This window comes from Natrix helvetica, assembly GCF_964273705.1.
Source record: "Natrix helvetica genome assembly, chromosome: 1".
Taxonomy (NCBI): Eukaryota; Metazoa; Chordata; class Lepidosauria; order Squamata; family Natricidae; genus Natrix; species Natrix helvetica.
In genome coordinates this window covers 358,773,954-358,893,760 of record NC_138548.1, presented here as the reverse complement: position 1 = coordinate 358,893,760, position 119,807 = coordinate 358,773,954, and the positions used below count along the sequence as shown (strand labels likewise).

General features: G+C 47.1%; 4 protein-coding genes across 14 annotated transcripts in view; 3 read left to right on the top strand and 1 right to left on the bottom strand.

Annotated features, from left to right (window-relative positions):
* LOC309397943 (uncharacterized protein) overlaps positions 1-10,851 on the top strand; it is a 23,594-nt gene extending 12,743 nt beyond the window's left edge. For both annotated transcript variants that reach the window (XM_081964393.1, XM_081964392.1), the window contains exons 5-6: positions 3,683-3,751; positions 7,592-10,851. In XM_081964393.1, coding sequence (XP_081820519.1) covers positions 3,683-3,751; positions 7,592-8,844 — 1,322 coding nt within the window. In that variant the 3' untranslated portion in view covers positions 8,845-10,851. The remainder of the gene's footprint in view (positions 1-3,682; positions 3,752-7,591) is intronic.
* Positions 10,852-16,375: 5,524 nt separating this feature from the next.
* Positions 16,376-25,306, top strand: LOC309397625 (uncharacterized protein). Of its 6 annotated transcripts, none has more exons than XM_081963797.1 (7): positions 16,376-16,630; positions 19,553-20,324; positions 20,646-20,757; positions 21,017-21,099; positions 22,623-22,749; positions 22,900-23,034; positions 24,009-25,306. In XM_081963797.1, the coding sequence occupies exons 2-7, from the start codon at positions 19,602-19,604 to the stop codon at positions 24,986-24,988; spliced, it is 2,160 nt and encodes a 719-aa protein (XP_081819923.1). In that variant the 5' UTR covers positions 16,376-16,630; positions 19,553-19,601; the 3' UTR covers positions 24,989-25,306. The 6 variants fall into 6 exon arrangements, with proteins under 6 accessions (XP_081819923.1, XP_081819921.1, XP_081819922.1 ...); XM_081963795.1 differs by having other exon boundaries at positions 19,550-20,324; XM_081963796.1 differs by having other exon boundaries at positions 16,376-16,901; positions 19,550-20,324.
* Positions 25,307-29,891: 4,585 nt separating this feature from the next.
* Positions 29,892-67,031, top strand: LOC309397572 (zinc finger protein 18-like). Of its 3 annotated transcripts, none has more exons than XM_081963698.1 (9): positions 29,892-30,098; positions 34,750-35,710; positions 38,009-38,132; positions 39,868-39,950; positions 42,330-42,456; positions 44,682-44,798; positions 46,782-47,381; positions 52,940-53,578; positions 64,616-64,754. In XM_081963698.1, exons 2-8 carry the CDS (start codon positions 35,003-35,005, stop codon positions 53,521-53,523), a joined length of 2,343 nt encoding a protein of 780 aa, XP_081819824.1. In that variant the 5' UTR covers positions 29,892-30,098; positions 34,750-35,002; the 3' UTR covers positions 53,524-53,578; positions 64,616-64,754. The 3 variants fall into 3 exon arrangements, with proteins under 3 accessions (XP_081819824.1, XP_081819823.1, XP_081819825.1); XM_081963697.1 differs by having other exon boundaries at positions 52,940-54,982; positions 64,616-64,706; XM_081963699.1 differs by lacking the exons at positions 46,782-47,381; positions 52,940-53,578 and having other exon boundaries at positions 64,616-67,031.
* An 86-nt stretch (positions 67,032-67,117) lies between these two features.
* On the bottom strand, positions 67,118-114,209 carry LOC309397305 (uncharacterized protein). Of its 3 annotated transcripts, XM_081963205.1 has the most exons (12): positions 114,014-114,209; positions 99,028-99,853; positions 96,479-96,551; positions 93,736-93,821; positions 91,673-91,766; positions 90,334-90,441; positions 86,904-87,575; positions 83,524-83,961; positions 81,229-81,606; positions 77,905-78,588; positions 75,247-75,786; positions 67,118-69,899 (listed from the first exon to the last, which is right to left on the bottom strand). In XM_081963205.1, the coding sequence occupies exons 2-11, from the start codon at positions 99,718-99,720 to the stop codon at positions 75,257-75,259; spliced, it is 3,756 nt and encodes a 1,251-aa protein (XP_081819331.1). In that variant the 5' UTR covers positions 99,721-99,853; positions 114,014-114,209; the 3' UTR covers positions 67,118-69,899; positions 75,247-75,256. The 3 variants fall into 3 exon arrangements, with proteins under 3 accessions (XP_081819331.1, XP_081819332.1, XP_081819333.1); XM_081963206.1 differs by lacking the exon at positions 83,524-83,961; XM_081963207.1 differs by lacking the exon at positions 86,904-87,575.
* Positions 114,210-119,807: the final 5,598 nt, after the last annotated feature.

Genomic DNA, 119,807 nt, shown 5'->3' with positions numbered 1-119,807 from the left:
CCTTCCCTGTCCTTTCCTGTCCTGTTCTTTTTCCTTTCCTTTCCTTTCCTTTCCTTTCCTTTCCTTTCCTTTCCTTTCCTTTCCTTTCCTTTCCTTTCCTTTCCTTTCCTTTCCTGTCCTGTCCTGTCCTTTCCTGTCCTGTTCTTTTTCCTTCCCTGTCCTTTCCTGTCCTGTTCTTTTTCCTTTCCTTTCCTTTCCTTTCCTTTCCTTTCCTGTCCTGTCCTGTTCTTTTTCCTTTCCTGTCCTTTCCTGTCCTGTTCTTTTTCCTTACCTGTCCTGTCCTGTCCTTTTTCCTGTCCTGTCCTGTCCTGTCCTGTCCTTTTTCCTTTCCTTTCCTGTCCTGTCCTGTCCTGTCCTGTCCTGTCCTGTTCTTTTTCCTTTCCTTTCCTGTCCTGTCCTGTCCTTTTTCCTTTTTCCTTTCCTGTCCTGTCCTGTTCTTTTTCCTTTCCTGTCCTGTCCTGTCCTGTTCTTTTTCCTTTCCTGTCCTGTCCTGTCCTTTCCTGTCCTGTTCTTTTTCCTTTCCTTTCCTTTCCTTTCCTTTCCTTTCCTTTCCTTTCCTTTCCTGTCCTGTCCTGTCCTGTCCTGTCCTGTCCTGTCCTGTCCTGTCCTGTCCTGTCCTTTCCTTTCCTGTCCTGTTCTTTTTCCTTTCCTGTCCTGTCCTGTCCTGTTCTTTTTCCTTTCCTGTCCTGTCCTGTCCTGTTCTTTTTCCTTTCCTGTCCTGTCCTGTCCTTTCCTGTCCTGTTCTTTTTCCTTTCCTTTCCTTTCCTTTCCTTTCCTTTCCTTTCCTTTCCTTTCCTGTCCTGTCCTGTCCTGTCCTGTCCTGTCCTGTCCTTTCCTTTCCTGTCCTGTTCTTTTTCCTTTCCTGTCCTGTCCTGTCCTTTCCTGTCCTGTACTTTTTCCTTTCCTTTCCTGTCCTGTCCTGTCCTGTTCTTTTTCCTTTCCTTTCCTTTCCTTTCCTTTCCTGTCCTGTCCTGTCCTTTCCTGTCCTGTTCTTTTTCCTTCCCTGTCCTTTCCTGTCCTGTTCTTTTTCCTTTCCTTTCCTTTCCTTTCCTTTCCTTTCCTGTCCTGTCCTGTTCTTTTTCCTTTCCTGTCCTTTCCTGTCCTGTTCTTTTTCCTTACCTGTCCTGTCCTGTCCTTTTTCCTGTCCTGTCCTGTCCTGTCCTGTCCTTTTTCCTTTCCTTTCCTGTCCTGTCCTGTCCTGTCCTTTTTCCTTTTTCCTTTCCTGTCCTGTCCCATCCTGTTCTTTTTCCTTTCCTGTCCTGTCCTATACTGTTCTTTTTCCTTTCCTGTCCTGTCCTTTCCTGTCCTGTTCTTTTTCCTTTCCTTTCCTTTCCTTTCCTTTCCTTTCCTTTCCTTTCCTTTCCTGTCCTGTCCTGTCCTGTCCTGTCCTTTCCTGTCCTGTTCTTTTTCCTTTCCTTTCCTTTCCTTTCCTTTCCTGTCCTGTCCTGTCCTGTCCTGTCCTTTTCTGTCCTGTTCTTTTTCCTTTCCTGTCCTTTCCTGTCCTGTTCTTTTTCCTTTCCTTTCCTTTCCTTTCCTTTCCTTTCCTTTCCTTTCCTTTCCTTTCCTTTCCTTTCCTTTCCTGTCCTGTCCTGTCCTGTCCTGTCCTGTCCTGTCCTGTTCTTTTTCCTGTCCTGTCCTTTCCTGTCCTGTTCTTTTTCCTTACCTGTCCTGTCCTTTCCTGTCCTGTTCTTTTTCCTTACCTGTCCTGTCCTGTCCTTTTTCCTGTCCTGTCCTGTCCTGTCCTGTCCTTTTTCCTTTCCTGTCCTGTCCTGTCCTGTCCTGTCCTGTTCTTTTTCCTTTCCTTTCCTGTCCTGTCCTGTCCTGTCCTGTCCTTTTTCCTTTTTCCTTTCCTGTCCTGTCCTGTCCTGTTCTTTTTCCTTTCCTGTCCTGTCCTGTACTGTTCTTTTTCCTTTCCTGTCCTGTCCTGTCCTTTCCTGTCCTGTTCTTTTTCCTTTCCTTTCCTTTCCTTTCCTTTCCTTTCCTTTCCTTTCCTGTCCTGTCCTGTCCTGTCCTGTCCTGTCCTTTCCTTTCCTGTTCTTTTTCCTTTCCTGTCCTGTCCTGTCCTTTCCTGTCCTGTACTTTTTCCTTTCCTTTCCTGTCCTGTCCTGTCCTGTTCTTTTTCCTTTCCTTTCCTTTCCTTTCCTTTCCTTTCCTTTCCTGTCCTGTCCTGTCCTGTTCTTTTTCCTTTCCTGTCCTGTTCTTTTTCCTTCCCTGTCCTTTCCTGTCCTGTTCTTTTTCCTTTCCTTTCCTTTCCTTTCCTTTCCTTTCCTTTCCTGTCCTGTCCTGTCCTGTTCTTTTTCCTTTCCTGTCCTGTCCTGTCTTGTCCTGTCCTTTCCCCTATTTCTTTATCTCTTTTTCCATTTGTGATATACTTAAGCTGGTGGAATCAAATGACCTGGGTCAGCTTTCTAGAAAAAGCATTTTCTGTAAATGCTGTTTAGGCATTGGAATGGATGCCTCAATTCTGTACTCGGGGTTGCTATGTGTAAAGCAGAGTCTTTGTTAGAAACGTGACAACTTTAAAATATGTGGGCTTCAACTCTCAGAATTCCCTAGCCAGCAGAAGTTTACACTTCTCAAAGCTGCCAAGTTATAAAGCAAGAGCTTGGTGCAGTTCTCGGGATCTTATTCTTATTGGAATCGATCTACTCTCTTTCTCATGAAGTGCTGAAATTTGGCAAATTTCCTCTTGTACGCAACTCTAAAAAACAGAGCCCTTTCACCCTTTCTTCTGCCCCTGAAAATCAGAAGGGATGGGCCAACCTCTCCTTGCCCCCCACCCACCTCCCGTATCATGGGGATTCAGTTCTCAAATGATCTCTATTCATAGGCCTGAGAGAGACAGTGTTATTCTGGTGAGACACAAATGATTGTTTAGCAATCTACTGGATCCTTTGAAATGAAAGCTTAAATTTCAGAGTGATTAATTTGCACGTGTAAGCAGTCCACATAACCCAGGGGTGAGCAACTTACAATACAATACAATACAATACAATAGCAGAGTTGGAAGGGACCTTGGAGGTCTTCTAGTCCAACCCCCTGCCTAGGCAGGAAATCCTATACCGTTTCAGACAGATGGCTATCCAACATCTTCTTAAAGACTTCCAGTGTTGGGGCATTCATAACTTCTGGAGGCAAGCTGTTCCACTGATTAATTGTTCTAACTGTCAGGAAATTTCCCCTCAGTTCTAAGTTGCTTCCCTCCTTGATTAGTTTCCACCCATTGCTTCTTGTTCTACCCTCAGGTGCCTTGGAGAATAGTTTGACTCCCTCTTCTTTGTGGCAACCCCTGAGATATTGGAACACTGCTATCATGTCTCCCCTAGTCCTTCTTTCTATTAAACTAGACATACCCAGTTCCTGCAACCGTTCTTCATACGTTTTAGTCTCCAGTCTCCTAATCATCTTTGTTGCTCTTCTCTGCACTCTTTCTAGAGTCTCCACATCTTTTCTACATCCTGAAGCTTCCGGAGACCTCCGGGAGGGGCAGGGGAGGCTGTTTTCACCCTCCCCAGGCTCCTATAAAGCCTCTGGAGCCTGGGAAATGGCCTCAAAAAAAAGGCTAAAGTCAGCTGGCCAGCGCGCAATTTGTCATCCCGGGTCTAGACTCTAGAAGAACATCAAGGCCCCTTCCAAATCTGCTATTTTGTTATTCCTCATTCTTTTCTTCTTTTCTTTGCAGACTGCGAAGCGGGGACTGAGCCAGCCCTCCCAACAGACCACGAGCAGGGTGGAATCCTAGGTATTTTGGGTAAGGAAGGATCTTCATATAAACATCAGCCAATATGATTGGCTTCCTGCAGAATAATAAGAAGAAAAAAGCTGATTGTCAGAGTTCACACCCACCATGCTCATCTCTGGCAAAGCAAGATGTTTGAGTTTGAATCCATTTGAATCCAGTTTTAATCCATTCCTAGCGACTGGAATCACAATAGCAATAGCCCTTAGATTTATATGCCGCTTCACAGTGCTTTACGGTCCTATCTAAGCAGTTTACAGAGTCAGCTTATTTCTCCCCCTCTCCCCCCAACAATCTGGGCCCTCATTTTACCGACCTCAGAAGGATGGAAGGCTTAGTAAACCTTGAGCCGGTCCGAATCGAATTGCTGGCTGTGGGCAAGAGTCAACCTGCAATACCGCTTTCTAACCACTGTGTCACCCAAAAATAAGGAACATTAAGAAAAAAGCTACATCAACGATAGGTCAGAATGTTAATTTCTGATAACTCATGAAGTTGCCCCTTCCTTTCTCCTCCTTCCTGCCTTTTCTTATATTGTTGTTGTTAATTGTGAAGTCATGTCCAACCCATCATGACCCCAGGTTCCTCCAGGCCTTCCTGTCCTCTACCATCCCCCGGAGTCCATTTAATCTCACGCCCTACTGCTTTGGTGACTCCACCCAGCCACCTCATTCTCTGTCGTCCCCTTCTTCTTTTGCCCTCAATCTTTCCAAGAATTAGGCTCTTCTCCAGGGATTCCTTCCTTCTCATTAGGTGGCCAAAGTATTTGAGTCTTATCTTCAGGATCTGATTTCCTTCTAAAGAGCAGACAGGGTGGATCTCCTCTAGGACTGACCAGTTTGATCGCCTTGCAGTCCAAGGGACTCGCAGGAATCTTCTCCAGCACCAGAGTTCAAAGGCCTCCATTCTTTGGCGCTCAGCCTTCCTTATGGTCCGACTTTCACAGCCTTACATTGCAACTGGTTTAACCTGCCCCTCCTGCACCTGAAGGGCCCATGAAACCCAGTGTTTATTATAATACAGGAAGTCCTCAACGTACGTCCGCAATTGGAATCAGTATTTCTGTTCCTAAGCAAGGTGTTCCTTAAGCGAGTCATGCCAGATTTTACAATCGGGTTTTTAGCCACTGTTGGTAAGCGAATTACCGCAGCCGTTAGCTGAATGATATATTTGTTCAATGAATCCTGGCTCCCCTCGTTCCCTTTGCTTGTCAAAAGCCAGCGGGGAGACACGCAAACAGCGATAACATGACCCAAGGATGCTGCAAACACATTGCCACATTGCCAAGCATCCCAATTTTGATCGTGTGACTGTGGGAACACTGACATGGTTGTGAGGGTGAGGACATAAGTTGCTTTGTTTAGTGACTTTGTAACTTTAAATGGCCACACTAAGTGAACAATTGTAAGTCGAGAACTACCTGTAATACAATACAATGCAATACAATAGTAGAGTTGGAAGGGACCTTGGAGGTCTTCTAGTCCAACCCCCTGCTTAGGCAGGAAACCCTATACCGTTTCAGACAAATGGCTATCCAACATCTTCTTAAAGACTTCCAGTGTTGGGGCATTCATAACTTCTGGAGGCAATTTCTGTTCCACTGATTCATTGTTCTAACTGTCAGGAAGTTTCTCCTCAGTTCTAAGTGGCTTCTCTCCTTGATTAGTTTCCACCCATTGCTTCTTGTTCTACCCTCAGGTGCCTTGGAGAATAGTTTGACTCCCTCTTCTTTGTGGCAACCCCTGAGATATTGGAACACTGCTATCATGTCTCCCCTAGTCCTCCTTTCTCTTAAGCTAAACATACCCAGTTCCTGCAACCGTTCTTCATATGTTTTAGTCTCCAGTCCCCTAATCATCTTTGTTGCTCTTCTCTGTACTCTTTCTAAAGTCTCCACATCTTTTCTACATCGTGGCGACCAAAACTGAATGCAGTATTCCAAGTGTGGCCTCACCAAGGCATTATAAAGTGGTATTCACACTTCACGTGATCTTGATTCTATCCCTGAATACATGATTGGAATGCTATTGTAAAATGTCTAGCCTTTAGTATCTTGATTGTTATTCTTTGCAGCGTACTCTGAGTGGTTTACAAGGTAGAAGCATTATTTCCATATGGCCCCCAACAATCTGGGTCCTCATTTTACAGACCTCGGAAGGATGCGGAAGGCCAAGTCAACCTTGAACCCCTTCGGGATTGACTTATGACCCTTTCCCCCCCATTGTAACATCCTCACAGTCATGTGTTCAAAATTTGGAAGCTTGGCAACTGACTTGTATTTATGACAGTTGAAAGGGCCCGAGGGTCATGTGATCACCTTTGGCAACCTTCCAATAAGTAAACTACGGGGGAGGCAGATTCACTTCGCAATTGGGTTACTAACTTAACGACTGCCGTGATTCACTTAACAACTGTGGTAAGATAGGTCGCAAAATGGGCCAAACCTCACTTAACAAACGTTTTTTTAAATTAAGAATTTAATAATTTTACAAATATTTCCTCTTCCCCTTCCCTCCCTCCACCCCAATCCTACCCCTCCTCCAACCCTCCCTCCCCCCCAACTTCCCAGAGCAAAATGCAGGGTATAAACATTTAACAATCATACACTAACATAAGCTAACTAACTATAGTAACTATAGTAGGGCCTTCTCTGTGATGGGCCCAACCCTCTGGAACGACCTCCCCCCCGACATTAGAATAACGACAGATCTCCGCTCCTTCCGTAAGAAACTTAAGACCCACCTGTTTAACTTAGCTTGCCTGGCCTAACTAGCTTTTGTGTCCCTCTAGCCTACATTTTAAATTTTAAATGTTTAGGGATAGATTTCTTTTTAGGATGTTTTAATTTTTAACTATAACGGTACAGCCTATCATATAATTTGTTTTAATGGGTATTTATAATTATCTAAGTTTGTATATTGTTTTATTGTGGTCTGTACACCGCCCCGAGTCCCTTTGGGGAGAGGGGGCGGTCTATAAATTTAATAAATTAAATTAATTAAATTAAATTATAGCATCCTACCTCCTCTTGTACTTTAACTCCCCTTTTATTAAGCTAACTTTAGATAAATCGTAACATTCCTTGTTCATTCATAAGCTAATTGGAATTTCTTAATCCGATATTTATTTTGAATGTAGTCAATCCATCTTTTCCATTCCAGCTTGTATTTCTCATCTGAGTGATCCTTCAAATAGGCTGAGATTTTGGCCATCTCTGCTAAGTTTACTACTTTTAACGTCCATTCTTGAATAGTAGGCAAACGTTTTCTTTAGCAATAGAACTCTTGGGCACAATTATGGTCGTAAGTTGAGGGCTACCTCTCCTGTATTTTAACCGTTGTGCTTGCCAGAGGTCACGGATGTTGTAGGAGAAAACAGATATTGAAAGAAAAGGCTAGTAAAAGAGTTAGGACTGGTTTTAAAAAAATCATTTTAGTTTGTCACTAATGTACAAGATAACAGGAAAGAATAAACATGAATAAAAACACAAGAAATGGGTACCAATAAATAGGGACATTAGGACAGGGACGGTAGGCATGTTGGTGCACTTATGCATGCCTCTACTGACCTCTTAAAAATGGGGTGAGGTCCATGGTAGACAGTTCAAGGTTTAAGCTGTGGGGCTTTGAGGATGTAACAATGGTCGGGTAGAGCATTCCAGGCGTTGACCGCTCTGTTGCTGAAGTTATATTTTCTGCAGCCGAGTTTGGAGTGGTTTACCTTGAGTTTGCCTGTGTATTATTGAGGTTGAAGCTGAAGTAGTCTTCGACAGGTAGGATGTCGTAACAGACAATTTTGCATACTATGCTTAGGTCGGACCGTAGGCTGACCTGTCTCTTTCTTTCCTTGCAGATGATGTAAGAGAGTGTGAGGCTAATGATGAGAACTCATGTTATGGACAAAATGCATTGGAAGAAAAACACAAAATAACTCCACAGACAAGCTACAAGAATAAGGAAGAGATTGCAGAAATGCAGGAGGAAGGAGCGGAGTCTGAAAACCAGCAGAGGACAGAAAGAGAGGAGAGAAAGAAAGAATGTATAGACTCCCTTATCCAAAATACCAGTAAGTCCAGTACGGAAGAAATGCCTGTGTTCTCCAAATACGGTAGAAGTTATCGCTGTAGAGTAGAACGTGACATGATCCATTCCAGCCAAGATTATGAAGAATGTCTCAATTCAGAAGAGAACGTTCGGTCTAATTCCTCAATTAGGCTACGGGAGAAAGCCAAAATAAGTGAGAAAACGCATGCCTTCTTTGGACGCGGGAAAGAAAGTCACTATGAAGAACCTCGTCAGTCTTCTGAACGTGAGAAAAAGGTTACTCACGCGGACTCGCCGAGCAGAATTCCAACGTGTCCGACAGAAAATAGACAGTACGAATGCTCGCAGTGTGGGAAACGCTTAAGTACAAGAAGGAATCTGAAATTACACCAGAGAAGTCACACCGGAGAAAAGCCGTACAAATGTTTTCAGTGTGGGAAGTGCTTCAGCCAGGCTGGATGTCTGAAGACCCACCAAAGATTCCACATGGGAGAGAAACCTTACAAGTGTTCTCAGTGCGGGAAATATTTCAGGCAGGCGGGATATCTGAAGACCCACCAAAGATTTCACACCGGAGAGAAACCTTACGAATGTTCTCACTGCGATAAATACTTCAGTCAGTCGGGCTATCTGAAGACCCACCAAAGATTTCACACTGGAGAGAAACCCTACGAATGTGCGCAGTGCGGGAAGGGCTTCAGTACGGGAATTAACTTGAAGAGACATCAAATGATTCACACCGGAGAGAAACCCTACGAATGTTCACAGTGTGGGAAGTGTTTTAGGCAAGCAGGAAATCTAAAGAGCCACAAAGAACTCATACCGGAGAGAGACCCTATCAATGTTCTTAGTATGAGAGGTAACTCAATTGACAACACAGTCTATCATAGTCCCTTCAGCAGTCCCATGCCAATTTGCACTATTCAGGTGACCCTGAGGGCACAGGTAAACCTCCAAGTGGCCTCAACAACTCTCAGAAATAGCGTTAATGACCAGATGACTGCAAGGACTGCACCATATTTTTCGGAGTATAAGACGCTCCAAAGTATAAGGCGCACCTAGCTTTTGGGGAGGAAAACAAAGGAAAAATATCTGCCTCTGCCTCCAAGCAATTTGCCTCTTTGCCAAACAGCAAACAGTACAGACAATATACACTGTTCGTAGCGATATATTTCAGACTATGCTTGTACATATGCTGTTAAAATTGATGTGGCTTTCTGGAAGTATGCATTATTCTCTGCTATTTAAAAGAATAGCACTTTTTAAAACTATAGCACTGGGCCTCGTCAGATCAAGCATTTATTTTAAAAAGCTTCTTCACTTTGTTAAGTTGTCTAGAATAATAATAAAGTAGTCTTTAAAAAATTAATAATTTGAACATTCTATAGGCATTTATAGTTGTTGACTTACCTCCTTGCAGCAAACAGCCTGATTAGCACAAGAAAAAAAATCTGCCTCTGCCTCCCAGCAATTTGCCTGATGGAGCAAACAGCTAGTTTCACTTTCAATTTCTCCTGATCATCAGCTGTTTCAGGCTGCAGGGATTGCTATAGTCTATTGAAGCCTCCGCAAGCTCCCATTTGCTGCAAAGAGGTAAACTGCTGGGAGGCAGAGGCCAAAGGGTGGGGGCCGGTGGGTGGTTGGGGCTACATTCAGTGTATAAGAAGCACCCACATTTTCACCCTCTTTTACGGGTGGAGGAAGGTGCGTCTTATACTCTGAAAAATATGGTAAATCATTACGGTAAATCATTCCATCTTCCATCATTTGGTGAGAACTGAAGAAGCCTCTTGGATGAGAAGCTAAATGTCTTCAAAGAGAAACTTGCCTTTTGTCCCCCCCTCCCCCTTTGGGACAACCATAACTTGGATGATTGAGAATCTCTGTAGACAATTGGCAAAGGATTGTGAGAATCTGGCCATCTTCAAGGAAAAACAAAGTCCAGTTGCCTTTTGAAAAAGCCCCTTTGGGACAAGAGCTGGATGACTGAGAATCTCCACAGATAAACTCAACTGACATCTATAATTAAGAAAATATGAGAAGCTCCATTGTGAACGTATGGAAATATCTGGAAATAACCAAACCTAGAGAACAATCATCAGAGATTCCATACAAGATTTGACAAACTGTAGATGGTTTACTTACAGTAATTTGAAATTAAAAGCATTTCAGTATTGTATACATTTCTGCATCAATCAGGCAGGGTATCTTCAAAGCTTCAAAAAAAAAAGTTTGAGAAGGCGATTCAGGATTTAAACTTGATCATTTGCTTAGGATATTTCCTGACGCAGAATTCCTTTTTAACTCAAGAGTTTAAATTTAATTGATTCAGAAAATTATTGCTTATTAAGATAAATTTTCTAGAATCTATTCTAGACAGTCTGGGAAACATTAAATCGGGGAAAAAATTCAATAGTTTTCTGAAATGAATCCAGCTGTTTGGTCTATATTTTATTTTTCCTAACTTAAACATTGGTGCAAAGTGTCTGTTATTGTTAATTATGCTATCACAAAAGTTTGGAAATGAAATGGTTTAGGTTTTAAAGGATGGTAGATGGAATTGGCAATGTTTAGAAGGGTGGGAAATGCAACTGAATGAATTCATGAATTCATCACGACTGAATGAATGCAACAGTAAAAACTTTTTGAAGATCTGTATACCTGTTTATTCAGAATTCTTAGCTATATTAACAACATTTTTCCTAATAAGTAGAAAATCTTTGCATATAGAAAATCTCTTTGGCTAAAAATATCAAGTATGAGTGCTTAAAATGTTTGTATTTATATTTTATTTTATCCTTTAGATATTCACAAATATATGTTTGTATAACTTAAAAGGGTATCCATTTATCTGTTAACTATTAGCTTTGATTTTCGGTTTATTTCCTATCCTTTAGTCAATTCAGTGCCTCGGTGTGTGCATGTTTTAATGTTTGTTAGTTGTTTCAATAAAAACAAAGGCAGGAAGAATGATTCCAAAAAGGATAAGTTTCAAACGTGCAGAAATAAATCCCCACATCACCCCACTCCATCCTGAACTGATCCTAAAGACATTGGTGAATCTCTCCAGGATAGGAAGTTTTTTGTTCATCAAAATGTGATATTGGAGAACCTACCAATGAATACAGCTAGTCCTCAAGTTACAACTATTCATTTATTGATTAAAGATACGACAGTCAGAAAAAAAAGTGACTTATGTAACCTGTTCTTACACTTTAGACTGTCACACCAGCCCTGCAGTGACTTCTGCAATTAAGGCACTTGGCAACCTGCTCATATTTACACCTGGTTGCAGGGTGCTGTGACCATGTGATTTAAGAAATAGAATAGAATAAGACAGGACTTTGGAGGTCTTCTTGTCCAGCCCCCTAGTCAAGCAGACCATCTTATACCATTTCAGACAAGTGACTGTCCAATCTCTTCTTAAAAACTTCCAGTGTTGGAGCATTCACAACTTCTGGAGTCAAGTTGTTCCACTGATGAATTGTCCTCACTGTTAGGAAGTTTCTCCTTAATTCCAGGTTGCTTCTCTCCTTGATTAATTTCCATCCATTGTTTCTTTCTGATGCTTTGGACAATAAGTTGATCCCTTCTTCTTTGTGGCAATGCCTCAAATCCTGGAACACTGCTATCATGTCACTCCTCATCCTTCTTTTCTTTAGACTGGCCAAACTTACAATAATACAATACAATAGCAGAGTTGGAAGGGACCTTGGAGGTCTTCTAGTCCAACCCCCTGCCTAGGCAGAAAACCCTATACCGTTCCAGACAGATGGCTATCCAACATCTTCTTAAAGATTTCCAGTGTTGGGGCATTCACAACTTCTGGAGGCAAGCTGTTCCCCTGATTAATTGTTCTCACTGTCAGAAAATGTCTCCTCAGTTCTAAGTTGCTTCTCTCCTTGATTAGTTTCCACCCATTGCTTCTTGTTCTACCCTCAGGTGCCTTGGAGAATAGTTTGACTCCCTCTTCTTTGTGGCAACCCCTGAGATATTGGAACAATGCTATCATATCTCCCCTAGCCCTTCTTTCTATTAAACGAGACATACCCAGTTCCTGCAACCGTTCTTCATATGTTTTAGCCTCCAGGCCTTTAATCGTCTTAGTTGCTCTTCTCGATTTATCATTCTTGATTTATCATTTATCATATATTTATGGTCACATGATTGCAGCCCTGGAAAACCATTTGACCGGGATGGTGTAAGGTCTCCTGCCTTGATCAACGGGTTGGACTAGAACACCTCTAAGGTCCCTTCCAGTCCTACGATTCTTACAGTCTTCATGATGGAGATTCTGGTCCCAACTGGGATCATAGATTGAGAGCTACCTGTAGCACAGAGCAGGTAGAGAAGAGCAGCTGTCCGATGCGCTTTCCTTGGTTACATGATGCGGTTGAGAGGCACTTTTGCTTCCGTGGCTGATTTAAGATGTCGTAGTGGCTACCAGCTCAGTTGGCCTCAGAAAATTGTTAAGCTAATTTCTGGAAGTCCTGAAGATGGCTAATGGCTATTAGTCTTGATGGCAGTGGGTCTGCTGAGAGATGAGTGGGCTTTCTTGAGCAGTTGGTGGACTGCTGTGAAAACAGATTGCTGGACTGTGTAGGCCAGGAGTCTAATCCAGCCGGGCATGGCTTATGTTCTTAAGGAGATGTTTGTGGGGAAATGAGACAGATCAAGGCAACGTATTAGCAACGAGCAAAGAAATAGCTTTCTAATTCCGGAAAAATTAGTAAAACAATGAGTGGAGAAGAACATCCAACATGGAGCTTCATATGGTAAACCAAAGTACCCCTGAGAGATGACAAGGATGTGACCGTCTGCTGGGGGTTTGCACGGGTTCGGATGATCCTCTAGCTAGGATTCTGCTCAGTTCGGCAAACACCACCCCTGGCAGGCTGGCCACGCCCACCCCTCCCCTTCCTTCCCAGGAGTCTTCACGCGGCCAGTTCATCATGCCACTTAAGTGCAGGCAGGCCACACAGAGGCTCGGGGGATGGGGGAAAATGGGCCTACTTGAAGTCCGGAAACGGGCCAGTTTCCAGCCTCTGAACCTGGGGACGACGACCCCCCCTCCCCCCCATGGTGCAGGAAGCCGACTAGGTCGTGTCCGCCATGGCCATGCCCCCCAAGAAAGGGGCAGCGAACCCATTGCTGCAATTTTTGAAGCCCACCCCTGATGTGACGCCATATTCTGTGGGAAAGGTTCTTACCAGGACAGAATAAATTAAAATAATGACTCTCCAACCAGCTGAAGCTAGTTTTTCGAGCTGTAAACTGCCCTGTAATCCAGGGGTGGGTTCCTGCCAGTTCTAACCTCTCCTATAGAAGAGGTTCCACAACTCTACAGTGCCGTTTAGAACCGGTTCCAGCTCCCTCCCCCCGCCCGTCCGCACATCATCAAGATGACGAGCGAGAGGAGGAATTCTGGGAGTTGAAGTCCACAAGTCTTAAAGCTGTCAAGTTTGAACTAGAATTCATTTTAAGGCAGTACAGTAGAAGCCATTTTAAGGCACAACAGACTGTATCCTAACAGAATACACTCCCCCCCCCCCCCGAGTGGTGTTAGGGATGACCCCCACAGTATTTGTTTCTCGAGAGTAAGTAAGTTTGGTTGAAATTGCTCAAGGGGTTCCAGAATTATGTTGGTACACATACACACTCAGCCGTGTGTGTGTGTGTGTGTGTGTGTGTGTGTGTGTGTGAAAGTAATGGTTATCATATACATACATACATATTTAGCTATTTAGTTCTCATCAGCTAGCCATACCCTTATTTGGATTCGAACCTGGGCTGTTTTTACATGTTAGGCAGTTGTATGTACATACATACATACATACATACATACATACATACATACATGATAACCATTACTTTCAATTCCACTTGAAACTTGTACTTAACTACTTGTTAATAGTTTTTCATTCAATGGAACTTTTTGGGATGTAACAAATATTCAGTCCTGCAGTCTATGATTTTCAATTTTTTAAAATTAATGACTTTGATGAAAACGAGGATGAAATGCTCATCAAAATTGCAGATGACATAAAACAGTTGGAAGGTGTCTTAAGTTAGAAGTAAAAATTCAGAGCACTTATGTACGGTAAGTTAAAGAAATGGGCTGGAAGTAATAGAACAAAATGTACAATTTATCAGTTTGGTTCCTAAGCAAGTTGTCAGCCTATTCCCTAAGAAAGTTTAATTCAGAAACAGAAGTGGGCATGTGAAAGAATATCTGGTTTGCTAATAATACTTCTGAAATGTATCTCAGAATAGCATTGACTGTAAATAAGTCAGCAATGTAGGATGGCTACACACTAGGAAAACGTTACTTTAGGCTTCATCAACAGAAGCAGAGTTTCTAAATTATGAGAAGCAATTGTTGCATTTCATTTCACTTTGGTCAAACCACAGATGAAGTATTGTGTCCGGTTGTGGCTGCCACACTTAAGAAAGATTCAACAAAAGAGGAAGCCTCTCTGTTCTTCCACACATTTTCTTACATTGCTGGGTAGAGAAGCTATTTTGAAATATTTCTAGCAGGGTGGATAAAAAATGATGATTTTTTTAAAAAAAATTGGATATTTCTGTATTTAAATTGGATATTTTTTTATTTAAATTGGATTTTTGTTTAATTTTTATCAAATTTATTTTAATAAAATGCTTTTGGAATAAAAATCTACCTAAAGGTAATTTTCTATTTAAGATATATTAATCATTTAGTTTATTCAGCAGGAAATGGAGTTTAGTTATGTAGAACGAGGATGTATATTGTACAATACTGGGACTGTCGGTGAGTCCGTTGTGGGGCAGAGATGACAGCTGCTCTTTAAAAATTATGATTTAAATCTAGCTGATTTAAGTCAAGCCTTTTTACTAGTGATTTAAATCATGATTTAAATTGACTTGATTTAAATCAAATCCACCCCGATTTCTAGGGCTGGAGATGAGAAGCCATGTTGCATGCAAATGATACTGTTCTGCAGGGATGCTACCTGATAGTAGCCATACTCACAATTATTAGTAACAAATGCATTTATCATGAACTGGTGACTAAATCTACAGTTAAATAAAATGATTTAATATCTTTTACTGTTTTGAGTCCATTGGAGATGGGTGGAAAATGCATCTGAATGAATGAGCCAATAAATAAAATGCAGGGGTTGCCTTAAAGGGGTTATCTCAGGGGTTGCCATAAAGAAGAGGGAGTCAAGCTATTCTCCAAGGCACCTGAGGGCAGAACAAGAAGCAATGGGTGGAAACTAATCAAGGAGAGAAGCAACTTAGAACTGAGGAGAAACTTCCTGACAGTTAGAACAATTAATCAGTGGAACAGAAGTTCCCTTCAGAAGTTGTGAATGCCCCAACACTGGAAGTCTTTAAGAAGATGTTGGATAGCCATTTGTCTGAAACGGTATAGGGTTTCCTGCCTAGGCAGGGGGTTGGATTAGAAGACCTCCAAGGTCCCTTCCAACTCTACTATTGTATTATTGTATTATTGTAGTATTATTGTATTATTGTATTATTGCATCGGATAGATATATGACAGACAGACAGATAGATGATTCATACGATAGATACGATAGGAAGTAGCTAGGTAGATAGATATAGATAGATAGATGATTCATATGATATAGATAGATAGATGATTCATGATAGACAGATGATTCATATGAGATAGATAGATAAATATCCATATGATATAGATAGATGATTCATATTATAGACATAGATAAGATAGATGATTCATATAATAGAGATAGATAGATAGATAGATAGATAGATAGATGATTCATATGATAGAGATAGATAAGATATGTTAGATTGGGTAATGGATAGGCACACACAGGCTTAATGGTAACAACAGCTCTTCATTAAAGTACAAGAAGTGAGAACAATCCAGCGAAGGTTGAGTCTGACAGCAGCCCTTTTATAGGGAGCTCCCGCTGGAACAGAGGATCTTGGTGGAAACCACTGTAGTTAACAACAAGTATCTAACAAGATAGATAGATGATTCATATGATAGATAGATGATTTATATGATAGAGAGAGATAGATAGATAGATAGATAGATAGATAGATAGATAGATAGTTAGTTAGATAGATGATTGATAGATGATAGATAGGTAGATGATAGATAGATGATAGATAGATGATAGATAGATAGATAGATAGATAGATAGATAGATAGATAGATGTACGAAAAGGAGCGAGGAAAGGAGGAAAGAGAGGGAGGGAGGAATGGAAAGAAAGGGGAGAGGAGGAAGATGAAGAGAGAAAAGGAGGGCGGAGAGGGAGGCAGGAAAGCAGAAAGGAAAGAAGGAAGGAAGGAAGGAAGGAAGGAAGGAAGGAAAGAAAGAAAGAAAGAAAGAAAGAAAGAAAGAAAGAAAGAAAGAAAGAAAGAAAGAAAGAAAGAAAGAAAGAAAGAAAGGAGGAAGGAAGGAAGGACTGACTGCCTTGAGATTCCCACTTGGGGTCCATTCCAGCTCCATGAAGGCCAGAGGAACCCAGCGGGGCGGGGCGTCTCGGGCAACCTGCTTCCTGCCGAGCTGCAAGCGCTGCCCGGCGCGTCTCCCTTCCGCCTTGAGCCGCCGGCCGGTCCCGGCTCTCCTCCGCGCTCCCGCCGGCCAGGAGAGGGCGGCCTCGCATCGTCTCCTCGCCGCCGCCGCCATTGAAGCGCTGAGGGAGCGGAGCCGCCGGGCCTGGCGCGCCGGAGAGAACCGGCCACCTTCGCCCCGCCGCCCCGCTCGGGAAGGGAGTCTCCCACCGCGCGAGTCCCATCCGCTCCCTTCCCCGCGGAACAGACGGGGAGCCTCCTCCGCGCCTGCCGGCCTCCCCGCCGACGCTTCCGGTACGGTCGGGGGCTCCCCGGGGCCGGTGGTTGGAGCCTCCTGGGGCCGATCGGGGCCATCAACCGCCGGTCCTACGGCCGCCTCTCTCGGGCGCTGCGGCGGCGGACGGGATGGGCGGACGGAGAAAGCGGCGGCAGTTGCCAAACTTTGTGCCCAGTTGATGCGTTGTTGAGTTGTCTGCCTTCTTCGGCTTTGTGTGTGGCCCAAAATCCACTGGAGTTGGCTGGCCAAAAATCTGAATGAATGAGCCAATAAATAATGCATTGAACAGTAAGAGGATGATGACATGGTGATGATGATGAAGGGGAAAGAGAGAGAGAGAGAGAGATGAAGGGGAAAGAGAGAGAGATGATGATGATGAAGGGGAAAGAGAGAGATGGTGAAGGGGAAAGAGAGAGAGATGATGATGATGATGAAGGGGAAAGAGAGAGAGAGATGATAATGAAGGGGAAACAGAGAGAGAGATGATGGTGAAAGAGAGAGAGATGATGATGATGAAGGGGAAAGAGAGAGATGATGAAGGGGAAAGAGAGAGATGGTTAAGGGGAAAGAGAGAGATGGTGAAGGGGAAAGAGAGAGAGAGATGGTGAAGGGGAAATAAAGAGAGAGATGGTGAAGGGGAAAGAGAGGGAGAGAGATGATGAAGGGGAAAGAGAGAGATGATGATAATGAAGGGGAAAGAGAGAGATGATGGTGAAAGAGAGAGAGATGATGATGATGAAGGGGAAAGAGAGATGATGATGAAGGGGAAAGAGAGAGATGGTGAAGGGGAAAGAGAGAAAGATGGTGAAGGGGAAAGAAAGAGAGAGATGGTGAAGGGGAAAGAGAGGGAGAGAGATGATGAAGGGGAAAGAGAGATGATGATGATGATGAAGGGGAAAGAGACAGAGATGATGATGATGGGGAAAGAGAGAGAGATGGTGAAGGGGAAAGAAAGAGAGATGGTGAAGGGGAAAGAGGGAGAGAGATGATGAAGGGGAAAGAGAGAGAGATGATGATGATGAAGGGGAAAGAGACAGAGATGATGATGGGGAAAGAGAGAGAGAAAGATGATGAAGGGGAAAGAGAGATGATGATGAAGGGGAAAGAGAGAGAGAGAGATGATGGTGAAAGAGAGAGAGATGATGATGAAGGGGAAAGAGAGAGAGAGATGAAGGGGAAAGAGAGAAAGATGATGAAGGGGAAAGAGAGAGAGAGATGATGAAGGGGAAAGAGAGATGGTGAAGGGGAAGAGAGAGAGATGATGAAGGGGAAAGAGAGATGATGATGAAGGGGAAAGAGAGATGGTGAAGGGGAAAGAGAGAGAGATGATGAAGGGGAAAGAGAGAGAGAGAGATGATGGTGAAAGAGAGAGAGGGATGGTGATGAAGGGGAAAGAGAGAAAGATGATGAAGGGGAAAGAAAGAAAAGAGAGAGAGAGATGGTGAAAGAGAGAGAGATGATGATGAAGGGGAAAGAGAGATGATGAAGAGGAAAGAGATGATGATGATGAAGGGGAAAGAGAGAAAGATGATGAAGAGGAAAGAGAGAGATGATGAAGGGGAAAGAAAGGAAAGAGAGAGAGAGAGAGATGGTGAAAGAGAGAGATGATGATGATGATGAAGGGGAAAGAGAAATGATGAAGAGGAAAGAGAGAGAGATGATGATGAAGGGGAAAGAGAGAAAGACGATGAAGGGGAAAGAGAGAGAGAGAGATGGTGGTGGTGGTGATAATGAACAAAGATACAGGTAGGTAGACAGATAGAGGGGGAGAGAGAGACGATGAAGATTGATACCGGTAGGAAGGGAGGGAGCAGAGAAAGAGAGAGAGAGATGAGGAAGGGAAGGAAAAGAGGAAGGAAGGAAAGGGAGAGGAAAGAAGGAAAAAGGAGGGAGGGAAGGGAGGAAAGGAAGGAAGGAAGGAAAAAACAAAGAAAAGAAAGAAAGAAAGAGGTCTGATGTTGCAAACCTTTCGGCCAACCATGGTTTGCAGACTGCGATGGCAAAGCCGAAGCCAAATGATGTTGTATCTTAGTTGTTTGAAGTAAGCTTGGGTACCAAACCATAATGGGTTGTGTATAGCAACTATTGCGGCCCCGATTGGCGAAAGAAAGCTCAGGACCATATAGATTGGAAACATATGGAAGAAGCCTTCATCCTGCAATGGATAGACTTAAGATGATGCAATGGATAATTAAGATGATGACGATATAGGTTAGCATAAGGTATGGTGCGTCTCTGGCCACTGTGGCCATATAAACCAGATTTTGTGGCTTAGTATCAGCCATGTATAAACTATGATTTAATATGGTTTGCTGTATAGTCCTCAGCTTATGACGACCATCGAGCCCAAAGTTTGTGTTGCTTAGTGAGACGTGTTAAGTGAGTTTTGCCCCATTTTATGACTTTTCCTGCCACCGTTGCTAAGTGAATCATTGCAGTTGTTAAGTTAGTATCACGGTTGTTAAGGGAAACTGGCTTCCCCAATAATTTTGCTTGTCCGAAGGTCACAAAAAGGGATTGCAGGACCCTGGGACACTGCACCCGTCATAAATATGAATCAGTTGCCAAGCGTCCGAATTTGGATCATTTGATCCTTGCCAGGATGGTGATAAGTATGAAAAGCGGCCATAAGTCCCTTTTTTTCAGTGCGGATGTAACTTTGCACCGTCCCTAAACAAATGAACCAACTCTTCGTGCCATCAGGTTTGCAAACGAGGTGTCCTAAACTTACAACAAACAGTTTAGTGACCGTTGCAGCATCCCCGTTATCTCATGTTCAAAATTGTAACGTGGGGGCAAAACTCACTTGCATAGCGATGGAAACTTTGAGCTTGATTGTGGTCGAATGTTGATGATGACCTCTAGGCCTAGCTAGATCTCCGGCACCATTCGGAAGGTCAAAAGGGAACCCATCTGCCTACCATCTTGTTTTCCAGAAGACCTGTTGTTAAATCTCCGTTGGCCAGGATTGACCAAAGCAGAAAAGAGATGAAACAAGGAACCACCAGATCCCATCATGAAGGACCAGAAGATGTCGAAAACAATTGTGCTGTTCGGCTGGAATATAACCCAGACGGTTTACAAGAGGCCGGATCTCAGGAGGGCCAAAGGGAGACTTGCAAGACGATGCAACAGCGCTGGGAAATCCAGTGGCAAGAGTTCCTCAGGACACTTCAGCCCAGTCAACCCGGGGCAGGAAATCCTATTCCGTCAGAGGCCTCCCCTTGGGAAGACCCCAAGGCCTTTTTGGCCTCCTTTGAGCAAGTGGCCCAAGCCTGCCATTGGCCCAGAGGAGAGTGGGTGGCCTGTCTCCTCCCCGCTTTGAGCGGGGAAGCCGAGGAGGCTTTCCAAAGCTTGGAAGCCAGAGACCGGGAAGACTACGCCAAAGTGAAGGCCGCCATCTTGAGAGAGGAAGCCATCAAGTTGGAGGCGCAACGCCAATACTTCAGGCAATTCTGCTGCCGGGAGATGGAAGATCCCCGAAGGATCCACAGTCAACTCCAGGAGCTTTGCCACCAATGGTTGAGGCCGGAGAGACGCACCAAGGAGCAGATCCTGGAGCTATTGATCCTGGAGCAGTTCCTGGCCAGCCTCCCACCGGAGCTCCAGAGCTGGATCCGAGCTGGAGGACCAGACACGTGTTCCCAGGCGGTGGCTCTGATGGACGACTTCCTGTTGAACCAGCAGGAGGACCAAAGCAGGAAATGGCAGGTCAGTTTTGCTGGCAGAAGGTTGCAGGAGGCCGCTGCAGCTGTAAACGGAGCTCAGGAGCCTGTTTTCTCTGGCAGAGCCCTCGGGCCACCACAGGAGCCCCAGACACGAGTGATGTCGAGCTGGCCACGACCCCCCCCCTTCCCCGAGGTCAAACACAACCCTGTTGCGGCCCTCAATGAAATCTAGTTTGACACCCCTGCCTTAAAAAGTTGGGAGCCAAGAATTTTGGGATTCATTGGTGCAGAAAACTCAACTCCGTTGCCTTTTCTTTCTTTTGTAATGTTTTTTTTTTGTCTCTTGTTTCTCCAATTGTTGCAGGAGGTGTGCCTGAGTTCTCTGCAAGGGGAGAAAGAAGAGGACTCGGACCCTGGAGATAGACAGATCTACAAAGACAGCAAGCTGAACAGTAGTGGGGAGACCAGTTTGCTAGGTAAAGATCCCTAAGTGGAGGTCTTTGGACCAGTGTTTCTCAACCTTGGCGACGGGTGGATTTCAACTCCCAGAGTTCCTCAGACATCAATGCTCGGGGGGCTGGGGTGGTATAGAGGTGGCCGGTTGCATAGGTTCTTGGTTGTGTACAGCTGTACAGGCTGTATGCAGCTCAAGTGGTAGTGTTTCCTATCTAGTCAACCAAGGAATGAATATGATGTCTGATTTTGCTTTCTAAAACTCCCTTCCAACTTTTACAGACAATGGAATTAAATGCCCAAGTCATGCTAGTTCATTGCTTTCTCTGGAACGACCAGAAATGAGTGAAGCTGAACAAAATGAGGTAGGTGATATTTTGCTGCCTCTCTCTCTCTCTTCTCTATCAATCTCTATCTTTCTTTCTCTCTACCTATTTCTTGGTCTATATTTGTCTATCAGCTATCAATCTCTTTGTTTATCTCTCTCTGTATCTATTCATCCATCCATCCATCCATCAATCTTTCTGTCTCTGTTGTTAATAGCAATAGCACTTTCTTATATACCACTTCACAGTGCGTTTACAGCCCTCTTTAAGTGGTTTACAGAGTCAGCCTCTGGGTCCTCATTTTATTTATCTATCTATCTATCATCTATCTATCATCTATCTATCATCTATCTATCTATCTATCTATCTATCTATCTATCTATCTATCTATCTATCTATCTATCTATCTATCTACCTACCTACCTACCTACCTACCTATCATTTATCTACCTATCTACCTATCATCTACCTTCCTACCTACCTATCATATTTGTCTATCATATTTATCATATCTTACCTATCATCGTATATATCTATATTTATCATATCTCTTATCTATCTAACTTATCTATTTCGTATTTATTTACCTACCTACCTACCTACCTACCTACCTACCTACCTACCTACCTATCGTTCTAGCTATCTAGCTATTTATCTATCATCTCTCTTTCGCTCATCAAATTTACTGGCCGCAGGATAACTTTGAGCGGGTTACATGTTTTGTTACATTAATTGCTTAAACAACCACGTCATTCACTTAGCAACTGTGATTATTCGCCTAACAACCGTGGCAAAAAAAGATAAAAGGGGACGTGACATGTGACTCATTTAACAACCACCTTGCTTAGCGATGGAAACGCTGGTCTCCATTGCAGCCGTAAGTCGACAACGTCCTGTAGTTCTTTCACAACGCAAGAGCTGTGGTGATGCAGTGGTCAGATTGGAGTACTGCCGCCTACTTCTGCTAACTGCCGGCTGCTAGCAGTTCGATTCCTGACCGGCTCAAGGTTGATTCAGCCTTTCATCCAGGGGTAGGATTCAGCTGGTTCAGACCGGTTCAGGCAAACCAGGTGCTAATTTTACATCTAGTTTGCTGAACCGGTAGTTGCAAAGTGACTGGCCTCGCCCTGCCCACCGTGCCCCTCCCAGGAGTCTCCACGCGGCCCATTTTGAATACCAGGTAAGTGCAGGGCCCGTGTGGAGGCTCTGAGAGCGCTAAAATTGGGCTTCCCCGAAGTTCGAAAACGGGCCTGTTTCCAGCCTCCAGAGGGTCTCCGGAGCCCGGGGGAGGCCGTTTCCGCCCTCCCGGAGGCTCGAAAAAACTCAGGAACCTGGGGAGGGTGAAAACACACACACACACCCGTGATGCAGGAGGTTGAATAGGCCACATTCACCATGGCCACAGAACGGGCTGTGAAGCACTGTGAAGCAGTATATGAGTCTTAAGTGCTCTTGCGATCCCATGTTGATGGCTCCCTCGTACCTTCCCCATTCTCAAGGTTAGCATGACATCCCTTCGTCGATTTCATCAAGTTACGTGATGGCTATATCCTTGTTCATAGGGATCAATGAGGCTCCAAGAGACAGAAGCTCCTCTGCCGACAATGGAGCAGGGTCTGATCCAGCCGGGTCAACGGACCATATTCTGGCAAGTCCTGCAGGAGGAGAAGGGCAACACCGATTGTTTGGGTAGGTGCTTGTGAGCGCACTGAATGTCAGCACAAGCGGCTGCGTTCTCGCAACCAGGGAAGGCACAAGTGCATGCGAGGCAATGGAACTCACAAAAGGGATCAAAACCGAAAACTTAAAAAAAAAAACCTTTTTTTTTTATTCCTCCAGGGGTCAAGAACAGAAACTGGATCAAAATGGAAAGTTCTTTGTATGGCGGAAATGATCCAGAGGGTACCTCCAGGACAACGGACCAGATCAACCCAGGGAATGTGTCAATGGAAGATGACATGCAAAAGGAGGGATGTGAGTCAAACAGCGGGTAGGATGGGGAGCGTCTAGAAATTCAGGATAAATCCAGAAAACCCATCATAAAACCTTGGAGCTGTTTTTTTACAGGTAGTCGTCAACTTACGATGGAACCTCAAAGAACATAACAGAATAATTATAATTATAAGCAGAATCAGAGTTAAAATTTCTTGTCCCAAAGGTGCTTTTCAAAAGACAACTGGATCTTCGTGGTTTTATTTTAACTCTTGTGGCCTGCCACCGGAGCTGGTGGCAGACTTAGAAAGTGAGGAGGTTGGGGAGGAAGATGGACCAGTCCTGGAGTCTGGGGAAGGCTGTGACTATTGCTCTGTGTTGGAGGCAGAGAGGGGGCCAGGGCCGTTTGACAGTTATCAGCTGCCTTCGGAGTCGGACATCAATGGGGCAGAAGAACAGCTGGAGCCTGTTCCGAGTGTGTGCAAGCGTAGAGCTGCCAGGAGAAGGGAACAGCTAAGGAACAAGGGCCGACTTGGGAGTAAAGCCACAGGTGGAGGGTGAATGGTCCCTCCCATAGGGAATAAAAAGAGGAGCAAAAGGGGAGGAGAGTTTGCAGGAGACAATTAGTTCAATTCATTAGGGTGAAAATCTGTTCCTGACTTCTGGCCAAGTAATTGCTGCTACAGCATGGCATTTAGAAGATATCGGCCTGGCAGCTCTCCAAGCCTGATAAAGGTCTGTAGTCGTGAAATCTCATGAAAGACTGTTGGCCGGGACTTTGCTGGAGAGGAATTCCCTTTAACCTAAATAAAAGAGGTTCTATCGGGGATGACGAATCTGCTTCATGATCTTGGGAAGCTTAGGTCAGAACATTAACCTCGAAAGCATTTCGAAACGTTTTCAAAGAAAAATAAAACCAAGAAAAGTCCAGTTGCCTTTTGGAAAAAGCACCTTTGGACCAACCATGACCTGGACGGTTGAGAATCTCTACAGACCTTCCTTTCTTCTTTCTTCAGGTGACAGCCGGGGTTGGATCAAGATGGAACATTCTCAACGGGGAGAGATAGTGCTGGAAGGGACACCCAGGACTTCAGCAGACAATGCCCAGTGGACGATTCCTGCCCCCTCTAATATTCATGGACTGAGGTGGGAATTCCAAGTGGATAATAAGACGTCAGGAAAGGGGAGGAATGAATGGTGTGACCTCTCAGAAGACCTTACAACAGCCGTCCAGGAGAACCCCACCGCGCCGCAGACAGACGGGGGAAAGGCCCTGCCACCAAAGCAAGGACCAAAGTGCTGTTACAAATCAGGATTTGTGCAGGTGCAAGGAAAATCCTGCCCACGTCCTTCTTTGGAGGAAGTGATCCAGCAGAAATGTTACTTGGATAAACATCAGAGGATCCATTCAGCTGAACAAGAAGCTGAACCCTTGGAGGTGAGGAAAGGCTTCCACCTGGGAGACGATTGGACAGGGTACCTGAAAAGTCACCCAGAGGAACTGCGCGAACGTCCGAAGGACGGCAAAAACTGGAAGGCTGTAAAGAGGGATCAAGGCATTCAGACGGAAGGGAGGCGGCATCGGTGCGCCCAGTGTGGGAAATCTTTCCGACACAGACAAACGTTGACCAAACACCAGAAGATCCACACAGGCGAGAAGCTGCACGAGTGCCTGGCTTGCGGGAAGAGCTTCACGTCGCGAGAGCCTCTGCTGAGGCACCAGCGGATTCACACGGGAGAGAAACCCTACGAATGTCCCCAGTGCGGGAAATGTTTTCGGCAGAGAGTCCACTTAATGGGTCATCAAAAAACCCACACGGGAGAAAAACCCTTCAAGTGTCCCGAATGTGGGAGAAATTTCTCTCGGAGGGATAAATTGACCAGGCATCAGCACATCCACCTAGGCCAGCGGTCTTACGCGCATCCCGAACTTGGGAAGAGTTTCGATCCGAAGGCCGCCCTGCTCAAACATCAGAGTCTCTATGGAGGACAATGACAGACTTTCGGCTTCGTTCTTTTGCATCCTATTTTACCGGAGGGTTTTAACTCTCCTCAGATGCCTACCAGGGTTTCTAAAGACACTCCAAAAAGAAAACAGACAGCTCAGGTTTTACGTTTTAAGAGGTGTCAGCACAGAATTCGCCTCGCACAATGCCATGTGAACAGCTCTGTTCTTTGCTTCCTTTTAAAAGCGGTTCCGAACCGCACTGTAAATCCCCTCATCCTCAGCCAGCTTTTCCCCACGTTGGACTTTGGGATCCAGCCCCCTCTGAAGGACCCCAGATGAGGGAGGGCTGAAGAAAGGAGAATAATAAAAGCCATTTGAATTCTGTAAATTACAACAGAGCCTTGCTCCTATTTCTGCGGTAGGCAGTGTCAGAGTTTGTTGCAGCAATCAAATCTAGAAAGCACACACGGATTCAGCAGGATTCATTAATTTCTTTATATACATAATACGTTTTACACGCAAGGCATATGTACAATACCAAAAGCTGCTTTTCAGTTTCAGATTGGAGCAGCAGACAAACTAGTTTAGATCTCACCACAGACTCATGAGTTGCAGGGCTAAGCCACGCCCTGGCTCCAAACTGTTTCAGTTTCCAAACAGCCCTCATTGGCTGAACCAGTTGCTATGCCTATTCATTGGCTGGCCTTTTGCCTAATGAATATACTCTTGACAGGCGGGATGGGGTTAGAGACGTGGAGCCATGCAAAAAAAGGGAGAAGTGCAAAATGGGGTTTGGCTGGTGTGGGGGGACGACTAACCCTAACCTTAACCCCTGGATAAGTAAACCTAAAAGTTCCCCTTGCAATACGTGCTAGTCGTTCCTGACTCTAGGAGGCAGTGCTCATTTCCGTTTCAAAGCTGAAGAGCCAGTGCTGTCCAAAGACGTCTGTAGTCATGTGGCCAGCATGAGTAAACGCCTAAGGCGCACGGAACGCTGTTCCCTTCCCACCAAGGGTGGTTCCTATTTTTCTACTTGCATTTTTTACATGCTTTCGAACTGCTAGGTTGGCAGAAGCTGGGAGAAGTAAGGAGCTGGGAGCTCACTCCGTTATGCGACGCTAGGGATTTGAACCGCCAAACTGCCAACCTTTCTGATCGACAAGCTCAGCATCTTAGCCACTGAGCAACCGCATCCCTTAATAATCCCTGGATAAAATCAGACAATGTAATCCTTTGTGTTACACTTAATTTTCCTTGTTGCCGTAGGATAGAAGTGCTTTGCTCTGAATGGCCGGGATGGGGAGGGGGTTTTGATTTCCCAGCCTGGCTTAGAACTCTGGGATTTCCCTTTGGTCTCCCATCCAAGTACTCACCACAGTTGACCGAGAGGGGAGAATTCTTCAAAGAAATAAAAAGGACACAAACACTCCTAGCATAATTTTGGTTTTTTAATCTATCTTTAAGGCAAGTGGTTTTTCCCCCCCAAATCTGGCATCTTGAAGACTGGCGGACTTCAACTTCCAGAATTCTCAACGAGCAGCTGCTGCTTGTGCAAATGGAGCTGTGTGTGCACTTGCTGTGTGTACACTTGCTGGCCATGTGCGCGAACCACCTCCCCCCCCCCTCCATAAAGCTGGAAACATTGGGGAACTGCGCTAAGGTAATAAGGGAAAGGTAGTTCATGGGTTTGAGCAGCTGAACTTCACCAGGAAAAGAGAAGTTGGTCATAAGTCAAGGACTAAGTGTATACCATTATTCTTGAAAACTGTGGTGCTCTTCCCATTAGTTTTTTATGCGACAGATGTACTCTTGTGAGCTAAAGAGCCTCTTTCTTTCCTTTCTTTTTCTTTCCCTATTTCTCTCTCTCTCTTTGTGTGTCTCTATTTTTCTTTCCTTATTTTTTTTCTCTTCATTCCTTCTTTCTCTCTCCTATTTTCTCTTTCCCTATTTTTTCTTTTTCTCTTCATTCCTTTTCTCCATTTTTCTCTCTCCATTTCTCTCTATTTTTTCCTTTCTCTATTTTTTATTTATTTTATTTTTCCCTTCCTTCCTTCTTCTTTCTTTCTTCTTTCTTTCTTTCTTTCTTTCTTCCTTCCTTCCTTCCTTCCTTCCTTCCTTCCTTCCTTCCTTCCTTCCTTCCTTCTTTCTTTCTTTCTTTCTCTTCCCTCCCAATAAAGAATATTCTATATTCTATCTCAGTGTCACAATGAGAATCCAGGGATGGAAGTCGTGTAGGGAAGCTCCACCAAAGATCTCAAGACGTTGGCACTATAGGACCCCCTCTCACAGGAGAAGGCCTCCTTATCTGTGTGTGGCAGAACTTGGAGACCGGGGGGGGGGGGCTAGCAAGCGAGATGACCAGCACGTAACAAACCAAAACATGGCGTTCTTCGAGGGCACGGAGGAGAACCTAGCGAACGGATTCTCCCCACTCTCTTGACCCTTCAGGGACATAATTAGAAAACAAAAACAGACTTGGCATGCAAATTTAAGAACTCAAAAAGTCAAAATAAGGGGCCTCACTAAGGATGTCATCGGACTTGACAAGCAGCAGCTTGAGGCTTGACCTGCTTCCTCATCTAGAGTAGGTTCCTCGGCCTTAGTAACTTTTAAGATGAGTAGATTTCAATCTCCAGAATTTGTCTCTGGAGATTCTCAGTCATCCAGGTCAGGGGTCACCAACCTTTCGGACCTCAGGGACCACTAAATTAATCATTTTAAATCCCGCAGGCCGCTGATATCTACCTAATGACCGGCTGGGTGGGCGTGGCTAGGTGGTCATGTGACTGGGTGGGCGTGGCCAATTCAATGCCACTCCCATCAAGGGACGCCTCGCCAGCCTCTACTTGCCCCTCCCTTCCCAGCCACTCCTCATCTGCCCACCTGAGCTCCTTAGGGCCCCAACAGGAAGCAGTTGTTGGAGCTAAGCAGCCACCATGAAAAAGACTTGGCTCACTTCAAATTGGATCTGACCGAGAAGGAAGCTCACTGAGGACTAGGAGCATAGGCTTTCCAAGCAGAGGGAAGACCTGCGGGAGTGCAAGACCAGGTACTGACACCTGGAGGCTCAGTGGGCTGAGATGGTCAGCCAGTTCCAGGCCATGATGCAGTCCCACTGGAACGAGGCCCTCCAGCTCTTGCCATCAGTGGCACTTCCCTCCAGCCTTCGCTCAAAACCCCGCACCAGGAGTCTGAAGCAGACCCCAAGTCAGAATTTCTACCCCCCCAGTGACCCACGCAAAAAGACCCTGAAGTGGGAGACTCACTGCAGCAACACAAGCGTTCATTGCACGTATCCGGCCCAGGGGCCGTAATTTGAAGGTCCCTGATTTAGTGCAATATAAAAAATGCAAATAATTTTTCTGTGGACCGCCAAACTTTTCTCATGACCACCAGTTGGTGATCGGTGAGCCAGGTCATGGTTATGCCAAAGGTGCTTTTTGTAAAAGGCAACTGGACTTTCTTTCGCTTCCCGCTGAAGAAGCTTCTATCAATCAATCAGAATAGAGCTGGAAGGGACCTTGGAGGTCCTCTAGTCCAACCCCCTGCTCAAGTAGGAGACCCTATGTAATTGGAGACAAATGGGTGTCCAGTGTGTTCTAGAAAAATAAAAAAGTCCAGTTTGGAAAAAAAAACCCACTCTTTTGGGACAACTATAGACGACTGAAAATCTTCATAGAAGTTCAATTCCTGAACAAGTTCTGCTTTTATTTTGAAAAGAGCTCCAGCTTTCACTCTTTGAACTGGCCAAGGATAGCTTTTGGTTGCCTTGCCTTTGGGTGTGCAAGGCGCTGACAGATTGCAGGAGACAACAGGTGTGCAAAAAGTCCAGCAGGTGAACTGGACCAAGCCAGACCCCTATTTTTAAGTTGTGGATTCTCCATCACTAGACATTTTAAGAAGAGATTGGACAGCCAAGGGGGTTGGACTAGAAGACCTCCGAGGTCCCTCCCAACTCTTGTGATTCTAATTCTAATTCTCCTTTTGACATTCAGGGAAAATAAAGAGCAGGGAAAATAAAGCAAAATGGTTTCCAGATTGGGCTGAAGGACGTAAAGCATCATGTGCATTCTTTCATTCATGCATTTGAGAAAGAGTGCAGAGAAGAGCAACAAAGATGATTAGGGGACTGGAGGCTAAAACATATGAAGAACGGTTGCAGGAACTGGGTATGTTTAGCTTAAGAGAAAGAAGGACTAGGGGAGACATGATAGCATTGTTCCAATATCTCAGAGGTTGCCACAAAGAAGAGGGAGTCAAACTATTCTCCAAGGCACCTGAGGGTAGAACAAGAAGCAATGGGTGGAAACTAATCAAGGAGAGAAGCAACTTGGAACTGAGGAGAAACTTCCTGACAGTTACAATTAATCAGTGGAACAGAAGTTGCCTTCAGAATGCCCCAACACTGGAAGTCTTTAAGAAGATGTTGGATAGCCATTTGTCTGAAGTGGTGTAGGGTTTCCTGTCTAGGCTGGGGGTTGGACTAGAAGACCTCCAAGGTCCCTTCCAACTCTGCTATTCTATTCTATTCTATTCTATTTATGCATGCACCCATCTATACATCCATCCATCCATCCATGCACAAGCAAGCTCGCACTGCAAAGCCACGTTCACAAAACGTGCCCTCTCCACGCATTCATGGCCACTGTGTGTGTGTGCCTGTGTTGTATCAACTTGGCTCAATCGCCCACCTAATGCAACCATCCCAATCTGGCAAAGCAGGGGCCCGGGTCCTGCAATCCGGCGACGGGGGCCAGTTTACAAGGACAAACCCCCTCCCCCCCATGCTAGAAAGAGAGTCCCGGCGGGCAGGATCGCAAAAAGGCGCGGAGGGTCAACGGAGCGCAAGGCGGCTCCCATCCCTGGCTCGGGGCGCCGGGCGAACGGGGGGCCTTTGTCGAGGCGGAGCCAAACGCCGATCCGCCGGCAGGGGGCGGTGGGGCCAGGAGCCTCGACTGCTCTGCGGCTCCGCCATTAATCCAGCGCCCGGCCGGCGGGATCGGAAAGGAGAGAAAAGGCGCGGCGTCGTCGGATTCCCCCGCTTCCCAAAACCCCCGCAATCCGGGGACAGGCGCGCCTCTTCCCGCCTCCGCTGCAACGGCGGGACGGCCGGGTGCAAGCGGCCCGAGCAGCCGCCCCGCTTGCGCCGGGATTGCAGGTACGCGCCGGGTCCCTTCGCCCACGGGAGGAACGCTGGACGCCGCCTGGCCCCGGCCTGCTCTGCTGGCCCCGGGAACCGGAGGAGGGCCCTGCCGCCTCCGCCGCGTCCTGGCCGGCGGGGGCGGGAGTGGATCCCGGGATGCCGTAGCCGTCTGCGATCTTCTGCGCCCCGGAGGATCCGCTTTGGGCTGCGCCCGCCTTGCGAATGTCCATCGCGGGACAAAAGGGCGGCGGGGGGTGGGGAACCTTTGTTGTCCGCCATTCCGTCTTTGCTATCCGCTGGCCGGCAAGAGGAGGCGGAGGCGTGGTTAACTCTGGGAAAGGAGACCACGAGGAAATGCCCCATGCGGCAGGTTAGGCTGGAGAATCGGGGGGCGGGGGGGGGGAAGCGTCCCAGAAGAAGGCAGTGGCGAATCTCTTTTTTTTAAAACTTATATGTCCCAGGAGTGTATGGGAGGTCTGGGTTGAAATCCCAAGAGTCTTCCACTCCATTAACAGAATAACAATTGGAAGGGACCTTGGAGGTCTTCTAGTCTGACCCCCTGCTCAAGCAGGAAATCAATGCCATTTCAGATGAATGGCTATCCGTTCTCTTCTTAAAAACCTGCAGCGATGGAGCTCCCACAGCTTCTGGAGTTCAATTGCTTTCACTGAATTAATTGTTCAGGAAATTTCTCCTTAGTTCTAGGTTGCTTCTGTCTTTGATTAGTTTCCATCCATTGCTTCTTGTCCTGCCTTCAGGTGCTTTGGAGACTAGCTTGACCTCGTCTTCTTGTGCTATTCCCTGAGAAATTGGAACATTGCTATCATGTCTCCCCTAGTCCTCCTTTTCATTAAACTAGACATACCCAGTTCCTGCAACCGTTCTTCATATGTTTTAGCCTCCAGTCCTCTAATCATCTTTGTTGCTCTTCTCTGCACTCTTTCTAGAGCCTTAACATCTTTTTTATATCATAGTAACCAAAATTGGATGCAATATTCCAAGCATTATCTTACCAAGGCTTTATAAAGTGATACTAACATTTTTTGTGATCTTGATTCTATCCCTCTTTTTATGCAACCTAGAACTGTGTTGGCTTTTATGGCAGCCTGCTGCACACACACGGCTGGCTCACATTTAAATGGTTGCCCACTCAGACTCCAAGATCCCTCTCACAGTTACTGCTATTGAGTGAGGTACCACCTATCCCCGGGATGGCAAACCTATGGCACGCGTGCCACAGGTGGCACGCAGAGTCATTTGTCAGGGCACGCGAGGCGTTGCCCTGTCAGCTGGCCAGCGTGCGTGGCGGAAGTTTGTGAAAGGACTTCTGGAGGATTCCCTGAAAGCTCCGGAAGACGAAAAACGACCCTATGAGCAAACTGGAAGTCCATTCCCGAACTTCCAGTTTGCCCATAGGGCTGTTTTTTTGCGCTCCAGAGGCTTTAGGGAAGCCCCTGAAGCCTCCGGAGGGCCTCTGGGTGGGGGCAGGGGAGGCTCTTTTCGCCCTCTCCAGGCTCCTATAAAGCCTCTGGAGCCTGGGGAAGGCAAAAAAAGCATGCAAAAAATGAGGGGTCGCGCCTGTCATGCACCCATGAGCACTGGGTGGGGTGTCACGCATTGCATTATGGGTGTGGGATGCCCACGCACGATCCCCCCTGCTCTCCCCCCTCTTTTGGCACGCGAGCCCAAAAAGGTTTGCCATCACTGACCTATTCTATACCTAATGGAATTAGGGGGACTTATTTAAAATAATCATTTACTCATTTAAAAGCTTTGTAGGACCGCCTATCCAAATGCATAATTCTGGGCTCAATCCCTTTTCTCCTCTCTCTCTCTCCTTTCTCTTATCTCTTGGAAATATAGTTTGAATCTAGTTCTTAATTAGCTATGGTGTGTTTAATAACGTATTGAATAACGAGAACGCTCTTCCGCTGTGGTAATCTGAACTATGAATTGAAAGCCATAAAGGATAAATTCATGCAGCATGTGAAGGCAAAGCCCTCTGATTAAAGTTGTCTTAGCCTTTTGTCCCCGTTCTTCTCAAAAGCTTTCCCTAAGTATTTTTTGTAATTGCGTGGTTGAATTGCCCTCATATACATCTTTTGTTGGAGAGCGTTTGTTAAATTGTTAAAAGTTGGCCTCCATCAACCACTTCTTTGATTGTTCTTCATTATCTTGGGTGTGTTGGAAGTGAAAAGAAATCCGTGGAGATAATCTGTTAACGTTTGAAATAGTTAAATTGACCCCAAAGATTGATGCCTATTAAAAAAGGGGGAAATGTATCTTGAAATGTGCGTAACTTAGAACTAAATTTATTACACCTTGTGTGAATTCTTAAACAAAAGGAAAGCAGCAATTGGTTCCCCATTGACATAGGAGGGGAGAGGCAGAAAAATTATTCTGCTCCTTTAATATTTCTGGGGCATTAAACGCCTTATTTCAGGGGTGTCAAACTCAAGGCCCTTGGGCCAGATCTGGCCAGCGGGGTGTTTAGATCTGGCCCGTGGGGCCAGCCTGGAAACAGGCAAAGGACCGGTTTGCGGTGCCTCTGTCAGTGAAAACACAGTGTGCAGCCCGCCCCAGCTCTGTTTTGCTGGCAGTGGGCCATCAAAACAAACTAGAAACAAAACAAATGGAGAAATGTTTCCCCTTTTGCATTTGAGCATGCAAGAATGGACAGGAAAGGAGAAAGGGAAAGAGGAAAGAAAGAAGAAGGAGGAAAGATGGGAAGATAGCAAGGAAGGAAAAAGAAGGACAGAGGAAGAAGAAAGGAGAATGAATAGGGAAGGAAAAAGGAGGAAGGAAGGGAGATTATAATGAGAGGAAGGCACTTGGCCATTACAGGTCGCCCCTACACGAATCCCGTGACACACCCACCATGGCCGTGCTCACCCCTGGCCACACCATGGCCACGGCCCTCCGTGGTCAAACACAACCATCATGTGTCCCTCAATGAAATTGAGTTTGACACCCCAGCCCTATTTTTATTTATTTTTTATTACATTTATTTGCTGCCCACCTTGCTACGGAGCCAGGAGTCTTTGGCTTTCTGAAACTGTAACTACTCCTGGAGGATAATTGTACAGGGAGTCCTCGACTTACAAATGCTCGCTTAGCCACCGTTCAAACATTCCACGGACTCCCCAAAAGTTAGTTACAACCCAGTTGTAAAGTTCCGATGGAGGCTCGCTCCCCACTCCCCCGATCGTGTGACTACATTCCAGGTGCTAAGCAACGTTTACAACCATTTGCTGTGGCATACCTCCCGCCGGCCACCTGACTTTTGGGTATACCGTGCATGCGCAGGAGTGGGGCGCATGTGGGAGACATGTGCACATGCATGGGGGGAGGGGGAAGGATGGGGTCCCCCATGGCCAGTTTTTGCTGCCAGGAGGCTCCAGGGAGGCCTTCTAGGCGCAAAATGGAGGGGGGGTTCCCCCCCCATGGCCCGTTTGCTCCCAGGAGGCTGTGTAGAGGCCTACTAGGCCCAAAACGGTGGGGGTGGGGGTGGCGCGGCTGCCCAGTGGCCTGTTTTTGCTCCCAGGATCCTGTGGAGAGACCTACTAGACCCAAAAGGGGGTGCGTGGCTGCTCAGTGGCCTGTTTTTGCTCCCAGGATCCTGTGGAGAGACCTACTAGGCCTAAAAGGGGGGGCGTGGCCGCCCAGTGGCCTGTTTTTGCCCCCAGGATCCTGTGGAGAGGCCTACTAGGCCCAAAAGGGGGGCGTGGCTGCCCAGTGGCCTGTTTTTGCTCCCAGGAGGCTGTGGAAAGGCCTACTAGGCTCATAATGGAGGTGGGGGGAGTGACGCGGCCACCCAGTGGCCTGTTTTTGCTCCCAGGAGGTTGTGGAGAGGCCTACTAGGCCCAAAATGGGGGTGGGGGTGGCGGGACTACCCAGTTGCCTGTTTTTGCTCCCAGGAGGCTGTGGAGATGCCTACTAGGCCCAAAACGGGGGTGGGGGGGGTGGCGTGGCCGCCCAGTAGCCTGTTTTTGCTCCCAGGAGGCTGTGGAGAGGCCTACCAGGCCCAAAATGGTAGTGGTGGGGGTGGCGTGGCCGCTCAGTGGCCTGTTTCTGCTCCCAGGAGGCTGTGGAGAGGCCTACTAGGCCCAAAACGGGGGTGGTGGTGGCGGGACCGCCCAGTTGCCTGTTTTTGCTCCCAGGAGGCTGTGGAGAGGCCTACTAGGCCCAAAACACGGGTGGGGGGTGGCGGGACTGCCCAGTTACCTGTTTTTGCTCCCAGGAGGCTGTGGAGAGGCCTACTAGGCCCAAAACGGGGGTGGGGGGTGGCGCGGCCGCCCAGTTGCCTGTTTTTATTCCCAGGAGGCTGTGGAGAGGCCTACCTGGCCTAAAATGGGGCACATGGGAGTCGTGTGCGCATGCCTGTGGGGAGTAGGGGGGAGGTCTCATGTGCATTCCATTATGGGTGCTTTTAGCACGTGACGACAAAAAGGTTAGCCATCACCATTCCAGACAAATGGTTATTCAGTCTCTTCTTAAAAAGTTCCAGTGTTTGAGCACCCACAACTTCTGGAGGGAAGACGTTTCACTGATTAATTCTTCTAATTGTCAGGAAATGTCTCAGCTGGATCCCCAATGTCTCTTTTCTTTGTCTCCTTTTTGTGGTGTATCTCACACATTTTCTCCTGTTTGGTTTGTGTTTGTTTAGGAGCTCCCTCTGCAAACCAAGAGACCAACATTTTCACAAGGGCTTCACAGCCACTTCTGTAACCTGGAAGCTAAGAAGCTCCTGGCTTGGGATTCCTCTCTGCCAGTCCAGAGGAGAAAATGCGATTTGGGTTTCACACCTAGAATTTGAAAGAAGCGAGAAAAAGATTCCCCTCCAGTTAGCTTAATCGGGGCCGGGTAGTTTTTACAAAGTGACCCTGTTCCAAATTGGCGATTTGACAATTCAGCGAGACATGGAGCCCAAATCTAGAAGTCCAGAAGGGGAGCGTGTAAGGAAATCCTGCAGTAACGATTTTTCCAAATGCACAGAGATGGAGCACTTAGGATGGAAGCTTTCGCAAGAAATCAAACGGGAATCTTTCCGAGGGATGCAGCAACCCTGCAAAACCCAATGGCAGGACTTCCTGAAGACCCTGCCGTCTCCCCACCTGGGATGGGAGGAGGACTCTGAAATGCTGGCCAACGCCCCTTGGGATGACCCCAAAGCCTTCCTGGCCTCCTTTGAGCAAGTGGCCCAAGCCTGCCAATGGCCCAGGGGCGAATGGGTCCCTCGACTCCTGCCAGCCCTGAGCGGAGAAGCCAAGCGGGCCTTCAGCGGCTTAGAAGCAAGGGACAAGGAGGATTATGGGAAAGTGAGGGCGGCCATCTTGAGAGGGGAAGCCATCAGGATCGAGGTGCAACGGCAGCACTTCCGGCAGTTCCGCTTCCAGGAGATCGAAGACCCGCGTAGGGTTTACGGACAACTGCAGAGGCTTTGCCACCAGTGGTTGAAGCCGGAGAGACGCACCAAAGAGCAGATCCTGGAACTGTTGATCCTGGAGCAGTTCCTGGCCAGCCTCCCGCTGGAGCTCCAGAGCTGGATCCGAGCAGGAGGGTCGGACACGTGTTCCCAGGCGGTGGCCCTGATAGAGAATTTCCTGCTGAACCGGCAGGAGGTTAAGGTAGGAAAGTGTCAGATCTGTAATATTTGAACCTCTCTGCAGCTCAGGTGAACTAAGCTTTAGTTCAGGTTGTCTGTCAGCGTTCCGAATAACGCATCCACCAAAATCAGAACTCCGAGGCAGGTAGATTCATCAAAGAACATGTTTTATTGGATTCATATTGGTATGATATATATCATATCGGCACAGCCGGTGAAAACCAACAGAAAGTTTCCCCACGTTTGTAGCATAGTTAAAGAAGCAATTCTTTCCCTCCCCAAGTGTCACAAGTTCACATTACCAATAGCAATAGCACTTATACTTATATACCGTTTCATAGGGCTTTTACAGCCCTCTCTAAGCAGTTTTACAGAATCAGCCTATTGCCTCCCCACAATCTGGGTCCTCATTTTACTCACCTCGGAAGAAGGGAAGGCTGAGTCAACCTTGAGCCTGTCAGAATCGAACTCCTGACAGTCAGCAGAATAAGCCTGCAATACTGCTCATCAAATGGAATAGCAATAGCACTTAGACTTATATGCCACTTCACAGACCCCTCTAAGCAGTTTTACAGAATCAGCCTATTGCCTCCCCACAATCTGGGTCCTCATTTTACTCACCTCGGAAGAAGGGAAGGCTGAGTCAACCTTGAGCCTGTCAGAATCGAACTCCTGACAGTCAGCAGAATAAGCCTGCAATACATCAAATGGAATAGCAATAGCACTTAGACTTATATGCCACTTCACAGACCCCTCTAAGCAGTTTTACAGAATCAGCCTATTGCCTCCCCACAATCTGGGTCCTCATTTTACCCACCTCGGAAGAAGGGAAGGCTGAGTCAACCTTGAGCCTGTCAGAATCGAACTCCTGACAGTCAGCAGAATAAGCCTGCAATACATCAAATGGAATAGCAATAGCACTTAGACTTATATGCCACTTCACAGACCCCTCTAAGCAGTTTTACAGAATCAGCCTATTGCCTCCCCACAATCTGGGTCCTCATTTTACCCACCTCGGAAGGATGGAAGGCTGAGTCAACCTTGAGCCTGGTGAGATTCGATCTGCCAAACTGCCGGCAGCCGGTGGTCAGCAGAAGTAGCCTGCAGTCCTGCACTCTAACCATTGCACTACCGCGGCTCTTTTGTCCAATTAAGGCTTTTGGCGAGCTACTTGGTCACTCCTCTCCTCCTCCAACTGCCACCTGTTGGGATGACCTTTGCTCCCATGGGGAAGCTTATTATTATGATTGCTAGTCAGTCAGTCTATCTACTCCATACCCCCTCCCCACCCCCCTTTCAGAGTTCGTGGCAACTATGAGGCAGCAAAAGATGGCTTCAGCCAGGTTCACTTCAGAGTTGATATTGGGCTTGCTTAACGACGGTAATTGCGACCCAAATTTCTATCACTTAGCGATGTGGTCATAAAGTGTGATGTTATATGACTGCATTGCTTAATGATCGCAATTCCACTATTGCTGTTGTTGAGTGAAAATCACAGATTGCTAAGTGAGGACCTCATCTGACTGACTGGCAACTTCCTGCCGGCTTCCCGTAAAGTCATTGGGGAAGCCAGCTGGACATGGCAAGTCCCAGCCGGCTTGCCAGCGGACCAGATGGTGGGTACGTTCTGTATAGAATGGGTGCAGGCTAGGGAGGGAGTGTTGCGGCACAAATGTGTTCTGTGCCAGGGCTACTCGGAATAAAAGGTACTGGGTGCAACTTGCAAGCTTTTCTGGTGGCTTCCGCACTGATTTTGCTCATGGGAAGGTGACAGGAAAGGTTGCAAATGATAATCATATGATCGCAGGACAAACATTTTAAGTGTAAGCCGGTTGCCAATGTCAATGACTTATATACTGCTTTCCAGCCCTCTCTAAGCGGTTTATAGAGCCAGCCTCTTGGCCCCCAACAATCTGGGTCCTCGTTTTACTGACCTCGGAAGGTTGGAAGGCTGAGTCAACCTTGAGCCTGGTGAGATTTGAACTGCCAAATTGCAGGCAGATGGCAGTCAGCAGAAGTAGCCTGCAGTACTGCACTCTAACCACTGCGCCACCGCAGCTCAATATGATACATTCACATCTCACCGTGGCTCTGGATTGTGATCAGGTAACCGTGGGTGATGGTGCGGCAGCTGGAATTTTGAGGAATGGGTGATACAGCTTGTTTCATTCATTGCAACTTCAAGCAGTCGCTGAACGAGTGGCTGTTAACTGAGGACCACCTGTAGAGAAGATGTTGGTGTTCAGTTGACAGAATTTTTTGATGCTTCAGCTTCATTCCCCTGGTCCGATCCCAAATTGGATTCTCCTCTGTTATTCAGGAGCCGTCGCAGGAGGCCATCGCCAAGATTTCCCTGGGTGAAGAGAGGGTTACCTTGGATGTCGACGAGGAAGAGATCTATAACGACATTAAACAGAACAATAACGGAGTAATTCATTTCTTGGGTAAGGAAATGCCAAGGATTACAGTAGGCTCTTCCATAATGGGTGCGGGCAGGGCCAAAAAAAGCCAGGATGGCCTTCCTCAAAGAAGAGTGGCTGTCTTTAGATCACATTGTGGTGTCCCGCTCACTGACGCGCACATGTAGTTGTGAGTTTACCTTGTCTGGGAAACTTTCAAGTGCCTTTTGGACTCATTAGCCATTGTTCTGTGGATTAGCATTAGTCTGCTTTTCGCTGGGCTTCGTCTGGATAGTTCTAGGTTTTTGGTGAAGGGAATTGCTGGGGAATTAACCCACTAAACCAGCATTACATGTGCCTGTGAGTGAGACGGACAGAGTGCGCATGCACACACACAAACACACAAAAACACAAAAACATAAACACACAAACACACAACACTTCCAGTTTGTTCAGCTTTGGGTTAGCACAGTTTGTGAATCGTGTTGTAGGCAGTTTATAAATAAATATATTAAAAGGCTCAGGGTATTGTGCTAACGAGCCAATGTTGGATATAAAGTATAATTTTATGAGCTTTCACCTTAACTTTGGTTAAGAAGCCAAGGCTTAACACCATGTGAACCAAATAGTGGGAATGTGTCTGGATGTCTAGCTGGGGGAAAAATGAGTGTGTCCCTTGAGATTATTAAAGAGAGTTGGAAGTTTGAATGATTTTTTAAGTTGAAGAGAAGAGAAAAGAAGAGAGAATTAAAAGTGGAAAATAGACTAGAATAGAAAATAGACTAGACCAGAATAGAAAGGAGAATAGAATAGAAAATAAATAGACTAGGAAATAATAGACTAGGAAATAAAAAAGAGGACAGAAAGAGAATAGAGAATAGACTAGAAAAGAAAATAGACCAGAATAGAAAGGAGAATAGAATAGAAAATAGAATGGAAAATAAATAGAATAGGAAATAATAGACTAGAAAATAAAAAAGAAAACAGAAAGAGAATAGAGAATAGACCAGAAAAGAAAATAGACTAGACTAGAATAGGAAATAGAGTAGAACAGAATCAGAGAGTTGGAAGGGGCCTTGGAGGTCTTCTAGTCCAGCCCCCTGCTCAAGCAGGAAACCCATTTCAGACAAATGGTTGTCCAATCTCTTTTTCAAAACCTCCAGTGATGAAGCTCCCATGATTTCTGAAATTGTTCCACTAGTTAATTGTCCTCACTGTTAGGAAGTTTGGACAAGTTGGAAGATCCTTCCTGCAGATGAAAAGAAAAATGGAGAGAATTGAACAAAGGAATCCAAATTTGTTTCTGTTTTGCTGACTTGTAAACCTCTGGGATTTTTTTGATGTCAGGGAGCATCCAGCTTTTCCCCAATACAGGTAGTCCTTTGACTTACGACCGCAATTGAGCCCAAAACTTCTATTGCTAAGTGAAACATTTATTAAGTGAATTTTGCTCCATTTTATGACTTCCCTTGCCACAATCGCTAAGCAAATGGCCGTGGTTTTTCAGTGAGTAACACTCTTGTTCAGCGAATCTGGCTTCCCCTTTGACTTTGCTTGTCAGAAGGTCTCAAAAGGGGATCGTGCGACCCTGGGACACTGCAACCGTCATAAATATGAGTCAGTTGCCAAGCAACCATGAAAAAGGGGCTACAGTGCCATTGCAATTTCAAATAGTCACTAAACAGACTGTCGTAAGGTGAGGATACCTGGAATGCATTTTGTTTTATTTCTTTTGTTTTCTAAAAAAGGAAATATATATATATATATCTGTCTTTTAAAGGTAATGGAAGCAAAGACGGTGGTGATTCCAGCTCCTTGCTTCCTCCCGAGGGAGAGGAAATGGACCAGGCTTCTCCTAGTAAGGTATGGGAAACCTTCTGATAAACAAATGCAAAAGAAAGAGAGGTTAAAGGAAAGAGAACAGGAAAAAAAGAAAAGGGTCTTTTGGGAAGAATTGGGCTGAAGGATGGGGCTGCCTAAAGCAGCGCCCGACGGGCACAGGGCAAAGGGGTGTGGCTGAGGCTTTGGGCTGGTTGCGATGGGGGTGGTGGTGGCGGCATGAAGGGGTACTCAGAGGTGCAGACCAGCTGCCTGCAGGGAGTATCAATCCTTCCGTTCCTCCCCATCCAGTCAGAGCTGAAGAAGCTTCTTGGGTGAGAAGCGAAACGTCTTCAAGGAAAGCCCAGTTGCCTCCTGGGGAAAAAAAGGACCTTTGGGAGAACCCATGGAATCCTAGAGTTTATGCACTGACCTGGCTGCGGTGCACAACACCACAAGTGGGATAATCCTTTTAGTCTAGGACTTGGGAATAGCTATCTTCTATCTTGCTGGAAATATTTCCGGTTGTCAAGTTTGATTGGATCTGATGTGATCTTAAAAGAGTCCCCACCTTGTCCTGTGCTTTTAGTGCTGAGTACGTGTTTGTATGGGCAAAGTGAAAGGGCAAATGTGGCTCTATTCCTTCCTTCTTTCCTTCCTTCCTTTCCTCCTTCCCTCCCTTCATTCCTTCCTTTCTTGCCTCCTTCCCTCCTTCCTTCTTTTCTTCCTTCCTTCTCCCCTCCCTCACTTCCTTTCTTATCTCCTTCCCTCCCTCCATTCCTTCCTTCCTTCCTTGCCTCCTTCCCTCCTTCCTTCTTCCTTCCCCCCCTCCTTCCCTCTCTTCCTTTCTTTCCTCCTTCCTTCCCTCCCTCCATTCCTTCCTTCCTTCCTTGCCTCCTTCCCTCCTTCCTTCCTTTCTTCCTTTCCCCCCCTCCTTCCCTCTCTTCCTTTCTTTCCTCCTTCCCTCCCTCCACTCCTTCCTTCCTTCCTTCCCTCCTTCCCTCCTTCCTTCCTCCTTCCTTCCCCCCCTCCTTCCCTCTCTTCCTTTCTTTCCTCCTTCCTTCCCTCCCTCCATTCCTTCCTTCCTTCCTTTCCTCCTTCCCTCCTTCCTTCCTTTCTTCCTTTCCCCCCCTCCTTCCCTCTCTTCCTTTCTTTCCTCCTTCCCTCCCTCCACTCCTTCCTTCCTTCCTTGCCTCCTTCCCTCCTTCCTTCCTCCTTCCTTCCCCCCCTCCTTCCCTCTCTTCCTTTCTTTCCTCCTTCCTTCCCTCCCTCCATTCCTTCCTTCCTTCCTTGCCTCCTTCCCTCCTTCCTTCCTTTCTTCCTTTCCCCCCCTCCTTCCCTCTCTTCCTTTCTTTCCTCCTTCCCTCCCTCCATTCCTTCCTTCCTTGCTTGCCTCCTTCCCTCCTTCCTTCCTCCTTCCTTCCCCCCCTCCTTCCCTCTCTTCCTTTCTTTCCTCCTTCCTTCCCTCCCTCCATTCCTTCCTTCCTTCCTTGCCTCCTTCCCTCCTTTCTTCCTTTCCCCCCCTCCTTCCCTCTCTTCCTTTCTTTCCTCCTTCCCTCCCTCCATTCCTTCCTTCCTTGCTTGCCTCCTTCCTTCCTTTCTTCTTTCTTTCTCCCCTCCCTCCATTTCTTCCTTTCCCCCTTCCCTCCTTCCTTGGTTTCTTCTTTCCTTCTCCCCTCCCTCCCTTGCTTCCTTTCTTTCCTCCTTCCCTCCATACATTCCTTCCTTTCTTCCTTGCCTCCTTGCCTCCTTCCTTTTTTCCTTTCTTGTCCCCTCCCTCCCTCCCTCGCTTCCTTTCTTTCCTCTTTCCCTCCCTCCCTTCATTCCTTCCTTCCTTGCCTCCTTTCTTCTTTCCTTCTCCCCTCCCTCCCTTGCTTCCTTCCTTTCCTCCTTCCCTCCCTCCCTCCATTCCTTCCTTGCCTCCTTCCTTCCTTCCTTTCTTCCTTCCTTCTCCCCTCCCTCCTTCGCTTCCTTTCTTTCCTCTTTCCCTCCCTCCATTCCTTCCTTCCTTGCTTCCTTGCCTCCTTCCTTCCTTGCTTCCTTTTCCCCCCTCCTTCCCTCTATTCCTTTCTTTCCTCCTTCCCTCCCTCCATTCCTTCCTTCCTTGTCTCCTTCCTTCCTTCCTTCTCCCCTCCCTTGCTTCCTTTCTTTCCTCCTTCCCTCCCTCCCTCTATTCCTTCCTTTCTTCCTTGCCTCCTTCCTTCCTTGCCTCCTTCCTTCCTTCCTTCCCCCCTCCTTCCCTCGCTTCCTTCCTTTCCTCCCACCCACCCATCCATCCATCCGTCCATCCATCCATCTTCCCTTTCTGCATCCAAGACCCCGTGTTACACTTACCATTGTCGCGTGATATTCTGCAGAAATTATTAACCACGGAACGTCCTGCAGACTTTGGACCCTCTGCCAGTGACTTTTTCCCTTTTCTAGGATCTCATGAACTTGAAAGACGCTGGTGTTTCGTTAGATGTGGTTGAGCCAACCCCGACCCAGTCGGGCCAGCAGACCATGTTCTGGCAAGTCATGCAGGAGGAGGATGGGGATGCAGATTCTTTGGGTAAGGGTCCTGGAATTGGACTGGGGTGGGCTTGACGTCACTTGTGTTCGGGGCACCTATGGCCTGAGGGCTCTGCCAGCAAAATCGGGCTCCTGAGTGCTGTTTTTGGCTGCGATGGCCTCCTGCAAACCTCTGCCTGCAAAATCAAGAGTTCAGGAGGGCTGCCCTCCCCAGTTCTGTTTTTGCTGGCAGAGGCACCGCATGCCGGTCCTTCCGCTGTTTCCAGGGCGGCCCCATGGGCCAAATCTAAGCACCCCGTGGGCTGCCTCCAGCCCCTGGGCCTTGAGTTTGACACCTCTGTTCTACCTAATCAACTAGGAAAGATGTGTCTATTCCCGGGGTGTCATACTGGATCTCTTCGAGGGCGGGATCAGCATTGTAGTTCTCTGCGGGCCATTCCCCCCTTGCCCCGTTTTCAGCCCGGACGGCCTCCTGCAGCATTCCGCTGGCCAAAACAGGGCCCGCCTGCACCCTGTTTTGGCTGCCAGAGGCACCGCAGGCAGGCTATTTCCAGGCCAGTCAGATTTAAATCCGTAGGCGAGATCTAAGCCTTGATTTTGACACCCCTGATCTATTCAAACAGAAGTAATCTCGCTATTATGGTTGATTGCAAAGTCAGACAGGTGTTTAGACGGATTTGCCATTTTCGCCCATTTATCGAGTCCTTCCCATGAGGACTTCCTGTATTGGTGTGTGGAAGTTTAGAGGGCACGGCCAGCAATCAGGCAACAAGCAAGCATCCAAAGATTGAAAAGACTTACAAACGAGATACGGGTAGTCCTCAGCTTACACCCATCCACTTACTTCCCCCAAATGTTGCTTGCCACCTGGTTCCAATGGTTGCCTCTTCCTGCGATCACAGGATGCATTGTGGGCATTTGGTCACCAGCCCACGTTTGCGGCCATTTGAAACTGGTGTTTACTTCCCATTTCTGACAATAAATGGCCCCTAGAACAACAGATTCGCCCAATGATTGCAGCCTTCGCTTTACAACCGCTTTACTGTTCGCTTAATGACCCCTGCGACAAAAGGTCTAAAATTGATTCGTTTGCATGAGGACCAGCATTCCGATTGTTAGGACTGTAATTTGCCAGGTACATTTAATGGCATAAGTCAAGGACTATCTACAGCAGGGGTGTCAAGCTCAAGGCACGTGGGGCGGATTCAGCTTGCGTGGTGCTTAGATCTGGCACGCGGGGCTGCCCTGAAAACAGCAAAGGAACCCCCCCCCAATGGTGCTTCTGCCACGCGGCCCTCCCAAGCTCCATTTTCACTGGCACAGCGCTCGGGCCACTACAGGTGCTCCCAACATGATTGATGTCGAGCTGGCCACACACCCCGGCCGCCCCAAGGTCAAACACAACTCTGATGCAGCCCTCAATGAAATCGAGTTTGACACCCCTGATCTACAGTTACCAGCTAGTTTAGCTGTCCAGCCTGAAATTATTGGGGTGTAGCAGCTCTGGCCAGTCCGATTGCTGATAGTCGATGTAACACCTTATGTCAGTGATGGCGAACGTGTGGCACGCATTCCACAGGTGGCACGCGGAGCCATTTGTCAGGGCACGCGAGGGAAGCGCCTCCGGACGGTCCCTGAAACCTTCGGGGCGCTCAAAACGACCCTCCGAGGCACGGAGGGTCATTTTAAGCGTTCTGAAGGCTTCAGGGAAGCCTCCGGATGGTCCCTGAAGCCTCCGGAGGGCCTCCGGGGGGGGGCGGGGGGGGCTCTTTTTCCCTCCCCAGGCTCCTATAAAGCCTCTGGAGCCTGGGGAGGGTGAAAAAAGCATGTAAAAATTGGGGGGGGGGAGCGTCTTTTGTGCATGCATGCGCACTGGAGGGTCGCGCATTGCATTATGGGCGCGGCACGCCCGCACACGACCCCTCTGCGTTCCCCCCACTTGTGGCACGCGAGCCAAAAAAGGTTCGCCATCGCTGCCTTATGTCATGTTCCACCATGGCGTTGGCTCCCTCTGCGGTCCCGTTGGTGCTCGGATGAAATGCAGAACTAAACCCTTGCGAGGACCCCGTGGGCCCTCATAAATTCCTTCCGAAATGTAGCTGTAGATTGTCAGTTTGTAATGGGTGCCTTATTTGGAGCTGACCTTAGCTGCTCATTGAAGTGGTAGAGGCCTAACTGAAATGAAGGACGGGCCCGGGAAGCTAAGAATTCACCAGAATTTGTACCCCAAATAATTCTCTTCCTCCCTTTCTCTTGAATCCTAAGAGGGACTCTTGGTGCCCAAACCAGACCAGTCTTCCAATCCAGAAGAAGAAGAAGAAGAAGAGCAGGTTTTCATCCAGTTTCCTGTCGAAAGTGAGAGAATTACAGATCCCGAAACAGGTAAGAGAACGACTGTCTGTCACCCTTGCAAGAATAATTTCCGACTTCCCTTGAGCGAGGGGGATGAGTTTGGAGAGCTTCCTAATTCTCCTCAGCCAGCTTTATTTTTCTATAGGTTTATTTCAAGTCTTTTAAGGCATTGTTTAGCAAGAAAGGATCCCAGAGCAATGGACCTACAGTCAGTAAAACTCCACAGGTAGTCCTTGAGTTACGACCACAATTGAGTCCAAAATTCATGGACTCGCTAAGCGAGACATTTCTTAAGGGAGCCTTGCCCTGTTTTACAATGTTTCGTGCTGCAATTGTTAAGTTCATCACTGCAGTTGCTAACATGGTTGTGAAGCGAATCTGGCTTCCCCTATGACTTTGCTTGTCAAAGGGTCGCAAAAGGGGATCACATGACTCCGGGACACTGCAACCGTCATAAATATGAGCCATTTGCCAAGTGGCTGAATTTTGATCACGTGCCCACGGGGATGCAGCAAAGGTCATAAGTGTAAAAAAATGGTCAGAAGTCACACTTTTCAGTGCCATTTTCACTTCAAATGGTCACTCAATGAACTGTTTTCTACCAGTTTATTGAAAATATTTATATAAAGCATTGCACGGCCACTAAACAAACAGTTGTAAGTTGAGAACTACCTGTATTTTTTTCTTAAGGTTATGGTGCAAAAAGTTACATCTCGGGGGGAAAAAAACAGGAAGAAATTTGCGGCTAATTGTCTTTGAATTGCACACAGCTTTGGAAAGCTTTGTAGCATGTGTTGTTGAGGTGGCAGTGTTTGCAAACAAAAGCACGCACAACATCTAGTAAAACGAGGCTATAGATACGGATCTGTTTGGTGAAATTGTATACAGCATTAACTCTGCCTGTATGAGTTGAATCTCCATTTTGGCAAGATCTTGGGACGTTGGCTCTCGATAAGAGCAAATGTTAGGTGTTCTGAAACCAGGCTTCCTTAGAAAGCAAGAAGCAAAGTCTCGGTCCTTGCAAAGCCTCTTTTATTTACACCACTGTGAATTCCTTTCATTCACAAGTCAACAAGGCTTACCAAACAGTCTTTCAGAGGAATGTTTATCCCCACGCACCTTATCTGGAGCACTGCCAGATAACTAATTTCCAAACTCAGGGCAAGGCAAACTTGGCACAGAGTCTCTTATAGTCACAAACAGAACTTTCCACGCTTGGAACAACTGAATGAACCTATTGTTTCCTGCAAAAGCCCACTCCCCTTTTGCGCCTCTTTTATTTCCTATGGGAGGGGCCAATCACCTCCCAGGTGTGGCTTTACTCCTAAGTCAACCCTGCTTCCTCCCCAATCTCCTTACTGTCCAATTCCGCTGCCAGTTCTGCTGGCTGCCGGTGGGCCTCAACATTAGGCCCCCCCAAAATATCTTTAGATCTGTTGAGAGAGGGGGAGGGAGGGAGGGAGGGAGAGTGAGCGAGAGAACGCAAACACGAGATCCACAATGTAACAACCTAGCCTGTGCTTTACTGAGAAGACCCTATCCCCCATTATAATAAAAACAATACCTTAATGTGTCATTGCTGAATCCCATTTCTCAGTTCTGTGTTCTGGTTTAAGACACATTCCCCTTAACAGTTGTTGTTCTGAGCACCTGTTGCTTCATTAATCAAATGTATACGGCTGCCTGTCTAACCAAGGGAACCCCTGAGGGGCAAGCAAACGTAAGAACGAACGTCCCAAATTGGCGTTGAACCGATCGAAAAGAAAAATAAATACCAAACCCAAGTGGGCAACCTCTTGCTTGGTTGGTGTCCACTTTTCCGCACCTATCTCCTGTGATGATTTTGCCTTTCCATTTGCCCACCTGCCTTAGCTGTGCCATGTCCCTGCTGACTTTTCACCCCTTCTGTCCAGTGTTTAAAAATAACCCCCTCCCCCAAAGACTTCTATCTGCCACCCCAGAGTGAAACATGGCCTCGTTTTCTGTTCGTGTTCACCATTTTTCTCGACTTAGGACCCAAGGACTCTTCGCTTTCAGAGGCTGCGCCCAGCCCGTCGGGAGGCGCCCGGTTCTCCCGGAACATCTCTTTCCCTCTCCGGGATTTCGCGGGCTCTCACTGGAAGCATCCCCGCTGGACTGAAGACGAAATCCAGGCTTTTATTGAGATCTGGGGGGACACGTCCGTACAGCGAGCCCTCTTCTCAAACTACCGGACCGTCTCTCAGTTTGAGTGGATCTCGTGCCAGATGAAGGCCCGGGGTTACGACCGGAATTGGCTCCAGTGCCGGGAGAAAGCCAAACATCTCCGGAAAAGCTACAAGGATTGCCTCGGAGGGCACAGCCACTGGGGATCTGGGAGGAGAACGTGGCCTTTTTTCAACCAGCTGAATCAGTTCCTGCGCGTTGAGCAGGAGCTGGTGGTTCCGCGGGAGATCGGGCGTCAGGAGGTCCAGCATCATCTCGTCGACCGCCGGCGCAAAAGAGTGAAGAACTCGGCTCGTCCAGTGGCCAAAGCTGCCCAGGTTCAAGTGGAGGTAGAAGCCCATGAGCTACAGACAAAGAAGCAGGCAAAGCATCCCCCTCGCTTCCCGCCAAATGGGACGTCCCGCTCAGGTTTGTATCCCTTCAATGCTTCATCCGCCCTTTCCCGTTGTCTGTCCTGTGTATGCAAGGCGATCTTTCTATTTACCCAAAATCTATGCATTAGGAACAGTTAATACACACACACTATACATTCGCCCGTGCGTGCCTTTCACTTCCTTAGCGTACAGCTACTTCTGCCATTATAGGTACCGTACTTTTCAGAGTATAAGACGCACCTTTTTTCCCCCCCATGTGGAAATGTTGGTGCGTCTTATACACCGAATACAGCCATTTTTGGCTTCCCGAAGCCACGTACACGCATCCCATTTTTGCGAAAAACGGAGGCGTTTTTGCCTTCCCCCCAGCCCCCACCAACACTCTGCAAGCTCCAGCAGGGCTGGGGGAAGGCAAAAACGCCTCCATTTTTACAAAAAACGGCCCATTTTCTACCGGTTTTTGCAAAAACGGTGTTTTTGCCTTGCCCCAGCCCTGCTGAAGCCTGCAGAGGGCTCCTGGGGGCCAGGGAGGACAAAACCTTTTTTTCTAGACTTACCTCTTCGAAATCCTGGTGCGTCTTATACACCGGTGCGTCTTATAGTCCGAAAAATACAGTATTCTTTTTTTTAAATGCTGTTTCCCCGAAAATGAGACATATCCCAAAAATGAGCCCTAGCATGTTTTACGCATTACCTAATATAAACTCTAATACACCCCCCCTTCAGAATAAGCCCTACTTAAGAGCCTGCGCAGCTGGCCACCGACCCATTCTGTCTGGTTGCTCATGGTACTACGAGGAAGTAGAGCTGCCCCATGCATCCTGCACCGGCTTCCCTTAGGTCTCCCACAGCCAGGCCATCCACGCCCAAGACTTCACGGCGGCAGTAATAATACAATAATAATACAATAGTAGAGTTGGAAGGGACCTTGGAGGCCTTCTAGTCCAACCCCCTGCCTAGGCAGGAAACCCTATACCGTTTCAGACAAATGGCTATCCAACATCTTCTTAAAGACTTCCAGTGTTGGGGCATTCACAACTTCTGGAGGCAAGCTGTTCCACTGATTAATTGTTCTAACTGTCAGGAAGTTTCTCCTCAGTTCTAAGTTGTTTCTCTCCTTGATTAGTTTCCACCCATTGCTTCTTGTTCTGCCCTCAGGTGCCTTGGAGAATAGTTTGACTCCCTCTTCTTTGTGGCAACCCCTGAGATATTGGAACAATGCTATCATGTCTCCCCTAGTCCTTCTTTCTCTTAAGCTAAACATACCCAGTTCCTGCAACCGTTCTTCATGTGTTTTAGTCTCCAGTCCCCTAATCATCTTTGTTGCTCTTCTCTGCACTCTTTCTAGAGTCTCCACATCTTTTCTACATCGTGGTGACCAGAACTGAATGCAGTATTCCAAGTGTGGCCTTACCAAGGCCTTATAAAGTGGTATTAACACTTCACGTGATCTTGATTCTATCCCTCTGTTGATGCAGCCTAGAACTGTGTTGGCTTTTTTGGCAGCTGCTGCACACGGCTGGCTCATATTTAAATGGTTGTCCACTAGGACTCCAAGATCCCTTTCACAGTTACTACTACTGAGCAAAGTATCACCTATACTGTACCTGTGCATTCCGTTTTTGTTGCCTAAATGTAGAACCTTACTCTTTTCACCATTGAATTTCATTTTATTAGATAGTGCCCAATGTTCAAGTTTGTCAAGATCCTTCTGTATCTTAAGCCTATCTTCTGGAGCGTTGGCTATTCCTGCCAGCTTGGTGTCATCTGCAAATTTGATGAGTTCCCCATTTATTCCCTCATCCAAATCATTGATGAAGATGTTGAAGAGTACTGGGCCTAAAACAGAGCCTTGGGGTACTCCACTGCATGCTTCCCTCCATGTGGATGCAGTTCCATTGAGGACTACACATTGAGTGCGGTTGGTCAGCCAGTACCAGCAGCCATGTGTAGCAAGAGCCCACGGGGCCGACGGCCCACTTCTGCTTGCTTGTGGCTGCAATAGAACAGGAGGCCAAGCAGTGTGTTGATGCTGCGGCCGTGAGGCAAGGCAAGGCAAGTGTTGGGGTGTGGATGGCCTGAATGCGGGGGCCGCGAATAAGCCTGTGTGAGACATGTGGGACAGATCCACACACCCTGCCTTGCCTCGTGGCCACGGCGCCAGCACATCACTCGGCCTCCTGCTCCGTTGCGGCCGCGAGCAAGCAGAAAAAGTGGCCGGTGGCCATATGGGGTCCTGCTGGACGGAGCTGCTGGAGCTGCCGCCATGAGGCAAGAAAGGTGTTGAGTCTGCGGAGGCCCTGAGGTAAACTGGGGCGAGGCGCATAAGGCAGCTCTACCTAGTAGTGGGCCTCCCATTAGAGATAGTCAACCAGAGCTTTCCGTGACTGTTTCTATAACCTCAATATCATCAACTCTGCTATCTTGGGCTGATGGAAACCCAGGTCTGAAACATCTGAGGGACAACACTGCCCCTTTCCCCCATTTTGTTCCACACATTTTACTCATTTCAGTCCCATCCAAGTGACTAAACTCCACAGGTAGCTCTTGAGTTTTGGCTGTAACGGAGCCTCATCCATTATCATAATGCAGGGGTGTCTAAACTTGGGAACTTTAAGACTTGCGGACTTCAACTCCCAGAATTCCCCAGCCAGCAGAGCTGGCTAGGGAATTCTGGGAGTTGAAGTCCACAAGTCTTAAAGTTGCCAAGTTTGGACACCCCTGTCATAATGAGTCACGATGCTTGTGAGGCAGGTCATCACCTGACCCGACCTGTTGTTAAATGGTTTTTTTGTGGTTGTTGTTAAATGAACCCAATGATTATTAAGTAAATGCTATAGTCATTAAGTGAACCCCTTGTTGCTATTTTTTTTTTTGCCAAAAACCAGACGTAAACACCAGTTTCTGACCGAAAACATCATAAGCTGAGGTCACATGACCATGGGATGCTGCAAACAGACATAAATGCAAATTGACATCCAAAATGCAGTCATGTGACCATGGAGTAGACTGACTGTTGGAAATGCACAATTGGGTTATAATTATCTTTTGGGGGAGGGGGGGTGTCTGTCGTAACTTCACACAGTTGTTAAATGACTGATCATAAATTGAGGATAGAATCAAGATCATTTGAACTATTAATGCCACTTTATAAAGCCTTGACAACATCACACTTGGAATATTACATCCAGTTTTGGTCGCCACGATGTAGAAAAGACGTGGAGACTCTAGAAAGAGTGCAGAGAAGAGCAACAAAGATGATTAGGGGACTGGAGACTAAAACATACGAAGAACGGTTGCAGGAACTGGGTATGTTTAGCTTAAGAGAAAGAAGGACTAGGGGAGACATGATAGCAGTGTTCCAATATCTCAGGGGTTGCCACAAAGAAGAGGGAGTCAAACTATTCTCCAAGGCACCTGAGGGTAGAACAAGAAGCAATGGGTGGAAACTAATCAAGGAGAGAAGCAACTTAGAACTGAGGAGAAACTTCCTGACAGTTAGAACAATTAATCAGTGGAACAGAAGTTGCCTCCAGAAGTTGTGAATGCCCCAACACTGGAAGTCTTTAAGAAGATGTTGGATAGCCATTTGTTTGAAGTAGTGTAGGGTTTCCTGTCTGAGGAGGGAGTTGGTCTAGAAGACCTCCAAGTTCCCGTCCAACTCTTATTCTATAAGACTAGTGTATTTTTCGGACTATAAGATGCACCAGAATATAAGACGTACCAAGATAAAGCTTAAGAGCAATGGGTGGAAACTAATCAAGGAGAGAAGCAACTTAGAACTGAGGAGAAATTTCCTGACAGTGAGAACAATTAATCAGTGGAACAGAAGTTGCCTCCAGAAGTTGTGAATGCCCCAACACTGGAAGTCTTTAAGAAGATGTTGGATAGCCATCTGTCTGAAATGGTTTAGGGTTTCCTGCCTAGGCAGGGGGTTGGACTAGAAGACCTCCAAGGTCCCTTCCAACTCTACTATTGTATTATTGTATTATAAGATTTTGAAGAGGTTAATTTAAAAAAAAAGGTTTTTGCCCTCCATGGCCCCCAGGGGCACTCTGCAGGCCTCCCAAACCCTCTGCATGACCTGTTTTTTGGTGAGATGCATGGGGGGTTTGGGAGACAAAAAACTGGCCTGTTTTTTTGCAAAAAACAGGGCATGCAGAGAGTCTCCTGGAGGCTTGGGAGGGCAAAAACAGGCCCTTTTTTCCCTCCCCAGCCCCCAGGAGCACTCTGCATGTCCATTTTTGCAAAAAACAGGATGCATGGGGCGGGGTTTCAGAAGGCCAAAAATTCTGTATTCAGTGTCTAAGATGTACCCAGATTTTCACCCTCTTTTTGGGAGTAAAAAGGTCTGTTTTATACTCTGAAAAATACAGTACCTGTGTATGTTTATCAACCCATTCAGATTATGCCCTTTCTGTAAATGAAATATAGAAGTGACTATTTATAGCTCAGGGTTGAATTGTGGGGGCGCTCAGTGCTCTCCGAGCCTGGCGGTTTTCTTGTAAACGTTTCATACCAAACTAAATAACGTCATCAATGCGCAGCTAGCGTTGCCTTGTTTTGTAATAAAACGTCGAAAGAAAACCATCAAGCTCAGAAATTGTTTCCAGGCTGGTTATCCTAGGCCCGGGATGGCGAACCTATGGCACATAGGTGGCACGCGGAGCCATTTGTCAGGGCACGCGAGGTTTGAAGTGACTTCCGGTTTGCTCGTAGGGTCATTTTTCGTCCGCCGGAGCCTGCAGGGAAGCCTCCGGAGGGCTTAAACCGGCCCTACGAGCAAACCGGAAGTCCGTTCCTGAACTGGTTTGCTCGTAGGGCCAATTTTTTGCACTCCGGAGGCCTCAGGGAAGCTCCTGAAGTCTCCGGAGAGCCTCCGGGAGGACGGGGGAGGCTGTTTTCGCCCTCCCCAGGCTCCTAGAAAGCCTCTGGAGCCTGGGGAGGGAGAAAAAAGCATGCAAAAAACGGGTGGGTTGTACCTGGCATTCGTGCATGAGTGCATGCGCACTGGGGGTTGCGCATTGCCTTATGGGTGCAGTGCGCCCACGCATGACCCCCCCGCGCTCCCCCCACTTTTGGCACGCGGGCCAAAAAATGTTCGCCATCGCTGTCCTAGGCTCTTTCATCTCTTCCCACGATATTCTTGCCACACATTCCTTTTTAAAAACCCAGACAGAGGAAGCAACTACATTCGTGCCATCACACCTAGTTGTGTATTTTTTTCCTTGAAAGGCCAGGAAAGGGCTGATGCTTGCACACACACATACGAGTCTCTGCCCGAGCCAGGAGTCAGGAACTCGTGGCTCTAGAGCTGCATGTGGGTCTTTCATCCTTCTGCTGCGACTCCCTGTCGCTGGTCAGCTCCACAATTGATAGGATTTTCAGTTAGGACAGGTACAGGAAAAAGGATGCTGCACTAGGAAGAGACTCTATGGTGGGGGAACCGGACTTCCGGTCGGCTCCAGAATTAAATGGGGCTTCCGGTTAGGATCTTTGTGGCTCTTCGAGTGTTCAAGGTTGCCGACCCCTGGCCTGAGCTGTACACTCACACCTTTAAAACGCCGGTGTTTCTTCCTTCCTCCCTCACAGGAAACCAAAAGCCGCCACTGACCAGCACCGAACGTATAAGAAATATTCACAAGTCCCGGCAGGAAAGGAGAGCGGATGTCGGTCAAGCCCGAAGCGGAATTGGGGACTCTGCGGCAAGAAGCCCTCTCACAGACCCAGCCCTGCCGGGATCCCGCAAGGCCGACCCGGCACCCTCGAGTGAAATCGAGAAGGCGTGGGAAGAGTGCGAAAGGAAAGCGGTGGAGAAGCTGGAAGGCTACTTGCGCAACAAAGGCTGGAAACTCCAAACTGGGCACTCGAGCCGGACGGGAATTCTCCAGGATGTCTTGTCCATCGTTTGCAAGGGCCGTACGGCTCCGTCTCTGCCGGTTCTCACTTCTCCTGTCCAAGAGCCCTCCTTTTCTTCCCCGACACCCTGTTCTGAAACATCAACAGAATCCCAAGACTCAGTGGAGCGGTGCAAAAACTCAGAGGCCTCTTTGGCTTCTCCTCCTCCTCCTCCTCCTCCTCCTCCTCCTCTTTCTGCCTCTTCTCAGGGCGGCTTGTCGGACAGAAGCATCCGCCTGAAAAGGAAGCGTTCTCTGCCAGCACGGTTTCAGTGCTGACTTCGTTTTATTCCCTTTCGGGTGGTGCGTTAGTTGGATCACCCCCCTCCTCAAGGTTTGGGCTTCGGTGTTTTGCGCTTCCTTCCCTCTTTCTTTACAGTCGTAGAATCGAAGGAGGGGTGTTAGATGCTGGCTCCTCCAGGGGGAGATAAACCCGTGAGGAATATGACGTCATTGCCTGTTTGGTGAGCTGTAGTGGCGCAGTGGTTAGAATCAGTGGTGGGATTCAGCCGATTCACACCTATTCGGCAGAACCGGTTGTTAACTTTCTAAGCAGTTCGGAGAACCGGTTGTTTGAAGAAATCTCATTTTGGGTTTTTTTTCCACTTAACAAGGCTAATCCTGTAAGGAAGGCAGGAAGGAAACATTCTGGTGTTTCTACCCTTATCTTTTATTGCCCTGCTTAAAGAAACTGCCTCTCCGGTTCACCCTTATTACATTGTAACAGCTAAGGCGAAACGCCCATTGACGTCAGTGACATTGAGTTGGCCACACCCACCCAGACACATGACCACAGAGCCCCGCCTACCCAGCTGGTCATCAGGGCAGAGAACCGGTTGTTAAATTATTTGAATCCCACCACTGGTTACAACGCAGTAATGCAGGCTAACTCTGCCGACTGCCAGCAATTCAATTCTGACCGGCTCAAGGTTGACTCGGCCTTCCATCCTTCCGAGGTGGGTAAAACGAGGAGACTGTTGGGGGCAATAGGCTGACTCTGTAAACTGCTTAGAGGGGGCTGTAAAAGCACTGGGAAGCGGTGTATAAGTCTTAAGCGCTACTGCTCTTGCGGTGAAGCATTTGGGGTGTCAGTGAATTCCTGACAGGACATGGCAGCCTTCCTGGAATCCATGCAGGGTATCGGGATCAGCTCTGCCGTTCTGTTAATTTTTTCTTTTAAGATGACTGAATTTATACGCCATCAAACTCCAAGTGAGTCTGGGTGGTTTAACTCGGCTTTATTTTTTAAAGTAACTGTCAGCATGAAGAGCACAACTGGTTTAACTTGCCTGCTATAATTGCAGTTACAACAGACAAATCTACTTTCTTGATACGGGGTAAATCAGGGGAATATCTTGAAAACTGGCAGCTCCTTCAATTGAACAACTGTTCGTTTGCCAACTGTTTGCAGTGACAACGGCACGGAAATGGGGGACTTACAACGGCTCACCTCGATGACCTTTGCGGCATCTCCCCAGTCACGTCCTCAAACTTGGCCGCTGTCATGGAATCATGCTGCATGCTGGGATCACGGGATTGCCATGTATGACTTTTTCCAGCTGGCTTACAACAAGCCAAACCCGTGCGGGAAGGCAGATTTGTTTAACGACTGCACGGTTCACTTAACAACTGTAGCGATTCAATGAATAGCCGTGGCAAAAACCAGTAAAAAAGAATTGGGCACAACTTGCTTCAGTGCTGTGCTTAGCAGTGGAAATTCTGGCCCCAATTTGTGGACGTAAGTTGAGGACTATCTGGAGAAGGGGGTTCTCAGTTCTGCCTGTTTTTTCAAAATTTTCACAAAAATAAATAAATTGAAAGGGAATTGCTAGCTGAGCCGTGGCTCAGTGGCTAAGACACTGAGTTTGCCGATCAGAAAGGTCGGCAGTTTGGTGGTTTGAATCCCTAGGGCCGCATAACGGAGTGAGCTCCCAGTTACTTGTCCCAGCTTCTGCCAACCTAGCAGTGAGTTTGAAAGCACGTAAATAATGCAAGTGAAAAAATAGGACCCACCTTTGGTGGGAAGGTGAAAGCATTCCGTGTGCCTTTGGCGTTTAGTCATGCCGGCCACATGACTACGGAGATGTCTTCAGACAGCGCTGGCTCTTCGGCTTTGAAACGGAGATGAGCACCGCTCCCTAGAGTCGGGAACGACCTTTATATATGCCAGGAATCAGTCATTTCCCCCAGGCACATCTGACAGATCCACCCGCCAAGGGGCATAGCAGCTGTCGGATGGTGCCATCTCACCAGCAATGATAGGTGCCCCACCTGTCCCTTTTATAACCATTGTAGCATATCTGTGGTCACATGATTTATATTTGGATGCTTTGACAATTGACTCACATTTATGACGGTTGCAGTGTCACAGGATCATGCACTCCCCTTTTGTGACCGTCTGACCAACAAAGTCAACGGGGAAGCCATGTTCACTTAACAACCGCGTGACTAACCACTGCAGTGATCCACTTAGCAACTGCGGCAAGAGAAGTCGTCAAACGGAGCAAAGCTCACTTGATACATTTCTCACTTAGCAACATGAATTCTGGGCTCAATTGTGGTCGTACGTCGAGGGCTCCCTGCACTTAGGGCAGTTGTGGCATCCTGAGGTCCCACTTGTGACTTTCCCAGACAACCTCCCACGAGCCAAATCAATGGGGAAAGCAAAAAGGTTGTAAAATTGGTTACGTTACTCACTTAACGACTGTATCGCTTAGCAACAGACATTCTTATCCTGATTGTGGTCAGAAGTGGAGGACTTCCTGTGAAAAAGATCTTTTCCACAGGGATTGAGTTTGGCAGGTTGGCGACAACCTTTCTTTACATTTATCTACAATTTCCTTGGAGTTGCTTTCAATTACTGGTCATCCTCGACTTATAACAGTTTGATCAGTGACTGTCCAAAGTTACAATGGTGCTGAAGAATGTGACTTAGAACTGTTTTCCATACTTACGACCATTGCAGCTATCCCCATAGTCACGTGATCAAAATTCAGATGTTTGGCAACTGACTCATCTTTATGACGATCATAGTCTCCCGGGATCATGTGTACCCATTTTGCGAACTTCAGACAAGCAGAGTCCATGAGGAAATCAGATTCACTTAACAAGCATGTTACTAACTTAACAACTGCAGTGATTCACTGAACAATTGTGCCGCAAAAGGTCGTGAAACAGGGCATTTAACCCATGTCTGCCTTAACAACAGAAATTTGGGGCCAAAATTGTGGTCGTAAGCCAAGGATTACCTATATTTGATACTTTTTAAAAATGCAAGTGTTTTATTGCATACTAGCTGATGCCAGAGTATTTATTTATCCTAATCCTGTATTAGACGGGGGTGTTTTTTGTAAAAAACAATCCCCCTTAATCAGAGGGAGCCTCCTAGTGTACTGTGAAGCCGTTATCATGGCAACTCCACTGTGCTGTACAGTAGACGCCATTTTAAGGCACAACAGGCTGTATCTTAGCAGAACTTGAATCCATAATGCACACTATTACTGTCGAAAGTACTGTGATTTGACACTATAGATATAATTCATTCCTTTTCATTTCAGCGGCCCAGGCGTTCCAGAGTTATGCTGGAACACGCACACACATACACCGAGGGATGTTAGGGGTGTCTTCCTCCCCACAGTATTTGTTTCCAGAGAATAGGTTGTCTGTGTACCAAGTTTGGTTGAAATTGCTCCAGGCGTTCCAGAGTTACGCTGGAACACACGCACACGGACAAATAGATAGATTGGATAAAGTTTTACGCTCTTTTGATTGTTGTAACCAGCCTGTAGTTGTTCTGGATTTGGGGAAATATGAAAACCCGAGAAATACAAATATATCAACACCGCATTGCCTTGCCGTCACTTTGCGAATTTTTGAAACGTTTGTGCAGGAACAGCAGCAAGTTCTAGATGACGGTTGTCCCTTTTTGCTCCACCCCTTTTTGTGAAGGTGTCAGCGTGTCCCGTGTGTGTCCAACGTTGAGCTTGATCACACAGTCGTTCATTTAATTTATTAGATTGAGGCGTTCGCCTGTTTCCAGGCCGACTCTGGGCAGCTCACAACCTAGTAGCCAATGAAAGCACAAATAAAGAAATGAAACCATGTACAGCTAGTCCTCAACGTATGACCCCAATGGAACCTAAAACCTATGTTGCTAACGGAGACAGCTGTTAAGGGCACTCTGCCCTATTTTACGACCTTTCTTCCTCCAGTTGTTAAGTGAATCACGGCAATTCGTCACACGGTTGTTAAGTGAATCTGGTTTCCCCACGGACTTTGCTTGTCAGAAGGTTGCAGAAGAGGATCACGTGACCCCAGGACACTGCAACCGTCATAAGTATGAGTCAGTTGCCAAGCAGTCAGATTTTGATCACATGACCATGGGGGGGGGGCGTTGCAACACTTGCAAGTGTAAAAAAACGTTCTGAGGCCACTTTTCTCAGTGATGTTGTAACTTCGATCCGTCACTAAACGAACTGTTGTAAGTCAAGGGCTACCTGTACAACAGAACCGTGTAACCATAATTATATTATAAGGACATCCTAACGAGGCCTGGAAGAACCATAATCAGAGGTGGGTTCCTACCGATTTGGACCGGTTCGGCCGAATGGATAGTAATTCGGCCGGACATGTGACCGTACCGGTTCTATCCCGGGCGCCGCCATCTTTATTTTCTGTTCTCCACATGCGCAGAACAATTTTCATTGAAAAAGTGTAATTCCCCCCCCCTTTTTTTTTTAAATGGTGTGTGTATGCCAATCCCAGAGAGGTCCCAGAGATGGGCCGTTTTTCGCAAAAACGGAGGTGTTTTTGCCTTCCCCCAGTCCCCAGAAGCACCCTGCAGGCTTCAGCAGGGCTGGGAGAAGGAAAAAAATACCTCAGGTTTTGCAAAAAGCAACTGTTTTCTGCCCATTTTTTGCAAAAATGAGGGCGTTTTTGCCTTCCCTCAGTCCTGCTAAAACCTGCAGAGTGTGAAGTGTTAATACCACTTTATAATGCCTTGGGAAGGCCACACTTGGAATACTGCATTCAGTTCTGGTCGCCACGATGTAGAAAAGATGTGGAGACTCTAGAAAGAGTGCAGAGAAGAGCAACAAAGATGATTAGGAGACTGGAGGCTAAAACATATGAAGAACGGTTGCAGGAACTGGGTATGTCTAGTTTAATGAAAAGAAGGACTAGGGGAGACATGATAGCAGTGTTTCAATATCTCAGTGGTTGCCACAAAGAAGAGGGAGTCAAGCTATTCTCCAAGGCACCTGAGGGTAGAACAAGAAGCAATGGGTGGAAACTAATCAAGGAGGGAAGCAACTTAGAACTGAGGGGAAATTTCCTGACAGTTAGAACAATTAATCAGTGGAACAGCTTGCCTCCAGAAGTTATGAATGCCCCAACACTGGAAGTCTTTAAGAAGATGTTGGATAGCCATCTGTCTGAAACAGTATAGGGTTTCCTGCCTAGGCAGGGGGTTGGACTAGAAGATCTCCAAGGTCCCTTCCAACTCTGCTATTGTATTGTGAGTGACATCAAGTTGGCCATGCCCACTCAGTCTCATGCCCTCCCCCCGTCTAGCCACGCCCACTGAACCGGCAGTAAAAAAAATTGAAACACACACCTGACCATAGTTATGGTTGGGTTGACCGCAATCTTGTGTTTTGGGATCTTCACCCCACTGTTTGACAAGACTTGCTTACAGAGAAGGCTAGAACAGTACGGCTAGTCCTTGACTTACATTAGTTCATTTAGTGACCGTTCGAAGTCTCAACAGCACTGGAAAAAATGATTTATGACCGTTCTTCACAGTTACGAGCTTTGCAGCATCCCCGTGTCCGTGCGATCAAAATTTAGACGGTTGGCAACTGACTCATATTTATGACGGTCGTGGTGTCCCGGGAATATGCGATCCCCTTTTGCGACCTTTTGAGGAGCAAACTCAATGGGGAAGCCAGATTCACTTAACAACCGTGTTACTAACTTGTGAACTGCGGTGATTCACTTAATAACTGTGGCAAGAAAGGTCGCAAAACGGGGCAAATTTAACCAATGTCTCACTTAGTAACAGAAATTGGGCACTCGATTGTGGTCGTAAGTCGAGGACTGCCTGTGTCTTGAACGCTTGGCAACTTGAAGATGTGTGGACTTCAACCCCCATAATTCCCGTCAGCATAAATACATCGTGTAGGGATACGTCTGCTACCATGTTAGTTAATACATGTAAAACGGTTGTTGATGTGAATCTGGCTTCCCCATTGATTTTGTTCATCAAAAGGTCGCAAAAGGGGATCACACGACCTTGGGACACAAGCATGATTAGTGTGAACCAGTTGCCAAGTTGGGTCATAAGTGTCAATCAGTTGCCAAGCGCCTGAATTTTGATCCCATGATAGTGAGGGTGCTTCAAAGGCGGTAACGGAAAAATGGTCATCGGTCACTTTTTTCAGCGTTGTAACTTTAACCAGTCCCTAAGCGAACACTTGTAAGCCGAGGACCGCCTGTGTCTTCTAGCAGTGCCTTTCGTCGTCAGGCCTTCAGTCGTGTCCGACCCCCGGCCAGTCTTTGCTGAACCGTTGAGTGGCTGAGGGTCGGAGATGACTGAATGGCTGACTTCGACGAAAGACATTGTTAGACGATATTAACGAACATGGTGTTGGAAGTATCCAGGGGTGGGCTGCTACGGTTTCGGCCAGGTTTCGGGAGAACCCGTAGCTAACATTATGGCCGGTTTGGAAAACCTCCAAATCCCACCCTTGGCTGGCACCGCCCACCACGCCATGCCCACCGCACCTCTCACACCCCGCCACGCCCCTCCCAGGAGTCGCCACATGGCTCGTTTTGGATGTGAGGTAAATGCAGGGCCCACGCGGAGGCACGGGGAGGGGGGGAAACGGACCTCCTGGAAGGCCTTCAGAGCCCGGAGGAGTCTGTTGTCGTCTTCCCAGAGGCTCAAGGAAAGCATCCGGAGCCTGGGGAAGGCTGACTAGGCCACGCCCACCCAGCAGAGAACCCGTTGCTGTAATGTTTGAAGCCCACCCCTGGAAGTATCCCCACACGTTCTAGGCCAGTGGTTCTCAACCTTCCCAATGCCGCGACCCTTTAATACAGTTCCTCTTGTTGTGGTGACCCCCCCCCCCAACCATAAAATTGGTGTCTCGGTTCCTAAGACCATCGAAAATATGTGTTTTCCGATGGTCTTAGGCGACCCCTGTGAAAGGGGTCCCGACCCACAGGTTGAGAACCACTGGTCTAGACCAGGGTGAGAGACCAGCAACACAGCCCATGTGGCCAGTAATCGGGGGGGGGGGGGAGTGTTTCGAATCACTTGATAAAACGTCACTTGAACAAACTAGCCAAAAATACAGTCCTAGGTTTCATCAACCAAGGGACGGAATCAAGACCGCGTGAAGGACTAGTACTGCTTGTCTGTGGAAAATTCTCAGTCATCCCAAAAGTCCGAAAGGTGCTTTTTTGTCAAGAGGCAACTGGGCCTTCTGGTGGTTTGTTTTCTTTCTTTCTTTCTTTGAAGACGTTTCGCTTCTCCTTCAGTCAGAGCTGAAGAAGCTTCTTGGATGAGAAGCGAAACGTCTTGCAAGAAAAAGCAGAAAGTCCAGCTGCCTCTTGGAAAAAAAGCACCCTTGGGACTACAGTAACACTTTATAAAGCCTTAGTAAGGCCACACCTAGAGTCACCATATTATAAAAAAAGACGTTGAGGCTCTGGAAAGAGTGAAGAAAGGGGCACCAGGGATGATTAGGGGGCTGGAGGCTAAACTATATAAAGAAGGGTTGCTGGAATTGGGTATGTCCAGTGAAAGGAAGGACGGGGGATAGCCACGTTCCAATATTTGAAGGGCTCCTACAAAGGCGACGGGGTGAATCTCTTTTCCAAAGCACCCAAAGGCAGGACAAGAAACAATGGATGGAAACTAATCGAGGAGAGAAGCAATCTGGAGTTAAGGAGAAACTTCCTAACAGAGAACAATTAACCAGTGGAACAGCTTGCCTCCCAAACTGGTGAATGCGCCATCACTGGAGGTTTTGAAGAAGAGATTGGCCAGCCGCTTGCCTGGAATGGCATAGGGTCTCCTGCTTGATCAGGGGTTGGACTAGAAGACCTCCATGGTCCCTTCCAACTCTTGTTATTCTGTTATTTTCGAATGTTCTGTATTGACTCTGAGATGAACATTAAAGGGATTGTGTTGGAATCTGTGTATGCCTTCCTTTCTTGATCTTGGCTCAACCGGGCTGAATTTTCCATTAAAAAAAAAAAAAAGACAATTATAACTAACCGCCTGTTTGCGCTTATATATCATCCTTGGTCTTAAGTTATGCCCTGAACTTTAATTTTGAACTTGTCCTGGTCTTTTTGCGAAGTGTCTTCAGTGTCTTCAACCTTAAGAGCACGGGGGGCCGCCTGCCCCCAATGAGAAAGAGCGAAGTAGACAAAACAAGGAAGCATCCAGATAAAGTGCATTGCAAAATTTTTCTTGTTGCAAAGTTGTACACATTAGTTACAGGTGAGTTGCGGTTGTTTGTTCTTCTCCTGAGATCCACCTGTAAGTTTTGCCAAAAGACATAAATTGGCACTGTATTGAAAGTAGAGGCAGTCCTCGACTTACAAGAGTTCATTTAGTGACCATTCAAAGTTACAACAGTTCTGAAAAAAAGTAGCTTACCCCCATTTTTCACACATAATGACCGTTGCAGCACTTCATTCAGACACGGCAATCGACTGACTGATGGCTGCAGGGTCCCCTTCTGCGACCTTCTGACAAGCAAAGTCAATGGGGAAGCCGGGATTCACTTAACAACCATTTTATTAATTTAACACCTGCAGAGATTCACTGAACAACTGGCGAGAAAGGTGGTAAAATGGGGCAAAATGTCTCCCTTACCAACAGAAATGTTGAACTCCATTGTGGTCATAAATCGAAACGTTATGTTCAAAGGGAGACCATGACTTGTTTATACAGGTAGTCCTCGACTTAAGAAAATTTCTCATTTAGCAATGGAAATGTTGGGTTCAATTGTGGTGGTAGGTGGGGGACTACCTGCATTTAAGTTTTGTGCCAAGGACTACGGCAAGGTGCCCTACCTAGGGCTGCTCTTGAAGAGTCTATGGAAACTTCAACTGGTGCAAAACACAGCAGCGCAGGCAGTTACATGTGTCTCTGGAAGGGCACACTTTGCATCGTGGTGGCGCAGTGGTTAGAATGCAGTATTGCAGGCTAGTTCTGCCAACTGCCAGAGTTTCGATTCTGACCAGCTCAAGGTTGACTCAGCTTTCCATCTTTCCGAGGTCAGTAAAATGAGGACCCAGATTGTTGGACAGGGATATGCTGACTGTCAGGCCTACAGTTATATTCCTTTTTAGGATCTTTGGCCTGCCACACTCTCTATTATTTCATTATGCTGTTTCATTAGTGTAGTAATTGGGAGGGGGAATAGAAAGGAGTAGAATTGTGGAATGTGTTGTTGTCATTCCTTCCTAGAAGCTCAAGGTCATCTTTTGTCTCCGCACCTCTGCACCTGACCGGAACCAGCTGGGTGGAGATGCCAGCGTGGGCGAAGAAGATTGGACCATGTGATGGATTTGTGGGTGTGGGGATAAGATCATGAACTTTCAACTGGGTGGAATCCCAGGAAGCTTTAGATTTGGGATTCCACAGTTTATGCCAACATGTCTGTCTTATTAAATTGGAACTTTAAGGATAGTTTTGCCTTGGACTCTGATTTAATTCTGCATATTTTGGAACGCTGACACTGACTCTGTAAACCGCTTAGAGAGGGCTGTGAAGCACCGTGAAGCGGTATATAAGTCGAAGGGCTATTGCTAGTGGGGGCAGTGAAGAATTTAGGGTGTTGGTAAATTCCCGACAAGAAATGGCAGCCTTCTTGGAATTCATGCAGGGTATTGGGATCAGCTCTGCAGTTCTGGGCAATATGCTGACTCTGGAAACCACTCAGAGAGGCATGATTGAGCGATATACAAGTCCAAAGTCAGGGGTGTCAAATTCAATTTCATTGAGGGCCGCATCAGGGTTATGTTTGACCTCTGGGGGGGGGGGGAGGTGGGTGCGGCCAGCTTGATGTCACACGTGTCAGGGGCACCTGTGGTGGCCAAAGCGCTCCGCCAGCGAAATTGGAGTTTGGGAGGGCTGCCAAGGCGTCCCCGCGAGCCAGATCCAAGCATCCCACAGGCTGAATCCAGCCCTCGGGCCTTGAGTTTGACACCCTTGGTCTAAGTGCTATTGCTAGAATGCTGCAACCAGCCATAAAACTGAGCCAGTTGCCAAGCACCTGAAATGCCGTTGTGATTGCGGGGATATGTGCAGCTGTCAGAAGGAAACCAGGTCTTAAGTAGCTTGGGTGTGGGGGAGAGGGATCCTTCATAACTTTCAACAATTAGCAATAGTAATACAGGTAGTCCTCGACGTACAACTACAATTGAGCCCAGAATTCATGTTGCTAAGTGAGAAATGTATTAAGTTAAGCTTTGCCCCATTTTTCCTGCCGCAGTTGCTAAGTGAATCACTGCATTTGTTAAATCAGTCGCACAGTTGTTAAGTCAACATGGCTTCCCCAGTGACTGCTTGTCAAAAAAATCGCAAAGGGGGATCCCATAACCCTCGGGTCAGTGCAACCGTCATAAATACGAGTTAGTTGCCAAGCCTTGAATGTAAACCATGTGACCATGGAGTGCTGCAAACAGTTGTAAGTGTGAAAAATGGACATTAGTCAATATTTTCAGTGCTGTTGTAACTTTGGTCACTAAACAAACTGTTGTAAGTCGAGGACTACCTGTACTACTTAGATTTATATACCACTCCCCAGTGCTTTACAGCACTCTGAGTAGTTTACAATGTCAGCATATTGCTCCCTACAATCTGGGCCTTCATTTTACAGACCTCAGAAAGACCGAAGGCTGAGTCAACCTTCAGCCCGTCAGGATCGAACTCCTGGCGGTGAGCTGAATTAGCCTGCAATGCTGCATTCCAACCACTGCGTCACCAGGGCTCCTTAACGACGGTTGCTAAGCAGCTGATCGTAAGCGAGGATTATCTGTACTCGGTATATTTCCACACAATGTGAGATGTAACCAAATTGTTTTCTTCCCTCACAATCCTATGTACATCCGGCACTCCTGAGGGAAAAATATGGCCATTCCCTCGTTATAAATTAAATTGCCACATTCTGAATCCCTGAACATAAATGCGTATCGCGTAACCAGATGGCGGGGCAGGAAGATGGATGTTAAGTAACCACATTCTAACTCAGTTGGAGGAAAAAAAGCGGGAAGTTAGAACAACCGGGTTTTTTGAAAACAAAATTGTAGGAAAGAGATGAGCAGATTCAGTTCCTCTGTTTCTCCTCAGGTAACGAAAAGAGGCCTTGGATGCAACTGAAAAGCTCCCAGATGGAAGGAGAGACGGAGACACTGAACGAATTCTCGCCATGGAACATTCCAGCAACAAGGACCCTTCATGAACAAAGTTGCGAGGCCAGCGTGGAACAGGGGAAAGTGCCGCTCGAGGCAGAGCCCAGAGAGGCTTTGGAAAACTTTGCACTCTATAGTGAAACCTCTGAACTGCAGTCTCTGGCAGACGAACCTTTGGCTTCAGATTATTGTCGGAAATACTACCACAAACCAGGATTCGTGATGACCTATCCTGGTGAGGAGGGCCCCACTGAATGTCCAACGTGGGTGGAAAACTGCCAACAAAAACCGTTCCCGAGAATTCAACCCGGGGAAAAGCCTTTCGGATGTCCCGAATGTGGGAAATGCTTCCGGCAGAAAGAACATTTAATGCACCATCAGCAACTGCACGGGGTTGAGATCCCTCACGGGTATCCCGATATTGGCAAAATATTCCAAGAAAGAGAACATTTGTTGAGAGGTCTCCGGGCGGGGAAGAGACTTTATGAATGTCCCGAGTGCGGGAAAAACTTTCCTACCCGGGAAACTTTGATAAGACACGTGAGAATCCACACGGGGGAGAGGCCCTTCGAATGCCCTCAGTGCGGCCAGTTCTTCAGACAGCGGGCTCACTTGATACGCCACCAGCGGATCCACACGGGAGAAAGGCCCTACGCGTGTCCCGAGTGCGGGAGAAGCTTCTCTCGGCGCGACAGCTTGATCGACCATCAAAGGAAGCACGTCCACGAGAAGCCTTATCAGTGTCCAGAGTGCGGGAAAAGCTTTTGCCACAAGGGGGCTCTGCTGAAGCACCAGCGCATCCACGTGACGACAATCGTCGTCTGAAAACCGCCGCAGCCGGTACACAAAAACTCAAATTGCAACGGTTCTGTGTTTGTTCTTTGTTCTGATTAAACGTTACCCAGAGAACGCATTGTCTGAAGAAAATGGAAGTACTTTTTTTTTTTTAGCATTGTAATTCAGTTTTGATTGCTTAGGGAAGTTGGGCATCGCGTAACTAAAGCAGGCTAGAAGATTTTAACTTTGAATTTGAAGGTGATCCTGCAAGGGTGATCCCAAAGGTGCATTTTTTTCTAAGAGGCAAACTTTTTCCCAAGAGGCAGCCTCCTGGACAAAAAAGCACCTTTGGGACAACCATGACCTGGATGACGGAGAATCTCCGTAGACCAGGGGTGTCAAACTCAAGGCCCGTGGGATACTTAAGATCAGGCCCATGGGGCTGCCCTGGAAGCAGCAAAGGACTGGTTTCGTGGTCGTCTCCCAGCAGAAATGCAGCTGGGGAGGGCACACACAGCCCTCCTGAGCTCCGTTTTTGCTGGCAGAGGGTTGCAGGAGTCCGTCACAGCTGAAAACAGGTTCGGGAACCTGTTTTCTCTGGCAGAGCGCTCAGGCTGCCACAGGCACCCCTGACACGAGTGATGTTGAGCTGGCCACGCCCACCCCAGCCCCTCAAGGTGAAACACGACCCTGATGCAGCCCTCAATGAAGTCTGACACCCCTGCCGTAGACCATTCGGCAAGGCTGATCATCTCTCAATGGACTTAACTAGAAGCTAAGCAGCCATCTGCTGTGGAGGCTTTAATCCGATTCTTACTCTGGATAGCAGGTTGGACTCTTGGCCTAAAATGATCCTTTTCAATCCTCGGAATCTAAAATCTTCACAATCCCTGGGTGTGCCACAAGATTTACTTCCTAGGAAGGGATCCAACAGGACTCGGTCAGATGATCCTGAACATTTGGAGGTAGTCAATTCCTCCATTTACACAGAGTTCGGACTGAAGTCTGAATCCCCCACTGTAAAAACTGCCCAGGGTGGAGATGGGGCAAACTACCGAGTCCTTGCTTCTGAGAAAAAGAAAGTTTAGTGACATCTTAAAATGAAGTCACTTAGGGGTCAATGACTTACATGAATCAGGACACCACCACCACCACAAGGCTAGGAAATTACTATTTTATTATTTACTAGCTGTTACTGTTAACCTGGTGTTACCCGAGTATTTGTTCATCCCAATCCTGTATTAGACATTCACAAATGTCTGGACCAAATGTAATTTCTAATGTTGAATTTTCCCTCTTACCAGAGGGAGCCCCCTTGTGGAGTACTGTGAAGCCGTTACCGTGGCAACTTCATTGTGCTGTACAGAAGCCGCCATTTTAAGGCAGTACAGTAGAAGCCATTTTAAGGCACAACAGGCTGTATCTTAACAGAACACACATCCTGAGGGGTGCTAGGGGTGTCTTACCCCCCACAGTATTTGTTTCCAGAGTGTAAGTCACCTGTGTACCAAGCTTAGTTGAAATTGCTCGAGGCATTCCACCCATTTGAGCTGACTCAAATAAAGGTTTAAAACGTTTGCAACCCATTTGGAGTATGGAACTTTTTCTAAACCAGCCTAGTGCGTTCTTCACAAAGGAAAGCCAGCTTCTTGAGGTTTCAAAGTTGTAAAAAAAGTGTTTTATTATTGAGTGCACCAACGAACTTTCCCAAATCTGTCACAATTTATACAAGCAAACAGGATTGTGACACCTACTACATAGCAATTTTTTCGTTTTCGTTCAAATCTAATACCTTTCCAACCGTTTTTTAAAGGAATGCATAAGCTAGTAATCTCACCCAGGAATAGCTCCCATAAACCAGGGTCTTCCAACCTTGGCAACGTTTTAAGATGGGAGAACTTCAACTCCCAGAATTCCATAGAATGTGGGATTCTGGGAGCTGGAAGTCCACAGCTTTTAAAAGTTGTCAAAGGTTGGGAGACTGCATTAAAGCGATTTGAGGATTTCCCAGATTAGGAAGGGTATGACCAACTTCCAAGGATCACAAAAAACAAACTTTATTCAAACTATTCAGTCACGTATCTTCCTGCTGTCCCTGAATATGGAAAGTTCGGCCATCAGGCAAAAAGTAGAACCTCCATGTAAAGAGGCAGGATACCCATGCACATCAGCAGCTTCAGGGATCAGGAATAGTAGAAACCAACTTATAGACATCATGGCTTTGTTGAATGGGTTTCCTGGAATCAGTCAGTTGTGAGAAATAGACTGCTGAACTATGCATATTCCCCCAGATTTTTATTCCCCTTAAATCTTCCTTTATTAACAGACTTTTTCATCCTTTTCCCAACCTAAATTACAACCCTGAGATTTCCTGACAGACTCTCTTCCGTGTACTAACCAGATCCAACTCGGCTTAGTGTTTCACAATCTGCTTGTTACATTAAACCCATTTAAAACCAAACAAAGTTTTTTAAAAATGAGGAAGGCTCTTGATTCTTGTATTACGGTGAGGATAGTTTTAAAAAAATTGGAGGGGGAGAAAAAAAAGACATTGGGGAGACCTAAGAGAGGAAAATGTGTGTGGAGTTGGAAAACTTTGAGTTCAGGATGAGCAGTCGGGACTTTTAGTGGCCGTCCTTCTAAATCCCTATCTTACTCTATCTTGTGCCTTTTCACTGCTCCAAGATGGTTGCCGGATGGATCGCAGCCGAAGCCTTCCCAGCAAGAAGCTGCACTTTTTAAGAAAGTCTATTTCACTGCCCCAAAGTACTTTTTTAAAAAGCTGTTTTCCCTAATATTTTGCCCCAAACTGGTTGTCTGCCATTCCTCCTCTCGATTCCTTCACCCTTTTCCGTTGTCAACTCAAACCCACTCAGCTCTTTGGACTGTTTCTTGTAGGCTTGGTGACTATGTCCAGGCCGTGAGCTGAGCCAGCAGGCACCAACCTGGCTAGTTTGCTTGCTCTTCAGGTTTTTAGTTACTTGGGAAAAGTCACAAAGCTTTCTGCATTTGTGAAGAGCGTTTTGCACCTGCTGAAAATGGATGCCGTCCTTGGCAGAAACAAATTTCTGTTCGGTTGCAGATTAAAATAAAGCTGAAGGAAGAAGTTGGAAGTCCTCTTTCTCCTCAGGCGAGGCTGTTGTACATAGAGAAAGGGCCGAAGGCCTTCGCCGAAGCTGCAGTAGACCTGACAATAGTCCCACATCCATAATCCTCCGATGTCCCACTCGACTCCACGCTAGGTAAAGCCTGTGGAAAGATTTTATTTGGAGTATATTTACCAAGAGGTGTTTTTTTAAAAAGAGTGAGGCATGCCCACTTGGTAACACACCTCAGGACCAGCCCAACGTCGTGTTAACTAGGCTTCAAGTGATCTAAAAATGTCAGGACAGAGAAAACCAATCTGAAAGCTGAGTTTTGGATCAATAGTTAAGGTACAGTATATCCCTTTCGCCATTCTTTTTGGACAACAATAATAATACAACTCCTTCACTTCCAGTTTCTTACTTTTTTGGACTCCACTCTTTTACTTAATTTTGATTAAAATTGGGGGGGGGGAGGGAGGGACAAAGCTAAAATATTTAACGATGCATATTTTAAATAGCTTTCCCAGCCATACTTAACATGGAACCGTGTGGCATCACTTTTAACAGGGAACCTAAGATACAAAACATGAAACGTCTATTGAGACGCAAATTGAATTCTTTAAAAGAAACGCCTATTTTGCCTTTTTTTAAAAAAAATACTAAACGATTACTGTAATTCACTGCTCGTCGGATAAGTCTTTGCCTCTGCCCAAACCCTTGAAAACGACCCTCCTGCTAAGCCTTTCCTTGAAGCAACTGTTGGAAGTCAGAGCAAGTTTTGAATTCGGTTGCGAGGCTCAGAAAATCAGACTTCTTGTGGGACTGTATGAACTCCCTTCCCACGAAGGAGTACAGAATGAGAGGGTTATGCAACACAGAAGGGGATGAAAACATGGGGGGGGGGGGGGAAATGGATGTAGTATCTCAAATACTGTTATGCTATTATGCTATTATTGGCTGATAGCTGAGAACGGACTTCCCACCCTACAATGTCTCCAGAGAACATTTCTGAATTTTCCAAATGCTCAAAAGGACGTCAACACCCAAGACTGGTTTGGGGGGGGGGGGGGGGGAGGAAGAGGATTTGTAAGAAGACAGTAGAGTCATCAGCTGCCCCCCCCAAACAGGTTATTGTTGCTGGGCGCTTGATCTGCAGAAATCAAGCAGCGGCATCTACTTGTTCGAAGGTTGCTCCTCTCTGCGGATCAAACCGTGCTCGCAGGAAGATGGACAAGTCGGCCTTCTCGGTTGCCCGAAGGGAGGGGGTCCGTCGGGAGAGAGGTCCCATGTAGTTGTGAAGTGCTGTCTGTCTTCTTTCACAAGCGATGTTCACTGTGCAAGCACGTGCGTTAAATCAAACTGGGGAGAGAGAAATGTAGAGAGAAACAGAGAAACAAATTGAGAGAAAAAGAGAGGAGAAAGAAGAGAGAGAAAGAAAGAGAGGGGGGAGAGAGAAATAGAAAAATAGAGGAGAAAGAGAGGGAAGAGAAATAGAGGAAAAGAGAGATAGAGAGAAAGAGAAGAGAGAGAGAAGAGAGAAAAATAGAGGGGGGGGAGAGAAATATAAAAATACAGAGAGAAAGAAATAGGGAGGAGAGAGAGAGAAATAGAGGGGGGAGAGAAATAGAGAAAGAGGCGAAAGAAATAGAGAGGAGAGAGAGATATATAGAAATAGAGAAAGAGAAATAGAGAGGAGAGAGAGAAATAGAGGGGGGAGAGAAATAGAGAGAAAGAGGAGAAAGAAATAGAGAGGAGAGAGAAATAGAGAGAGACGAGAAAGAGAAATAGAGGGGGGAGAGAGAGAGAAATAGAGCGGGGAGAGAGAAATATAGAAATAGAGAAAGAGAAGAGAAAGAGAAAGGGAGAAGAGAGAGAGAAATAGGGGGGGAAGAGAAATATAGAAATATAGTGAGAAAGAGAAATAGAGCGGGGAGAGAGAAATAGAGAAAGAGGAGAAAGAGAAATAGAGGAGAGAGAGAAATAGAGAGAAATAAAGGAAAGGGAAAGAGAGAGAGAGAATAAAGCAGCAAAATCAGATTCAGGTAGTCCTCGATTTACAACAGTTCATTTAGTGACTGTTCAAAGTTACAATGACACTGAAAAAAGGGACTTAGGACCATTTTTCACACCTACAACTTTTGCAGGATCCCCGCAATCACGTGATTTACCATGCTTGACAACAGGTTCATATTTAAGGACGGCTGCAGTGTCCCGGGGTCATGTGATCACCTTTTGCGATCTGACAAAGCCAAGTCAACGGGGGAAGCCAGAGTCCCATTATAGCCGTGTTACTAATCTAACAACTGCAATGATTCACTTTTTTTTTAAAAAAAAAAAGGCGTGAAGAAAAATCGTAAAATAGGGCAAAACTCACAACTTCTCCTTAGCAACATAAATTCTGGGCTCAGTTATGGTTGTCAGTCGAAGACTTCCTATACACCTTTGAGTGCCCAGATGAGGTGTTTTCCTACGTAGGTGTGCCGATGTCCTAGGCAAGGGGTCAGCAACCTGCAGCTCTGGGGCTGCATGTGGCTCCTTTATCCTTCTGCTGCGGCTCCCTGACGCCGGTCAGCACCACAACAGATAGGGCTTTTGCTTAAGACAGGCAGAGGAAGAAGGATGATCCGCTAGGAGACTCCATGGTGGACTTCCGGTTGCCTCCAGGATTGAAGAGGGGGCTTCTGGCTAGGACCTTTGTGGCTCTTTTGAGTGTTTTTTAAGGTTGCCAATCCCCTTGAACTCCCCAACTTAGCTTACTTCCGAGAGCATTGCCCTACGTGAAATATTAGGGCCACATTTTTTGCCTTCATTCGAAAGACTCTTCAAGCAAACATAAAACTGAAGCCAGGAAGTTTTTATTAGATTAAAAAAAAAAAAAAGGGCGGGGGGGAAGAATTGAAACTATCGTATAGGTCAGTGATGGCGAACCCACGGCACGCGTGCCACAGGTGGCCAGCTGAGATCCCCCTTTTTTAAAGCCATTTTTCACCCTCCCCAGGCTCCAGAGGCTTTATAGGAGCCTGGGAAGGGCGAAAAGAGCCCCTGCCCCCACCCCACCCCCGGAGGCTTCATGAAGACTCTCAAGCGCAAAACACCGCCCCTACGGGCAAACCAGAAGTTCAAGAACGGACTTCCAGTTTGCTCGGAGGTTCATTTTGACTGCTCCGGAGGCTTCAGGGAAGCCTCCTGAAGGTCCCTAAAGCCTCCAGGGGGCTTCCGGGGGGTCGGAGAGGCTGTTTTCGCCCTCCCCAGGCTCCTATAAAGCCTCTGAAGCCTGGGAGGGGCGAACAAAGCATGCAAAAATGGGGGGGGGGCTTTCGCGCCTGTAGTGCGCGCATGCACATGGGGGGGTCATGCATTACGACCCCCTTACGCTCCCCCCACTTATGTCACGCGAGCCAAAAAAGGTTCACCATCGCTGGTATAGGTTGACTGTAGCAAGAACCCCGTATGAGTAAAAATGGAAGGACAATTTGGAAAGACTGACAGCCATAGAACCTTAGCCTTATACAGGTGGTCCTCGTCCCTCGACCACAACTGAGCCCAACATTTCTGTTGTTAAGTGAGACATTTGTTAAGTGAGTTTGGCCCCGTTTTACCACCTTTCTTGCCACAGTTGTTAAGTGAATCACTGCAGTTGACACGCTAGTAAGCGAATGTGCCTCTTTCCCGTTGACTTTGCTTGCGAGGTCAGGTCGCATGACCTTGGAACAGCAAAGGGTCAGAAATAGGAACCAGCTGCCAAGCGTTTGAATTTTGATCCCATGATTATGGGGATGCTGCAGAGGTTGTGACTGGAAAATCACATTTTTTCAGTGCCGTTTTAACTTAGAACGGTCACTAAATGAACTCCTGTAAGTCGAAGACAGAGTCTGTGTCACAATTAGCAAGTCACATTAGCAATACAATACAATACAATAGTAGAGTTGGAAGGAGGGACCTTGGAGGTCTTCTAGTCCAACCCCCTGCCTAGGCAGGAAACCCTATACCGTTCCAGACAAATGGCTATCCAACATCTTCTTAAAGACTTCCAGTGTTGGGGCATTCACAACTTCTGGAGGCAACTTCTGTTCCACTGATTAATTGTTCTCACTGTCAGGAAGTTTCTCCTCAGTTCTAAGTTGCTTCTCTCCTTGATGAGTTTCCACCCATTGCTTCTTGTTCTACCCTCAGGTGCCTTGGAGAATAGTTTGACTCCCTCTTCTTTGTGGCCAACCCCTAGCACTTAGACTTATATACCGCTTCATTGTGCTTTACAGCCCTCTCTAAGCGGTTTACAGAGTCGGCCTCTTGCCCCCGTCAATCTGTGTCCTCATTTTACCGACCTTGGAAGGATGGGAGGCTGAGCCAAACTTGAGCTGGTGAGAATCGAACTGCTGGCAGTTGGCAGAATTAGCCTGCTAGTACTGTACTTTCACCGCTGCGCTACCACGGCTCAGGGAGAAGGCAGAGATAAAGGAGGCAGAGAAAATAATGTTTCCAGTTACTTACTAAACGTGTAAACCAAAAGTTGAGGGCGAAGTTGTATTTAGTGTTTTACTGCACCCAAAAAAATTGGAAGCCATTGTTTTTTCCCTTCCTCTTAGCTTGTCCCCTTCTCCCTTTCTTTACCTTCTCCTATTCCCTCATTACTGGTATTCCTCGACTTACAACAGTTCATTTAGTTCAACAGTTCATTTAGTTAGTACAACATTTAGTTAGTACAGCAGTTCATTTAGTTCAACAGTTCGAAGTTACAATGGCACTGGGGGAAAAAAGTGTCTTTATGATTGTTTTTTTCACACTTTGGATCGTCGCAGCATCCTCACAAGCACATGATCAAAATTCAAACAGCGGGAAAGTGACTCATATTTAGGACGGTTGCCGTGTCTCGGGATCACATGATCCCCTTTTTTGCGACCTTCCAACCAGCAACGCCAACGGGGAAAGGCCAGATCCGCCTTCACCACCGTGCTACTAACTTAACAACCGCAGCGATTCGCTTAACAACCGGGGTGAGAAAAATCGTAAAAATGGGGCAAGCTCACTTAACCAACTACCTTTGCTTAGCAGTAGGAATGTTGTGGTCAATTGTGGCCGTTAAGTCAAGGACTACCTGCGTTATTGCTTTCTATTTGTATTTTATAATGATGTTCAATTAAACACTTTTGGAAAGAGCACTGACTTCTCCACTCGCAAAGTCACCTTTTTATCACACACAGTATTTGCAAACACAGGCTGGAAGCCTTGCATTTTCTAATGCCCCCTCAGGATCCTCGTTTTGAAAGAAATCGTTTCCGCCCTCAGCATAACGGATTTACTGCTGTGGAATGGGACAAGCCACCACAGCCAACTCACCACAGCCAACGCACCACAGCCAACTCACTGCGGGAAAATGTAACAATCCTATGTAATTATTTAAAATAAATAGTTTTGCCGTTCACATTTGATTTTGTCCCTCTCCTTTGGCATCCCTTCTGGGTTTTTTTTAACCATTTTTATTGAGCTATATATAAAGTCACATAAAATACAAAATGCAGGGCAAATAGGAAAGCAATTGGGGGGGAGGGGAAGGAGAAGTGAGGAAAGATTTTTTTTAAAAATTGTGGAGCGTGATTCATATTTTAATACAAACTTTTTTTTGAAAATGGAGATAAAAAAAGGAAACTAGAACTTTTCCCTTTGGGTTTAATGGAAAAAGAAGTAGGGGAAAAATTCGGGGCCTTGTTATTGACAGCCGCAAGACTTACTGTATGCGCAACAATGGAAGGACCCTTCGATTCCTACCAGTTGATGGAGAAGTTGATGGGAGTTGGCTGAAATGGCAAAACTGACCGCTTGGATGAAAGAAAAGAACAGAGGTACTTTTCTTTCCACATGGAAACCGCTTCTGAACTTTGTGCTTGAAGTGGAAAAGAATGAAACTCTGACTTTGGGTTTTACCAATTAGACCAGGGGTGTCCAAACTTGGGAACTTTAAGACTTGTGGACTTCAATTCCCAGAATTCCCCAGCCAGCCATGGCTGGCTGGGGAATTCTGGAAGTTGAAGTCCACAAGTCTTAAAGTTCCCAAGTTTGGACACCCCTGGATTAGACTGATAGATCTTCATAGAAATGTTCATATTATTATGAAAAAGCAAAAATTGTTGACGTTAAAGCCTTATTTTACTGTAACAGGGAGTGTCAGAAGTCAATGCTCTCCCCCCCCCCATAATGTTTCCTCATTTCTCCTTCCCCCTTTCCCTCCCCACTGCGTTCCTATTTACTTCGTATTTTGCATTTTACATGACTTTATAACTTTTGCATCCTTTCTTTGATTCTTTTCAGAGGTGAGATGCAGCCGGTTCTCTCCTGAACCAGAGCGGCGGCTGCGGGGAGGCTCCGCCCAACTGCCCCGACATAACGCGCCAGCGCTGTGCAGGCACAGACGGCCCTGCGCATGTACAGACGAGGTGTGTGTGAGCGAAGCAAACGCATGCGTGCTCACATTTGCGAATCGGCAGGGAAGGGAAGCGAATCCCACCACTGATTCTATCCTACTATTTATTTAACGTTAGGGTAAGTCCTGTCCCGCACTGGGTTGTCCTGTGGTGAGATGGCCGTGGTGAGTTGACTGTAGCAAGTTGGCCATGGCAGGTTGTCATAGACCATCCCCCACCCCCACCCGGTGGGAGTTATCTGGAGCCCCCCCGTGAGAGGGATCTGGAGTGATCTGGCCCAAACTCACTCTTCAGAAATCATTTCCGACATTCGTTGCATCTGTGAGGTTTCGCTTCGGTGTGCAGGTTGTGGTGATCGGTAAGCTGACCATCGTAGGTGAAGTTCTTCCCACACACAGTACATTCCTGATGTAGCTCCTCTGCTGAGACTTTTGGATCCGGTGCCCGTACTTCCTGTCTGTCCTCTTTGCCTCTATTTTTGGAATAGGCAAATTTTTCCAGCCGGGCCCGGAGTGATAATTCTGGAGTACGTTTCTCCTCTGTTTCCTTCTTCGTTTCTTTCTTCGTTTCCTCCTTTGTCTCCTCCTTGGTCTCCTCTTTTGTTTCCTCCTTCGTTTCCTCCTTCACCCTGATGTTCTCCTTCGCGCTCTCTTCCGTTTTCAGTGCCTCTTCCGCCTTCCGTTTCTTGGCTGCCTTTTCCCGCTGCTGGCGCTTGTAATTGCGCCAATGTTTACGCAGCGCTGCAATGTTCGATGTGGTTGAGGCTGCCGATGGACCTCCTGTTTTCTTTAGAGGGACTTGAGTGGTTTTCTTTGGTGCCTCATAGCCTGTTGAGACAAAGGAAGAGCCGAAAAGTGAGACTGCCAGGGGAAAAAAGGGGTGTCTCTGCAGCTTTAAGAGGTAGGAACCGTCAACTCCCAGAATTCCCCAGTCGGCATGTCAGAGAAACACTGGCTCAATGGCACTTTTTATGAATAGCAATAGCACTTAAGACTTAGATACTCCTTCCCAGTGCTTTACAGCCCTGCTGGTGTCGCCCCCTTGAGGCAGGTGTTGGGGGCGTGGATGGCCTGGCTGCGGGAGCCCTGAGGTAAACCGCTGTGTGGCGCGTGTGGTAGCTCTACCACCCCTGGTCTCACAGCTTATATTATATTAGGGCTTAATTGCACACATTAATTGCACACATAAAAAACATGCTAGGGCCGGGATGGCGAACCTATGGCACGCATGCCACAGGTGACACACAGAATCATTGGCATCCCCAGAGGCCCTCCGGAGGCTTCAGCACCTTCCCTGAAGCCTCCGGAGGACCAAAAGCGACCCTACGAGCAAACCGGAAGTGACTTCCGGTAGAAGGCTCCGGAGGACCAAAAGCGACCCTAAGAGCAAACCGGAAGTGACTTCCGGTAGAAGGCTCCGGAGGACCAAAAGCGACCCTAAGAGCAAACCGGAAGTGACTTCCGGTAGAAGGCTCCGGAGGACCAAAAGCGACCCTACGAGCAAACAGGAAGTGACTTCCAGTAGAAAGCTCCGGAGGACCAAAAGCGACCCTAAGAGCAAACCGGAAGTGATTTCCAGTAGAAAGCTCCGGAGGACCAAAAGCGACCCTACGAGCAAACAGGAAGTGATTTCCGGTAGAAGGCTCCGGAGGACCAAAAGCGACCCTAAGAGCAAACAGGAAGTGACTTCCGGTAGAAAGCTCCGGAGGACCAAAAGCGACCCTAAGAGCAAACCGGAAGTGACTTCCGGTAGAAGGCTCCGGAGGACCAAAAGCGACCCTAAGAGCAAACCGGAAGTGACTTCCGGTAGAAGGCTCCGGAGGACCAAAAGCGACCCTAAGAGCAAACAGGAAGTGACTTCCGGTAGAAGGCTCCGGAGGACCAAAAGCGACCCTAAGAGCAAACCGGAAGTGACTTCCGGTAGAAGGCTCCGGAGGACCAAAAGCGACCCTAAGAGCAAACCGGAAGTGACTTCCGGTAGAAGGCTCCGGAGGACCAAAAGCGACCCTAAGAGCAAACCGGAAGTGACTTCCGGTAGAAGGCTCCGGAGGACCAAAAGCGACCCTAAGAGCAAACCGGAAGTGACTTCCGGTAGAAGGCTCCGGAGGACCAAAAGCGACCCTAAGAGCAAACAGGAAGTGACTTCCGGTAGAAAGCTCCGGAGGACCAAAAGCGACCCTAAGAGCAAACAGGAAATGATTTCCGGTAGAAGGCTCCGGAGGACCAAAAGCGACCCTAAGAGCAAACAGGAAGTGACTTCCAGTAGAAAGCTCCGGAGGACCAAAAGCGACCCTAAGAGCAAACCGGAAGTGACTTCCGGTAGAAGGCTCCAGAGGACCAAAAGCGACCCTAAGAGCAAACCGGAAGTGACTTCCGGTAGAAGGCTCCGGAGGACCAAAAGCGACCCTAAGAGCAAACCGGAAGTGACTTCCGGTAGAAGGCTCCGGAGGACCAAAAGCGACCCTACGAGCAAACAGGAAGTGACTTCCGGTAGAAGGCTCCGGAGGACCAAAAGCGACCCTACGAGCAAATCGGAAGTGACTTCCGGTTTGCTCGTAGGGTCGTTTTTAGTCCTCCGGAGCCTTCAGGAAGCCTCCTGAATGTCCCTGAAGCCTCCAGAGGGCCTCCGGGGGGGAGGGGGGAGGCTTTTTTCACCCTCCCCAGGCTCCTATAAAGCCTCTGGAGCCTGGGGAGGGCGAAAAAAAGCATGCAAAAATGGGGGAGAGTGCATATCATGCACACAGGGGAGGGTGTGTGTCGCACATTGTATTATGGGTGCGGTACGCCCGCGCATGACCCCCTGCGCTCCCCGCACTTATGGCACGCGAGCCAAAAAAGGTTCGCCATCGCTGTGCTAGGGCTTATTTTCAGGATAGGTCTTATTTTTTGGGAAACAGGGTACATTTTACGCTTAAATCAACAAAGGGTTCAAAATCAGGCGCTAACCTCTGTTTATCTCTTTATCCATGGTGAAGGAGGGCCTTCTGATCTTAATGCCTTCGTTGGTCTCAATGCCTTTGTTGAACAAGTGGATTCGCTTGTGCCTGGAAAGGTTCGAGCTCCTCTTGAAACATTTCCCACACTCATCACATAAGTAAGACTTCTCGCTTTCTCCCACGTGGGCTCTCACATGCAAGAGGTGAGTGGATAATTTATAGGTTTTGTGTCCGCATTTGGAGCAGGTATATTTCCTCTCTCGTTGGGGAGCTTTTAGCCTTTTCATGGGTTTCCCTCCCGTCTTGTGCGTTTTCAGGTGTACTTTGAGGAAGGAAGGCTGGGCGAAGATTTTCTCGCAATCCGGGCACTTGTAAGGCTTCCCTTTGGGGTGAACCCTTTTGTGCCGCACGAGATCGGACAGGTAATAGGTTCGATGCCCGCAATCCAGACACTCGTGTTTCTTCTCCATACCGTCATACCGGTTTTTTTTCACCTCGTTAACATGACTGGTAGGTTTGCCTTTTCCGTTCCATTCCTTGGAACGTAATGGGAGCGAGGCCTTCAACCTGGAAGCCGCAGAACTCGGAGGAGCGCCAGCTGGGGAGCGTTTGGATGACCTCTTTGGACCGTTCTGCGAGCCCGCTTCTTGCCGCGGAGGTTTCTTCCCTAAGAAGTTAATCAACTCCTCATCATCTGTGGGAGAAAAGGAAAAGATTCAAATCGTGGGAAATAGTTGGGAAAAAAGGAAAAACGGAGCCCTGTTCCTAATTCAGATTTGATCATTCGTTAAGCAGCAGCCAGGGATTTTCAAGTTCACCACTGCAGCCAAAATAATCTTAACAAGTAAAGAAATGTATTTTCTTACTCTGCGGTCAGATGCAGAGTGTCAACTCCCAACGTTGTCATAGTGGGTGGGGGGGGGAGTGCATTCCACGAATACTGTCGGCTGAAGTTGGACCTCAGATTACCGCAGCAGGCTTGGGAGGGGTGCATCTCATTGGGGAATGTGATTTATGACACAGACTGAGGGGAGGGAAGGAACAGGGTTAAAGTTCAGCTATAACTCCAACAAAGCTTAGACCTGACCGCGGAAAGATCTTGCCTATGATGCTCCAAATAAATGACTAGTTTTGTATTGAAACTTGTCTCCATACTCATGAATCAATTGGGGCATTTTTAGGAAACCTTACACAGAGTTTGTATTTTACTCCGCTGCCCTCAAACTCAAAACCCTTCCCCCTGACTTCACTGTGCAGGCTGGGTTCTAAACTAAAGTTCCTGCGTTTTCTTCTGAACTTTCTAAGAACGGAGTGAGGTTTTGCTGGACTGCATTAAATGGCTCCGAGACTGATACTAATGTTGAATTTCCATTGCACACCGCATCTTTATGTGGATGGACAGTTCCCAGCAATCGCACAGGTCACAACCGCACCAAGATATGGAACTCGGCCTAGCCACACCCAAAGCAAGGGGAGGATGGACGAACAAAACCCTATGGCAATTACAGCACCTTTACGAGCTGTGGACTTCAACGCCTAGAATTCCTGAGCCAGTCGTAAAAGGGCTACTAGTTGCCCACCTTTTCCCTATGGCTTCCCTTTAACGCACCTGGACAAAGGTGTTCTGACCCAGCTTCCCAAACACAACAAACCCTCTGAGGTGAAAGGATTCCTTTATTAGGAGTGCCAGCAGCCCTGGAAAAAGTTTCTCTCGCAGGCTAACAAGTTCATCTGATTGGAAGATGAATAGTTGTCTGCCCACTATTCATCTCCGCCCCCTGCCTTTTATCCTCAGAGCTAGGGTGGGGTCTCACTAGCAGCGGTGGCTCTTCCTTCCCCAGGATTGGCCCACGTCTTTCCACTGCTCTCCTCTCCTCTGCCTTCTGAGCAGCCGCGCGTCACACACTGGAGCCAGCTGTCCCCCTTCTTCATCAACCACCTCCAGACCTGAGGGCTGTTGACTCTCCATCTGAGGGCTGATGGACGGCCATAGCTCCGCCTCTGTCTCTCTGCCAGCTCCATTCCCTCTTCCCCCTTGGAGCTCTCAGGTGGCTCTGATGCTGACCCTGACTCCCACGCCTCCTCCTCCTCCTCCTCCTGATTCGGCTGCTGGAAGGGCCGGCAGCCGATAGGCCACAACAAAAGGACCCTTTAACTGATAATTGTTGGGAGCAAGATGCTGACTCTCTAAACCGCTTAGAGGGGGTTGTCAAAGCACTGTGAAACGGTATAGAAATCTAAATGGGGTATTGCTATTTATATTATATATATATATGTTGTATTTGTACTGATAAATAAATAAAGGGAGACTAGTATAGATCTATTTCGAGCTAATTAGCTCTCATCAGCTAGCCATACCCTTACTGGAATTTGAACCTGGGCTGTATTATATCTTAGGCAGGAGTCTTAGCCACTAAGCCACAGGCTCGCCTCCTTATCAGTTGAGCCAGGGAAATAGGTATGTATTTGTATTACAACCCCTGATATGCCCAAATATGGGAGGGAGCTCACTACTCCCTCTTTCTGTCCTTCGGCTCATCACAGAAGACCATGCTAATTAGAGCTAAATAGCTCGAAATAGATCTATACTAGTCTCTCTTTATTTATTTATCAGTACAAATACAACACAAATATAAAAAGGCAACATTAAAAATAAAAATATGGTTTTCTGCCTGCATGGTCTTCTGTGATGAGCCGAAGGACGGAAAGAGGCAGTAGTGACCTTCCTCCCATATTTAGGCATACCAGGGGTTGTAACACAAATACATACCTATTTCTCTGGCTCAAATGATAAGGAGGCGAGCGTGTGGCTTAGTGGCTAAGACTCCTGCCTAAGATATAATACAGCCCAGGTTCAAATCCCAGTAAGGGTATGGCTAGCTGATGAGAGCTAATTAGCTCGAAATAGATCTATACTAGTCTCCCTTTATTTATTTATCAGTACAAATACAACACAAATATAAAAAGGCAACATTAAAAATAAAAATATGGTTTTCTGCCATCATGGTCTTCTGTAATGAGTCGAAGGACAGAAAGAGGGAGTAGTGACCTTCCTCCCATATTTGGGCATACCAGGGGTTGTAACACAAATACATACCTATTTCCCTGGCCTAGCTAATAAGGAAGAGAGCCTGTGGCTTAGTGGCAATTACATCGGCCTGGTATGCAATACAGCCCTGGTTCGATTCCCAGTAAGGGTATGGCTAGCTGATGAGACCTAAATAGGTTGAAATAGATCTATACTAGTCTCCCTTTATTTATTTATCAGCACAAATACAACACAAATATATATAATATTATATTTAATTAATAAGGACCGCCAATTTCTACCTACCACTAAGCGTCACGTCGCATTCGGCAACAACAAGGTTGGGTACCGGCGTTTGCTGACTGGCTACATGGGTCTGCTGCTGTTTCGTGAGGGTTGAGGACCATCCAAAGGAGTTGCCGCAGTCCAAGTATCTGTAAGGTTTTTCCTTGTTATGGACCCTGAAATGCTTCAGAATGTCTGATAATTTTTCCGCTTGGTAGCCGCATTTTGTGCAGGCGTGCATTTTCATGTTCCGGTGTTCGGAGGCCTCGTTCGCAGTTTGTCCTTCCTCCGGAGAGGCTGCCGGAGAAAGCTGATCATCGCTAGGTGGATATGCTCCAGCGTCCTCTTCCAATTTGATGTCTCGCTGCAGAGGACATGTACTTCTCGACTCTTCCTCCCCTAATAAGGACAACCAACAATTTAAGACACGCAACGCTGTGAATCTTATCAAGCCTGGTTAGTAACGGCTGATCGGCTCTCTGGTTCAAATCACAGTGAATGTTAGCGCAACGAATGGAATGCCATAACAAACCTGGGAATGAATCAACCTGAAAGCAACTGTTTTTACCAATGGTCTCCTAAGGCAATACAATAGTAGAGTTGGAAGGGACCTTGGAGGTCTTCTAGTCCAACCCCCTGCCTAGGCAGGAAACCCTATACCGTTTCAGACAGATGGCTATCCAACATCTTCTTAAAGATTTCCAGTGTTGGGGCATTCACAACTTCTGGAGGCAAGCTGTTCCACTGATTAATTGTTCTCACTGTCAGGAAATTTCTCCTCAGTTCTAAGTTGCTTCTCTCCTTGATTAGTTTCCACCCATTGTTCTACCCTCAGGTGCCTTGGAGAATAGTTTGACTCCCTCTTCTTTGTGGCAACCCCTGAGATATTGGAACACTGCAATCATGTCTCCCCTAGTCCTTCTTTCTCTTAAGCTAGACATACCCAGTTCCTGCAACCGTTCTTCACATGTTTTAGTCTCCAGTCCCCTAATCATCTTTGTTGCTCTTCTCTGCACTCTTTCTAGAGTCTCTACATCTTTTCTACATCGTGGTGACCAAAACTGAATGCAGTATTCCAAGTGTGGCTTTACCAAGGCATTATAAAGTGGTATGAACTAATTATTAACTAATTAATTTCTTGCCATAAGGTGGCAAGAAAGAGCGAAAAATTCTTCAATCGGAATTGTAACTTGGGAACTGTTCTAATTTGTTAACAACACACACACGCATGCATGCATTTCAGAGTAAGGTCCATCCAGCCATTAGAAAGCCAGGGAAGATAAAAATGACCTTTTGATCAAAAGAAGGAAAAAGGACTCAGTCTTTCTTCACCTGCTTTTCGGGAAGAAAAGATTTTAAAAAACCGATTCTGTAGGACACTATCCATCAAACATAAAAGGCATTTTATACATTTCTCTACCTGCCAATATTTACTGTTAAAAGTGTTAGTTTCATGTCAAAGTTCTAGCCCAGGGGTCTGCAACCTTAAAAACTCAAAAGAGCCATTTGGACCAGTTTCCCACAGATAAGAAAACACCGGGAGCCAATCATTTAACAACCGGTGTGACTTGGGCGTGCGTGGCCAACTCGACATCACTCACTCCCACCCAGTCACATGACACACACAGCCATGCCTCCCCAGCCGGTCATTAGGGCAGAGAACATGTTGTTAAGTTATTTGCCACGTCTCTCTCTCTCTCTCTCTCTCACTGCCGGAGAGGCTGCAGCAGGAAAGGGCAAGCGGCTTCCAGCCTTTGTTGGTGCCGGATGCGCAACCTGCTCTCTGCCCTGAGATACTTGCCCGCCTTGCAGTCAACGTTGCTGCTGTTGCCAGAGGCGAGTGGGGAAGGGTCGCATTGCAGCTCCATGTTGTAATGGGCTCCGGGAGAAGGAGGGGACCCTGTCTCCCCCCATTGAGAAGCGTGCTAAATTTGACCTGTGCTGCGCAAGGCGCTGCAAGAGGGATGAAAGGAGGGAGGCGCAGGTTGCAGACCCCTGGTCCAGATCATAGTCGCTAAACCCTGAAACTCAACACTGTCATTTATAATTTATTGCTGAGAGGAAGAAAGTACAAGAGGAACAACGCTGCTGTATAAAGACCAATGGGTTGTCTCACCACATAATCAACATTTTACTGGTAAGCGTTGAATGATAAAGAGGAAAAGACAAGGAATGTTAGCCAAAGATCCTGAAGGACTCTCTCAAAATACTGATGCTCAGGGTAGAAAATGTCAGATTAAGTATAATAAAAGAGAGAGGGGGGGGGGGGACAAAAAAAAGAGAATGATTCATTATTAGCCAGGTCATCACACCTACCTCGACGGGTCATCTCCTCCTCTGCAAAAATGGAATCGGGAATGGGCCTCTTTTTACGACACGGAGTGCCATTCTCATGCGGATAGAGATGAGATGGCCTGCCGGAGGCTGTCCCGTAATCAGAGCAACCGTAGGACCTCTCCCCTGTACTGGGTCTAAAGGTTTTGGAAAGCTCGGTAGCTCTACGATCGCAATCATCGGGGCCCTTGTGTTTCCCTTTCTGAGGGCTCGGAAGTTTCTTCAGCGTCACCTTTATGGTTTTCAGCCCATACATTTGAGAGAGCTCCACTTCTCGGGACTTCCTCGGGCGCGGCTTGGAAACGGGCTTAGCATCGCTGACAGCAATCAGCGACACCGTGGAAAGCTCTCCCAGCAATTCCAGCGGGGGGTTTTGCTCCTGCGTAGAATTGCTTTGGCCCTGATTAGATTCATTGGCACCTATGGGAACAAATAGATTGGTGTACAACCACCTGCGTTAGCAATTGGAGATGGGAGGGGGGAAGGAGGGAGAGGTGGAGGAGGAAGAGAAACGACCTCCGGGGAAGAGATGGAGAGCAGAGAGGAGAACGGGGGCAGAATAAAGAACCAGGGAGTAGGAACAGCTACTTGTAATTCCTCTCCAGACAAGAAGAGAGCTTGAGATCGCCCACAAGTCCTCCGGACAGCTGTACTGCATGAGGTAAGACCAGAGGTCACCAGTGGGATTAAAGCAGTGGGAGATGAGAGGTTCCCATCTTTGTCCAAACTGCGGTTGGTGCCTTTAAGAGGGTTTAAATGCGTCCTCTTCTAATCATTTTCAGAAATTCCTTGTTCGCTGCTTTTCGGATAGTAAAGGTAAAGGCTCCCCTCGCACATACGTGCCAGTCGTTCCCAACTCTAGGGGGCGGTGCTCATCTCTGTTTCAAAGCAAGAGAGCCAGCGCTGTCCAAAGACGTCTCCGTGGTCATGTGGCCGGCATGACTAAACCCCGAAGGAGCACGGAACGCTGTTACCTTCCCACCAAAGGGGGTCCCTATTTTTCTACTTGCATTTTTTACATGCTTTCGAACTACTACCATGTTTTCACAAAAATAAGCACTTGGCCTTATTTTCGGGGAGTCTTATTATTGTTAAGGTGCAGGAGGTGGCAAGCGTGGTCACCTCATGGCTGCTGTTGTGTTGCAATATTTTCAGAGAAGGGCTTGTTTTAGTGCATGCTCTCAAAAGCCCGATTGAGCTTATTATCCGGGGAAGTCTTATTTTCAGGGAAACAGGGTAGGTTGGCAGAAGCTGGGACAAGTAATGGGAGCTCACTCCGTTACAATGCTAGGGATTCGAACCGCCGACCTTCTGATCGACAAGCTCAGCATCTTAGCCACTGAACCACCACGTCCCTTTTGGATAGTAGGGACCTTCAAAATGGCAAGATTTACTATACTGGATGAGATTCCTTCAATCCTTAGCGAAAGAAGTTTTAAATACAAATATAAGGACTTAATACTTTGGGGGGTGGGGGAATAAATAGCCCTAGGGTGATTAGAACTTTGGTTTCGGAAAAGTTACAAATTGACTAAGGATCCACATGGATTTGAAAGAAGATTCTGAAACCAATTAAATATGAATCCTTCCTATGGGAAATGGCTGTTGTTTTGAATACTTTAAAATCCTCCCAAAAAATAATCAAACAACATAAAAGCAAAGTTTCCCAACCTTGGTAACTTTAAGACATGTGGACCAGTGGTGGGATTCAATTTTTTTTACTAATGGTTCTGTGGGTGTGGCTTGGTGGGTGTGGCAGCGGAAGGATACTGTAAAATCTCCGTTCCCTCCCCACCCCATTAGCCTGCTTTCCAGCTCCGTTCTCCTGTGCAGGGCAACAGAAGAAGACCTAGCCAATCAGCTGGGACTCGGGAGGCAGGGAATAGATGGGGGCGGAGCCAGCCAGAGGCGGTATTTGCCGATTCTCCAAACTACTCAAAATCTCCGCTACCGGTTCTCCAGAACCAGTCATAATTGGCTAAATACCATCTCTCATATGGACCTCAAATCCCAGAATTCCCCAGCACGTCACAAGGGAACCCACTGCTGGAGAAAACCATCTCTTGTGAATTTGGGGAGTTAAAAGGTGCCGAGGTTGGGAAATTTATGCCGGTTTCCCCAGCATAAAGGAACTAAGCAGTGGTCTGAAGAATGCTTTTTTTTTTTTTAGTTCGTTTCATTCGTTAGCTCTATTAGAAAGAAAAGGTTATGTTTTCTGCCAGTTTGACATTAATTGCTCAGTTCTAATATTCTATCGACTTTTGCTTTACGCTCCGCGTATTTCCATATCTCCGAGGGCATGTCTTTCATAAGAACATTTAAATAAAGGTAGTCCTTGACTTGACTTCATTTAGTGACCGTTCAAAAGTTACAACGGCACTGAAAAAAGTGACTTATGACCGTTTTTCACAGTCACGGCCTTTGTAGCATCCCCACGATTGTGTGTTCAACATTCAGATGCTTGGCCACTGCTTCATACATATGACGGTTGCTGTGTGATCAACATTTGCAAAGCCAAGGGGGAAGCCAGATCCATTTAACCACCGTGTGACTTAACTTATCCAACTACAGTGAGTCATTTAACCACTGTGGCAAGAAAGGCTGCAAAAGGGAGCAAAACTTGCTTTTTAAAAAAAGCAACGGCACTTAAGACTTATATACCGCTTCACAGGGCTTTACTGTGAAGTAAAGTGGTTTACAGAGTTAGCATGTTGCTCCCCACAACAATAGGGGTCATGTTACCAACCTCGGAAGGACAGAAGGCTGAGTCAACCCTGAACCAGTCATGATCGAACTGCCAAATTGCTGGCAGCCGGCAGTCAGCAGAAGTAGCCTGCAGTACTGCACTCTAACCACTACGCCCCCCCCCCCCCCCCATGGCTCTTAGGTGTCAGGCCTGCAGCCATCTTTTCTTGTGGATCTCAGGCCTGCCACCCTTTCTATTATTCTACTATGCATTTTCTATTGCGGGGAAATGGGACAGGGGATTGTACAGAGTTAGAAGATATGTAGCCATAACAAAATTCCTTTCTAGAAAGCCAATGTCATCCTTTCTCTTTGCACCTCTGCAATTGGATGGGTGGACCTGCCAGCATGGCAGTGGAAAATTGGACCGTGTGATGGACTTGAGGGTGTGTGGGAAAGATTTTGAACTTTCAACTGGGTGGGGGAAAACCAGGAAGCTTTCAGATTCGGGTTTTCCCAGATGTGCCATCATGTCTCTCTTAATAAGTTGGAACTTTGAGGAATGCTATTTGGAACCCTGACATTATGTTTCACTTAACAAGACATTTCGGGCTCAATCGTGGTCGTAAGTTGAGGACCGCCTGCAAAATGCACCGGTTGAATCGTCACAGACTCACCTCTGCGCATTAACTGTCGCGAGGAAAACCTCTTGTTGGTGTGGAGTCTCCGGTGCCGAGACAAGTTGGATTGCCACTTGAACAACTTGCCACACTCGAGACATTGGTAAGCTCTCTCATCGCTGTGGACTTTCATGTGTTCCGTGAGTCCTGACGGGCTACTTTTAACGACGCCGCATTTAAAGCAGGTGTATTCCCCTGTCATTTGGCAACCAGATTTTCTCGTCCCGGCTCTTCTCCCGCGTCTGTTGGTATCATCCAGTGGAAGGTGAATCTTCTGGTGATTCTCAAAATACGACCTGCCTCGGTATGTTTTCCCACATTCAAGACACCTGAACAGCTCTTTTGCTTCGTGGCGTTTCATGTGTCTTACTAGATCGGAGTAATAGTAACTTTTGTGTCCGCATTCAGGACAGGTGTGCTTCTTCTCCGGTGGGTAATATTTGTTTTTTTTCTTAACCGTTCTTCTCCGACGCCGGATGCATTTCTTCTTCTGCCCCTCTTCCTGCTGCTTTGCGCCCAGCCGTTTCTCGGGATCAAGCGGGGAAGACTCCAGATTCAAGGAAGTGGTGCCCCAGGATTCCTCTTCTTGCAGGGCCTCAAAGTCATCTTCTGCCTCTGAAATGGCCTGCTGGAAAGTCTCTATTTTGATCTCCCCTATGATTCTTCCACCTGGTGCCGAAGGGCAGGAGAAAACGCGAGAAGTCACTTTCCAGGGACTGTACAATGCGAGTTTGTTTCAGCCGAACAGCGAGGTGAAATGATGTCAGGCAAACTTTGGCAATGAATTCATTCGCACGTGTGGGACAGGCAGGGAAGGAAGCGAAGCGTACAAGAGCACAAGCGAGCGGTCAGGTGAGGAGATCCGAACTCATTCAGTGGTGGGATTCAAATAATTTAACAACCGGTTCTCTGCCCTAATGACCAGCTGGGTAGGCGGTGCTGGGGGTGGGCATGTGACTGGATGGGCATGGCCAACTCAGTGTCGAGGGGCACCTGGCCTCACCTGGCCTTTCGTGACCACGGGGAATGCTGCAACGGTCGGAAGTGTGAAAATAGGTCATATGTCACTTTTTTCAATGCCATGGTAACTTTGAATGGTCACTAAATGAACTGTTGCAAGTCAAGGATTACTGTACAAAAATGCAAAAAGCTTCTTTGCTTGCAAAAAGTGCCCTAAATTCCAATCATCAGATTAGAAATCATTAGATTAGGATACACACTGACGATCAATGATAGTTGACAGCCACCATGGAAACCCAAACCATTCTGTCTGAATACCTTCCTTTTGATCAGCAATACCTGCAGCTACAAATCAAGCAGGGTGCCAGGGCACCTTGAGGAATTAAAATAATTAAAATGCAACGATAACTATCAGCAGCCAACTCTTGCTCATCAAGTGAAGTCCTTTAGCAGAGAGGTCATTTAAGCTCTCCAGAAAGTGGGTGGGCTACAAAATGCCAAATTTGGTCTATCTGCGCAGTATATAGGAGACCCAGGTTCAAGTCTCTCTGCCCTCCCAGGATTGTCAGGATCACAATAAAATTAGTACATGCCAGAGATATCTAAATAAACTTCAAGCCTGGTTCCATGTTACTAAGCCTTATTCTCATGAGAGAAAACTAAAGTGAATTGAAGGATCCACATCAGTGGTAGGATTCAATTTTTTTTTTACTACCGGTTCTGTGGGCCTGGCAGGGGAAGGGTAAAATCTGCATTCCCACCCAACTCCAGGGGAAGGTTACTGCAAAATCTCCATTTCTTCCCGATCAGCTGGGACTCGGGAGGCAGAGAATAGATGGGGGTGGGGCCAATCAGAGGTGGTATTTACTGATTCTCCGAACTACTCAAAATTTCCGTTACTGGTTCTCCAGAATGGGTCAGAACCTGCTGAATACCACCTCTGATCCACACCCCTACCTCCTATTTTTAAAAATCTTACTATCAGTGAGCAATCCAGTACCCTTGGCCACTCCGAAGCAATGAGACTCCTGTCCCAAAGGTGGACAGGAAAGTCCAGTTGCCTCTTGAAAAAAAGCCCCTTTGGGACAACCCAAAGGTTGACTGAAGAATCCCCCATAGACAAGAGACCCCTGTGCTCAGGGAACTGACAAAAAGCACCCTTTCCCACCCAGGAGAAGCAATCCTTAGATCCATTTGCACCACTTAAAGGTACCATCTCGTCTCACTCACCTCACAAGATATCCTAAGGAAATCATCCAGATTTAAGGAAAGATCACATGCCCCCGGAAGGGCAGTAAAAAAACCAGCCAGCGTGCCAAGCTTGCACCCTGCCCTTTGGAAGCACATCCCAAAAGGACGGTGCCAGGAACCACTAAAGCAGTGTAAAAAGCTTTAAAAACAGTAAAGCTCCGAATAAAAGTATCAGACAAGGGGGAAAAAAACTCCAGAGAAGCGGCTCTGGCTAGTGGGGGGTGTACTGCCAAGAACTATTAACTGCTGTTACAATGTAACAAGGCTTAACCCAGAGGCAGTTTTGGAAAACACTTAAAAGATTAAACAGGATTAGACTAGGAACAACACAGAAAGGCACAACGGTCTCCTTCCTGGCTTCCTGACAGGATTAACCCTGTAAAGTGGGAAAAACAAAAGGCTGTTGGAAGGAGAATTCTTCCAGCAGCCGGTTCACCGAACTGCTCAGAGAGTTAACAAAACGGTTCTCTTGAACCGATGCGAACCGGCTGAATCCTACCACTGAAGTCATTGGTAGCCTCACATGGCATCATGAACAAGGACACACACCCCATTTTGCAGCTACTAAGAGTGTTGGACGAGCAGGCACAAAAACAGCCATGGAATTTGATTGGTGCCTGGGAAATGGGGCCCCTTGTCGGTCAATTGAGTGCTGATTTACCATACGTTTATCGGGTACTTAGGAGGCATCCGCTTGGCAGCAAAAGGAAACAACAGCCAATGATTCAACAGCTGGCCATCAGCACACCAATCAACAACTAAAAAGCCCCACACAACCAGGCACCATATAAATACCATACAGAGAAGAGCCCCACTAGAGAGAAGTTCCCTGGTGGATAGGCTCAGGAAGCTTGGAAGACTAAGCCTCTGGTCCCGGTAACCAATCCAGATTGGATCCTGCCATTCATTCACAGCCGTAATATTCCCAGGGATGTATCTTGAATTTATACATTGTTTTCCTTTTTTAACTTGCATGGCTGTGGAAAACCCCTTAGGACGAGGGTGCTTAGATCTGGCCCGGGTGGCTGGCCTGGCCCACGGTGCCTCTGCTAGCAAAAACAGGGGGGCTGCTCATCCACATGTGGACTGAAGATGGCTGCAGCACCTACAGATGTTGGCTTGACCTCATAAAACAAGACCTTGAGTGATAAGATGTTTCTTCCCCCTCTCCATCAGGGTAGTGGTTAGGCAGGAATGCACACACCTATACACTTACCAAACAGGGCATCGGGAATTTGGTCCCCTTGTTCAGGCCTTCCCTGGAAGGTGGCTTGTGGTTGATCAGTCTGGGAGTTGAGTTCGGGTGTAGGAACCAGGAGTCCTTCTTTGGGTGGAGATATATGAAACACAGACAAAGAGAACAAACAGATGGGGAGTCAGGATAAGTGAGAATAATTCTCCTCCCGCCTGAAAAGGTTTTAAGACTCCTGGCCTAAAAGACTCCCGTACGTGGGGAAGTCCAAGGTAGATGGGGCTCGTCTAAGTCCCTGGAATACTAGACAACCGATTCTGGAATTAACGACGCACCAATCGTGGTTAAAAACGATACAGGTGGTCCTTGACTTACAACGGTTTGTTTTGTGACTTTTCAAAGTTACAACGGCACTGACCAAAAGTGGCATGAGCATTTTTTCACAGTTACGACCTTTACGGCACCCGCCTGACCGTATGATCGAAATTCAGGTGCTTGGCAATCGGTTCGTACTGAGGACTTGCTGTGTCCTGAGGTTATGCGATCCCCTTTTGCGACCTCCTGACGAGCAAAGTCAATGGGGAAGCCAGATTCATTTAACAAAACGAGTTACTAACTTATCAACGGCATTGATTCACTTAACAATGCGGCTAGCAGGGTCATAAAACGGGGCAAAACTCACTTCACAAATGTCTCCCTTAACAACGGAAGTTTTGGGCTCCATTGTGGTCGTACGTCAAGGAGACTCCCTGTACTGTCAAGATGCTTTGAAACTGGAACGCCCCAAATTCCAAATTCCCCCAAATTTCAGGCTGACACTAGTTTATCAGAGCCCTTCAATATACAGAAACGGCATATGGGTAGTCCTTGTCTTATGACCATAATAGAGCCGGCCTATCAACCATGGCCAGAACGGAATGGGACAACTTGCCATGGCCAATTCAGCAATTCAATTGTAAGGATTAAAAATAATTTTAAAAATAATTTTTAATTTCTGTCATTCATGTTTCATTTTGTCCCTCCTCTGGCACCCTTTCTTTAATGATTCCACCTCAACATTTCTTCAATATTAGTGCAACTCTTGTCCCGCGTCAAGTTGGCTGCGGCTAATATGGTTTAATACGGTTTCTCAGCCGCAGCGACTTTTAAGAGGGGTGGACCTCAATCGTGCTGGCTGGGGAATTCTGGGATTTGAAGTCGCCACTTCTTAAAAATGACTTGAGGTTGGTAAACACTGGCTTAAGTTCACCCTGGCACACTTCTCAATGCATCCAGCCACTTTAAAATATTTGCCTGCTGTCAGTCGTGTGAACTCTTGGAAAGCAAACATGGGCCTGAGTATAAAACGGTGAAAGATACTCACCCACAGGAACGGTGCTGCTGCCACTCCCGCGCATGACTTCCCAGTGTATGGGCTTCTGATCAAGATCTAACTCCTCCTTCACACGTGCAGTTTCCTGAAAGAGGGAGGAAAGCCAGGTTCACTTCTCTCCAGCATTTCTTAAAAGACACACTTGGCCCAGGATTTGGTCTTCTGACCAACGTGGGACTGAGAATTAAGAGAGCAATTTCAATTTCACCCAGAAGCAGAGTCAGTATGTAACATTAATAACAGAATTGGAAAGGGATCTTGGAGATCTGCTAGTCCAACTCTCTGCTCAGGCAGGAAACTCTATAGACCAGTGAGGGCGTGCCAACAGGCGTGCCGGAAATGGGGCCCAAAACCAGCCCACCTGGACCGTGTGGCCTTGCCAGCCTTCGCGCACGCAGGAGCGTCAAAACCCAGAAGAGCATTGTTCCGGCGCACATGTGCGTGCCGGTGCCCAAAATTCGGGTTTCCAGCGCGTGCCTGACGAACAGCGGGCCATCATGCATGTGCTTGACGGAAACCCGGAAGTTCAGATGTCAGCACGCACATGTGCACCAGAATGATGCTCTTCTAGGTTTTGGCGCTCCTGCGTGCGCGAAGGCCAACAAGGCCACACAGTCTAGGTGGGCTGCTTTTGCGTGTGTGAAGGCCGCATGGGATGGCTGTGTGTGTTGCTTCTGGCACCACGGCCCCTATATCATTTCACACAAATGGTTGTCTAGTCTCTTCTTAAAAACTTCCAGTGTTGGAGCATTCACAACTTCTGGAGTCAAGTCATTCCGCAGATTAATTGTTCTTTCAGGAAAGTTCTAGGTTGCTTCCCTCCTTGATTAGTTGCTTCTTGTTCTGCCCTCAGGTGCCTTGGAGAATCTTCTTTGTGGCAGCCCCTGAGATATTGGAACACTGCTATCATGTCTCCCCTAGTCCTTCTTTCTCTTAAGCTAAACATACCCAGTTCCTGCAACCGTTCTTCATATGTTTTAGTCTCCAGTCCCCTAATCATCTTTGAATACACACTGAATGCAGTATTCCAAGTGTGGCCTTACCAAGGCATTATAAAGTGGTATTAACACTTCACGTGATCTTGATTCTATCCCTCTGTTGATGCAGCCTAGAACTGTGTTGGCTTTTTGGGCAGCTGCTGCACACGGCTGGCTCCTATTTAAATGGTTGTCCACTAGGACTCCAAGATCCCTTTCAGTTAATGCTACTGAGCAAGGTACCACCTATACTGTACCTGTGCATTTTGTTTTTCTTGCCCAAGTGTAGAACCTTACTTTTTTTCACCACTGAATTTCATTTTGTTAGAACTTTTTAGAACAGCATGACGTATCGGGACTTTCCTTTGCTAAACAGGGCATGGGCGTGGCCGGCGTGTGACACATCCAGCCTGCGAGTTTGACAGCCCTGTTCTAGCATCAGTTTAACCTAGCTTTTATTTTTTTAGAGATCACCTTGGCTGCCAGATTGTTTACGAAATGGAGATTTATGCTCTAGTGAGCTTTAGCAGAGCGTGCCGAATGATTTAAAGACCATTTTCTTCCAGGAAAAGACACAGCTGTCATATCGACCAAAATGGACAAATGATGATTTTGGTCGTTTCAGTCTGGGAGACAAAAGAATTCTGACTTAAGAAGCTTCTTCAAACTTGGTACCCCCACTTCATTTGGAAAGGGATGACCAAGTTCAGAATACCTAACTCCTTTCTGCAATGGTGAGTCATCATCGCGAGAGTCTCCATTTTGTCTGACTTTGTTTTAAGGCAGAGGTGGAGAACGATGGCTCCTTTATGACGTGAGGACTTCAACTCCCAGAATTCCTCAGCCAGCCACTGGGAATTAAAGTCCACAAGTCATGAAAAGGCCCTTGTTCTCCACCTCCGTTTTAAGACGAGTCTCGGTTCCCTTCTTGTCATTATCAACATTATTAATAATTCTCATTAATTAGCAAATCCATAATAAATCACCCCTTCATTTCCCCCCCCCCCATTTTCAGCCAAAATTCCATCTCCCTCCCCCCCAGGCAGTTGGTAAAATCCATTCTGAGAGTCTACACACCTCAGTGGTTCCAGTCACAGCCATTTCCAGTCCAGCTGATGATGGGGGGGCTAAAGCCGAGTTCCTTGTGGGTGTCACTTCACTGGCTGTGAAGCATAAAAAGAGAAGTTGAGAAAGGAATCCAGGATTTAGTTTTCGCTGCCCTCTTAGTACAGCAGTACATATTAAACTCTCTCGCTCAGGGGTGTCAAACTGGATTTCTTTGAGGGCCAGATCAGCCTGTGGCTCGGGGAGCGGGGGGGGGGGAGAGAGACAGGACAAACGTTTTTGGCCAACTGCAGGAGGCCATCGAGGTTGAAAACGGGCCACACGGGGGCCTCGCAGTGCCTCTGCGCAGCCCAGATTTGGGCAGCGGAGTGCTGCTGGAGGCTGAAAACAGGCTGCCCAATTTTGGTCGACAGAGGCACTGCAGGCCGGTCCTTTGATATTCCCAGGCCAGATTCAGGCACCCTGTGGGACAGGGCCAGCCTGTGGGCCTTGCTCTAGCTCAGGGATGGCGAACCTTTTCAGCATTGAGTGCCCAAACCGGAACGCAGGTGCATGCGCCAAAGAGCCAGAAACCAGAAGGCCAGCTGGCTGGCACGCACATGCCTGTTTTTTGGCCGCTTTAGGGCTGTTTTTCAGCCATTTTGGGGCCGTTTGTGGGCCAAAATTGAAAGGCCTGAAAACAGCTCCAAAAATAGCTTGAAAACGGCCCTCCAAAAAAGCCAAAGATGCCCCAAAACCGGGGTGTTTTGGGGGCTGTTTTCCAACGCTCCTGCAAAGCGCACGGGCCTACAGAAAGGGCTCTGCATGCCACCTCTGGCACACGTGCTATGGGTTTGCCATCACGGCTGTAGCTCATCAGTGCCATCTTCATTGGCATGTAATTTTTATTAGAAATTCTAAATTGTAGGCGAAAGATAAACATCATAACCTACGTGGAAAAACTTAAGTAGAAAAAAAAAGACGGGACAAAGTGCAAAGAACAGTAAGCAGAAAAAGATAACACAGGTAGTCCTCGGCTTACAACGCTTCATTTTGTGACCGTTCCAAGTTACAACGGTGCTGAAAAAAAAAGTGAACTAGAACCACTTTCCCCACCGATGACTGTTGCAGCATCCCCATGGTCTGGCGATCAAAATTCAGACGCTTGGCAGCTGGTTCATATTTATGACGGTTGCAGTGTCCCAGGATCACGTGATCCCCTTTTACGACCTTCCAACAAGCAAAGCCAATGGGGAAGCCAGATTCACTTAACCCAGGGGTGTCCAAACTTGGGAACTTTAAGACTTGTGGATTTCAACTCCCAGAATTCCCCAGCCAGCCCCTGACTTAACCATTCAGGTTGCTAACTTAACAACTGCCGTGATTCACTCAACAACTGTGGCCAGAAAAGTTTGTACAATGGGGCAAAACTCACTTAACCAAGGTTCCCCTTAGCAGCATAAATTGTGTGGTCATAACTCGAGGACTACCTGCAGAGACTTCCAATCTTTTTTTATTTATAGCAGTTACAAACTTAGTAGCCCACCTCCCTCATTAAGCTTACATTTTATTTTATTCGTTAATTTATTCACCCCTTATTTCGCCATGGGACGGCTCTAGGTTCCTTTCTTCTACTATCAATTCTTTTTAGAATAGAATAGAATAACAGAAGGGACCTTGGAGGTCTTGTAGTCCAACCCCCTGCTTAGGCAGGAAACCCTACACCACTTCAGACAAATGGTTGTCCCAACATCTTAAAAACTTCCAGTAATGGAGCATTCACAACTTCTGGAGGAAAGTTGTTAATTGTTCTAAGTTCTTCTTCATTCTAGGTTGCTTCTCTCCTTGATTAGTTTCCACCCATTGCTTCTTGTTCTACCCTCAGGTGCCTTGGAGAATAGTTTGACTCCCTCTTCTTTGTGGCAACCCCTGAGATATTGGAACACTGCAATCATGTCTCCCCTAGTCCTTCTTTCTCTTAAGCTAAACATACCCAGTTCCTGCAACCGTTCTTCATATGTTTTAGTCTCCAGTCCCCTAATCATCTTTGTTGCTCTTCTCTGCACTCTTTCTAGAGTCTCCACATCTTTTCTACATCATGGCAAATTAATTAATTAGCAAATCCATAAATTGGCAATCCCCCCCTCCCATTTTCGGCAAAAAGACCACAATGGATTTGCTCATCAGGTGTTTTTTTTTTCCAGTCAATTGGTGTAGACATATTTTGTGCACAACCGGTTTGTGATCTGGGCATAAATCCACCAACAGGCAGACCCGCTAGGAAAACAAACGACCCAAGTTGAAAAACAAAGCTCCTGAGTTTTATGTACAGGTAGCCCTCGACTTACAACAGTTTGTTTAGCGACCGTTCAAAGTTACAATGGCGCTGAAAAAAAGGGACTTAGGAGCATTTTTCAGAGTTACGACATTTACAGTATCCCCACGATCGCGTGATCGAAATTCAGGCACTTGCCAACTGGTTCATACTTATGACCGTTGCAGTGTCCCGGGGGTCATGCGATCCCCTCTTGCGACCTTCTGACAAGCGAAGTCAATGGGGAAGCCAGGCTCACTTAACGACGGTGTTAAGTGAGCCACGGGGATGCACTTAACCAATAATCTGGCGGAAAAGGTTGTAAAAATGGGGGGGCAAAATGCATTTAACAAACCTCTCGCTTAGCGACAGGAATTTTGGGGGCCAGTTGGGATCGTAAGTTGAGGACTGCCTGCAATTCCTTCCCTGACCAACCAATTCCCCACCCCACTTCCAACTGACCTCCAGGGGGGTAGTGCAGCCTCTGCCTCCCCTCGGGCTCCAGGGAACTAACTGAGGACTCTGGCAAAGGAACCTAAAAGGGACAAAGAATGAGCTGTAAATAACGGCCCCCGGCGGCATTTTCCCATTTTCTGCTTTTTCAGCAACGAAAACGTTACATCAGGATTGGATAGTAAGGACTGGCTGCATTAAAAGCTTACTTGGTTACCGAATTCATCTTTTCCCCCAGGTTCACCCAACGTTACAGATGCTAATAAGCAAATTTAAAGCTAACCGCACTGTGAAAAACACAGCCAACCAAGTCTTCTTAACTCATGAACCTGGATGAGGGTGGAGGTTGGTTCTCCAAGCTTATGGGTTGGTTCCCTTTACCAGGTAACATCTTCAGCAGAATTTAGGAGATGTCAGTGTTGGTCGTCTTTTGCTTATCTGGGCTTCGTGTAGTCAGCAGGTCTCGCGGTGGGAGGGATCATGTCAGGTGAAGGGGTCTTATGGGTCCAGTGTGGGTCAGGTATGGGTCACGCGAGGGGTCAGCACAGGTGAGGGTCTCTGTCAGAGTTTTGGCAGCGTGACTAGTATCATGTCATAAACCCAGGAGTATAAACACAGCACACAGAGACTCTTTATGCAATTAACAGTGGTTTATCTACAAATATATACAGGGCCTGGGACGTGCAGTGAGGTTTATGGCTGGTGAGGCTGGTGACGTCATCGGGAAGGCGGGGAATTCTTAACAAGGCGCCGGCCACGACTCGGTTTCCAGGGTCCTTTCGCGAGCGAGCTGGCAGGGAAGCGGTAGCCGACGGTTGGAAAAGCCCGTCACGCTTTCTGCTTTCCCGAGCAACTTCCCGTAAACCTGCCGTTGCTCAGTGCGAGGAAGGGAGCCGCTCGCGCATGCGCATTCGCCCGGGAACCATGAGCTCCGGCGTCAGAACCAGACAGAAGGCGGGGAATGGGACCACGTGTGCAGGAGGGAGGCTGAGGCTAGAGGAGCTTCCTGCACCTCCCTCTGTCCTGCACACGGGGTCCCATTCCCCGCCTTCCTGAGTCAACATGAAGGGGACCGCGGCTCGCGCAGTCCCATTCCCCGAGGCTCCTCAGCGCCTTTTCCCTTTTTCTTTTTTCATCATGAGAGCGGTGAGGCTCTGCCTCCCCTGACCGCACATCCCTGATACAGGCAAACACACGCAGGAGATAAAATCCCTTACCATTCACTCCAGACACAAGGAGAGAACTGACTACACTCTGTGAGAGGGAAACTCCTCTCTAATGACCACCTATATATAGACGCCTCTTAAAACAGTAAATGACTTGTGTGGCGTCTTAAAGAGGCGATAACCATAGCTGCAATGAATCAGCCTCATTGCATCAGCCATTGCTGAGGACAGCTTACCACCTTTCATCAGCTGGCAACAAATTAAATCCTCTGTACCTTGACAATCTTGTGAGGAGTCAGGTGGGGGTCGGGTTAGCAAACTGCGGCTCTGGAGCCGCATGTGACTCTTTCCTCCCTCTTCTGCGGCTCCGTCACCGGTCGGCGCAACAATTTTGAGAGGACCTTCCGGTGGGGGGGGGGGGGAGGAGCAGAGTGCACCAGTAGAAGACTCTATGGCAAGGGGAGGGTTTTCCACTCGTCACCACAATTGATAGGGCTTTCGGTTAGGACAGGTAGAGGAAAAAGTATGTCGCGCTAGGAGGAGACTCTATGGTGCGGGGGAAGTGAACTTCCGGTCAGCTCCAGAATTGAACAGGGGGCTTCCGGTTCAAAGCACCGGGCTTTGTGCCTCCCGGTGTTTTCTTTTCTGTGGGAAACGGGTCCAAATGGCTCTTTTGAGTGTTTACGTTTGGTGATGGGTTAGGTGATGGTCTTGTGAGGGGTGAGGTATGGGTCACAACAGATGAGGGTCTTGTCAGGAGTCAGGTGTGGGTCACGTCAGGTGAGGTTTACCTCAAGTGTGGGTCGGGTCAGATGTGGGTCGGGTCAGAAGTCTTGTGAGGGCTCAGATGTGGGTTGAGTCAGGTGTGGTTCTTGTGAGGGCTCAGGTGTGGGTCACGTCAGGTCTTGGGATGAAGCCTTTTATAAGCAGAAGAACACCAACACTGACATCCTTGGAGAAAGAACCCTCCACCACTCATCCTACACCTTAGCTACAGATATTCCCCGCTACTGCATAATCACCCCCGTTCCAGCATATCATCCTGGGGACCAGCTGCCTCGTAAATTTGGCTATCTAGAATTCAATCAGCAGAAGAGCCTTCTCCAACTTGGGAGAGCCTTCTAGATGTGTCCCCCTCCCACCTTCTGTACAGGTTGGATGGGAAACGGAAGCAACTACTAGAAGGGGGTCTCCAACCATGACAGCTTTACGACTGGTGGGCTTCGATTGCCAGAATCCCTCAGCCAGTTGTGCTACGCTGAGGAATTCTGGGAGTTGAAGTCCACCGGCTGTAACGTTGCCACGGGTGGGAGCCCCTGATCTACCGTGACTCTTCCTTCTCCCTGCAAAGGGCAACAGAGGGCACTCAGGTCCCTAATGTCCATTCCTCACCTGCCAGTCGCAGGTCCTGGGTGTGGGACGATGACTCATCAGGAATTCCTCTGCCAACGCCACCATCTCAACACAGTCCTTCGGTCCGCATTCCCGCACCCAGTTCTGGGCTTCGGCGGGCAGCATCCCCAGAAGCTGTTCCTGGATGATCATCTCTAGGATCTGCTCCTTGGTGTGGCTCTCAGGTTTCAACCACTGGCGGCAAAGATCCTGGAGTTGGCCGTACACCCTGCGGGGTCCTTCCAGCTCCTGGTAGCAGCACTGCCGGAAGTGCTGGCGCTTCATTTCCATGCGGAGAGCATCCGCTCGCAGGATGGCGGCCTTCACCTTCACGTAGTCGGTCCTGTCCCGGGCATCCAGTCTGCAGAAGGATTGCTCCATACCTCCCCGCAAGGCTGGCAGCAGCTGGCGCACCCATTCTTCACGGGGCCACTGGCAAGCTTCGGCCACTTGTTCGAAGGCCGTCAGAAACGCCTGCGCGTCATCCCAGGGCGCCATATCAGTTAACGGGAGGTTTCCCCAGCCCGCGTGGGCGGGTTGCAGTGTGTTCAGAAATTGCTGCCACTGGGCTTCCCACTGCTGCTGGGGTAAGCCCACTTCTGGCTGTTGGTTCGGCTGCCTTGTCAACCCTTTAAAATACATCACCTGGACAATGCGCGGGACTCTTCCAGAACTTTCCAAACCCCTTTCCATGGCTTTGTGCCTTGCCCTGAAAGGGAGAGGCGGGCCTGGAAGTTCCTGTGCTGGTTTTGGTGTCTTTCGATGTTTTCAGTTTTTCTTTTCTTCCAAAGAACCCATAAAGGGGACAGGAGATGTGGAGGAGTTTCTGGAAGACAAATAAGAAAGATAACCTGTCAGGATGAGAGAGAGGGAGGGAGGGAAGGAAAGAAAGCAAGAAAACAAGAGAGGGAGAGGGGGAAAGAGAGGGAGAGAGCAAGAGATAGAGAGGGAGGGAGAGAAGGGGAAAGGGAGAGAGGGAGGGAGGGAAAAGAGAGGGAGGAAGGGGAGAGGGAGGGAAAGAGGGGGAAGGAAAGGAGGGAAAGAGAGGGAGGGGGAGAGAGAGGAGGGGAGGGAAAGAGAGATAAAAAAGATTTGTAAAAATATTTTTTTTAAGCTTGAGAAAAACAAAAAACTTTTCTACCACACCTGTCTAACTTGACTCCTGTTTTCTCAAATCAGTTGAACAAATAACAATTTTAACGTTTTTGGTTGTGTGGCAATCGAGATAACCACAGGGGGAAATGGTTAGGGGTGCCTAAAATTCAGAAGACTTTTAAAATTCCCCTGGTGGGGGGGGATACCTCAGTCATTCCAAGTCACGGTTATCCCAAAAGTGTTTTTTTTTTCCCAAGAGGCAACTGGCCTTCCTTGCTTTTTCTTTGAAGATGTTTTGCTTCTCATCCAAGAAGCTTTTTCAGCTCTGACTTCTATTCCCCACCATCCAGCCAGAGCTGAAGACTCTTCTTGGATGAGAAGTGAAACATCTTCAAAGAAAAAACAAGGAAGTCCAGTTGCCTATTGGAAAAAAAATAGCACCTTTGGGACTTTTTTTAGGGAGGGGGGGATGTTTCCCAGCAGATACATCTTTGAAACTGGGTCTGTCATTGGAATAAATGTTATGAATGGATAGAGACAAGAGGTAAAAAATGAGAGGGAAGTTGACAAATGTCAATAACTGTTAGTATGGAAAATAAAGATGCTATAGAATTATGGATATAATATGGGAACATTGTAAATGGGCTAATGTAAGTAGAAATTTAGTTAAAGCTCATTTTCTTTTCTCTCTTTTTTCCTTTGGTTGTATTATTATAATTACTGTAAATGTATTACTGTTATAGTTATTAGCTTGTTAAGTATTGTATGTTAAGATTTGCTATTGATTTTTCTTTGCTTTTACTTTATTTGTAATTGTTACTTAATTGAGTGCATTTATTCTGCTATTAGTTTGTCCAATGTATGTGGCTGGGCAGATTTATTGGTATTTTGTAGACTGCTTGGTTTTCTAGCTGGATTTTGTCTTTGGGGTTTCTTAAGATGTTGGCTATTTTTCGGTCAGTGCCGAAGGCTGTCTTGATATTGTGCTTGTGGAGAATGTTGCTGATTTTATCTGTGGTGCCTTTGATGTAAGGGAGGAGGGCGATGCCGTTGTCCTGTTCTGTGTCTCGGTTCTTGGGGAGAGTCTCCCTTTGGATTAGGTTGGCAATTGTGTTTCTTTGGAATCCGAATACGTTTGTGAGGGTGTGTAATTCAGTTTTCAGGTGGTCTTTGTCAGCTAGGCATTTGGTTCTGGAGATGAGGGTCTTGGCTACGGAATTGATCTGTGCAGGGTGGTGATGGGATTGGGCGTTTAAGTAGTGTGTGTTTTTTTCTGGTAGATGGTGTGTCCTAGGGAGCACGCATCGCAGAATACAAGAATGCAGTCAGAAAAGAAGAAAAACTTCCTCCCTTTTCCAGCAGAAGATGGCGAGTGAGACCTCGCTGAAACATTGCCAAGACAATCTCAATCTTAACACGGGAAAAGACCCGAATACCTACACCCATGAAAATCTACGAAAACACACACACACACACACACAAAATAAGAAAAAAAAAACTGGGTCTGCTGTCTGGCACCCTTTCCAACAAGTTCACTTTTTTTGAAAGAAGCGACAAATGAAATGAATTAAAGGGCTGGATCCAACCAGGGCTATACTCTCCCAACCGCCGTTCCTCTCTTCTTCCTCCTTCTTCCCTCCAGAGTTTTCAGTAACCCCCAGCAACCTTCCCTTAATAGCATTTGTTTTACACTGTGTGTGTGTAACACACACATCTAACGCCTGAGAATGTTGTCCTGTTCATCAAGTGTGCAAACATTTGGATTTCTGTAGCTCAGAACTGCCTGCTTCTCATGCTTCCTTCAGACAATCTCGGTGCCAGAAACACATGTACGTTTCCAGCTTTTTTTTCCATAGGAATGGCGGAGGGAATGCAGCGGTCATTAAACCAGCGGTTGTTAAGGAAACCCATTAATCGGAGAGAGCGTCTTTTTGCCAGATTTTAAGATTTTAACTGTAGGATTTATACTCTGTAAAAAATGTGCACGACAGCTTATAAGGTTTTCTATTTTTAAGAAAACTCTCTTGGAAGGCAAAATTTCTAAGCTACAAAATTTCTCCCTTTCTTTTCTCCTTGGGCCAGACCGCAAGTGCCAGTAGCCCTCAATTTACAACAGTTTGTTTAGTGACCGTTCAAACTTACATAGGAATTCAAACTTACAACGGCACTGAAAAAAAGGGACTTGGGACCTTTTTCCGCACTTATGACCATGGCAGCGTCCCCGTGGCCATGCGATTTACAGTCACATGCTTGACGACTGACTCACGTGTGTGACAGTGGCAGTGTCCCAAGGTCACGCGATCCCCCTTTGCGACCTCCGGACAAGCAAAGTCAACAGGGAAGCCAGATTCACTTAACAACCGGGTTACTGACTTAAAAAGGGTGTTGGTACTTACCTGATACGCCTCTTCTCATAGTGAGGGGAGGAGTATCCAGGATGGGTTGACCTTGTCCTCTCTTGATTGGCCTGAGTCAGATAAGCTCTTTTAGCCACGCCTTGGTCACCAGGCGCCACCTAGTTACCGGCGAAGAACTCTATCCGACTCGCTGTGTCATCCACTCTAGACTTTATTTTAGTTTCAAACCTTTGTTTATTACTTCAACAGAACAGTTCAACAAACAACATAACAATTTCGCAACATACCCATATCAGGGAGGGGCTGGATACTCCTCCCCCACTATGAGAAAAGGCGTAACAGGTAAGTACCAACGCCCTTTCTCCATAGTGAGGGGAAGAGTATCCAGGATGGGACGTACCAAAGCCTACACATCCTTAGGGAGGGTTACACATTTGAGTATATGCCTGGTAAGACCTCTCCCCCGCCTTGGGAACAGCCTGCAACACCCTACGTCCAAATGAGGCTTCCGCAGAAGCAAAGGAGTCCAACTTGTAATTCCTCACGAATGGTGAGGGGGGAGACCCCGTGGCTGCCCTACAGATCTCAGATAGTGAGGCCTGCATGGCCCAGGCCGCCGAAGTGGCCGCGCTTCGTGTAGAATGCGGTATGATAGAGCTCAGTGTCTGCAGACCCCGTACCTGATAGGCAGAAGCAATACAGGTTCTTAACCACCTGCCTATCGTGGTGGAAGTCACCTTGTTCCCCAGGGACCCCAGCTGCAAAGGAACAGATAGGGCTTCTGACTTCCTGTTCGGCCTGGTTCTTCTGAGGTAAATCTTCAGAGCCCTCCTCGCGTCCAAGTGTGCCACTTCCTCTCTAATGGGTGAGAAGGGTCCAGGCAGAAATTGGGCAATGTCAGCTCCTGCGAGCGATGGAAGCAAGAACACACCTTGGCTATGAAGGAGAAGTCCAACCTTAGCACTACCGTCCTGGTGGAACACACAGAGATCTTCCCTGGTAGACAGAGCCTGCAGTTCGGATATCCTCCTGGCGGAGGTGATGGACACCAAAAAGGCCACCTTAAGTGTTAGGAACTTCAGAGAGACAGTACGTAATGGTTCGAACGGAGGGCCTGTCAGAGCGTCCAACACCTTGTGTAAGTCCCAGGAAGGGTACCTGTGCACCGTGGGCGGTTTAAGATTGGAGGAATCTTGAGGAACCGCCTGACCATCGGATGGTGAGTCAAGTGTCTGGGGATACTGATGAAATGGCCGAGACCTGTCTCCTAATCGTGTTGGGAGCCAACCCTCTGTCCAGCCCCGCCTGAAAGATGTCCAGAACTTGTGCAACAGTAGCCCGGACCAGATCGTGGCCCCTAGAGATGCACCATGTTGAAAAAGCCCACCCGTAGCACTGCAAATGCGTTCCGTGGAGGGTCGGTGAGCTGCGTCGATAATCTGTATAACCCTAGGAGAGACATGATCTTCCCTCAGGATGCTCCGCTCAAGCGCCAAGCGGGCAACTGGAGCCACTGAGGCTCCGGGTGTTCCAGCGACCCCTGACTGAGGGGGATCGTCTCCTGGGGGATCCTCCAGGGCTTGTCCACCGAGAGGGATTGGAGATTGGCAAACCAAGGCCTTCAGGGCCAGTGTGGTGCAATCAAGTACCACCTCCGCCCCCTCCCACAAGATTTTTTTGTATGACCCTGGGGATCCGGGTAAGGGTGGATAGGCATAGAGGAGCCTCCGGGGTCAAGGGCCGCAGAGAGTGTCTACCCCCTCCGCCCCTCATGTCCGGTACCTGAAGTAAAACTTCGGGAGCTGGGCGTTGAGAGGGGTGGCGAATAGGTCAACCTCTGGGCGTCCGAAACACACTGCCAGCTCCTCGAAGATTGTTGGCTGCAGTTTCTACTACGAATTGTCCACCTCGGTCCGGCTGAGCCAGTCGGCTCTGATGTTGTCCACCCCTGCTATATGTTCTGCCCTCAGCGAATGCTGTCTAAGGTCATAGGCTATCTGAGGTGCTTCTGCGTTTTCTCATAGTTGGACATCCAATTCTGAGTTTCTGGTGGGTTCAGGCATGGGGACCAGCCTGTCTGACCCTTTTGCCATGGCTAGAAGGGTGCTATGATTCTATGACTAGGATTAGCTCAGAAAATTTTTTATGAATACTTTGAGTTCAATTCACTTGTCGGCCACTAGGGTGCGTTGCAAGACTTTGTAGATGCAGACGCAGTTCACCTGTCAGCCACTAGAGTGCAGTGCATGGCTTTGGAGATGCAGGCACTTCACTGGTCAGCCACTAGAGTGCATTGCAAAACTCAGTAGACCCGGACGCAGTTCACTGGTCAGCCACTAGAGCGCGTTGCAGGGCTTTGGTGATGCACGCACAGTTCACGAGTTGGCCACTAGGGTACGATGCAATGCTTTGGAGATGCAGACGCACATCACTTGTCGGCCACTAGGCGTTGCAAGTGTTGGCCTGAAATACTGGATTGCAGTTTGTAGAGGAGCCACTAGAGGGCGCTGCTTGTGCCTACTGTTTGGAGTGATTGGTAATAGCGCCTTCCTTGCTGTTAAAGGACGGAAGGCTGAGTCAATCTTGAGCCAGTGAGATTTGAACTGCCAAACTGCAGCTAGCAGTTAACTGAAGTAGCCTGCAGTACTGCACTCTAACCACTGTGCCACCTCGGCTCTAGTTGCCAAGGCTATTCTGCTGGTTAAATTTGTCAAGCTGACTCTCCAATTTTGGAATTCCTAAGGGTCTTTACCCAAACTCAGAACCATTCTTGGACCTGGCTAGTTTGGTACCTTCTATAGGGGTTGAGCCCTTTCCAAATAATTCATAAAGAATAGTAATCAATCCACAAGAGCATAACAATCTCTTCAGCCGAACTACGTCTGCCTTTTGGCCCTTTGGCTGCCCGAAGGCTTTGCACACACAAGGTAAGCTGATGTTGGGATGGTTGGGGCATCTTTATTGCCCCTCGTTGTCAGGACAACTTATCATTAAAGTTCAAAGGATTTGGGAGGTCGGGTCTGGGCTAGCTGACCTTTTTCTCATTCAAGTTTCGTTTCCATGGAGATCGTTCCACGAAGCTTTTACAACCACTTAAGGAGTAAGGCTTGGAATCTGCATCAGGTATCTCTTTGTTAGGCCACAGGTGTTTGGCCTTAACAACAGATCAGATTACATAGGTTGGGGTGAGGTTGCTTTATCATGCAATTCCTGGATCCCTTCCCCTGGAGCTCAATTAGATGGAAACAAGGTCAATCTTGCTTTCAAACAAGGAGAGAGAGGAAACATGCTTTTCTAACTTTGCAGGATCTGCTTTCTCAGTGTATCAGAGAAGACCAAAAACAGGCTTTTCAGAGCAGATTGAATCAGCTAGGTCAGTGATGGCGAACCTATGGCACGCGTGCCACAAGTGGCACGGGGAGCCATTTGTCAGGGTACGTGAGGCGCTGCCCTGTCAGCTGGCCAATGCGCATGCGCACGCTGGCCAGCTGAGTTCACCTTTTTAAAAGCCATTTTTCGCCCTCCCCAGGCTCCAGAGGCTTTATAGGAACCTGGGGAGGGCGACAAGAACCTTCCGGGTTGCTCGGAGAGTCGTTTTAAACGTTCCGAAGGCTTCAGGGACCATCCGGAGGCTTCCCTGACGCCTTTGGAGCGCTTAAAACCACCCTCCGAGCAAACCGGAAGTGACTTTTGAGTCACCTTTTGAGCGCTCCAAAGGCTTCAGGGACCGTCCGGACGGTCCCTGAAGTCTTCGGAACGCTTAAAACGACTCTCAGAGCAACACGGAAGTCACTTCCGGTTTGCTCGGTTGGTGGTTTTAAGCGTTCCAAAGGCTTCAGGGAAGCCTCTGGACGGTCCCTGAAGCCTCCGGAGGGCCTCCGGGGGGGGGCGGGGGAGGCTCTTTTTGCCCTCCCCAGGCTCCTATAAAGCCTCTGGAGCCTGGGGAGGGCGAAAAAAGCATGTAAAAATGTGGGGGGGGGGGTCACGCATTGCATTATGGGTGCGGTATGCCCGCACAAGACCCCGCTGCGCTCCCCACACTTGTGGCACGCAAGCCAAAAAAGGTTCGCCATCGCTGAGCTAGGTGGTAGATGCTGCATTTCTCATACAACTCTTGGCCCCTTTTTAACATATTTTCTTAATCACAACAGTCCTTCATCTCAGGAGAGATAATCAGCCTTTCTCACTGAAACGGGATGTTCCTCTTTGCTCCAAGAGGGGGTGCGGGAAATCCCAGCAGCTGATTTCAGTTAGACTGCAAACAGAGTCTGAAATTCAACTTCAATGTCCCTTTTACTGGAGGGGAGCTCAAAATAACCTCATGTTTACACTGTTCTGCCTTGGGTGGTTGCCCCACCCCCATGCCTGCAAAGGTAGAAGGGAGGCTTAAGAATGCCCCGTAGTGAGGGTGACTGCCATCCCTGGATAGAGGCCCAGATGCCTGAGGTATCAATGGGAATCCTCACTTGCTGGGAGGGATCCTCCTCTGTGATCGCATCACATGCTGCATCGCCCTTGCTGCAGACTCCTCACTTAGTGTCCTGGATCTTGCTCTGTGACCTGGGCTGCACGCCACCTTAGCGGTGGCTGTGCAGGCTTTCTACCCCCGCTGGGGGTTTCCTCAGCCTCTAGTGATTGATCAGGCAGCATGGAGGCAATTTTGATCGCTTTTGCAGCAATTTAAAATTTTTCCTTTAAGTTTCTTCAGGATCTCAGGATGAACACAACCGTCCGTTGATGGACTGAGTCGATAACTGGGTGGAGCCTGGTGACCAAGGCGTGGCTAAAAGAGCTTATCTGACTCAGTCCAATCAAGAGAGGACAAGGTCAACCCATCCTGGATATTCCTCCCCTCACTACAGAGAACAACCGCAGCGATTCACTTAACAACCGTGACAAGAAATGGTCTTAGAATGGGGCAAAACCCACCTAACAAACATCTCAATTAGCAACAGAAATATTGGGGTCAAATGTGGTCGTAATCCGAGGACCACCTGTTATTTTCAGTTTTTCAGCAGTGAGACTCATTAAACACAGGCCTATCGTTTTGTTACATGAATATTTTAATACCGAAAAAGGACAGAGAGATACAGAGGGCATCCCTGGGGTCTGTCAAAATGACGAGCAACCACTATGTTGGGCAAACAAGTAGATTTGCAATGACAACCATTGTATGAAGAGGCAACCAACCATACACAACCGCCATTTTTGAGTGCTCACAATGGCCTCTGCAGACACTAACAGCCAACAGGCCAAAAAATGCTTTCAACCCTCGTAAGAGATGCATTAGAAATAAACTGACTCAATAGGGCTTCTCTTAAGCCATTACAAAAGATGAGATGCCATCGAGTTATTTTTTTAAAAAAAATATGCTTAAGGAAAGAATTTGACTAATCCCTAAAAATATCCAGGCACCGCTGAATATTTGTGGATAGAAGGTTTACGCCTGTCGCCCATGGCAGATACTGAGTTTTCTTACCGCAAACAATGCTGGTGGTGTGATTCTCAAGTGTAAAAGAAACACAACATCTTATATAGTGGCATTTATAATTTAACGCTAATTAGAACTCTGAAAAAACAACTACGAGTAGTCCTTGACTTCTGCACAGAATTGTAACAGATTAACAGAGTTGGAAGGGACGTTGTAGGTCAGGGGTGTCAAACTCAAGCCCGGGGCCTTATCCAGCCTGCAGGGGGCTTAAATCTGCCCTCCTGGGACCGGCCTGGAAATAGCAAAGTTAGCCGTTTTGGCCGGCAGGGTGTTACAGGAGGCGTCCGTTCCTTCTCCCCAACCCCCTGGCCGGCCCGTAGAAGAGAACTACAGTGCTGATCCCTTGAAGAAATCCAGTTTGACACCCCTGTTGGAGTTCATCTAGTCCAACCAAAGTTCTGATAGCCATCACAGCCTGGTCACATGACCAGAGCAGAATAATAAGAGTTGGAAGGGACCTGGTAGGTCATTTAGTCCAACCCACCCACCCCTTGCCCAAGCAGGAGACAGACCCTACACCACTTCTGACAGGTGGCAGTCCAGTCTCTTTTTGAAAAGCCTCCAGTGATGAAGCACCCAAAGTTTTGAAGGCAAGCTGGTTAACTGTTCCCACTGTCAGAAAATTTCTCCTTCTTTCTCGCTTGAATCTCTCCTTGATCAGTTTCCACTCATTATTCCTTCTCTGGCCTTCGGGTGCTTTTGAAAATAGGTTGACCCCTTCCTCTCTGTGGCAGTCCCTCAAATATTGGGCTAAGCGGGACATTTCTCAGGTGAGTTCTGCCCCATTTTATGACCTTTCTTTCCACAGCTGTTAACTGAATCTGGCTTCCCCATTGAATTTGCTTGTCAGGTGGTCGCAAAAGGGGATCACGTGACACAAGCCAGGTTCACTTAACAACCGTGTGACTAATTTAACAACTTGCCACATTTGTTAGCAACCCTTAACAAACATGGCAAGGAAAGTCGTAACAGTTCTGCAGTTGGTAAGTTGGTAACCCGGTTGTGAATTGACTCTGGCTTCCCCATTGACTTTGCTTGTCAGAAGGTTGCAAAAAAGTGATCACATGATCTTGGCACACAGCACCAGTCATCAATGCGAATCAGTTGCCAAGCATCTGAATTTTGATCACATGACCACGGGGATGCCGTTGTGAAAAACAGACATTATGTCACTTTTTTCAGTGCCGTAACTTTGAACTGTCACTAAATGAATGGTTTTAAGTCGAGGACTACCTGTAGAAGAACATTTGAGACAAGAAGGCAAAAATAGTACCTGTAGTAGTAGGCAATGCCAGGTGTTTTGGGTCCACTCCCAAAACACCTTGGATTGATCTTGATGTGAGGTTCAACAACTTCACCATCATCAGCATTGACAAAATCCAGACCAGTCAATTGCAGAAGGCAGCTTTATTTGGAACGGCTGACATCTTGTGAAGGTAGACCCAAAGGTGCTCTTTCAAGAGGCAACTGGACTGTCTGGTTTTCCTTTGAAGCCGTTTCGCTTCTCATCCAAGAAGCTTCTTCAACTCTCACTGGATGGTGGGGATGAACACCCTCCAGTGTTGAGGGAGTATGAATGGATTTCCAGGAAAACGGTAGATTGCAGAACCCTTTCAGAAGTTCCAAAAAGGCTCACGCCCATTTGCAGCACTCGGGTGACTCTGAGGATACAGACAAACCTCCAAGTGGCTTCAAGGACCTTCTAAAAGGGGGCAAATGACCAGCTGTCTGCAACGAGTATAATTCCTTCCATTCCCTGCCAACAAGTCAGAGCAGAAGAAGGTTTTTGGATGAGAAGCGAAACGTCTTCAAAAAAGACCCACACAAAGTCCAGTTTTGCCTCCTGAAAAAGAACCTTTGGGACAAACGTGACCTGGGTGACTGAGAATCTTCATAGACTTTTAGCTATATATTTTGGGATGAGCACCCTTCAAATGGCGATGAAGTATGAACGGATTTCCAGAAAAAAAAATTCAGACTAATGGAACCATTTGCACTAGGTCCCAGATAAACCTCCAGCTGCCTCAACTCAATGACCTTCTAAAGCAGTGGTTCTCAACCTTCCTAATGCCGCGACCCTTTAATACAGTTCCTCATGTTGTGGTGACCCCCAACCATAAAATTATTTTCGTTGCTACTCTATAGCTGTAATTTTGCTACTGTTAGGAATCGTAATGTAAATACCTGATACGCAAAATGTATTTTTATTGTTATACATTGAACATAAAGCATAGTGATTAATCACAAAAACCATATGTTATTATATATTGTGAAATATTTATTTCTAATTACAAATAAATGAAATTTTGTTTTGAAGCATGGTGTAGCTTTGGTTTTTCTTGCCTAAGTATTAAGAGTTTACTTTGCTTCTACTCCCCTCTTCTTTGGGGCAGCTCCTCAGATATTGGAAGACTGCTGTCATATCACCCTTAGGTCCTTCTTTTCATTCAACCAGACATACCCAGTTCCTGCAACTGTTCTTCATATGTTTTAGTCCCCTAATCCTCTTGGTTGCTCTTCTTTGCACTTTTTCTAGGCTAGAGTCTCCGCATCTTTTTTACAGAGGCAGCCAACATCTTGTCTGCTCCTAAATTTTGGGTCTGAAAAGAATCACATCCTGGAGGCTGGACAACCTCGGCTGCTATACAATCATACACACACATACACAGAGACACACAGTGGTTTTATTCCCACAGCCTCTTTAACTAAGTTGCCTGCAGCTGCATTCACAAACTTGCTTCCCCTGCCTGGATGGATCTTCAACCTGGTTTGGGGTTGTTTGCAGGAGTGCTCTTAAACTTGGTGGTGGTTGTAAGCTTAACCTTAATTTATTGGGCAAACGTCGAGCATTGTTTATTTTTAATTTTAATTTAAAAAAAACGTTTTTTATTTTCTCTTTCAAGTTCATTCACAAATATACGCTTATAATTATCATTAATTATATCATTATCATTAATCATTGATCGTTATTTTCTTACAAATATAAAGAATACAGTTTGGGTCACTTTCTTGCCATCCCATTTTATTTTGCAACAACCTTGCTCCTTCTACCTTCTCTACCTCCCTTCTCTGCCTTCTTTCCTCCTTTCTCCTCCCCACCTCCTCTCTTCTCCTCCCTCTTACTCTCTCTCCTACTCTTAATTCCCCTCCCTTACTTCCTCTGCTTTTACCCTTTCTTCCTTTCCCTCATCTTTCCTCCTTTCTATTGTTGCCCTTGCTTATTTACTTTCTGATGGGTTTTCAGGGTGGCATTTCAGGAAACCCAACTTTATATTTTCATACATATCATCTTCTCTGTTACATTTTATTTCTAATAATAATTCCACTTTTATCATTTTTTAAATTGTTTACTTGCATTGCATTTTTTTTGCTCTTTTCCTTTGTGCATGGTTTATGGTACTTTTAGCAAGCAGGTTTTCATTGTGTGAATGGGGCCAATTTGGGCTCCTGAGCTTGGCTCTTGATGACAGGTCTGGTTGTGGATTTAGATATAGTTAAAATTACTTGGCAGCAGCATGGAAAACATAGCTGCATGCATGCCCCGCACAATTACAGGACCTAAGCCCCTTCCTCCCTCGCAGGAACACTTTCCCGCCATTACAAATTCTCCGAGGCTAATTGTATGGGGTGCGCGCGCACACCTATGTTTTTTACGGCGTGGAGCCACAACGACGCACTGCGCGGCCGGCAATGACTCCGGAGCCCATCCACGGGGGATTTCAAGGAACGCGAGGTGGAGTCTAAAGTGTAGAGTTGCACTGGTCTCAGCGACCCCTGTGAAACGGTCATTCGACCCCAAAAGGGGTCACGACCCACAGGTTGAGAACCGCTGTTCTAAAAGGACGCAAATGACCAGCTATCTGCAAGGAGTATAAATCCTTCCATTCCCCATCATCCGGTCAGAGCTGAAAAAGCTTTTTGGATAAGAAGCAAAACGCCTTGAAAGAAAAACCAGAAAGTCCAGTGGCCTCTTGAAAAAACACCTTTGGGACAACCGTGACCTGGATGAGTGAGAATCTCCATAGACTCTTGGGAAGGTACTTTTAATACCATCAAACAATAACTATCTGCGGACCTTGGGAAGAACTCAATAGCGAGATGCAAACTCCAGATTAAACATCTGGCTGACCGCGCAATGAACAATACGCTGCTTTGTTTAAATCCACGCCTATTTCATTCACAGGCAGTTCGACGGGGTGAAAACAACTCTGACCCTGGCTTTACAGTTCAGTTTAGACACAAAAGTTTGAAACTCTCTCCCTATGTATGTATAAATCAAAACTCAGCCCTAACCTTCTCCATCATCGCAAAACATCCTCAAGGGAAAAAAATAAAAGTCCAGTTGCCTTTGGAAAGAGGCATTTTGGGGGATAAATTGGATACATGAAATACAACTATCAAAAGCATTCACTGGTCCAACCGGTTGCTCAATGGGAGCTCTTAAAAGATTTTGAAGAATTCAATTTTAAACGTTTGGCAGTTCAACTTCTTTGCTCTTTCCTGCTTTTAAAAACCATCAAGGACCCCAACGGCTTTGGTTGGTATGGGTTATTCGATATTTACCATATGAAAAAATTAAAATGGATGCATTCACCGTCACTACGCTTTGTTAGAAGGGATTTTAATACTATAACATTTTTCAACAAACTGATTTTAATGGACCCAAAGAGGCTCTTGGGGACTTCCAGGAATCTTAAGTGCACACTTTGAGAAATACAGCTAGTCCTCGACTAACGACCACAATTGAATCCAAAATTTCTGTTGCTAAGTGTAACACTAAGTGAGTTTTGCCCCATTTTACGACTTTTCTTGCCACCATTGTTAACGTGAATCACTGCAGTTGTTATATTAGTAGCACCCCGGTTAAATGAATCTGGCTTCGACGTTGACTTTGCTTGTGAGGAGGTCGCAAAAGGGGATCACACAACACACACCCCCGAGATACTGTCACCATCGTAAATGTGAATCAGTTGGCAAGGATTTGAATTTGGATCACATGACCATGGGGATGCTGCAAGGGTCTTCGGTGTGAAAACCGGTCATAAGTCCCTATTTTTCAGTGCCGTTATAACCTGGAACCGTCACAAAATGAATTGTAAATTGAATTTACCACATGAATTTAGTACAGGACCACTTGCACTAAATCGAGGACTACCTATATACACAGGACAGAAGTCCCCATTTTCTACAGGCAGTCCTCGACTTACAACGCTTTGCTTAGTGATTGTTCCAAGTGACAGCGGCCCTGAAAAATGCGAGTTACGGCCGTTTTTCGCGCTTAACAACACTTTTGGTGTCTCCCCTCCCCCTCAGGCGATTTCCATTGGGATGCTTGGCAACTGACTCTCACTTGCGACCGTTAGCAGCCTCTCGTGGTCACGTGATCCCCTTTGGGGACCAAAATCCGCGGGGTGGGGGGCGAAAACCCGTTTCACTGAACGACCGGGGTTTCCAATTTACAAAAACGCAGTGCTTCGCTTAACAACCTCAGCGAGATAAAGAAAATCGTCCAACGGGGCAAAATTTCCCCGAACCGACGCCTCACTTAGCCAACGGAACGGCTGGGCTCGCCGTTGGTCGCAAGTCGAGGACCGCCCTGGTGTGGAAAGAAACGGCACCTTCGGCCACACCAAAGGCTCCTCCCAGGGCTTAAAAATCATCTGGCCCAAGGCAGGAACCAGCAAGAAAACCAAGCCAGGCGGGCGGGGGGGGGGGAAATGAATCCCCTTCCGAAAGGGAAAGATGGAAGCACGTTTTGGCGCCCCGCTTCAAAATGGCTGGAAAGACGCCTTTTTCTCGGCTGAGGGAAAAGGATGTCCGGGCGTTGGGAGGAAAACGGCGGCGGCGACAGAAACCAAAGTAATAATAACAACAACAATAGGGTTTTTTTTTAAAAAAAGCGACAGGCGCGACTGTTCCAAGGGCGGGAAAGACCCCGGCGGGGAGGGGGAGGAGGCGCGGGGGGGGGGGAAGATGGATATCTTCCCGGCCTCGCCGCCCCCGCAAGGACCGGAGGTGGCGGTGGTAAAAAGCCCGCTCTCACCTTTGCTTTCCCTCAAGGTTGCACCCGGCGGCGTCGGCGGCGAAGAGAAAAGAGCTCCCGGGCTGGTCGCCCCAACGGAGCCGCGGAGCCCAGGCGCCTCCAATTCAGCAGGCGACGTCCATAGGGCGCGCGCACCGGCCTTTCTCTCTCTCTCTCTCTCTCTCTCTCTCTCCCTCCCCCCGTGTGACACGTCACTTCCTTCGCCCCCGAGCATGCCGGGAACTATAGTTTCGTCAAGCGCTCGGCTACGGGATGGCGGAAGGGACGAAAAAGAGAGGGAAAGCGGCGAGTGGCTGAACTGGCTCTTTCGCCGGCAAGGAACGACGTGGGACCGCTGAAATGACAGCGGCAAATCATTATATTCCTCATAATAGGGATTTTATGGACTTCGAAGTTCAAACGAGAGGTCTTTGGTGTTCTCCGAGCTTGGTTGTGTTCTAACTACTAGCCCTGATGATGTTACCTAGTTTGGCTAATGAAACGTCTGCAAGAAAACAATCAAGCTCCGAGAGCCACAAAGACTCCCTTTTTTCATTTATTTAAGGAATAAATCATTTTTGAAGGAGTGGAGAAACCACACAGGTTCCCTGAGGATATGGGCTCCAACATGAGTCTGAAGACTGAACCTTAGGTCCCATTCACCGACCCAGATTGGATCCGCCAACATTATCCTGGGACACATATATTCGCCTTCATTCATAATGCAGAAATCAGTTGGATTTGATTAATGGCATCTCTAAAACTCAAGAGAGCATCTGTAACTGAAGCCTGTATGCACAAAAATAAAAATAAAAAGATGGCAGAGCTTTGACTGGACAAAAGACTACCATCTTAATCTTTTTGACTCTGGTCAAATTTGGAGAATCCAGCCTATAAACATAGCACAGGTAGTCCTCGACTTACAACCTGTTGCTTAGAGACCCTTTTGAAGTTAGGGTGGACCTACCTTGAGCACGCTCCATTAAGGTGGTAAGTTGAGAACTACTAACTTTAGTAGTTCCACTTGAGGCATAGATAATACAATACAATACAGTAGCACTGTACTGTACTACACCACTTCAGACAAATGGTTCTCCAACATCTTCTTAAAAACTTCCAGTGTTGGAGCATTCACAACTTCTGGAGGCAAGTCTTTCCACTGGAATCAGCTGCCCCCGGAGCTTCGCATAATCCCTGACCTCCGGTCCTTCCGACACGCCCTAAAAAGTTGGCTTTTCCAGCAAGCCGGCCTGGCCTGTTAATTTTAACTTATTTTAAATGTATTGTCTTTTAATTCGGTTTGTTTTTGGATATGGATTTAATTTTTTTTAAACTTTTGGGATATATGTTTTTTAATGTTGTAAGCCGCCCTGAGTCCTTTTGGAGAAGGGCGGCATATAAATACAAACAAACAAACAAACAAACAAACACTGATTATTCCACTGGCTGGGGAATTCTGGGAGTTGAAGTCCACAAATCTTAAAGTTCCCAAGTTTGGACACCCCTGATTTAATGGAAGACATGCCCCGCAGCAGTGAGAATCAATATGGCAGGGGGATTCTGGGAGTTGAAATCCTCTTATCTGAAAGTCTCCAATTGCTAAAAAAACTCACTCCATGAGTCGTCCAGGCCTTAAGGCCATCCATCATGTCCTTCTAGGTGGATTTTTAAAAAGTCGATAGAGGCTGTTTCTTGGGCTGAAGGACTCTCAAAGCTTTCTAATGGCCGTTCGTGAAGCTTCAGGTGTTTTCTCATGCCATTTCTCCAGTGGAAATTCTTCCCACAAACAGGACATTGGTAGAGTTCCTTCCCGCAGTGAATCTTCTGAAGCTCCTTCAGCCTGGCAGCCAAAGCAAAGCTCTTCCCGCATTGGGAGCACTCATTCAATCTTGTCTCGCTGTTGAAGATATTTCAACAAGGAGTTTCCCATGAAAAAGCTTTGGCCGCATAGAGAGCAGGCAAAGGCTTTCGTCCGACTGTGAAGACCTTCGTGTTCAAGAAACTTATCTTTCTGACTGAAGGCCTTTCCGCACTGAAGGCAATTGTACGGCTTCTCCCCAATGTGGACTTTCTGGTTTCTCAAGAACTAGAGTTTATCCTGGAAGATTTTCCCGCATTTCTGACGTTTGTTCGATAACTTGGAACACATCACAAGGAGCTCAAACAGAGGGTCCCCTTATTTTATCTCAATCTACTCTAACCCTAATCAGAACCGCCCAACTGGCTCTCTTAATCCAATTTAAAATACAGGGAAAAAATGCAAAGTAATAGCTACACAATATACAGGTGTTGGAAGAAATGTCCATCTGGGTTCAGTTCCAAGTGGGGAATGTTAGATCGGGTAATGGAAAGGCACACTCAGGCTAAAGGCAACAACAGCTCTTTATTGTAACAGGACAAGTATGTACAATCCAGCAAAGGTTCAGTCTGACAGCAGCCCTTTTATAGGGAGCTGTCAGACCCTTCGACCAATGAGATTAAACCTCTGTTCCCGCCAGGAACAGCCAGAGGTAACTCCTGCACGAGTTAGCCAAAGCCCTACCCAAAAGGAGCACAAAGTCACTCCTTCCACAGCCAACCCAAACCCAAAGACACTGGGATACTTAGCTACTTGTGTTGCAGGCCCGCAGCGAGCTCCAAGTGAACAGGAGCTTCCACCAAGCGAAGCTGCGGAGCAAACAGGTCCGTCTGACCTGTCCGAAGAACATCCTCCGACTGAACTGCGCAGGTCTGGCAGAGCTGCCAAAAAGCCCGCCTACCTGCGTGACTACGTAACCAGTAGGATGATTCCATCTAAGAGGGGAGATAGATATAGCTACAATTATAATCGTTTCCACCAAGGTCCTCTCTTCGGGTGGGAACAGAGGTTTAATCCTATTGGTCGAAGGGTCTGACAGCTCCCTATAAAAGGGCTGCTGTGAGACTCAACCTTCGCTGGATTGTTCTCACTTGTTGTACTTAATAAAGAGCTGTTGTTACCGTTAAGCCTGTGTGTGCCTATCCATTACCCAATCTAACAATATGGATTTTGCCGGCAGTTCTCACAGACTGGCGGGTATCCAAAGATGGTGGCCTCCCCTTGGCTTTGAATCGAGGTTAGGCAGCTGCCTATCAAGAATGCTTAAATCCTGAATTGAGCTTGGTGGCTACCATACTCCTTTCTAAATCTGGGATTCTAATTTAGAAAATTACCCCTACTGGTCAGCTGGTTTCTTTCTCCCCCTCCCCTCCCCCAAATCTCCAAAAGTAGGCATCCCACTAAGGTTGAAACTCATCTGATCCTCTGCTGCAGCCTCTTGGTAGCTTCTCAGGAACTCCTCGGTCAAGGCCACTGTTTGAATGCCCTGCAGGAGGTCCCTAGCTGCCATCCAGGTTTTGACTTCTGCTGGAAAGATGACCAGGAACTGCTCCAGGACTAGCAACTCCAGGATTTGCTCCTTGGTGTGTCTCTCTGGTTTCAGATAATGATGGCAAAGCTCCCGGAGATGACTGTAAACCCTCCGAGGGTCTTCAGTCCCCTGGTTGTGAAAATGACGGAACTGCGGGCACTGAGCTTCTACTCATCGAGCTTCTTCTTGTAGGACGGCGGTGGCCTTGATCTTTCCATAATCCTCCAGGTCTCCAGCTTCCAGGCCAGCCAGAATAATCTGGGCTTCTCCACAAAGAGCTGGCAGGAGCCAGGCTGCCCACTCTCCCTCAGGCCACTGGAAGGCTTTGGAACTTTGCTCAAAGGAGGCCAGGAAGGCCTTGGGGTTCTTCCTGAGCTCTGCATGGGTTGGTTCCTCTCCATCTGAGAAAATGGAGTTTACCTCCTTTAGCAAGTCCTGCCACTGGGTAATCCAACCTTGGATGGGTCCTTCTTGTGGGCCCAAGTCCTTCTAGGCCAGGGGTGGGTTCCTGCCAGTTCTAACCTCTTCTATAGAAGAGGTTCCACAAATCTACAGTGCCGTTTAGAACCGGTTCCAGCTCCCTCCCCCCGCCCATCTGCACATCATCAAGATGAAGAGCGAGAGGAGGAATTCTGGGAGTTGAAGTCCACAAGTCTTAAAGCTGTCAAGTTTGAACACCCCTGGGTTTTTTTTTCCTAAAGGGTTAGGGGTGCAAGGGCCTTGTAACTTGACAGCTTTAAGACTTGCACACTTCAATGCCAGAGTTCCTGAGCCAACATGACTGGAGGAGGAATTCTGGGAGTTGAAGTCCACAAGTCTTAAAGCTGTCAAGTTTGAACACCCCTGGGTTTTTTTTTCTAAAGGGTTAGGGGTGTGAGGGTCTTGTAACTTGACAGTTTTAAGACTTGCACACTTCAATGCCAGAGTTCCTGAGCCAACATTTTGGTTGCTAAGCAAGAGTGTTGTTAAGTGAGTTTCACCACATTTTACAAGTTGGCCATGCCCATCCAGTCATATGGTTGGCAAGCCACTCCCACAAAGCAGGCCACACCTACAGAAGAGGTTCTAAAAAAATTTGAAACCCACCGCTGTTCTAGGCTCAAGATGACCTCCAAAAGCCATATTTCCTGCCCTCTGTCTTGATGATGATGATGATGATGATGAAGCAGCAGCTAGGGTCTCCATTTCAACACCTGGTTGTAAACTGCAGTCTGGCAACAAAAGATCAAGGCCCACAGATCAAAGGAAGGGTTTCTTGTTATCTCCTGGAAATCAGCTGAGGATCATTAGAGAGAGGTATTGGTGAGCCTCCATGTGCCTGGGTGTGTTTGTATACTCCTGGGTATTTTGAATTTGCAAAAGGGGAAGAGGTGGGCTGGGCCGAGAAGAAGGGAATCCCTGAAAGGGCTTGCAGGCTGCCCGCCCTCCCTTGGCATAATTAGGGAACTCCCTCTGCCTGTTTTATCTAGCAAAGGCAATAGGATTACAGCAAGCACAAATCCTCCCCTTTTAAATACCCTTTTTTTTTCATGTATCTCTCAACAACCTGGAAAAGACAGTTTTGCCTTTGACAGGTTTTTTTTGGGGGGGGGGGTTGTCAACTTATTTTCCAAAGCACAAGACAAGAAGCAATGAGTGGAAACTAATCAAGGAGAGAAGCAACCTGGAATTATGGAGAAACTTCCTAACAGTGAGCGCAATTAACCAGTGGGACATCTTTGCCTTCAGAAGTTGTAGGTGCTTCATCACCGGAGGCTTTTAAGAAGAGACTGTGCCGCCATTGTCTCAAATGGTATAGGGTCTCCTGCTGGACTAGAAGACCTCCAAGCTCTATTCTGATTGATTGATTGATTCCTCTCAGGATCTCCCAGAATTGTAGCTCTGCCTTTAACACCATTCTACCCAACAGATTGTTTCTTTAAAATGTCCAATTTGGGTATAAATCAGAGGATTTGTTTGTGGATAAAGGATTTTCTGACAGACAGGCCACAGTCTGTAAGGATTCTTCTACTCTGATAGTAAGCACAGGAGCCCCCCAGGGTTGTGTGCTAAGCCCCTTCCTATATTCTTTGTACACACAACTGCACCCCATTGTATATATATCCCCCTACACACACACACACACACCCCTTATTTCCCTGGAGATCTCTCTCTCTCTCTCTCTCTCTCTCTCTCTCTCTGTCTGAGCTGAGAGTGGCTATATATATATGTTGTATTTGTGCTGATAAATAAAGGGAGACTAGTATAGATCTATTTCAAGCTATTTAGCTCTCATCAGCTAGCCATACCCTTACTGGGATTTGAACCTGGGCTGTATTACATATTAGGCAGGAGTCTTAGCCAGTAAGCCACAGGCTCTCCTCCTTATCAGCTGAGCCAGGGAAATAGGTATGTATTTGTGTATTTGGGCATACCAGGGGTTGTAA

Bases quoted from the DNA above. Each gene is read 5' to 3' on its own strand.
- LOC309397625 (XM_081963797.1), top strand. From the start codon at position 19,602: ATGAAACAAGGAACCACCAGATCCCATCATGAAGGACCAGAAGATGTC. The intron at 20,325-20,645 runs GTCAGTTTTGCT...CAATTGTTGCAG, and splicing joins ACCAAAGCAGGAAATGGCAG to GAGGTGTGCCTGAGTTCTCT. The intron at 22,750-22,899 runs GTAGGTGCTTGT...TTATTCCTCCAG, and splicing joins GGGCAACACCGATTGTTTGG to GGGTCAAGAACAGAAACTGG.
- LOC309397305 (XM_081963205.1), bottom strand. From the start codon at position 99,720: ATGGAAAGGGGTTTGGAAAGTTCTGGAAGAGTCCCGCGCATTGTCCAG. The intron at 87,576-90,333 runs GTAAGTGTATAG...CTTCGGCACCAG, and splicing joins AATTCCCGATGCCCTGTTTG to GTGGAAGAATCATAGGGGAG. The intron at 78,589-81,228 runs GTAGGTAGAAAT...TTTCTCCCACAG, and splicing joins ATGCGACGTGACGCTTAGTG to ATGATGAGGAGTTGATTAAC.
- LOC309397572 (XM_081963698.1), top strand. From the start codon at position 35,003: ATGGAGCCCAAATCTAGAAGTCCAGAAGGGGAGCGTGTAAGGAAATCC. The intron at 38,133-39,867 runs GTAAGGAAATGC...TGTCTTTTAAAG, and splicing joins CGGAGTAATTCATTTCTTGG to GTAATGGAAGCAAAGACGGT. The intron at 44,799-46,781 runs GTAAGAGAACGA...TTCTCGACTTAG, and splicing joins AATTACAGATCCCGAAACAG to GACCCAAGGACTCTTCGCTT.